General features: G+C 39.2%; 4 protein-coding genes across 6 annotated transcripts; 2 read left to right on the top strand and 2 right to left on the bottom strand.

Moving 5' to 3' along the window:
- Positions 1–1,945: 1,945 nt before the first annotated feature.
- On the bottom strand, positions 1,946–56,508 carry DCDC2 (doublecortin domain containing 2). The gene is made up of 10 exons (XM_063159699.1): positions 56,187–56,508; positions 51,837–51,888; positions 39,233–39,309; positions 38,982–39,113; positions 34,225–34,368; positions 33,379–33,433; positions 31,689–31,884; positions 17,068–17,168; positions 5,835–6,173; positions 1,946–4,571 (listed from the first exon to the last, which is right to left on the bottom strand). Exons 1-10 carry the CDS (start codon positions 56,477–56,479, stop codon positions 4,464–4,466), a joined length of 1,497 nt encoding a protein of 498 aa, XP_063015769.1. The 5' UTR covers positions 56,480–56,508; the 3' UTR covers positions 1,946–4,463.
- Positions 56,509–62,872: 6,364 nt separating this feature from the next.
- Positions 62,873–75,039, top strand: MRS2 (magnesium transporter MRS2). Its single transcript, XM_063178785.1, has 11 exons — positions 62,873–63,314; positions 63,538–63,611; positions 65,131–65,167; positions 65,761–65,873; positions 66,291–66,464; positions 67,109–67,239; positions 67,927–68,043; positions 70,548–70,700; positions 71,743–71,860; positions 72,608–72,721; positions 73,695–75,039. Exons 1-11 carry the CDS (start codon positions 62,873–62,875, stop codon positions 73,803–73,805), a joined length of 1,584 nt encoding a protein of 527 aa, XP_063034855.1. The 3' UTR covers positions 73,806–75,039.
- A 1,072-nt stretch (positions 75,040–76,111) lies between these two features.
- On the bottom strand, positions 76,112–98,156 carry GPLD1 (glycosylphosphatidylinositol specific phospholipase D1). Of its 3 annotated transcripts, none has more exons than XM_063159658.1 (25): positions 97,988–98,156; positions 95,066–95,121; positions 94,451–94,529; positions 91,727–91,824; positions 90,809–90,919; positions 90,504–90,552; positions 89,967–90,021; positions 89,201–89,308; positions 88,485–88,512; positions 88,265–88,404; positions 87,265–87,330; positions 86,903–87,023; positions 86,253–86,392; positions 85,034–85,220; positions 83,953–84,063; positions 82,892–82,966; positions 82,277–82,433; positions 80,567–80,708; positions 79,918–80,017; positions 79,723–79,816; positions 78,961–79,137; positions 78,500–78,660; positions 78,215–78,241; positions 78,074–78,124; positions 76,112–76,920 (listed from the first exon to the last, which is right to left on the bottom strand). In XM_063159658.1, exons 1-25 carry the CDS (start codon positions 98,082–98,084, stop codon positions 76,843–76,845), a joined length of 2,508 nt encoding a protein of 835 aa, XP_063015728.1. In that variant the 5' UTR covers positions 98,085–98,156; the 3' UTR covers positions 76,112–76,842. The 3 variants fall into 3 exon arrangements, with proteins under 3 accessions (XP_063015728.1, XP_063015721.1, XP_063015737.1); XM_063159651.1 differs by having other exon boundaries at positions 86,903–87,026; positions 97,988–98,154; XM_063159667.1 differs by lacking the exon at positions 89,201–89,308 and having other exon boundaries at positions 86,903–87,026; positions 97,988–98,155.
- A 1,334-nt stretch (positions 98,157–99,490) lies between these two features.
- On the top strand, positions 99,491–109,058 carry ALDH5A1 (aldehyde dehydrogenase 5 family member A1). The gene is made up of 10 exons (XM_063159683.1): positions 99,491–99,787; positions 99,921–100,004; positions 100,942–101,112; positions 101,248–101,364; positions 101,791–101,934; positions 102,774–102,917; positions 103,644–103,802; positions 105,099–105,268; positions 106,011–106,069; positions 106,221–109,058. Exons 1-10 carry the CDS (start codon positions 99,491–99,493, stop codon positions 106,424–106,426), a joined length of 1,551 nt encoding a protein of 516 aa, XP_063015753.1. The 3' UTR covers positions 106,427–109,058.
- The last annotated feature ends 1,147 nt before the right edge of the window (positions 109,059–110,205 follow it).

Raw genomic sequence — 110,205 nt, 5'->3', positions numbered from 1 at the left:
GTTTCAGAAGGCTTGATTTATTATTTTATGATATATATTATATTAAAACTATACTAAAAGGATAGAAGAAAGGATTTCATCAGAAGGCTAGCTAAGAATAGAAAAAGAAAGAATGATAACAAAGGCTTGTGTCTCAGGCAGAGAGTCCGAGCCAGCTGTGATTGGCCATTAATTAGAAACATCCACATGAGACCAATCACAGATCCACCTTTTGCATTCCACAGCAGCAGATAATCATTGTTTACATTTTGTTCCTGAGGCCTCTCAGCTTCTGAGGAGGAAAAATCCTAAGGAAAGAAAGGACTTTTCAGAAAATATCATGGCTACACACACTCACAGCAAGTGCAGAGAACAGAGTGTCAAGGAACTGCAGCCTGCATCCCATGTGTAAGGGAACTAATCCAGCCATGGCTTACTGACCTCTTGCCTGTATGAGGATGAGCAGTTAAAAAAGCAAAGCTGCTGGGAGCACCACAGGAGCCCAATACCCACAGACATACACCACTGACACGTGACCTCAACTTCTTTTGGTACAGGAACACTCATAAGGCAGTGCTGGGTGTAGTTTTTTCACCTGCTGGAAGCTTCCAGAGGAGCAGGCATTTGTCTGAGAGTAGTGGCAAACACCATGAGGTCATTCAGCAAACCATGATCTGCTTCCCACACGCACCAGCCAGGAAACTGCTGGCACCTGCCCAGCCCCAGCGGCCGCGCTCAGGACAGCAGCAGAACATCCAAGTGTAGAGAGGTGCAAGTGAGTGAAAAAAGTCTCAACACCAATATTAAGGCCTTTGAGATTAACTACCCAACCCCCCCACCAAAACAAACAACCAACCCACTCCTTTTATGCAAAAAAACTTTTGCTCCAGTTTCCCCACAGAAAATCATACTTGGGAAGGTTCTTCCAGGGAAAGGCTCTAATCCCCATGAGCAAGCACGATGTTACTACAAGAGATGTCTGCCTCCCTTTGTACACACTCAGGGCCATCCACAAGCATCAGATGTGCCTGAGGGTGAGGCCCCCAGCCAGAGGCACCCAAGAGGCTCAGCTACCTTATCTTCCTTGTCCTGGGGTAAGCCACCTACAGTCACAGAGTCAGGATACTTTGAACTATGAACTCTTTGTTCACCTTGAACTAGGCCTTGTGCTGCATGAAAAGGAGAAATAGTCTTTCCCATGCCTCTTTCACAGCAGAAGGAGACTACTGTTAAATAGTGGATGCAAATCCTAGCCCTTGTCTCACCAAGGTGTGAAAAATGCCTATTTTATGATTGGTTACTTGCAAATATCACAATGAATATTATATGTGTTACATTAGAAAGTTATGCTGTATTAATTTTCTTAAGTAGTGTGTTAAATATAGTTTTAGGTTATAACAAAATGTTAAAATAGAAACTATGCTATGTAAGATACTTTTTTTTTGAAGAGAAGACTTGCATCGAGATAGCAGTCACAGGACACCTAAATATTTCAGAGAAAGAGAATTTATTGCTCTCCTATTAGGAGAAACAAACTTTTTCCCACTTCATTCAGCCCTGAAGATGCCATCAGGATTCAGAGCAAGAAGTTGACACTGACCAGGCAGAATCCTGTGTTTGAATGGAATTTATGCATCATGTATGAAGTGTATGAATATACAACAGCTTATTGTTTTTAAGGGTTAATCCTCTGTTAACCTGTAGTGTCCTTTTTCGGGCTTATGTTGCCCAGAAAAAGGTACTCAGACATCCATAACACTTTGTTTCTATTGTCTCATATTGTCTTAATCCAAGTTGTCCTCTGCTTCAGTTTCCCCACAGAAAATCATACTTTTGGGGAAGGTTCTTCCAGGGAAAAAGTCTAATTGCCATGAGCAAGCATGCAAAATCACCAAATTTATAAAGTCAGTAACCCAAAGACAGATTTAACATCAAACAGGCCGTGATGTGAGAGAAAACACAGGAATATCTGTACCAGTTCTCTTTAATAGCAAATTATTTTTAAAAATAAAAGCAAAACAAGAAAACAATTCTTTAAAAAACCCTCATAATTGTTGTACATAAGCTTAATAAAATAACATTACATAAACTTTACAAAATAATGTATCTCTCAGGTAAAACTGAGGTAAGCCATCACACACAGCCAATCACGACAGAGAAACTATTAGCAAGACCATCTGTATCATTCTAGTTTAATTTCTACTAGAATTATTTGTTAGGCATAACCTAGTTTCCCTAAATAAAAGAACCTGATACAAAATTCATGTTGTCAGTGTTGCAAGGTGAATGATAAAAGGGTCATATCTCTATTTCCAAACAGTCTGATTTGCTTTTCTGAAGAAATATATCCTGTCTTTCTTACAATAGAACAGAGGGGAAAACATTTTCAAAGTTGAGTAACACTAATAGGAACTTCCTGTTCCTATGAAGAAAAATGATAAAATTACATTTCCCTAGAATTTAGCTTAATCCTTTAAATTATTCTTATTGATATCTGTTAGTCTTTTATGCATGGAAAATACCAAACTTTTGGGAAAAGGAAAGAAATTACAGAAACTACTGGCACTCAGAAGCTATAAGTAGAAACCAACAATAAAGGCACCTGTGCCTGTGTCATTTTACCTCACTATCACCCCCAGTTATTTTATCCATTCTGTTTCAGGCTCTTGTGGGGGGGTGGGGGGAAGAGTTGGTTAGTTTTTACATTGCTTAACTATAAATGTATTTTTAAGTCCCAGAGAAATCAAATATATTTGAGCATAGGCTTAATTGCTATCACAAAAAAAAAAAAAAAAAAAAAAAAAAAAAAAAAAAGAGAAGCATGCATACTTTGCTTAAGAGCTTGGCTAAATGAGGAGCTTATTTTGAACTGATCACAAATGCAATATTCCCTTCGATCTTTGTCAGACAGCTCAACAGAAGCTACAGGTTTCACAGACAGAAGGTTTCAAGGTTTCACAGACAATTCAGAGATGTGACAGGGCAAACTGTTCTAACCTTGTTCATACATTTTTTACGTGTCTTTTATACCTACATTGCCAAAGCACAGAAATATGCTGAAGGGTCTCCACAAATTTCTATTACATTGGAAAAATATACTTAATAACTAGTAGAAGCAGGGAAGATGTTTGTTTGAGTTTCTGTTATGACAAGTGGCTCTTCACATTCCTTAAACAGTGCTTCAACTTCAATTTGTTCATAAATGTAATTCTTGTCTTAATGGCATGAAATCAACAAAAATGACATCGAGTTTCTTGTAGTAATAATTTACTAGCATTAATGATAAGGAAACCCACTATTTCTTTTGTATAATTAATAAAATTATGCTCAGGGCTGTATTTCTATGAACTACAAATTATTCCCATTACTAACAGAGAAATGATAAGAGCAATGGAATCAGTGTCATTAAGAGAATTAATACTGTGGATCAATGCCTTATTCACTAAAGCATATTAAGCCACAGCCTATCAGGAGACAGCTTGCTCAAAAGGATGATGACACACTTCCAACCATTAAGGCTATGCAAAGGGTTCATAAATGCAATAATTGTTCCTGACTTTTACAGAAAGCCGGGTGGGTTCATCCTGATGTCTCACATATTAAAATGGCTCCAACAACAGCAATGGTTTCATGGAAATTTCAGTCCAAATCTAGGCATGTGGTTTTTTTTATTTCATTAAGAAATTAAGCTTCTTTTTCACTGAATTACAAATCCATCCAAATTCAAAATTTAAAACTAATATACTATGTACTCTTCATTTTTTGTTCATGATGACAATAATTCACTATTAGTGAATCAGTGCAGGACAATCAACAAAATTTTCTGTTTTAAATGGAAACAAGCTGCAGTATTGCAAGCTGTCCACATGTATTCATAGTGCTAAATAAGTGCTGTTTATGCATGCAAAACCTAATAATTCTAATTAATGCGCTGAAAATAGACTATTTAGTAACATTGAACTGGTCCCTCACTATAGTAAACTATTTTCTGTGAGCATAAATCCATTTGGTGAGGAACATATTCTAGTTCTATCCTAATGTTATACCTGGAAATTATACCTATCATGTGGAATTTTAGAGGAAAAAATACACGCCTTAGTTTCTTTTCATGAACAAATTGACAAAGAAGTTTTGACATTGAATCTGGGTGGGTCTCTTTTCCTTTCCCTGGAACAGTGTAATTTTTGTGGTTTGTCTATTGCTGCTAACTATCTGATACCACAGAATAGTTCATTTATGTCTAATACTACTATAAAGTTCTCTTGTATTTCCCCCCCAATTAATCCTATCAGAAAATCTCACCCTGTAAAAATAATTCTATGTTCTTCTAGTAGATATAAATGCTTGTTTTTCATCAGTCCATAGAGCATCATCATCTCTCCATTCATTACTCAACCCTCCTTCCTTAGCAATCACAAAAATTTACATGCTTTATATTTAAAGTGTTGTCCTTTTTCATTTTTTGCTCATGATGTTTTTCTTCTTTATGCAACTGCTGCACAGTCATTGCTCTGGTCGTTCTTTTCACTTTCTTGTGGGCTGGTGATTGTCACCCTTGGACTTGTGGATGCTTTTTCAAGACCAGGATCAACCTCAGGAAAAAGGACAGGCACTGTTACCATCATCAGGTACCAAAGATTTCACTTCATTTCAATACTGCATTCAGCACCTCATATTAAAATTTCCACAAGATAATGTGAAAAACATATTTTCCAAGAGTGAGCATGTTAAAATTTTCATTTATTTTATACTTATATATCTTCCAAAGGAGAAAGCACTCACATTAGAGGTTCCCCCCTACAGTTCTTTCATCAAGCAGCCAGTTACCCACATATGCATTTTAAGTGAATGCTCACTCACTCTCTCCCTTTCCATAAATAACTTCAGCTTATCTAAAACAAAAAAAAGTTTCAAATATATGGAGCACAGAATAAATTCAGAGCCCAAGAAAATGTCATGTTACTCAACTCTCTCAACTGAAAAATATTCTTGTGTGTCATACAGGAACAGAAGAAAGCCCAGTTGCAAAGTTGAAGAAACCACTCCCAGTGTCACAGAAAGCAGAGGAAGAAACTCTTTTTCAGCAGCCTGTAGGCAGGGAATGTGCAGCAATTTGCTCTGCTTCTGACACTCATGAATCCCACTCCTCCCAGACCTGGATTCTCCCCATCAAACAAAACACTTTGTTTCCCACACTCCGTGAGCTGGTCAGTTCATCTGACAGTCAGGGGAGTTCTCCTTATTTATGTGGATTGCATCCCTCCATCTAAGCCAACAGCATGTTACCAGGTATTCCAAATTACTGGATATTTGCTTTTAAACTGACTAAAGCTCCTTTCTTTGAAGGATCTTGTTCATATCCACTGTATTTTTCAATTTCTAAGAAAAAGAGATGAAACTTCCACAAAACAATGGCAAAAGCTCTTTATGAAATGTAACTTTTGTGAAAGTCAATTCATCAAAATAATGAGGCACTGGTGTCATGAACACACCTTTCTGCTCTGTCCTGGAAGACAAAGTAGTGTAGAAATATATAATGATTCTGCTTTTCTGGAAACTGCAAGAATTTTTTTTTCATTACTTTTTTTTCAAAATTCAGCATACTAAGGAAAGTAGGAGATGCAGATTCATCAAATAGTGAGAAACATCTGCTCTCTCAGTCAGAGGGCATATAATGTAATTACTGATGTAGCTGATCTATACAGATGAAAAACAACTTTTCCACAAGCCAAAGTTCTCATAAATGGTCTCAGGACTTTATCAGAAATTCACTACTTAGAGAGCAGATAAGAACCATAAGGCTGAGATGAATAAGGAACAATACCATAAGAAAGTTTGAAAAAATAAACACTCACCTGGTTCTGACTACCAGAATCCTCTTTTATTTCCTCTTCAGGCTGAAGATCACCTTGGTAGTTCAAATGCTCCATTCCCTCACCATTTCCTTCATTGTTTTTGCTATTTAAATGGATAAGTTCCTTTTCCTCTGCTTGGTCAACATTCTCTGTTTCTCCTGCTTCATCTTCATAATTTTCATTTAATTTATTTTCATTTTTTTCCACTTCAATTTTTTCTTTAACAGTTTCCCCACTTTCCTCTCCATTCACTTCTGGATATTCTCCTTTATATGCCTCCTCTCCCCTGTCATCTTCCTCTTCTACATTTTCTTCTTCATCTACAGTTTCTGCTGGTCTCTGGTGAAAGGAAAAGCAGAAGCATTAGGGGGCATTTTAAATCACAATACTCCGTGCAATTCTGAAACATGACAGACATCAAATTCACAATTACATCATTACTGAGGAGTAAGTATGCTAATTTGAGGTTTGTCTGCATGGACAGCAAATTATGCTCCTGTACTTACACCCCATAATGCCATTTTATTCTTCATTTCCAAAATGTGTTGGTGAGATTTTAATTTATTACATAGAGTTTAATCCATTTGACTACACTCAAAACAATTGGAATGAGCTAAATTTAATTGATACAGAAACAGCTTACTCTGTTCCATATATTCCAGGTTCTCTGACTTTCTAGTATCTAGTACATACTTGTTTATAAAGTCCTGTCACAAGAAAATATCATGTATTAAAAGCCTGTAAGCTGTTCCCCCAGAAGCATTTTACCTGTGGACCAGGCCATGCCACGACCATCAGTCTTATCTTTGAATACACAGAAAAGTGGTTAGAGAGATGAGGTAGAGCTACCATTGGTCACTTCCAAGACATCATTTCCTTCCCACAGATCCCTGTGTACAGTGCCTTGGTTAGGTTTTGCTGGCCATTTGGCAGCATTTTTTTCCTACACAGAATTCAACCAGCAGCCGGAAGAAACAAGATCTTGCTTCACCTTGTAGAAGAGTTATCAGAAACTCACTATGGATAAAGCTGCTGGCAGCATCATCTCATGACAGCCTGGGAGATGGATGCACAAATTGTCTGGTCTTTGTCATTTGCCTTCCAGTTTCAGCTTTTTTTCACCTGACTATTCAGTCCACCAGTGCTCCCACCTGCCAAGATTACTTACATACTTGAGCTGAGGTATGAATGAAAATAAAGTGAAAAAATCCTACAGGAGTGACAAGGTGTCTGCCTCCCACCCAGCCTCATCAGACTCTAAATCAAAAGCAAACAAGCAATAGATTATATCTCCTAATCAAAACTGTTTGGAATTTTACTGTCCTTAGTAGCTCCTTTATGCAAGCAGCTATCTGCAACAGAGAAGTTGTCTTCTAAAAATTTCTTTTTCTCATTAATCATAACATTTCAAAAGAATTCTCTCATCACCTTCAACGTATTAATAAGAGCCAGTTCAGTAAGATCAAGAATTTATTGATGCCTCTTGATGAAACATCTTGATTTTCCTTTGATATCTAAGTAGCAACATCAGACAACTTTATTATGCCAGTGCACAATGCCATATTGGCACAGCTGCAAAATGAACAAGTTATTGTGTTGCAATAATTCACAGAATATGGAATTACCAGGAATACTATGTGGGTACACAACCAGGTAAACAGTAGCTCCATAAGTGATTTTTGAAGTACAGTCATTTCTATGTGTTTTTTATTCAAGCCTTTCTGGCTCACTTTCATCTAGTAACATCAAACTGGCCTTATTACCACTAAAATAAAACTTTAACAAGCCAAGTCTTTACAGAAACCTTCAAAGAAGGCACCATCCAAAGCAAACTTGATCCAACCTTCATAACTTGCAGCACATAAAAATAGCAAGGAATCTGTAGATCCATAAATTCTCAGAAGTTACCTGCTACTCTTAGACATGTTATCTACTAATTTTCTTTCATTCTGCTAAGGAAATTAGCAGCTCTGAATTCCGACCAGAAACAGGAGAGGGTGGGACAAATTACATGCACCAGACACCACTAACTAAAAATGTGTTTGGTTTTACTTAATGATATCTGCTTGCCATGGCATTACACACACTAAATGAAGAGAGGATGAGAAAAGTCAACACATACTTTCTCAGTTAACTGTTGGAGTCATCCAAGACATTACAATTCCAGCTTTTTGGTAGTGGGTACGAGCAGAAGTGCCTGCATGGCTTTAGTATGGTGTCTCGTTCTGGACTGCAGAAGTGTGTAATCTTTATGCCATGGTGTGAACATATGCATCCCAACGCTTTAACTGGTTTCACTCTGTGGAAGTAATCTTTGGCATGGAAGCACAATGGACATTTGAGGGACAGTGATTTCCTAAAGTGCTATGCTAGCTAGATTCATTTCACCTTATCTATCTCAAATAGATGCTGATGCAAATTTTTGAAGAGTTAAATCTGAGCAACACAGAATATAAACTCAGCATTTCTGTGCCCAGAAACTCACTGAAAGCTCACAGAGAATAGTACTGGCATGAAATAACATTCCAATTCCAACTAATTTAACTTGATCAATCAAGCTAAATTACAGGGAAAATATTAGTAGAAACCAAGATGAGTAGAACAACTCCCATCAGTGCAAGTATAATGTTTTTATAGTAACTGAAAATTTCAAGACAGCTGAGCATATTACTACAATGTCATTACTATTACAGACAAAAATAAAAAGCCATGTTTTCAGCTAATTGGAAAGCAAAAGACATTCTTAATTTAATCTCCTTTCAAGCTACACTACATAAGAATGGACATTTCAAACAAGTTAAAAATCAACATTGATTCATTACTTTTCACAAGGTAATTGTGTAGTTATACAAAAGTATTCATTACTTTTCACAAGGTAATCTGAAATGCAGTACAGTTCCCGCTGCATGCAGAGTCAAAGGTAGCCTTTCAAATGTGGATATGACCACTGACTGTGCATTTCAGACTGCACAGCAGATCTAAGACAGGACTATAGGGAGGAAACTGAAGGCCAAAATCACCCACTAAATAGGATATTGCTCTTTACATTTACTTTCTACTGAGATCTTACTGACCTACACACTATGCATAAATTTGCATTCTCTATTTTAAGTACACTTTCTTCACTGAGAAAGAGGTATACTAAGAAAATTTTGGATTTTTCATATTTAGGGAAAGAGAATGTTTATCTGCATATATACATGCAGGGGAAAAAACAGAAAAAGGGAGAAAAGCAGAGGTCTTAATAGTACAAAGCCTGTAAATGCTGTACATGCTTAACTTTACCTTCTTGAACAGTTTCAATGATGGCAGTGATCCTGAAATTTTGAACTAAAGCCTACATTAAAGTACTTGGTGGGTCAGGGTGTAATTTAAAGTCCCCTGGAGTCATTGGGAACCTTTTCATTGAATTTGATGCAGTCCAGCCATACCTCCACCTACGACTGCACAAATTGCCTATTATATATGCACCAAAATTACCACAAACTGTGCTCCCTCAGTCACAATAAACCAGGATGGGCACACTGAAAGCAAAACAGGTATGCTGAATGAGACCTACCTATCCTTGCAGAAATTATCAGACTCAAGTCAGCAACGACCTTGTATACTGATGAGGAAGCAGTGACATTTCCCATCTTAGTTTTTAGCTTTTCATCAGTCACCTTTTAAATAATCAAAATATTCTCAGTCAGAACTTCCTGTATGGAATGAATTGGATGGGTATCCCAGACAGAGGTGAGGCTGCTCTTCTTGTTGCTCAGAAGCCAAGAGTTCAGCCTTCAGCCATTGTGTTGGCTCACAGGAATTGTCCCTCACACTTGTGGTTCCTATAAAAGCTCAGGGCATCTCAAATCCAGAGAAACAGCTCTGGATATATCTCCAGGTCTGAGGGCCTCTATCACCTTTATGTAACACAGTTATCATAAGGATATCAAGGATTGTAACAGAGAACAAAAGGCACATCAAAAATTCATGTTGGAAGCAGCCAGCCAGTTGTAGCCCAGTGTAACTGGACAGGGATACTGTAATGAACTACAGAATAAATGTTCCTGCATTAGTTTAGTCCCATCTACACACCTCAAAAAACAACAGCAAAACTTGAACTTGGACTGGAGAAGCATTCCTATTCCTTAAGGTAATTTTCACAGTCAAGTGAATTCTAGAGCAGGGAGCTTTTGCCGTCACTGTGCTAGATTATCCCCATTCCTCCTATAGCCAGAACTTACCATAATGAGGTTTGTAATTTTGCCTTTTGCATGGTTCAAAGAAAATAGGAAGTAACCTTCCTTTTTGCATTGCTGGATTCATCTTCTAAGCAAAGGTGATGCTTTTGCAGTTTCATGCTTGAAAGCACATTACTTAAAATAACTAGTTTTGAAACCATACCTGTGTGAATGTGAGAAGAGTTCTTTGCTTGTCATGGACTAGCAATAAAAAGAGTCACTGACAAAAGACTTGTATATGTACATTGAAAAGCATATTCAACCAAAGGCATGCAGAAAAACTGAAGCTTCTTGCTGGAAATACAGACCCAGCTCACCTTCTGGAAACCTCCTAACTTAACTAACAGGTTGATGAGAAACAGAGTCAATTTCATTTTGCATTCAAGAATTGCTTGACAGTCTTTTTAATCTCAGCAAAAACAGAGTGTATAAAAAAGAAAGACGTATTCTAATTACACTCATCATGCTATCATTCATTAAGAGCTACATTACCAAATACCATCATCACTCAACAGCAGTAAGTCAGGAAATCTTCAGACATTGAAGCATTTGGCTTATTTTCCTCTAGGGATACTAATGCAAACCTCTCAGAAGGTTTGTACATGACTGATACTGAAAAGTGCAGTATGAAAATATCATTTAAGGCAGAAATTATTTTGTACCATTAATATAAAACATAATATTGTGTTATTGAAGTCGTTTGGAAATGTTTACTTGGCTAATGGTCACAGCAGACAAACAATGAGGTAGACAACAAAAATCTTAATGGTCATGAAGAGCAGCATGAATACATCTCAGAAATGCAGCAGCAGGAACACTTGACTTCAATTGCGCCAAAGCTCTCCAGAACAGAGCTCCCCTGCTCCTACTCAGGAATGTTTTGTAGCAGCACTGCATAGATTCCAACAGCGAAACATTTTGTTCCTGAACCAGAAAGTGTTGCTAAGTGACAGCAGCCCTCTTCTCTTCCACATCATTTACAAAACCCAGGCTCTTGAAAACAAGCAAATGAATAGTTAAGGTTCAACTGTCTTACACTTCCCACATAGTTCCTACATTTGCACAAAATGCACTGTTCCTGAAAGCAGTAAGTATTTATCCCTACATTTAAACTCCAACTTTTTCATGAGATAGGTGCCATTACTTTTTTTTTTTTTACACAACACATTCAGCACCTGAATCCACAGTGCCTAATTTTTCATAATGTCACAGCATCCAGAATGAATGGAAACTAAAGAGCTTGAGGTGTAGAAAAAAAACAGCTTTTCAAACTCCCTTCATTGGTTTCATTGTCTACTAATTGGAAGTATACTTCCTTCCTTAATCATAATGCAGCCATGATAGAGAAGCCAGCATCTTTGAGCACTGTCCTCTGGGGCCCCCAGCATAAGAGGGACATAGACCTCTCCTATGAAGACAGGCTCAGAGGGCTGGGGGGTTCAGGATGGGGAAGAGAGGGCTGCAGAGACACCTCACAGCACCTCCCAGGGCCTGAAGGGGGGCTCTGTGAAATCTGGAGAGGATCCTTTTAGCAGGGCATGTAGTGACAGGACCAAGGGGAATGACTTCAAACTGACAGAGGCCAGGGCTGTATTGGCTGTTAGGAAGAAGTTCTTTACTGTGAGGGTGGTGAGGCACTGGCACGGGTTGCCCAGAGAAGCTGTGGATGCCCCATCCAGGGAAGAGTTCCAGACCAGGATAATGAGGCTCAGAGCACCTGGTCTAGTGAAAGGTGTCCCTGCCTGTGGTAGAGGCATTGAGATGATTTTTAAGGTCCTTTTCAACCTAAATTATTCAAAACTTTGACAATCTATAATAAAATTAGAAAAATATTTTCTAATATGTTACTAAGCCAAAAATACCTTTTTCCATCTACTTCAGTGACACTTAAGTTTATTTTTCCCACAATATTTTGCATGCAAATTTTTCAATAAAATTTGCCTAAACTTCACTTCCTATAATTTAGTATGATCTGCTGAGCATACCTGCAGATAATTAGAAAATTGTTAAGCATTTCAAAAAATGTCCTACTGAGACTGCAAAAATACAAATTAAAGCAAGTAAGTTATACAATTTGAGAAACTGCCTGCTCTAGGATTGCTGAAATTTTTCAAAACAGGGTTACACAGAGGAAACTTTTTTCGAAGTGGTGTCAAAACTAGTTTTACAAGAGGTTTACACTGCCAGGCTTCACTCAGAAGTGAAAGCCCTCAACTGTTGGCCACAGAGGCCTCTAAAGACAAGGTCAGGCATTGCTACTACAACTTCATAAATCACAGCTACCCAATGCAGATGATGCCTTGAGAAGGTGCTCTTGTACTGCCCAAGGTGTATCCATTAAGGTTTTTAACAAATACTTTATTCTTTAACTCTGTCTAGCCTCTGTTCTAGGTCAGCCTTCTCAAGGCACCGCAGAAACTGGGGAAGGATCTCCCTTCTCATTCTGAACTGCAAGGAACCAATGAGAGTAAGTTTCCTTGTCTCACACAGACAAACAATAGCAACATTAAGTGTAAATCAGTGGAGCTGAAAGAAGAACATGCAGTGGAAAATATTATCTGCCAGCTTGTCAGCACTCAAAATTCATAAGGTTTAAATTACAGCTGCATCATTTGTAGTGAAATTTGAGCATAAGAAGTTCTGCATGTGTTCTTTCCAAAAGGCATTTTGAAATCCTTACTGATGTAGTGCAAAATGTTTTCTTGTGAAAAGTTGTAGCCTTTTTAATCAAAGAATGTCTCTTCAAGCAGTCGGCCTGTTGTAATGTTGAATCAACATAAACTTTAACATTTTGCCTTTGGCCATGGGGAAGATAAACATTTTATTCTGCTCACTGAGGTGGATCTTGGGTCTCTAAAGCAAAATGTGTATTCTATAATGAAAACTGCAAATGAAAGGTGAAAATTTTCTGCTACTGATGATATACTCCAGCTCCAGCTCACCTAGGAGAGATACACAATCTCACATCACATCAAAGCCCAGGAAATGGGAAATAATGAGTGGAGCACTGCATTAATCAGTGGACATGTCTGTAAAATTGGAAAGCAAATGGATAATGAAAGAACCAAGAATGTGAACATCTACAGAAAAACTCCAAACCAGTGCCTATTAGATAAATTTATCACCAAGTAATTTTTACAAATAAACACAGGAGAGAAGCAGATGAGGATGATGAATCTGGAGGGGGAAAATAACCCAAAGAACAAACCAAAACCCAAATGGAGTTCTTTCCACATCACATCTTAATAGCCAGTATCATATACCCCATGGCAAAGCAGGCTGGCACAACAACATGCCTGAATTGCTTATGGGGTCATGCACTGGATAACTTCAGGTCTCATAACTCTCCTGCTTTCTCCACCTCCCAAGGGCTCAGCATGGGAGAAGAACAACCATGCTTATGGAAATGGATAAACTGTTTTGCACTGCAAGTGCAAACTTGCAGTGTTATTTCAGTATTATCACTAGAAACTGCTGCTTTTGTATTTTAGAACTTATAGGGAATGAAAGAAAAAGAGTAGGTTTTTCTGACAGCTTTAAAAGTTAGAAAATTTTCTCTCAAAGTTACTTTGAATATATTTGCATTATTACCAGCAAATTCAAAGTAACACACTTAATTACTATCTCCAATAAGAAACTACTATTGTTTTGCTGCTTCCCTGTCAAGAACCACCTTGTTCCCTTGCTATGTGCACAACTGATTTCATAGTCTGTCAACAGTTCCCATGAATGTTGACACAGTGATGCAAACAACCAACTTGGAGTAAGCCTGCATGTCAAAAGAAGAAACTAATCATTTTGTATTTGGGAGCTGAAGTCTTGGTAAAAAATATAGAACAGAAAGGTCTGGTTTGGTTTAAGGCAAAATATTCATTTTTTCTTCCTTGATGTTCAATTACAACTGTCAGCTAGTCTGCAGTAAAGCAAACCCTGTTCTTTTAATGTGTTTTCAGCTGGCAGACAGCATTTTACAGAACAGGACATAAGTGAGAGTCTAGCCAGTATAACACTAGGTTTAGTTAATGGCTAATCTGGCATTTGTTCAACTGTGTATTTCAAACAGCAAGACAGAGAAGGTGCATAAAAAGAAAAAAATATTATGCTCTATGTTCACCACCTCATTTATGTGGCTGATGGAAATGATAGCCTATCACAAGTGTCAGCATTCTAGTGAAAGCTGGCATGTAAATATTTATGCATTATGCAAGATAGTCAAGCCCTGGCTGGCTGTCCTTTCCCATATTTCTAGCAATAACAGACACTGCAGTGCAGATAAGAAAAAGCTAAAAAGCTTTACATGACAGAATTTAAAACAATTTTAAATGGTCATTAATATGAACCTGAACATGCAAAATGCTGAATGCTTCTAAGGTTAGAGTGACCTTAGTTATCTGGGAATAAAAAGTACTCCGTGATACTCAGAAGGACATGGCTTCTTGTGAGATTGCCAAGGAAACTATACATGAAGTTTTAACATTATATATAAACCATGGCTTGCTTTGCAATAAATGTTGGTGCTTTGCTTGGCTTTTATGGAAACATGAAAATCAGATTATTTGTAGAGTGCATGACTGATTTTTTTAATATTTTTCCCCCTCAAATACAACTGCTTGCAGTTCCCTGTCCAGATAGCAAAATCTGTTGGTAGAAAAATATTTCCATCTGAACATGATGAATGGACCTTGGTAGATGAGCTTAGAGGTATTCAGCAAGTTCCTAGCATTGCAAGCTTGCCAGCACATCTGATGCTCACTGGCAGCTATGTGAACAGTTCTACTGCCAAACACAAGAGTGGTAGTAGAGAGTTTTTCCCCTCCCACAGGCAGAGGCAAACTGGGGAGACACACAGAGCTACTGCCTGTGCTGTGGGATCTCTGTGGAGAAGTAAGGCAGCTGGTTCCAGGGTTGGATTTCATATGAATTGCAGTCAGCCTAAAAACTAAGGTCTGACAACCCAATTTACACAGCCAAATGTTCTACACTACCCAGAGGAATTCTTTACACACCTCCAGAGGCCAATAAACAGGCTAATAATTTCTGAATTTGATTATTACACTGTCAAGACCAGAGTAGGATGTGCTTCAGGATATCATAAGAAACAAAGATTAAGACAACAGCTGGCATGTTCTTCCCCAATGTCACTGCTATCAATATTACACAACACATCCTAATTATCACTACACCTCACCAGGACAACGACAATTAACAGGGCTGATGAGCCCTATGGTGTTCATCCTATAAGACTCTGAGGCTGGGGCAGATATGTGCTGTGAGAAGATACAGATGTAGCATTCCTTCTATCAGGGACCAAGACAGTCTTGTTCTTGTTGCCTCGATCACCAGATTCATGGGTTTTCAAGAACAATGTCTATAAAATAGCTGAGCAACATTCCTTCCCATTGAAGTGAATAAATAATAAGAATGATCCTTCTTAGCAACAGGAGCCTAAGATAAAATCTGTGTATTTTTTTAGATGGTATAGTGTTGGTCTTCCAAGTGGCAAATAAGTTCATACAAGATCTATTTCACCTCAGGTATTGTGTTTAAAAGCAGAACACAAGCTAAAGGTATATATGTCTAGTATTCTTTTACACAATACAAATAATTTTTTAAAAAATCAGCCAGATAAATAGTAAACACTATTTAGTAAGCAATTAAATATTGTCATAAGCTCTAGCCCATAAACTTTTTTTGTTTGTCGCCGTGCTGAACTTTCTCCTAAATATCTCTCCAAAATATCTTCTAAATATCTCTCTTCTGCTGAGAAGGACTCAAAGCTGGACAAATACTCTAGATGCAACCTCAGAGATGGCAAGTCAAGAAAGATAATCAGTGACCTTGATGTGCTGGCTGTGCTTTTACTAGCCCAGCCTGCACAGTCCACCTCATCCCCACATGGAGAACCACCAAGTCAACTAGGCAGCCACAGGAGCTCCATGGCCTTTCTGCAGCTCCTTTCTAACCCGCCTGTCTCCAGACTGCACTGAGAGTTAACTGCACTACAGGTGCCCAACTTTGTACCTCTCTTGAACTTCTGAGGCTCAAGTCACCCTATTCCCTCAAGCTGCTGAGATTGCTCTGAAAGACAGCCCTGCATTCACCTGATAACAGCAGCTGGGCCTGGCTAAGGCTGTGTCCCATGCCATCATCTGTGTGACCCATGAACATATGATAATGTCTCAGATGCAGTATCAAACCATGAGGACCAGCATCTGTAAATAGGTGCCAGTTAAATCTCAACCAGCTGACCTTTTACATCTCACCAAACCAGGTGTAGGGAGGTTTTTACCTACCTTTTAGCCCACAAATTCAGTCTCCACCCTCATTAAGAATATTTTCCTCCCCATACTTACCACACTTCTTCCAATTTCTCCTACAAATACAGAAGTCTACACTGAAAGCAAGATAAAGGACAGTAACTGCTGTTACTGTTAGATTCAATTTACCTAGTCCTTGTATTATTTCAGTCCACAGGAGTGCGAAGTACAAAAAGGGAGATATAATCTTATATTAAGTTATCAAGACCCATTTATTGCACATAAATCTTAGGATTAAAAAACTGGCCAACAAAGCACCATGTTGCTCCAACAGAACAAAGTGCTGTCAGCTTTAACAAAAATCAGATAAATCTGCACCTGTTGTGGTCCAGGACTGGAGGAATACTGCTCTACCAGTATAAAGAGACTGCAATTCAGGTGAACTTATTTGGTAGGATGTAACAGTGGGGAGTCTGATTCTCTAAGGCTCTGTAAGAGCTTTCAGAGCAGTTCTGAAACTGATGAAAAGGTAACTGACATTTGACATATTAACACAGAAAGGAAGATTTGCTGAAGCTGCCATAAAAGAAGCAGTATTGTTGAGGTTACAGTCATCCCCACAGAATTATGTACAGAATTATGTACACTTGAAAGAAATTGAGGGAAGAGAAACAACACATAATCTGTAATCCTTAAAAAAAAAAAAAGAAAAAAAAAAAAAGCAAAATCATTTATTTAAAGCTTGATCACTACCTGGTCCAGTGGAACTTCCACAAGAGTATCTTCATCTTCTTGCACTTCAATCGCCCCCCACATTTCAGACCCCTCTTCTCTGGCTTTGTAAATATCTTCACCTATAATGGGAAAGATAAAGTGGGAGGAAGTGAAGTCCAATAGTGCCACAGTGTGGCTCAAGTGCTGAACTGCACATTCAATTTTGCTCCTGAGAACAGCTTTCTGAGCTGACCCATCATTCCCCATACAGTTCTTTCAAATCTTCAGTCTCCCATTACTGTCAATTGGTTTTTCTTTCCTTTTAACAACAAATACCACACCACTTGGGGAAGGGAGGAGAAAAGCCAAAGGGAAAGGGAGCTGAACAAAGTCCTGGATCTGAAGTTCCTTCACTCTGGGCAAAGGTCAAGAGTGAATCTGAACTAGGTACATTACAACAACAACAACATAATACTTCTGTTTCTACAGCCAATTATAGTATCCTTTAATAACAAGCATTACAAAATACATCTATCAAAAATTTCAGTCCCTGAATCAAAAACAAACATGCTGAATCAAGTTAGAGTTAAAAAATTAAGAGAAACAGTTGGATTAGCTCTACTCCTCAATTCTGGGCACATGCATGTAGAGCTATGGCTGAAACTCCACATCCACATTAAAAGGCATGTACTCCTGGAAAATAAGGATTAACAGTTACATTTTGCAGAGGTTTTACACCATTTAGTTTAAGTAATTTCTTTTCCCTGAGTATAAGAAGCAACTAGGGGTCTTTGAAGTTTCCAGCGCAAGTCTTATGATATCAGCTAATTCGGAAAGTGAATATAGGTACATACAGAAAACAATTGTCAAGTCATGCACGATCCTCTGTATTTTCCCCTGAACTGAAAACAGCCCAGAAATTAAAGGCACAAGTTACTCCAAATCATCTCTCTCCATTGATCTAGGAAAGATGAATGTGTGCCCATATCCAACATAATATGTAACCACAGTAAGAAAGACAAAAAAGTATTTCCACTGTTTCTGACTGCCTCCTAGTTCTTCCTTGCTAATGTCAACTGACCATGCAAATTGATCTGCATTGCTGCATGCTGCTAAATGAACAGCTTTAGTGTAGCACAGAGCCACTTTGGTGGAAAAGTAATTAATAAAATCCCAAGACCTAGAGAAATCCAGAGTCCATCCATGTAAAAAACCAGCACTGACTACTCCAGTAGTTTTTAAGTTACTTTTTCATCACTATGAGAGCCAAGGGAAGAGTTTGCCCTGGGAACAAGTTCTGAGGCATCATACTGCTGCAAATGGCTGACTGGAGGGGAGTGCCAGATGGCCTTGGACAGGGGCCTGACAGCCACTGCCCAGAGGACCAGAAGTGAAGGCCATTCTCCCAGAAATGAAGAGGCAGAAATGGGGGTTTCTATGGCACATCACAATGAAATTCCAAAGTGGTACTGCTGGGTGCATCTTAGGAGAAAGATTTCCTGATGGACAGAGCACCTTGAATACCCAGGCATCAGTCCTGCTGGAACCCCCCCCCGCTACCAAAAGGTCCATACTACTACGTCCTCTGAAAGTATCAATGTTGGAAATACCAGAGGGGTCTTAGCATCATTGCTTGGATTCCTATCCTAATAACTCACACATATTTTTTCAAGACCTCATTTTTGTAATTCACATGAAAATAATAATTTTCTTTTTTGGCTTCCTTTTTCTTGGGATTTACTAAATACGATGCATGTTCATGGATGTTCCATTGAAACCAACAAAGGACATTCAATACTTGATAGCAGTATGATAAACCTTGGACAATATACCTGTATATATCCCATTACAAATTCCCTTTGACACAAGACTTGTTTGGGTTTTCTGACAAAATCAGCAATAAAAACATGGAGTGGCTGAGGATAACAAAAAAATGTATCTGAACAGATGCTACTTGTACTTTTTCAAAGAATCAATGCACTTCACATTTCCCATTTTTCTGAGCTCTCTAAGAGACAGAATGTTCTGTTTTTCTTACCTGGTATTATCATTGCTGCCTCTCATCACAGGCACTTGAGTTATAGATTTCCACCATATTCTGAGAGGAAAACGTGATGTGTTCCCTAAAAGCCACTATGAAGACTCTCCTATTTCAAGGCTTTCCCTTAAGTATGTAAGAAAATAGCCTTGCCCTAGATTCCTTGGCTCACTGAACTACAGAAAGTCAACTCAGTGTCTGAAAGAACTGTATTTAATATCACTATCCTTCCATTTAGGCTCTGTAGTAACACCTTTGCCTTCAAGGTCCCCAAGTCTTTCAACCAAAATGGGGACTGTCTGGCCTCTAGAGGTAAAAAGGATTTGGGTGCAGGGACAGTTTTCATAAGGTTTTTACTCCAGGGCAAAAGGAGGAGTACAAGGGAGATGAACATGTGTTACCCCTGGAGGCCAAATCCACTCAAGAGCTGAGGATTCTCAATTTTAAAGCACCTCTTCTTAGAAGAGCAGATCAGGCTCAGGGCTATGCTGAATAACCCAAGGGACGCACTTACACAGTATTTTGAAAAAACTTACTCATGTAACCAGGAGGGAGCAGGAGAGAGGAAAGAAGACTGTAAGTTTCAGTAAGGAATCATATTTCTCATTTAAAAGAGAGTGCCCAAAAAGGTAGTAACAGCAGGATTTCAATAAGCAAAATCTGAAATCTCCATGGAATTTCCTCCAAGCATTTTCTAGCAGGTGTTTGCTCAGAAAGCTGGTCAGAAATGAAAACATATTAGTTGAAAAGAACTCTGCATAACACTGCAGCATCTCTCGGGGATACCACTGTTCATTGTCTTGCACAGAAAGCATTCTCAAGAGAAACAGCACTCCTGTTCTTCCACAGACTGAAAATATTATTTAAGGAAAATAGAACATTTACAACAAAAGAGAAATTAATTATTTACCTCTGCACAAACATAAGAGAATGGAAGACACGTGTCCAAAATACATGTACGGTCAGGGAAAGAATTAAAATACTTAGGTCTGAAATGTGCCAAAACAGATGAAGAAAAAAATTACACTAACTGAAAAATGGGGAAGTTGTAATACTTGAACCAAAAATTCCAAAGGAAATGGCAATGAATGCAATTAGTCTTACATTAGGACACACAGAGTTGCCTTTTGTTATAAAAAGTGAAAGACAAAAATTGCAAAATAATTTACATAAAATTAATTTTAATAAATGGAGCATTATAAAAATAACTTAAAATGTTAACATTATTAGCATTGCTACCCTACAGCCAGAAGTATTTACACTTTCTGCATGTGAAGTTACAAATATCTGGAGGATGGAAGATTAGTGAAAGGCCAACACATTTCTTGTTTGTTTGATTCTGTGTCAAGATCTTGTCAACAGGAGTTTGCAGGCCACATTAATCACAATTATTGGTGCTCTGAGTTACTTCCAAGGAAATGTTTTCAGTTGGGTAACCTTGCCTCATATTTTATGGATAATGCTTTTTGGTTTAGGAAAAAAAACTATGAAAAAATCTTATTGATGCAATATTTCACATCTCTGTGTCTGAATCATTAGTCAGTTTCTTCACATGTCTCTAAGGAAGAAAACACAATAAAGTATTTTAGAAAATGCCATAAATTACATGAAGAACCATTTCTGCAAGTCTCCATCCTCTATTGTTATGGGCTTCTATTGCAATCTCTGTTGAAGCAGAAATATGTGGCGTACCCTGCCAAAAAAAAATTCCAGGACTTCCATTAAATGGGACATTTATGACTACTCCAAACAGTTTTCATAAAAAATTGTAGATTAAACATGCTCTTCTTTTATGAGTCAGCTCTGATTTTCTTGTGCCTCAAATTACCTGAGAACTGACCACAGGGCCATGGCAACACTGGGGCAGAAGAGCTCTGAAAGGGGGTAAGAAAGGAAAGTGTGTGTCCCCATGGCATTGCTGGTAAGTATAAACAGAGGATTTATTTCAGTTAGGTCCTCGCTTCTCCATGCCACAGCACGTGCAGCTTCTGTCAAGAGGCCAAGCAAAATATTACTGAAAGTTTCGTGATCTTTTGTGGGGATATTTTTCCATGGTGTCCAGACAAAAAGAAGACACTGGAGTTTTTCAAGTTTTGCCAGTCACTGAGTGCCAATAGACTACCTTGAGCCAAAAATCAGCACTATTTTTTATACCCTAAACAAAGAGAGCTAGGTAACCAAAACATCTCCTGTTATTTCTGATTATCTTAAAGCAGGGTCATATTCAGCAATTGAGGTAAAAAGGGGGAAGAAGAACATGCAGAAGGGCAAAAAACAGATCATTCAAGCAGCCAGGTGGAGAGAGAATATGCAGAGGCTGGAGGACAGAGACACTGATGGAGATGATGAAGGCACAGTGATGTTAGAAAAAATATGTGGAATGAGGAACTGTATAAGAGAAAATAGAAAGATGAGGAAATACTGGTGAGAAAAAGGGAAGCAACGGGGTCCAATGCACTGACTGGAAGGCAGAAAAATGGCTTTTAGGTAGTAGAAGAGTAGAAGCTTGAAAGAATGAGAGGAGGGGAATAAACCAAGTCAGCAGGTATCCCAGCCAATTCAAGCTTCTTAAAAGAATCTTCCTTCAGGAAAGCCTGCAAAGAGGAATGCTGTTGGACTACTACCTGGTATTGAGTGTCTGTATTCCGATGTTACCACACACCCAGAGGTGCAGCAAAAAAAACCAGCAATGAAAAAATGCTCCTTGTTTTCAGGCAGATATTTTTACTGACTTTTTGTTCATATTTATTTCTTCAACAAGCAATACTTATTAAGACTCTGGAGAGTGGAAAGAGTTCTTACAGGATTTTTTGGTTTCACGCTGAAGAGATGAACAAAAACTGCAACCATAAGTGCTTTCCTACAGAGTATCTTCAAGAGTTGTGCTCTCTCCTGCCTCTTCTCCAGCTCCATAATCCCACAGAGAGAAAGAATGATGACATCTCAGGAGGATCCAGATGGTTTAAAGCTCTGAATTCCTTGAAGTTTTGTCAGTGTTACCAGGAAAAAGGAACATTTGGAGCCTGGTAACAGTAGTTACCTTTCCTGCCAAGGAAAGGTAACTACTGCCTCAAAAAAGCCGTGGACCAACTCAACCTTCCCCAAGTAAATTGAAATGATACAGGTGTTGAAACACTGGCACCTACTTTATGGCCAACCCCTACAGCTGGGAGCAAGGAAACCACACAAATAGTACAAACAAGAGAAATTTCCAGCTGAAAAAGGCAGTGAAATTACAGGAGCAGGATGTTACCTCTACACTTAGTTTTTGGTAATCAGGTCCAGAGGCTGCAGGTGAGAGGAAAGCACTGTGGTCAGGTTTGGATGAGAACCTTGGAAAGGATAATGACTGGTAAACAGGGGGCAAGGTTTCTGAGTTTGTACTTGGCCAAGGTCTATCTCAAAGTAAGCAGCTCAGTGCTCAGCTGCTTTCAACAAGAATAGAAGGTGGTACTGTATTCCTGCAGAGCTTTTCAGCTCTTTGTTGCAAATGGACTGATAAAACAAATTTATTCAATTTAAGACAATTTTAAGACTTCCTAATGACTTTCACAATGACTCTTAAAAGTCAAAGATCTTCATTTTGAGAGTTACCTACTGTATCCTGGCCTTTATGCATGCCAGCTCTTGCTGGTTTTGCAGCCCTTGAGAATTCATTTATGTGAAAGGGATTCTGCTGCCCATTCAGGAGAATTTTCCGGCTATTTTCTAGATCTTTTTTACTTCCTGATCTCCTGATAGGTCCAGAACAGGTAAGTTACCAGCAAGAGCAAATTTATAAATGCCCAAAAGATTTCGACTAGCAACACTTCACTGGTCACATTTTAGTAGTTGTCTCAACACAGAAGTGTTCAGTGTATTGTGCATTCAGTTCAGCATGTAGAGAAAGAAACCACAAATTGGTGCATGTATAAGCAAGCACGTCCTGGCTAAAATGCAAAGATCATTTTCTGTTTGATGCTATTCAGTATTTCAGCTGGAATTCTTTTTCTACACTTTGATAAACAAGGCTATATGACTTTATTAAACACCAATTAAATTATATATTAAATTAGCTGATAAGAAATCTGTACTTTTAAAATAATTAAGCACAGGAATAAATAGCTTTTATTTAAGCTCCTTTCGTAAACATCATTAACTATGAAACATTTATTGCAGCAAAAATTACAAAATTATAGAGATATTAATGCATTTCAAATTTTAAACTGATTGAAATTTAGTAGTAGAAATTTTAAAAGTCATTGTAATAATAATCTGCCCTGAATATTTTGTGGAAATCTGAGGCACTTACTATGTACAAGCCCTGTAGGTAAGGAAGGAAGTTAATGTGACTATAAAAACAATTAATGTGACTTACAACAGAGGCTGCATCATAAAAGCAGTAAGTAAAATTATAAACAAAATGTAAAAAATAAAGAAGTGGCTCATAAAATTGAATAGTTTGCTGTGAGGGAACAGGAGGACATCTGTTTATGCCTGCACACAACATAATTTTATATTCTTGTTTTGTGTGTGTTTTGGGGTTTATTTAATTTAAAAGTATCTCTGTTGAACAAGATCCATTTCCAACAAGGAGCCACTGCCATCATGATAGTTGCATGTGTCTTCGTGCCTGTGACTCCTGTCATCAAAATGCAATGGAATTGAAAAGAACCTGCTAGCAATATACATATGAAACTGTTGAGAATATTAAAAAGTGCATAGTTTTCTTTCCTTGATACTATTGCAGCCTCAAGTTTTTAAGTGATTGCTTCCTCTCTTTTGAGAATTTTAAATCTGTAGTATAATTTGGTGCCATTAGAGAATGCTGACATCTGATTTTCTCAACAGAAACTGCAAAAGGTGCTTCTAGAGGTTGCCCTTGTATGCAGCACTCTCCCTTACTAATAGGAAATCTGGTAATGCTGGAGCAAAGGAAAAGCTGCCATAGCTCAGTCATCTTTATACACCAACAGCTACAAAAATAAAGGACTGACTGTCATAATACAAAGGTTTTTTCTTCCCTCTCCATGTTTTGGCCCTTCATCCCACCTACTCTCCATGTTTCTAAGCATCCAAATAATTAATTTATTTAAATTATAGATCATTAAGGAAGGCCATTTGCATTTTTAAATTAAGAAAGCAGTTCTCATTCAGCCACATTTTATAAATTCCATGCCTGTTACATAACTCAGCCTTCTCTTGAGTACAGTTGTGTGCTAGGGGCTAAACTGTCACTAAACAAATGCAAAAGCCCTGAAATGTCTGTCCTGGTCCCATCATTCCAAACGTTTACACCCTCCTGCCAGGAATTAAGCAGCATGCTTTCCTGCTGATAAGTATGTATTTTCCTATTTAACATTTTGTGAAGTATTCACTTCCCTAAAAGCAAACCCACAGAAACTTGTGTGTTTGATTAAAGTGGCTGCAAGGTTTATAATCATCTTAGTTCCACACTGGCATTAGAATGCTCTGGCCACCATGAGCCAGCACTGTAACAATACACACCTACAGCAAAAAGGGTTCTCATTTCTTCATACAGATTTATCTCCTACTATGCAAGGAATAAGCCAGCAGGTCTTGTAAAATCTCTGCAAATGAGAAGCTCTCTCTTTCTTCAGCAGTCTTTTCATCTGCTTTGACAATACCAGAATGATATGGTATTGTGTTTTAATGGCAGATAGGTCTTTAATCTTAAAAGCTGTCAGCAGGAAAACACAGACAACAGTTTCAGCTCACAATGCAGAGTGGATATTCAGCAGCCCAGGTTTGTACTCTTTGGCAAGTTCATAATTTTACTGAAACCAATTCAGAGCAGGACAGCAATACCTGAGATTCTGTGCAGCTTTCCTTATTTATAAGGGTTGGCCTTTTTCTTCCTTTTCCTTAGCCAGTAACAAACCCAGGAAACTGAGATGACAACTAACTTCTAAGACCTCATAATACTCAAAAATAGATCTGAAAAACTGTGGAATGGGTCAGCCCATGTCCACTCTATGACTTCTCCAAATCAAAGAAAAAACTCAAACTCAACCTCTAGAACTTCAAACTCTCTAAGTTCTTTTATAGTTTATGTAGAGAGTTACTTCACAAGCCATGTAACCACAATTAAACTACTGCATTTGAATGGAACAGGCTTTAAATAAGGGCTCTCCCCTCCAAGAATTTTCTGCTACACTTCTGCATTTGCTACTTTCCTGATCAACTTCCTACACATACTCTTTACAGGATGTGGCGCAAACCAAAAAAATTAATAGGCTGGGTTTTTTTTTGGTGGTTTGCTGTCTTTTTTAAACCTCAAAACAAGCTGCTGATAATTAAATATACCTTTGGTGTCACTTTCATAAACCCAGATTCTGCTGAATTCTGAACCAGATGCACTAGTCTAAGCTCTAAACCTCACATTTCTAATTGCAATTACTGTTGCATACAATATATCCAATGTTATTAAGGCTTCTATGAGTGCAGTGGAAGCCTGATCATAACATTAATGTTGTTCCTCATAGGTTACAAACACAAAGCATCAGCTCACAATTTACTGGATTTGCCCTGAGAAGGGGTGAATGTAAGTCTTGCACAGAGCTTTCAACTCTAAGAAATTCTTTAATCATCTTTATTTAAGAGAATTATGAAATTATCAGTTGTAATATAAATGGCATGCTGGTGAAATTCTCAGTGTATTAAAAAAATAAATTCAAAGTAAATATACAGCTAGCCCAACTAAACTCAGTCGGAAGATTGGGTTAAGACTTAAATACACTGTGCATAATTCTTCAGAAGAATTAAGAACCAGGAAACAATAATTTTCAAACAGTCTAGCACTCAAGCGAAGTATCCATGCAATGCTAAATTGACAGGGGAAAGGAAAGCAAAGAATATGGGATACATTTGCTACTATGAACATTTTCTTTTTATCTATTTCCATACACCCCAAAATATGCATGTGTAAACTCACTATGCAGTTTATTGGTTTCAGATTAAAATTAATTAATCACTTATCAGTGACAGCCAAATGCAGCCAGCTAAAATGCCAAAAGTATTTTTCACTGTCCATCAGGAAAAAATAAAATTATAATAAAAATTAAATAAAATTCCCAAGACAGTGACAAATGCTTCCCTTACTCAATCCAAAGCCTTTGAGTTTGAAAGATTGTTTTGGAATAAACTCCAAAGCCAATTTAGGAACTGCAATGAGCCTTCAGAATAGACAGTGGAGCTGTACTGATCAAAACAGCATTTGGGAGTCACCATTATCACTGTGTTCCTGGAGCTGACTTCTGATTCTCCATGAAGAGTAAATCTCCATTGCAGAATAAGACTCCTCACACTAAAATGAACCTGAAAATGTCATCATTCAAGGCAGCAATCACATACCTACTTCATATATCCAGTACTTCAGCACCCAGTCTAAACTAGATTTCTAATTTCACTGTCAACTGAGAGAACAAACCAATCTGAATACCAGCTTGTAAGGTATTTTCATCAGCAGCCCCATAGTCACACAGTCACTGTGGGGGTCTGTCTCACCCTGAGACAAGGTGACAAACCAGGACAGAGCAAGGGAGATTCTCTGCTGACAGGGAGACTTTCAGAGCACTAAAAGCACACACATAGGAGAAGCTTGAACAGCTTGTATTCTGCCCTTTCAAGCTGCACTGGGTGTTAGTGCAGCTCTCCAGTGTATGGAGAGTGTCCCCAGAAAGGGGAATGCACCCTTTGCCTGTCCTTTGGATCCCAACACGCTGTCCCAGCAGCATAAGTCCTTCCAAACCCGAAGGGAAGCGTGACAGGTCCTAAGCAGACATGCAAACAAAGCATACAGGCACAGGGTAGGTACAAGTATGCACACACCATGTCTCGCTGCCAGAGGAAGCCATGCCCACTTATTTGTATTCTGAAACCCAGAGGCCCAGTATCTTTAAACATTAACTTCAGTGGAGGGGTTTTTTTGTTAGAAATGAAACAGCTCTTTGTTTTTTAACAAGATTTGTCCAGTTTGCCTGTTGGCCTTCTTTCCTGTTGGCTTTCTTTCCTTTTAACTAAATTAAAGATTCTTGTTCCACAGCTGTAGCACAGCATTCACATTAACTTGTAATGAATGCTTAAAATACAAAAAGAAAACAAAACCCAAACCAATATTCTTGGCTCTGTTGAGTTCTCAATAAACTTCCATAATTTTAATACCAAGCACACTACAGTTGTGCAGACTATGCTTAAAGGCTGCATGGCAATAAGGTGAAATTATGAAATGAACTAAGCATCTGAGCTAGTAAATAAAGGAAAGAAAAATTGTCTTTATGGTATCAAAATTACAAGGTAAAACAACAGTTAAAAGAATCCAAAGGAAAGCAAAAAACCTTGAGAGAAAAAATCAGAGCTGACATTAAAACTCACCAATCCCCCAACTCTTAGAAAAATCCAATAATTAATAGCATCATCTGAGGATTGAAGTGGTGGTATTTGGGAAAACCCTGATGAAAATGCTGATGAGGGAGAATAAGTCTCTGATGAAACGACTGAACCTCTAGGTCCTCTTCTAAAAAGGAAGAGGTTCTAGAATTAAAAATTATACCCGTAATTAAGACTGAAGTGTTCAAAGGACCTCAAGGAGGTCAGAAAAAAACCATGGTCAGAACTACTCCCTGGGATGCCTTGCAAGTGGCAAACATACAGGAAAAATATGGATGAAAACCAGGGGAGTCAGAGACTGAGGATTTGTTGAGAGTAAGTCTCTCAGGAGCAAGTAGAATATTGCTGGATGGAAGTGAAGGTATGGATCAGTGAAAAATGCACTGTCTGTCCATTTTTGCCAACTAGAAGAGAAGAGGGAGACTCCTTTTCCCTGTGATGTTACTGGGGGATCTAGGAAAATCTTCCTGGGGAAAAAATTAATCATAAGAGATATTTTACTCCAAAAATTCTCAATTTTTGTGGGCTGTCCTTTCCTGATGAAAATCACTTTACCAGATAATTCAGGGCTGAAGATGAGAAGGAGTAGGGGAAGATAGAGAACTAAGAAATTCTGCAAAGAAAGGAGGTCGTATGGTAAAATATTGACTCCATGACATCATTTTAATACACTGATGTCATTCAACTTGATAAAACAGATATTACATACAGAGGCATAAACATTCAAGTAGGGAAAGGCACAAGTATAACTATTACGTTGATTTTATTAAATTTTCCTGAATATTGCAAGGTTGCTATATTTTTAATTTTATTTCCATTAAAAAGCGTGCTTGGTCTCTCAGAGCCTTAATAAAATCTTCTTTCAACTTCTCTCCTTTCTCTACTACAACCTAAATTTCTACATGAGAAAAGGACCAAAATATGTAATTTACTACGTCCATATGCTGAAATTTGCACACACCATCCCCTTAATTTAGACCACTATTCACTGTATCATAAGGAACATTCTATTAAAATATGTCCATCTAGAGCTCAGTAGTCTTTGAATGCTAGATAAAATCATTCCATAAGGCTAGATACTGGGAGCCAGGAGTCTTATTAAACCTAGGACTGAGCCTATCAATCAACCCCATTCAATAATCTGCAGGGCTGCATATTGGGCAGGGGAAACAGAGGTTATGGAAAGAGCAGGACCAGCTTCCATACCCACGTGGTCATCTCATGAAATATTCACCACTATTACAAGGCAATGTATGGACACTTATATGGATTCATCCCAATCTCCACAGAAGTCAATCCTAGTATGTTAAGATCTCTATTGAAAGAAGCCCTGATAACGTGAAAAATGTTTTCAGTAGGGTGACAACACCAAATAGAGAAGACAAAGACAAGACAAAGAGGAGATGTAATGCATAGTGAAGTGTTACCAGATCCCCAAGATGACCTTTCCTCTTGGGCAAGACTCTTTCATGACACGGTAAACCACGCTAGGGAAATGGGCTGGGAAAATCCATCCTGGAGAACAAACTTGGGCCTTTCAGAAGGGCCCAAAACCCCAAGTGCAAAGACTTCCTGAGTGCCAGGTGAGGACTTTTAAACATACCTTGCCTGAGACAAAAGAAGGATCAAAACAACCCTGAAGCAAAATGAGCTCTGGAGGACAGCGGTAGCTTTAAGTACTCCACATGCAGCTCTCAGGCAACAACCAGAGAACACTTAGTGAAAAGAGTGCAAGGGGGACATGTGAAAAAAACAAAAGCTTTCACAGAAAAAACATACCTGCAACTATTTAAGGAGAGGAAAAGAGAAACAAAAAAACCTCACTAAGTACTAGGAGAACTTTGGGCTTTATCACCTGGTTCATTATAGCCTATCAATTTACTTACCAGTAGGCCTAGAAAACGTCCTTTGAAATACATGATTGATAGAGGAGCTCAAATTTCACTGAACATCCCAATGGATGCTGAGAAATTAGACATAAGTTTTAAAAGAAATAGGGACCGTGCACCAGACTTGAACAAATGAACAAAGTAATTTATGTTGTACTGCCAAAGTCTGTTTATGTTTACCTGGGGAAAGACAATGGACCTCACACAGAACAGGGAGAAAATACTTCAGTCACAGAACAGGGAGAAAATACTTCAGGATACAATATCTTTAAAGGAGAAGTTTGGCAACTGCCTGATGGGAATATTTGATCATTCAGGCCCACAAAAAGTGGCCTGAAAAGAATGAGAAAATTTATTCAACGTCAAATGGTTTTAAGCATGTACTGACAGGAATGAAATTGGTATCTGGACTGTTAGCTGTCACTAAAAGCAGGTATGCTAATGCCGAAGCTACTATTTCAGGGCTCTGTAACTGCTTTTCCAGTCTTCCTGTTCCAGATTACACACAAATTGATGATGGACTACTCCTGACCAGCATGATGGTGCAACACTGGGACAGAAAGGAGAGTATCAAAGGAATTTTTCATATTATTATGAAATTTTTAATCTTATTATCCCCAAGCAAACAAGATGGTGGAATGTGCTGATGATTTGTTGATAAGCTACTTTACACTTCATGCGTCTGGATGGGATAAAAGGCTTCCCTCTGTATTATATGAGATAGATAAATGACAAGGACCATGGTATAATGAGGACTTTGCAATGCTGGCTTTCTGTCAAGGGCAGTCTTTGACAATGAGGGTTGGTGGGGCAAGGGATACTCCCACAGCAGCACGGCTCACAGCTCCTACAGCCTGCCTGGCCTGAGCTTCAGCTCACTCCATCTTGAGATGTGACCAGAACAGAATGCACAAAAGACAACAGCTTTGCAGGAGGTGACCATTAGGAGTCATTGTAGGACCTTTTCTTTTAACCACTTCCCTACAAGCTACCAAAGTTCTGACTGCAGTGGAGCTCCCACACTCCACTGAGTGACTGAGTCAGAGGTGAGTGAAAAGTCTTTAATTTCTCAAGAGTTAGAATCATAGAACAATTAAGGTTAGAAAAGACCTTTAAGATCATCAAGTCTAACAGTCAACCCAGTACCACCACCAAGTTCACTGTTAAACCTTGTTCTCTAGTACAATATCCTTACTTTTTTTGAATATTTCCAGGGATGGCGACTCCACCACTTCCCTGGACAGCAGGTTCAATGTTTTACAATCCTTTCTGTGATGAAAATTTTTCCTAATAGCCAATCTATGCCTCCCCTGGTGCAATTTGAGGCCATTTCCTTTTGTCCTGTTACTTCTTACCTCAGAGAAGAGATTGAACCACACCTGGCTACAACTGTCCATTCCCACTTTTACTAACAGGTCTTTATATATGGAGGTAAAATAGAGGATTACAGAGCTTCTCCAAAAGTACACTTGAGCTCATACTAGACAATCCACTGCCTTGAACAGCTTCTCCTAGTTACACAAGACCCATAAAGCATAGAAAAGCTGAAGCAAGAGGCGAAGTCCTCCAATAAACTTAGAGGCTTTCCAACCAATTCTGTCAGCAGGTGGAGCAGCAACAGCATTGCATACAGAGATATAAATATTTCCCTATTTATGTTCTATCTATCAAATATGGCTGTACATACATACATATATAATTTTTTAGATATATTCTAGCTCTTTAGAGAAATGAGGGGAAAGGGAATATCACACTATAAGATAACAGTTTCTCAAAGAGGATGTTTTTGCCTAAATTTGCAAACTGCTGCCACTGCTGTTACAGCACAGAGACAGGCAAATTCTGAAAGGGCCTCCAGCAGCTCTGCTGCAGGATTAGTCACAGAAGCTGCCAGCCAACTGGAGCTTCTGTCTGTGTTCCTCCCCTAGGCTCTAGTTGTTTTGTTACACAGAGCCAGGCAGGTAATCAGGGATTCTCAGGGACAGCAAGGGGTCCTTTGAGAACATCAGCTCCTTTTCTTCACCTTATTGCAGGGCAGAATAGTGGGAAAACGGTGAAAATATATTTATTTTCCTTTACCAAAAGCATAATGATAGAACCATATGAGTTTAACTTCCAAGGAATACTAAAAATCATACACTGCCTCTTGTGCTCTGTAATTGAAGCCAGGAATGCAGTGGCAATGCTCAGGTGCATTTCCTAAGCAGAAAGAACTTTGGCAATTCCAGTTTCCCAGAGTAAATGGACAATTCAATAACTATTCAAGCATGTTATTCTACTATTTCACTGGTTTAACTGATGACCAAAAGCCACTTTGCTACAACAGTGTTTATCTTAGTACTGACCATTATCCTGAAGGATTCCTGGGGAAGCTTTTACTGTCTGTTTTACTTTTGTAGAATGGTTAGAAAAGTGTCGTCTGGACACAGTATTCTCTGGATTCTGGCTTTTTTTGTCTTTCCTTTTGGGAAGCTGAGGCGAGGAACTGTTTTCTCCCTGGTCACCAGATCCAATTGTAGACTTAGACTGCCCACCATTTCCCTAAAAAGAAGAGGACATAATTATCAGTGGTGTGAATTAAAAAGCTTATTTTTTAAAATTTCATTAAGGACTGGTATCAGGTGTTAAGGAACCGTAATAATTTACAATTAGTACATTTAAGTGATACCTTAAATTATCCAGAGAAGGATAACTATCTTATGAACTTACTGTATGATCTGACCAATTAAATTTTCAATAGCTTCCAGGAGAAAAAACATATATTTATTATAAGAAAATAATTTTTCATTTAATGAAAAGAATGGCTGGATGAATCTATGCATGCATGCATATTATATGCAGCTATCTCTCATCCATATGTGTAGGCAGCCACAAGATATAACACATTAATAGGACTTGTTAATATATCACTGTCTGTGTAAATGAGACCTGGGCATTATTCTACATGTCAAGACAAGCTGGAGGAGAATGACAGCCTTCACAGGGCAGTCACACACTCAGTGGAATGTGAACAGAAACTTGTATGTTTTATTGCTTACTTCTTTTTAGTGGCTCCAGAGACTTGTTTTGTTTTGTAAAGAGTGAATGGACATGATCAACTACCACAATTACAACGACAGACTGTGAGTCTGATTCCCTGCTGTCTTGTACAGCAAACTGCACTTGTGGAGAACTGGTGAAAACAGATACTTATATTCTGTTTTGGCACTAAAATTAAATCCACAGAGGACTCTTCTTGTAGCAATGTGGGGTTAGGCTCTTCTCCCAGTCAACAAGCAACAGGACAAGAAGAAAGGGCCTCAAGATATGCCAGGATGATTCAGGTTGGACATAAGGAAGAATTCCTTCACTAAAGCAGTGATTAAGCATTAGAACAGGCTGCCCAGAGAAGTGGTGGAGTCACCATTCCTGAAAGTATTTAGGAAACAACTGGATGTGGCACTTGTGCTATGGTTTACTCGACACGGTGGTGATAGGTCAGAGATTGAACTCGATGACCTTGGGGGTCTTTTCCAACCTTAATGGTTGGATGACTCATTTTGTACACATATAAATAGCTAAACAGGATACAAAGCAGTGAAGGATCAAGCTCTGTCTGTAGTGGCTACCTAGAATAAAACATATCAAATTGCAAACTGGTTTAGGACATTTTTCAGACTCAGTGTTCAGAAACACTGTTTTCTGCAAAATGTTTTGTGAAAGGTTCTGTGTTTTTCCTTAAGGTATATAATTTGAATGAATAAATAAATAAATAAATAAATACACAAATGATCAGGTTTATAGAAAGACCTCAGCCCAGCAGCTAATCTTTGCTATGGAAGCTTTTATCAAAAACAAAGCAGCCCTAATCACAACAATATTTTCTCAGATTTCTTCTGTCTAATTGACACTGCAAATAGCTAAAGATTCATCAGGCTTTAATAAGCATGCCACCACGTGGCTGTGAATTTTTTTCTCTTCAGATTTAATTAAGACCCAAAGGACAGGGATTTTCCATCTGCCAGAATTTAGCTGAATTAGAAATTTGCTACTTACGCTGCCTTTAGACTTTCGAGATCCCACAACTGGAGGTAGTACAGAGGTTTTGGAACTGCAGGAATAAACCATATATTAGAATTGTGTGACCTGTCCCTGGCACAGGCACTATGTATCTATAATCAAGGCAGATAACACCAAGATGGCTATGGCAACAGAGATAATTGCTTTTTTCACTGTGTGTTTTCACTAAGCATCACTTGTTCTGTTTACTAGACTATGTATAAATGCATAATCATTAACTTCTTCAACAAGTGCATTACCCCACAATGCATACTTTATACACCAAAACCTTGCAGAGCAGTATCCAGTGCATTACTATGTGAATTCTTACAATTTTCATTTCTTTCCTCTTATTTCAATGAAATGATTCCAAATTCTCATGTTTTCCAAAGGTACAAAAAGCACAAGTTTCTCCTTACAGACACCTAGTATAGCACTCTATTATGTGATTGTTCTAGCCTACAAAAAATAGACCCAAACATAAAACAATCTTAAGGGAGTATATATTGCACAAAACATTACTAACCAAGAGTAGACCTAAACTGCTGATTCAGCTGTGCACATTTTTATCCCAAGGAAAAAAAAATAGGATTACTTTGACTTGTATTAATTTTTCTTGGATGCTAATTTTGTGATACATGATCAAGGGAATGCTTATGAGATGAACTGGTCTCCTGAATTTCCATTTCTGCTTTTGTTATTTTTATCTCGTCTTTCTCAGAAGCTGACAGTGAAGGTTTGCATCCATACTAACTCATGCATCATTCTTGGAATAAGAATTTTTTACTTTACTATTGGCACACGCAAACACACAGGAGTGTATCACACACTTTTAGAACTTACCCCTGTGGCCTTCTCATTGTAGCCTTGGACAGCAGATCACCATATGGCAATTTCTTAAACTTTTCTCTACCCACTGCAACATAAATTTGCCCATTCTCCAAGTCTGACCCATTCTGAACAAGTTTTCCATCTACAGTGTAGAGTCTGAAAAATATGAAAATGCTTATTATAATAAACCTTAACATTCAGTTAGGTGCATTAAGAGCACTGAAAGCTATGTTAATCTAAACTCACTAAATATATGTTGAATTTCCAGATATGAAACCCAATAAAGTACAGCAGACACCATACAATGATCAGCAACACAGTTTTTAAAAAAAAACCAACCAAGCAAAAAAAAACAAAAAAAAAACCAAAAAAAAAACCAAAAAAAAACCAAACAAACAAACAAAAAAAAAAACAAACAAAAAAAAAACCAAAAAAAGCAGAACAAACCTCCAAGGAAAACAGCAAAATAACTACTTAAATCACAGCTTATATAAAACTAACGAAGAATGAAGTGCTATAATAGAGGAAATACATAATTTCTGAAAAGAAATAAATTTCTTTGTATTTCTAAGGTCTTCAATATCTTTTCCCTGTTATTTTGGAAGGAATCTATTGCATGAGTTCCTGCCCCCTCTCCTACCAAGTTCCACCTTCTATGTGTGTTCAAGGAACTATGCAGTAACCTGGTTAGAACAGGGAATTCATGACTGAAAGTCCTGTCCACCTAACACAGACCCTGCCAATAACATTGCATTTATACTGTTACATTGTGTAGATCAGAAGGTTGGAACTTGACAGGAACAACAGGAAATACAGCACTATATTAAAACAAGAAGCCATGTATCCTGGGCACATACCAATAATGACTATGTCTATTACAGCAGGTGGATTTTTACCATGACTTCTTTTTGAGAAGAAAGAAATGCATCAGGGACTGCTGGAGGGAATTTATTTCCTAGTCAAATTTGTGATTTTATTTTAGCACAGTCAAAACAGTGAGTAAGGAGGAACATTCAATAATAAATTAGCTCTTTCCTACAAAGCATGGTTCAAAACTCAACAATATTTATATTTAATTTAAAAGTCAGCAATAACAACTTTCATTAAAGTCTTAACTGCAGGAATGTTGAATGGCTATCTTAACTACCCTTCTAGAAGCCTTCTAGCTATACTAGAGCTATACTTTGTACAAATTTATAGTCATAATTTTCAACACAATGCAAGGAGATGTAAAAAAATACACACAACCATACTATGAACATTTGAGGAAGAGTATCAGGAGGCTACCTTGAATAAACCCTTGACTTATAATGTGCAAAAATTTTCAGTTTAATAGATAAAGAACTTTTAAAACTGATACATGTGGCGGCATAACCTTGAATAAATGCAGAAGAAACTAATGTACTTTACTGAACCAGGAATCACAGAATATCTGAGGTTGAACAAGATGTCTGGGGACCACCCAGTCCAATCAGGCCTTGCAGAGTAAGAGCAACTAGAGTAGGTTGTTCAGAACTGTCTCTAGGTATGTTTTGAACACCTGCAAGGATGAAGACTCCAATGCATCTCTAGGAAACATGTTCCAATGTATGATGACCATTACTGTAAGTTCTTTTTCTTCTGTTCAAGTGAAATTTCCTGCTCTCATTTTGTGCCCATTGCCTCTTGTCCTATCACTGTGCACCACTGAGGAAAGCCTGGCTCTGTCTTCTTCACTCATTCCTACCAGGTGTATACACACATTTAAAAGATCCCCCTGAGCCTTCTCTTCCTCAGGCTGCAGAGTCCCAGCTCTCCTCACACTACAGGCATCTTCAAGCCCTTCCTCTCTGTGGCCCTTTGCTGCAGTTGTTCCTGCATGTCCATGTCTTTCTTGTATTACCCTCATAAAAGTACCCTAATTTTTTGTGTGTCTCCTGCCACATGGGAACACGTTTCCAAGAGCAAACACTGAAAATTTTGAAAGGTGAAATTGCAGCTATTTTAAATCTAGATCACACTGCTGCTTCCTTGAGAAGAGGTATGCTAACTCTGGAGCACCTCGTTTGTGTTACTCATATTTATTTCATAGCACAAACGTTCTACAGGCACGCCAGCAATTCAAAGAGCAATTTATGTTTCACTACCACTGAGTCAACATCAGTTACACACAAACAATGAAAATAAAACAAGCTATCAGAAAATCAGCAGGAAGCCTATTTCTGAATTAATCTCACTGTGTTCTGCTAGATTGCACTTCACTTTGGGAACTCAGGGGAAAAACCAGCAAATCAGTGTACCACAGTTAAGAATTGTTTATATATTTGTATGAGGCTACAGATATAGAGGGGCACCTACAAAATAATGGGGTTTTTTTTTCCTGATCTTTCATTTTGCTTGTGTTTTAATGTTATATTTAAAGTGCACAAGTTGTTTGTTTAAAATAACCCAAAAAATGTTACAGATTACTTGGCAATCTTTAATTGCATTTCTCACCCTGAAAATTATAATCACAATAGCAAAATCAAACACAATCAGTCTCTGAAGATGAAAGTGAAATCAAAAATGTATTTTTTAAAAATGGATCTTCAAACAAATAACTAACTAAATGGACTTAACAAGCACACACAAGTTTTGTGACACAAATTTCTGAAGCTACTTGTTTACAATTTTGGAATTTTGAAGCCACAATTTTCACCCACCCACTTTGCCACAACCATTCACAAACCAGGTAGGCTCTCTCTGGCTTGTATTATGTACCAAAAATGGTCACTTCTTCTGAGGATGAACTAAGTTTGCCTTGTGAGATGTCAGTGGACTTCCACTTTCCGTCCTGAATCCAAGGTAAAAAGTGACAGCCAAAAGAAAGCAAGCATACAGGCTGAGAAAGGGAGACAGCAAAGACACAATTTCTGGGACAATATCCCCAAATTCCCAGCTGCTGATGCACCCAGTACCTGCCCATCAGATTGCTGCACCCCCTCCCCATCAACAATCTGACAAGAAGAAAAGCTGCTTTCCCATCATCTCCCCTCTCATATTTCATGCTTGCATCTCTATTCTGATCAGGGTGATCAATAATTTCTTTTTTAAAAAGCCCCATGTGAAACTGTGAGACTTGGTAGCTTTTTAAGTCTTTTAATAACATAGGAAAGAAAAAGCTGCCCTGTTTATAATGCAGGTTCTTGTAAGTCCACTTATGCTTCTTTAATGAGAAATTACATCTTCCCAGCATCAGTGGTCTTACCAGATCTCCCCAAATGCTAACATAGTTTTGGTAAACCCCAGCAAGTAATGTGTAACTTACTAGAGAACTATGATCACTTTACTAATGAATGTAATATGTATTTCTAATATTTTAAAGAAAAGAAAATGAAAACTGAGTTAAAACCAGCAAGGGGAGAACATTAAATATTATAAAATGTCATGTACATTATCTTATTTTTGAAGGATTAAAGATGTGCACTGAAGGGAACTTCACAAAAGGAATCTTAGTTATATATTGAATGCTTTCATGTACAACATTCAGTTTCACCAGAGAGACACCAAGTAATGAAAATAAAATATGAAGGATTTTTAAATGGCTAAACAACCTGAGAGCAGAAAGAATTGGTATGTTGTAAATGTTTTTTCTCGCTTTGTTCGCTTCTGAATTACACTAGTGGAGAAACAGACCCAGAAAGCTTCAACACATGCAGATTTACTTTACTGCAAGTGAAAGTCATAAGCAGCCAGTTAATAGGAGCAAAGAAGTTCAGGGCTGAGAGAAAAAACTTGATGAGAGCTAATATTCAACAGCATTACCTTAACGTTCTCTCACCCTTATCAAACGGGAAAGCAAGCAGAAGAACTAAAAGACTACCTTATCTGCACTGTTTTGAGAAAGATTTTGCAAGCTTAGCCTCAGACATTGCATAGGCTGTGAAGAATGATTTTCCACAAAAGGTCCTTTCCCACCTGATGAAGAAATTTCTGTAATGTGCTCTGCATGGGGCCACACTGGAACGTTTGTAATTTGCTTGCACACCTTGAGAGCACACTTAAACTGCAATGTTTCTCACAGATATCACATCTATCATTTTGCTCTAAAACTTACAAAAACTACCAAATGCCATTTTAGGTAACTTATTTTACACTGTAAAAGCCTTAAGGGACTGAAACCTACCTATTCAAGAGGTCACCTCCTATTCCTTGGATACCTCAACAACTCAGACCAGCTGAGGTACTGGAACTGGCAAACCCCAACAACAACTTTGGCCTTGGTTTTTATTAAGAGGCTGAATATGAAGCACATCCTAATCTTGCCCCAGGTATGCAAACCCCAGAGAATCTATAATATTCTCCTTGAAATTGTTTGCCCCAATGAATTTAAAGAACTATCAAAATTGAAAAGTAACACACATCGTGTACCCCACATTCCAAACATCTTCACCAACTTTACCATGCTCATTTATTTCATTATGACACATAACTTATTTATTAGTACTAAATGTGTTGCAATATCATTGTATTATTACTGGCCTGCTAATTAAATAAATTAGTAAATATTAATTTTAAAATAACAGTTCAAGCAAATTGCAGTTATTCTTTTTTTAAATAGCAGTAGAAATGAAATGTGAAGGTTACTTAGAGTCAATGTATTTCCACTTTGTGGCCTTCTGATGCATTTTAATTTTCTTACAGTGAAACTTCCCATAAAATAGGAATGACCCATTATATCTACCTATGGAGTTTTAGAAACACATCTAGGAATATAAAATGTATCTTGCAAATATTTGGCTTCCTTATACCTGTGAACAGCTCCACTTCTGAGAGGAACTTTTCCTGTTGCCATTTCAAGAATATGGTCCCAGTGATTCAGTGTTTTCCTGGGAATGAGGAGGCGCACTGCAGGGCTAATAAGGTCTCCATTAGCAATCAGGCTGAAATAAAGCAAAGTAAAATAACTTGGAGGAGCATTTTAAACAAAGCTCCCCTGAAGTGAACACGGTACCACCACCACCCCTGAAATGGCAATCCACTAAGTGAAAATTCTACTTACAAAATAGTGTAGGGCTCCTGGAGAGGCTTTCGAAACCGTGCTGACACAGTGATCCTACTGTGAGTAACTGGCTTGACCTGCAAGAACAAAAGAAGAATTAGCCCTCATAGTAAGAAAAAGTTTACCCTGACCACCATCAGCAAGTGGGACAGCATGTCTATAAAGAATGCATTTTATTCCATTTCAGCTTCACCTTCTACATAGCATACATAATTACTGCTGCAGGTTTATGTGTGTGCCCAGTGACAACCACAGCACAGCACACCACAGTGCACCATGGCACAACACATGGTTGGCACTGAGGAGACAGAACTGTATGGACATCTCTGGTGTTCTACAGACCCAAAGAAATACTCCCAAATGCTGTTCTTGCTGTCTTAGTCTTTACTGATTATAACCATGGTGGAGGCAATTTAATTATCTCCTCTTTTTAACAATAAATGACATTGCTAGATCCCTCTGCTATTATAATAACTACTTTTGGTCTTGTATAGGCCTTTAATCCAAATCCATCAGTAATTTATAAAGATTCCTGAATACTTTGCTCATTTTAGAGCAATGACTCAAAAGTGAGGTGAACTGCAGGTTTTAGCCTTCAGAATAATACACAGGCTATTTAATTCCCAGAATTATGCCCCATACTCTTTTGAATGGACACTGCATTGAGATCAACATTAATGTTGTTATTCTGAACAGAAAGTTAAGAAAAAGAAAAGGACAAAGCCTTTCAAAAATCAGGAAGATTTCTTTTTAATTCTTCATAATTAGCAAATCAAAATAAGGTGTTAAATCCAAACAAACTTTCAAAAGTTATAGTATATGCATTTACAAGTTCACTACATTTCTAAAAAAATACCATAGAAACTTAAAGGATTAAATAGCTGGTGTGCAGAGAGACATGCTTTTAAATAGATGCACAAAGTTTATTTAAACTGGCAATTTTCCAGTCACCATGTAAAGCAGTCTAATGACACAGTATGTTGCAGTTTTATCACACTCTGTGCTAACTTAACAAGTGCTTCTCATTTAATTTGTGGGAAATGGTCTGAACTCCAGGGCTTTTAGTCTTTGCTTGGATTTTCACACAAACACATTTAATAATGACTAGAATGCTTTCCAGTTCTTTCTTGGGCATACACTGAAAAGAAAGGTGCTCAACCTAGTAGATATTCCCAATGGGCTAAAAATTATTATTAAAATAATGAAATCTGACTTCCCACATGGGTCAAAGAATGTCACACAGCAAATTCTGCACCAGGCACGTAAATTCTGGAGGTGAGATAGCAAACTTAGGAGAAAGGGAACCAACAAAACAAAAGCAATAATGGCACTCCTTAGTGTACAACCATTTCAAGTGAAATACAGCAACAGGTGAATCTGTGGAACAAAACCTGTTTTCAATGTCTGCTGAAAAAGAAGCATATTTATTCTGAATTCAACTCACTTCAGCTTGCTGTGTTTTTCAAAGGCCCTTGTGAGCTGTGTAGCCCTCTCAAACATTTGTGTTTTGAGAGACTCAGAGGACATAAAAGCCCACAGTGGTTATGGATGGAGAAAGGCATAATCAACCTTTGCAGAGCTCCACAGACTAAAAAGATTAAACAGAAGCAACCAGACCCAGAAGGGCATGGTGATTTGAAAGTCAGTGCAAAGGGATATTTTGGCCAGAGACATCTGCAAGAGGAGAGACAGCAAGGAAGATGTTACTACTGCATTGTGCCAGCATTGCTTGCAGACCAGACTAGGAAGCAGACTCCTGGCATGGCTGGGGACCTTCCCTTTAAGCAAGAAATTCACAAGTCATGTGCATTTACTCAGACCTATTTTGTAGATGCATGTTTGTTTTGGCCTCATTCAAAGAGAAATTTCGTACTAGACTGTACATGCACTAATGCCTAAGGTAATTGCAGTTCACAGTCTTGCTGTCAATTCCAGTGTGATCTGAATCAGGTGAAAGATTCACACCTACTACTACAGGCTTGGAAAGAGAGTAAGAGGTTGCTATCATACACCTCATTAGGGGAGGCAAAGACATTTCTTGAGAAGTGCAAAGTAACTTAGGAGCTCAACCATGCTTGCAGAAACATTAGAAGAATATTTTTCAGAGCATAGCTGGTCATTTATGTCACCAAAGTTTGAAATGAAAATTTACTGGAAAAAAAATGAAAATAAACGTTAAACTGCAGCATCTGAAAACATTTCTATTGCTGCTGTCAGCCATTAAAGGGTTGTTTTCTCAGTGTAAGCTATCTAATAATGAGTTTCAGCTTTTTTCAGGGGGAAAAAAGTAACTTTCTAAATGTTATGCAACTGGAGGCTAAGACAATACTGATTTATTTCCATAGCATCAGGTCCTAATGTTTAGGCTCCAAACACAAAATGGGTGTTATTAAACCTTGGATGCCCATACACCTTTCTTTATAGCTGGCAGGTTGCCAGGATAATCCCCTATAAAATATCCAATACATAAATAATAAAATTCTAAATCACTTTGTCTAAAAGTTGATTTCACATCCATTCCTGATGCTCACTTAGGCTACTTAAGCTCTCCCACAGTCTCTCCACACAGTCCATCAAATTAAGTTCTCTGATGTAGTCTGCAACATTCAGGTTCCAGTGCTCCACACTTCACTGGAACAGTTAGAAAGCATTCACTAAGCATAAAGAAGCCCTTTAGGATAGCCCTAGGTGTATCCTATTACTTGGTTGCTCCTGCAGGCTGATGAAACCATTAATTTTGGTGGAGGCTCCTCAGAAGGCATCAAGTGATTGCACATAGCACAGTCACCAGACCCTGGAGAACACAATAACCTGGCAGATGTTACCAGCCCATTTATTATTTGAGGGATTGTATTTCTGCCCCTGGTAGGTACTGAAGCATCAACTCGGAAGTTTGTATTTTGAGTTGCTCTCTGAAGATCATTAGTATTTCTGGCAGTCTTCTGCCCCTTACAAGTTTAGGCTTGTTATTAAACAAACAAACTGCAGGGGATTATAACATGGGACCAGCTTGGGCCAAGACTAAATATTTGTCTGTTCTACCTAAGCATGGCCTAAACTGGAACAAAATATAAACTTGCACTATTTACCTAAGCCTGTTTAAATCAATGTACCTTTTGTATTTAAAAAAAAAAATGAAGATAATATGTTAGTGCAATAATACGTGTGATAAAGCGAAACTACAAAAATCAGTGCAATGAGGTATGCTCTGAAGTCATATTTTACAAAGATCACACAACACTGTGATTTAAAAAGGAAAAAAAAAGGTAAGAAAAAAACCCACTAGTTCCTATACTATACAAGTTTCTTTTCATTAATCTGACTGTTCTGTTTGTAGAGTTTAGGATAACTTCTGTCTGATCAATGTTAAACTATTTATGGTCATGAAAAACACAGCGCCTAACTTCAAAACACAGAAGTATACATTAATAAAAGACCAAGTGCCCAGCCACAGTAAATCAATTTATTTCCTTTGAGGTATATGGAGTTCCACGAAACCATGCCAGTGGAAGAACTGGTCCAGGGGTTAATTAAAGAATACATAGTTCTGCTCCTATTATGTTTGTAGGAGGCACCACATTGTTGCAGTGTCTGGAATATCCTGGCCCCTCTGGCACTGCAGAGTTACATATTAACAACAAAGTGGTCCTGGGTGAAAGTTTGTGCTTACATTAAGAGACCAGTATCACTAGCCCCCTAACCCCTTTATTTTCTTTTCATTTCACCAGCCACATTCTCTGATGATGTACATCAGCACTTTCCTATTTACGTCAGCAACTGCAAGCAGATTTACATTAATCAGTGGTCTGACCCCATTATGATTTTATCTTTAAATTTTGTACATTTTCAGTTTGTTTGAAAAGACTCATTTAAGGGCAGCTTCCATTTCCTACTGACAAACATTGCCAACAATTCATAATTTGTGAGGAGATACTTATCTGAGGTATTACACGACAACACACAGCAGCACAAAGTGTCCAGGAGAGGAAGGAGGAACTCAGAGAAAACTTTATGTAAGCTGGAAGCAATCAATCCAATGACAATTTGCAAGGCAACAAGAGTTACAGAGTTGGAAATACACCACGAGATCACAGACACTCAAAACCACTATAATTTTTGTTTTTCTATTCTTTAAACAAAAGATATTTCACACAGAGCCTCTTACAGCAGAATGGATTTTCCTTACTTGAGAGAGGAGTTACCATCTGTGAAATGGCTTTGCAAAGCACCTTGTAAAGTCTGGGGAAAACAAAACAACTAAACTCAGCACAGCTTAGGCTCTGGGAATGGGAATCACTGTGCAGTGTTGGAGAACTCTGTAAACACTTGAATCTCAGAACACTTTTTACAAAGTCTCTTGGGAATCCAGCTTTCCTCATCGGTCATAACACCCTGGGGTTGAACGTGTGATTAGCTCTGAGTGTCTCCTAACAGCCTTTTGTAAATACAAACACACAGCACATCAGCATCCAACTGAAGCCAGGTAATAAAATACATGCCCTCACAGCTGTTTGTTTTAAAAACATCCTATATATTTTTCACTTTTATGCTAAACATAGCTATTTGCTAAATATTTACAAAAATTTAACAAATACAAACACAACACTTAAGAAACACATACAACACATTGCACAATCTACTTTTGGTACTTACATCTTCCAGTGTTGACTGTTGGAAAAAAACCAAAAACAAAGTTAAATGATCAGCAGCCAAACCATTACCTCAGGCATACTTCCATATTTTTATAGGAAAACCATTTTCAATTAGCCTGTGCATATCCACAAGTACATTTGACTATAATATGTGTGTATGCATAAATATATACACACTTTAATACAACTTTCATTTTAAAAATTCTTTTATGTTTATGTTCAGCTCACTACATGAAAACAAATTACAACAGTAAGTTTTATAAAGCCATTTCAGCACAGGAAAGATCTGTTTCATAGATACATTACAGTTTTTAACAGGCATTTTTATACACAATGACAAAAGATGCAGAGTCAAACTCATTAAATAACTAAACCCATTCCTAGTGTTCCTTTTTAGAACACTAGGAATGGGTTTGCTTATGCAAACTTTCTAACTCCAAGAAGTATGAGACTGGGAAAGAATGTCACACATATGGCATTAAATGGAAATCATCATTGAGAATGGCTATTCATGTAAGGACTCTGAGCAATGCACACATTGGTTTGAAGTATACAGATAAAAATTAATGGTTTTCACTTCTTGCTTCAGACACATGCTAACCAGTAAAAGATAATAAACATTAATCTCTAACATGAAGATGTATCAAAATTAAGTTTATTTGTTTTGGTTGGTGTGAACTTATTTGCTGATCCCCACACATAGAGTTTTTGCTTCTATGAATGCTGCACTATACCTCTCAACACTTATTATAAAAATGTAGACTGGAAAGTGGGACAGACTCTGAAAACTACCCAATCTCCTCTTGGCTACTTGGGACTTGCAAGAGGCACATGACACTTCACAGAGTCAACCCTTGTATATAAGAAAAGGATGCAGTGAATGAATTAGTATTTTAACTGGCCTCTAGCACACCAGTCTACATACTCAGTTTCTAAAGAGGTGATTTTTATGCACTTGAGGAGAGGTTCAAATAGAAATGTGCTGTTCTTATCATCACTTTTCCTTTCAGTGGTCATTAAATAATTAGACATATGCTAAATACAGGCATCTGGCAGCACTTTCACAGTGCTGCCATGAATACATGCACCAGTTACTCATAGCTAAGAAATGGTATCATTATTGCCTTTCCTTACAAGAAATGTCCCCCCATCAAAGGGGCAATTAAACAGCTGCATGATTTGCAGGATAGCATGTATTTACAAAGCCACACTGGACAGCAACAAAGCAAGAGTCAAAAAATGTAATGTGTCTGAAGCATGTGCTCTGTGCCCATTTGATTTGTGCAGGCTGAAAAGCTGGCCTTTCTTATGGCTACCAATGTAGTCCTGGGTGCTATGAACATCTCAGTCATTACTCACGTCACTTTATAACTAACCTTTCAAAGCTTTAAATATTTCAACACAGTATCACATTCCAAATTTATCAGCTCATGCAATGAGCCATGGCCTTGCCAGTTTGCTACAATGGCCTGTTTGTTAATCAATGTGCCCAGGAAAATTGAGAACAAATATTTACATCTCCCTGAAGTAGAACTGGGGTCAAAAGAACCAAAACCCCACTGATACACACCATCACCGCCGAGTGATGTAAAAGAAAGGAATGTTCAAGGTTCAGTGATCAAAACCAAACTAGAACAATAAGTTTTCTAAAGCTATTACAACCCAGGAAACATGTTATCTTTTTCATAGAAACTTGACTTTTTTTAATGGACATTTTTTACACGTTGACTCAAGTTTCAGAGTCAAACTCACTGAGGTGTTTTGCTAGTACAAAACCATTTCAGTCATCCTATGCAGTAGCTAACCTGGATAATCCACACTTCCCTGCCTACTTTGCATTGCTAGATGGTGCTCTGGATAGTACAAACCAGCCTTGAGCCAGAAACTACAAACCTTTCTACTGCTGTGGATATAAAGCAACACTCAAACTGCACACAAACTTCTCAGCACATATAAAACCAGGATGAGCTATTCCACAGCAGACAGTTGTGTAGTGACCAAGGGAGTCTTCTAGGCTGCAAAGCTCCTACAAAATTCCCAGAGTGTTTAAAGCCAACCCATTCTTCTCCAAGGAAAATTGCCCTCCTTTTCAGGCACAGTAAGTGAAATGGAGTTTGTATTCGCTGTACATCTCACCTCAGCTATTTAAGCTCTGGGGGGAAAAAAAAATTCAGTCTGGATCTGGCATGACTTTGGGACATTGGACCAGTGGCCAAATATTCAGCTGGGACAAGTCAAACAATGGCATGGCCTTATCTGCCCAGAACACAGCCTATGCAATGCTCCAAAATAGATCACATCTGCATTACCTCTGGATCCCAACAATAGCTCCCACTTCTTCTCTGAGTTGCATGATGCTGTACTCACACTGCTTACAACACACATAATGATGGCATCAATAACAGAGTTTATTCAAGCAAAATAGATCCTGATATTAATTTGTGACTCTGACATGATAGTGATGATTCTGGCTGGTCTTGCCTCTCACATTTTGTCTTTTCCCCAAATTATTTAGACTAATTAAATCAAAAGTTCAGGTCCTTCTGATGAGTTTTTATGGTTCATCAGAAGGACCTGAAGCTAGGAACAGTCAAATAACTGAAGAACAAAATAAAACCCACCCAAAAAATCTTTGGTTTTTTCTTCACCATTTTTAATAAAAGGTGAAAGGTGTTAATGTTTCAAGTAAGTCAATTTAATATACAGCAACAAATTATTAATGAGACTAACACATGCCTCATTAAAAGCTTCACTATTGGCACCTCCTCACTTGCTCCTGGCCTCCTGACAGGCCAGGAAGACTGGCTACTCAACTAAACAAGGCAGGTCTTAATCAAGGAAGAGAATGACTTTCAAGTTAAGTTTCAGATCAAACTCAATACAGACCATAGAATTCTCCAGTAGCATGAACCAAAGTCTTTCTGCTACTCAAAAATTCAATAAATCCATTTGTAAGCAAGCTGCTAGTCAAAATACTTGAAGCCGCACAGTTCAGGTAATATAAAAGTATATAAAGAGAAGTTTTATTCATTCGTAGTCCAAATAAGGAAGAAAAGGGCACAGCTTATCTTCTAACTGGATGTCTGGGCAGTTCTTCTCTAATTCCTCCTGGTACTGGGCTGTGAACCCTCAGGAAGGGTATTTGTTTTGTATGCCTTGTTGTGCTAATTATGTTACCAGGATACTAAATACCAAACAATGGCATATCACATTTAACCATTAAAGATGTTGCTAAGGAGATTAAAGATATATATCACATTTTTTTAAACTTCACATTTTAATAGTCTTATTCCTTAAAATACACTTACAGCAGAATTATTAATTAATTTAGCATGAGGAAATAAAAAAAATTCTTGCCCAGTCTGTGATGCCAGCAGTAGAAGAAATCAAATGGGTCAAATATGGATTAGCAAGAGGGTTTAGAGAATTGGAAGAGACCTTCAAGATCATCGAGTCCAACCCATGCCCTAACACCTCAATTAAACCGTGGCACTGAGTGCCACATCCAGTCTTTTTTTAAACACATCCAGGGATGGTGACTCCACCACCTCCCCGGGCAGACCATTCCAGAACTTTATCACTCTTTCCATAAAAATCTTTTGCCTAATATCCAATCTATAACCTTTAGTTTTGCATTGTGGCAAAGGAATATGCAGTGAACCTTTATACATGACTTGTTACCAGCAAAACAGTATTTTGTGTTTAGCAATTTTGGGTAGCACAAATAATGTTTGAGTTTTTTTAATCCTTAGGAAAGAATCTGGACAGAATATCTTATGTAGTTACATTGTTTTGACATCAAAAGGCTATAATTTGCATAGCCTGGGATAATTTCTAGTATCTATTTAGTCCCCTTTACAAAACTATCTTTTGTACAGAGAAAATATCCAACAGTCATTTCTAAGTGACAGTTAGATGTTAAAGTGAATCAAGAGCCCAATAATTGAAAAATGACAAGATTTTCCTTATGATTAAACATGTATGTTGTCAAACATGATAAACAGTAGTTTTAAAATAAAAAATAATTATAACTACTGTGATTTTTCATGAGAAGGTACTTGAAAATGAATGATTCATGTCAAGTTAGATACAAGGTATATCCAGCATGAACAGACCAAAATAATTTGTGAAACCAAGACAACATCATAGACTTCCAAAATGTATTTTTTGCAGATAAGTGCAATCATACTACTGCTGAGAGATGAGTGGTGACTTTGTCAAGCAACAAAGGAAGAGGAAAAACAATTGCCATAAATGATACTAGAATAATTTTAATTTTGAAACATGGAGGAACAGAGGGAAATGCAGGATTTGCAAGTCTTCAAAATAATTTTATAGCATCATCTTAAATGCTTTTGGGGAAAATTTTACTGCTAAGTTCATATCTACCAAGTCTCAACCATTGTATTTTCTACCTCACACTCCCCCGTCATGGTGCTTATCTCTTCTCTCAGCACTGGACAACAGGGACCAGGACCTGTCCCAGGATCTCACCAAGAATGCAGTGGCCACTACTACACTGAGATTTGCCAGTCTGCTATGCCTGGTCCACAAGACCCCCCAGCAGCTGCTGAGGGATGGGCTGTACCTGGAGACCACTGGTAGAAGACATTCTGCCAGTCACATTTTCACCGTGCAGTCACACTTCATCACAGGCACAAACACGTTCTGTGAAGCTCCCTAGAAAGCAAAAGCACTTTACTCCATGTCCTAGCCCATGTCTGTGTCTTCCAGAATGTGACCAATGTGAGAACTGATAGGCACTGGATCAGAAAAAGAAATTTAAAATTATAAAAATTTTTAAACATTCACTCAAGTCCTTGTGATTAGTAAGTGTTTTCACTGGGAGAGACGTTCTGGAGGTGTTACAGATACAAATATGCAGGTCATACATGTAGGATAGCTTTGAGGAATCTTTACTAATCCTCTGAAAAATCATTCATAAAAACATTGATTATTCCATTCAACAAATACTCCTATAAATGTGACCACACCTAAACCAAATTATAAAACAAGAAGTTGCAATCAAAAAGGAGTTATGGAAAAATAAAATAAGGTAAAACAGTGAAAAAGTAATTGGGAAAACTGGGAAAATGTGACATAATTGTGTCAGAGCTGCCCACACAATCACATTGTCCTAGAAGTTCAGGAGAAAAAGTGAAGCGCAGACAAAAAAATGCAATGTTCTTACTACCTAAGATCAGCCAAGGGCAAGGGTATCAACAGTAGACTAGCTTACTGCAGGCCTGCTATGGCCTTCTGATAACAGATGATGTTTCATACAGACAGTATAACCTTCCTTTTTTCTCTCAGCTGCAAGAGACTGGTTCTTCAATATCAAAATACTTCTGCTTTTCTTGGGTACCTGTAATTCTTTGCTGTTACACTATCACAGGGCAAAGTTCATTTACTGCAGCATGTTCAAAGAGTAGCTGATCAGAAGAAGTCAAAGAAGAAAGGAGGCTCCAGCTGAACATATTTTTATGAAGAAAAGAGAGTTTAAAATAAACAGCTGCCTACAGGATTTGCAAATATGAAAGCTCAGTTGATTCTTCTTCAGCTTGCCCATTGCCAATGGCAAGTAAAATTCATCTTTTGAGTGCAGAGAGAGAGACCATTTAGATCAAACAGTGCCTAGAAAAATACAAATGTTCAGACTTTCCCCATATAACTGGAAAATAACATTCGGTACCTTTTAAAAACAATTAAGCTTGTAATAAACAACTGGTAACTCTGTTGGTCTGTATTTTCCCAAGAGATCAATTGTTAGATTCCTCAAGCACATCATTTAACGTGCATTTGGACTTGCACATCAGCTTTGGTACAAAAGGGATCTCTCTTGAAAAACAAGAAGCTCAGCTGCCAAAAGAAGTGAGGGATGGAAACACACCTGAGAAAGAGTTTGCAACAAAGCTTTAGCTTGGGTCAGGATGAAATCTTTTTACTATTTTGCCTACCAGTAACACAACCATTAAAATTTTGAGATGTTTTATTACAGCATGATGGCTCTGCCAGAGGATTTACACCATATCTTGAACATAATTTTTTTTTTTTTTGCTTAATTCTGGTTTGACACACATTTTCTAGTTTGCAAATTTAAAGTAATGGAGATGTTGCCTTGCAAGAACAACATTAAAGTGCTCCCAAAAGCAGATGTCAAGCATTTGGCAGTTTAACTAACACAAAAGGAACACAGCTGCATACAAATACACAGTGTACAGCTGCTGCATAAAGTTTTCTTCATTTTGACTCCCTGAACACAAACCAGAATCAGATACTTGCAATTGTTTTAGTGGACAAAATGCCAAATTACATGTGCTTGAAGCAATCAGATTTTATACCCTTGTAGTTAAGCATGATAGAAATAGTGCTGCCTCTCTTGGTCCTACAACAAATCTAGGGTTTTGATTTCTAAGTGAACATCTGAAAAAAAAAGTAACTTGGGGCTTGCTGCCTCATATAATTTTAAAAACTAATTTGGGCATTAAAACTTCTGTTACTAGTCCCCTGAAAGTTCACTCCCACGATGAAATTCTTAGGGCATAAAGACAACTGTGTTATTCATAAGGCCAGATAAAAATCTGTAGACTACCAATATGTTTCATCTCATTTTTATGACTCCTCTCCCCAAATAAATCAATCATGTTTAAGTTAAATTCAGCACAGGGATTTAAGCTCTCCACAGGGAGACAGTGGAGATTGCAAACATAAGTCAAATATGAAGAAGAAAGCTGAGATAATGGAGGGTTTTATACTGGATTACTTCAAAGCCCCAAGACATGGCTGAAAGTGTTAAGATAATATACAATGAGCACTGATTCCAGACAAAATAATAAAAGCCCTTTTTATCAAACACGCAACTGTAAGTAAAAAAAAACCTCTCAACTTCTACAACTACTTCTACAACTGCACGGACTTTCTGTAATATCAAAAATCTTCTAAGGATTTCCAGCAAAATAATCAGCCTTAAAACCAGCTTTTAAAAAGCAAGGCTGTAGTTGTACTGATAAGTATCCAACTAAAAATAAATTTACAGGGTAGCTGTAGCAGCAGCCTATCAAATCTTCAACTTGAATTTGATCTTCCTGTTCAGTGAGCCCATTAAAAAAAATACAGGTGACAAGTTATGCTAAATTAAAAAAGTGCTGTATTGCATATCTTCTGGATAAGAAGTATCTGAGTATCACACTAAAGGCCATTAGAGCAATTTTGAGGATCTTCTAGTGTCCTACTGTCTGAAGATACCTGCTTACAAGTCATGAATTGCTGCAAATGTGGCCCAAGAGCACAAGGCAAAAGAATTTGACAAACAAGTAGGCTGATGCTTCTTGTGAGGCACAAGCTGGAACACAAATGTTTGTTGGGAGTCACTGCTACCTCCACACACAATGAAACAGTAAAAATAATGCAGAGCCACACATCTCACACAAATCCTCACGATGCTTTTTGAAGCTTGCAGTTATCTCCTCCAACTACAGTATAAGCACTGATGAAGAAAACAACTGAGCTTGGCAAATTATGGACTAGAACTAGTTAAAAGTTTACACTGGCATTTTTCAAACAAAAATGTCTCTTCTTCAGGGGAAATACCAAATTTTGAAGAAAATTTCCTGGTCCAAAACTCCCAAAATTCTCATTCCTACAATTTTTTCTGCAAGTACAAATCTCCCTTAGGTTTATGACCAGATTCAAGGAAGAAAACAAGGGATCTTTTTTATTACTGACTTTTTAGCTGGATGTGGCAATTTAGAAAGCTGAGCAGAAGACAGTCAATATATCATGCTCAGAGCAACCAGAGTAATAAGCACTGAAGAAATATGTGCAGAATGGTAGATAACTGTATTATTATAAAATTAAATAGAATAAATGTATATTAAAAAATCAGGTTTGAATTCAGATCTGTCACTAACATAAACTTCAGGCTTATTTCTTCAGTATTTCAGCCATCCTACCTCATTATTGACTTCAGCAGGTTTTTTCTTTGTTTCTCCAATGTCCAAATAGCTGTAGAAAGAGAACAACTTGATTATTTACAGGATCCTCTAAATTAAACAATACTGATATTCTACACTTTTTTTCACACATGAAGGTTTTAAAACTTGTTATGCTTCAAAATAACAGAAAAAGTAAGTAATTATTAATATTAACTAACACTTAATACAAATCTTCAGGCTAGCCCTCTGGGCTAATATAAAACACAGGGGAGAACCACCCACCTACCTTCAAGTCACTGGTGATTAGAACAGACCATCAATAACCCCCTTGTCAGAAAGAAGCTCACATACAGCTGTGAGTGGATCAATAATTCTCAGCACAGTGTCACCTTACCAGAGTTTTCAAAGTCATCATCTTGCCTCTTAGTTTCTCACAGTAAGTCTCTGATAGATGGAAGGCTTGCCTGCACACTCAGGGCATCAGCTAAAGTTTAAAAGGATCTATACCATTTGGGTTTCAATAGAATGTGGACACATCTAAACACTTGTTTCTCATGGCTAGATGAACCAATAATAGCGTCATAATTATTTTATGGATAAAACACATGCCTCAACTGGACTAGCAAACAAAATGCATCTATTTAGACAATATTATGTTCTCCTTGATGTTCCCTGATCTCACTTCCAGTGGGAAGGTGCTTTACCAGGAGTTTCAGACTAGAAGACCTTATTTGAGAAGTCAGGTACACCTAAAGCCAAGCACCAGTGCAAGTTCACCATAACACCTCAGATCTCACAACATCTGCAGCCCTACAGTAATATCTTTCTCTGTAGTTAATGACTGGGGTTAGATTCATTTGCCAGAAGAAACATTCCTGCTTGGCCAAAGTTAAGAATTCATGGCACTTGAATGAAGGTGCAAAAGCAGGAAAAAAAAAAACAAAGAAAAAACATCCTCCTTTCTTTGAAGGAATAGCAATCATTTATCAGGGTACACAGAATGGTCACAAGGATTTGAAGACTTCCTTGTGAGGGGACAGTAAGACACAGCAAAGCTGCCTGGCCATGCAGGCAGCGTAGAAAGCGCAGGCCAATGATTTGAAAAAGGTAAGTGTAACAATATAGGATAACATTTTTACAAGCCTCATGTTTAGAAACAAATAATAATAACAACTGTTCCAAGCTCTCGGTAGAAAAAGGAACGAGTTCTCTTTAGACCAAAACCAAGAAATCTCACAGCCTTCAAGACTGAAAAGAGGTAAGTGCCTCAGGCAAAATGTTTCCAATATCTGCTGACTGTGATTCTTCTTTTCAAAGCACCTGTGAATTACTTCGCCAAAAACTAAGAAAAGTGACAAAGCAAAGCAAATATCTAGTCAAAGGCTTAAATTCACTGTGCAGATGTCTGGACATTCATTCTTCAAATTTCAAGGCCCTGCAAATCTGAAAAGTTCTACATAAGAGCAAAGGTTTTGTTTTTGTTTTTTTTGTGTGGTTTTTTTTTTTTTTGGATAATGACAAACCCACCCCCCCCCCAAAAAAAAAAAAAAAAAAAACAAAAACCACACACACACAAAAAAAACTCAGACCAAAAATTTTACGAATTTATTTTCCCTTACTAAGAAAGCAGAAATGCTCCCAACCCATGGCTAGCCAAGCCAGCACTGAAATTACAGCATTATTTAGAAATACACAGCTGGAAAGAGGACAATCTACCAATCTACCATTGATGAATGAGCACAGATACAAGTACATGGGCAAAGGAAGGGGGATGGAGGAGTAGCATGCTGGAAAAAAGCTAAAAATCGAAACCAGCTCTAGCGTAGACAGTCTTCTTTCAGAGAGCTGAGAGCTGGGGAAGAACTCCACAGGGGTGCAGCCTATGTGTGCATTCTCACTCACCACTGCAACAACTCCAATATACCAACAACACACCTTACCACATATACAGCAAAAATGGGTGTGAAAACTTAGGACACCGTTAAATGACAAAACAAGCTTGAAAACTTGTTATACGTTGCAAAAATTACCAACATTGACTAAAATTTTCTCCATTGAAGAAAATTCCTACATTTTTTTCTAAAATCAGAATTTCTAAATACTGATTTTTATTTTTTTTATTCAGCAGTTTATCTAGAATATATGCCCTCAGAACTATCAACCTCAAAATGTTAAGAGGCAGGGTTTGGCTCATGTGCAGTTTATTCTTGAATTCACTGTGAACAAGAAAGAAAGAAAGAGATTCACTTCTCAGTGTAAGGCATCCGAGAAGAAACAAATGCACTGCTTGAAGCTGTACAGTGACACTTTCAACTTCTGCTACTCCTTGGATACTTTCTCCATTACACTCCCACAGCTCCCACACATCAGTGCAACAAGCCTCCATTTCAAAGTTCAGCCCTGCAGAGTCTGTCATAGCAATTAATACGGCCAATAAGAATCACTGGGGGAAAATAAAAATAAATAGATTTGTTTTTTTTAATCAAACTTCTTGCTGCCATCAAATCCCTTAAGGCAGATGCTTTGGTCTGTCACACTGTAACTGTCTACCTGTGACACATTACACAAAAATACACATTTTTCTTTAATTCCTTTACTTCCTTTCAGAAAACTGTTCCTTCCAATTAACCCTTCCACTCCTCTGACTTTTCTGTCTAAGGTGTCTCCCTAATTACCATTCTGTCTACAACCCAATTAAGAACAACTTCAACATTAAGCCCTTCATCTTCTTTTTAATGCTCATAAAAGCACTGCCAACATTTCCAGCACTGTGTAAACAAATATTAATAAGTGAACAACTCCAATTCTGAATGCAGAAATGGAAGGGATCTCAAGTCATCCCATTTATCCTCTCTATGGCACAGGACTAGGACATAATATCAAGGGATATATAACACAGCCTGGTTTTACCCAGTCCCTTAGGTTAGCTTTTCTTTTCTTTCAGTATTATCTTTATTGGCCTTAAATAACTAGATACCTTGTTGTATGTTGCAATCATAAAAGTCTGAAAAAGTCTCACCATAAAACTCTGACCCATACAGTGTGGCCTGACCAAAAGAAATACTTCTCCCCACACAAATCCAGAGTGCTCAATTCTCTAAACAGTGCATGCTAATGCCAAACACTTACTTATTTGTAGCCTATCAACACAAAACACATTTAGGGAGGTGTAACATGATGTGCTGATAACAATTTTAAACCATCCACAGAATCACAGGATTTAATATGAAAAAGTAATGGTAGATATCTCTTAGAATTGAGCACTTCATTTGACACAGAAGAGAGTAAGTACTATTGGAAAAGGGCTTATATTTAGCCTGTCATACATCTTTCTCTCTGGCTTTCCTACTGAAGTGCAAGAAGCTTCAATAAATCTTTAGAAGCAGCCAGTGACAGAAATGGTGAGGGTGATGATAGAGATCCTGTTCATTACACAGAGAGTTTTGTCCTGAAACATAATAAGCCACTAATGAGCTCTCCTGAAAAATATAATGTCCTCAACTCTAGATGAGGAAGACACTGTAAAGGTGGTAGTTGATGATATGAATTCTCAAACATCTCTGGAAAGGGGATGTTAATTTTGAGATTCATTTCCATAAAGTCCACTGTAGAAAAAATGCCCACAAAGACAAAGCATGGTCAATTGAGACCATGACATTCACTGACAGAATTAAGAACAATTACTGATCACATGCAGAGCCACTCTGGAAACACACCTAAAAGCCCAGACCTCCTTCACATTATTCTCTCAGTGACTCACTAGAAAACAGACAAACTGGCAGCTTAATTCTTGGGGTCTGGACAGGAAAAAGAATGTACATGGTCATCTTTTAAATAACAGGAGAAACATTAAAAGGCTATACATGTATCCAAAATGAACAGAAGTGATGGAGACACAGATAACTGGGTAGAATACTTTAGAATTTTAAAAAAATAAACAAGAAAGGAAGGATTGGGTATTGAACTCCCAAGCTCATTAACTTCGGGGCAGGACTGTCAATACTCCACCTTTTACTGCTTTCACCACGTTACCCCTGAGCACAAATACGGATACTGGCCTTTCAGCTAAGCACAGACATCGCAACAACACGTCATTCCCGTATGTCCTTCGGGTTCAGGGGCTGTTTCTCCTTTTCTACCGTCTTGTCAAGGAGTTGTCACTGTGTGACTCATGGTACGAATACCCTTTCTGGGGCTCGCCTCTAAAGATCTTTTCCTTTTGCCCTGTGTCACAGCTTCCAAGTTCTCTTTCCGCAATGACTAATAAATAAAAGGGACAGGGTGAGGGGTCGTCTGAAGCACTGCCACCGTGCCAAACCCCAGATGCTGATACTCATTTCTGTATAAATCTTACATTCAGCCACTCACTTGAGCTTCTTGAAGGCCTCCCGGCCACCAGCCACGTACTGCTCCCCGCTCTGGAGCTCGTCCAGCTGCCGGACACGATGCCCACCCCGAGGAGTATAGATGTTCCGCACCGCTCCAAAGGGCGCCTGCACCCCGCCCGTCACCTCTTTCAGGAACACATCGAAGTTGGACACTTTTTTCTCGTGGATGACAATGCGGCGCCCCGGGAAGAAGGGGTCCCCGTTGCGATACACCAGCACGCTCTTCACGCTCGGCTGCGAGAGCCACGATGCCTTTGTGCCAGGGCTGGCCATGCTGCTGGCTCCGTGCGCCCTGCGCCGCCCCAGCCGCCCGCACCTGTGCGCTCGGGAGCGCTCCTGCCGGGGAACCCCTCTGGCCCCGACACCGCCCACACGGGCACACCTCCCGGGAGCGACCGCGGCCCGCCCGGGCCTGGCACGGCCCTGCGCAGCCTGTACACAGCGGCTCCTCCCCGGCAACCAGCGCCGTGCTCCGGGCGCCGGGTGTGGGAAACGCCAAGCCAGGCGGAGCACTCGGGTGTTCCCGAGCCGGGACACGGACTACCAGGGACCGAGCCTCGGGCCCCTTCATCCTCCGGCTCTGCCATGACGGGAAGCCCGGCCGCGCGCCTTTCCTCGGGAAACTTGACCCCGTGTGCTCGGCCTCCCCGCCCGGCTGCCAGGCGGGAGCCTGCCGGGACCCTGCCCGGCCCGGAGCCCCCGGGGAAGGAGGGAGAGGGGCGGCATGCCCAGAGTAGGCAGAGGGGCCCGCGGGGGCAGAGGGAACGGGATCCGAACGAGGGAGGCAGGGAAATCCCCGCTCTGCCTCCTCCTGCCCGACCGCCGCCCGTTCCCACAAGGGCCGGGCCGACGGCCGAGCTGCCCTGGCGGCGCAGCGCCCTCACCGCGCTCCGGCACACCCTGGGGACAAGAAGCCGTAAAACCTGAGAGAAAGTAAAACAGAAGCGCCTTCAATTCAAATGTAATTCCTTTAATCAACCTCTTTCCCCCGCCGATAGCCTCGAGTCTAAAAATGCACTAGACCTTCCTATCTGAATTTTTGTAGTGTACAGTAATGATTGTCTTTTCAAATGGGTCTTTTACACGCGAGATGGAAAGAATTTTCTTTCCTTTTATCTTAGCTCCTTTGATGGGAAAATTACCCCCCTGCTGTGAGTTACAAAAGAGCAGTTAACCATTACAAAAAGAGCAATTTCAGGGTGAGGGCAGTCAAACATGCTACTGTTATTGGTTAACAGCTAATGTTCCCCACTCGCTGCGGGTCTCTTTCTGACTAATAACGGGGAGAACCAAGCATTTACCATCCTCGAAGTAATGCCGTTTAACTTGAACTACTGCAGCCTGAAAGGAAATTTTCGTTATTAAAGATATGCTTTTGAGTAAAAACCAAAAATGTTGATGACCCTCACACTGCTCTGCATTCAAGTAGTGATATGTCAGCTATCTGCTATTTTATACCAGATTCTACCACATTCAGTAATCTTAGGTCTAGTTAGTAGGCATATAACATCTTTGACATAGGAGTAAGACACTCAATATTTTATTGGTGCACCCATTTTGACACTTTTGATACTTCAAAATACTGGTCTTTACCTATGGCCACACCAGTTGCAATCACTTTATGGATTGCAATAAAATATCCCTTAACTGGTACCAGAGCACTGCTAGCCTCAAAGCAGCCTAAAATTAGTGGACAAAATCTTTGTTTTCCATCTCACCTAAGTACAATGACTGACCAAAAGCTAAGAAAAGGTCCATAATAGCAGTGCCTTGAACCATGACAATTTGTTCCTCCTAGCTTTTCCAAGGTCTGACCTTTTATTCCCACTATTGTTTCACCTTGTATGCAATCTCCTATCACATTCTCAACAGCAAGGAGTCAAGCTGCTGAACCCACTGACATGAGTAAGATAAATGCAGAGACACATAATCTCTTTATGATGCAGCAACATCAGACCTCTCATCTTACATGAGGTTGGTGCATGACATGAAGTCTGTCAGGTCCTGTGTCAGGATCCCCTGAGGTCACACAAGGAGCATAACGTGCTGTAATGTTGGGGAATGTGATGAGAGCAGAGCCATGGCATAGTGTAACATCAAACAGGGGCACTTTTTGTGCACCAAAATGCCGTGAGCTCTCTGCCATTTCAGAACCAGGAAAGATTTTGCAGCTTGTTACAGGGCCTTGCCAGCTGTGCTCAGTGATAGCAAAACATGAAGTTATGAAGACAGAAATGTGCTAGTGCTGAAGAAAAGACCAACAAAATGGTCAGAATGGAAAACGATGAAGTTTCTAAACACAGAATGAAATTCAGCTTATTCTACTGTGCACAGTGCTGAGAATCACACTTAATAACCCTGTGCAGCTTATCAGAAAATCAGACTAAGCCATAGCAGCTACTTTATTCCCAGCTGTAAGTCTGGAGTAGCCAGAGTGTCTGCACTGCCAGTTTAAAGCACATAAATACCAAGTGGTTCAGCTCACATGCACACAATAGAAGTAGTAAAATACCGTTGCAGTTGTAAATTTTAAAGCCCATGTTATAGCAAATACATTTACTTGTTCAATTGCCAGATCAAAAACTCCTTACAATACCATGATCAAGTATTTTTGCTTTAAAAAATACCTTAGACAATCACAGTTTAAGCCACAGCTTTTGACTAAACAGGTCCTGTCCAACAGTATTCTTGAGGCAGCCAAGATGCTGAAGGATTACATAGGGAAAAGGCTTTAACAAACCTTTAGAGGCACAAAAGGAAATGGTTCTCCATGAAAAATCAAATTCCAGTGGGTTACCTTAAGTAAGGAAAAGGTTGAAAGATACCTTCCATGTGGTCTTGGTATAGAGTAATGAAAGTGAAATCATCCTTCTTAAGCAAAGATTTCTCAGTGTGTTGCTGTAGCTACCTTTGATCAAGGAACCCGAGATTATCAATTGGTTATTCCTGATTCATTCATGTGAGAGCAATTACTGTAAAGATGAGTGGGGTTTTTTGGCAATCTTTCTATGGGGTCTTTTCTATCTCTCTCTTCTTGTGTAGCTGTCATCATCCACTAAACACTGTAGGGTGTTTTGTTAATCTGGCTTTTTGTTTGTTGTTTGTTGTTCTGGTTTTTATTTTTTTCTCAATGTGAATTAAATTGCACATTTCTTTTAGGAGAAGAAACAGGTCATAGGTGCAGGCATGTATTTCTATATAAAAAAAGACTGATCAAATGGACAAGATATAAACTGAGAATTGTCTGTAGACCAAGATGCCTTTTTACCATAATTTTACCAAAAAGTTCTCTGAGCTTTTCTTCTGCAGAGATTTATAAGGACCCTTCTGATGATACCTGTGTTTTCCTTCTCCTTCAATGTGTTTTTCCTTGGTGTTTCCTTGGTGTTTCCTTGGTGTTTCTTTGCACAAAGCCCAGCTGCAGTCAGAGCAGTCCCCTGTCTGCGCTGACATTCAGCTGGCAGTGCAACTAGTTGCTCGTGTCATTCAAGCTCACAAATAGCTTCTGGTTTGGATGGCAGTTTCATGACTAAGCAAGCCTGTGCTGAAGCTATCCTTTCTTCTTGGCTGAATGAAGAACAGCCATCATGCCTGTCCTTGCAGTGAGCTCTTCAACAAACAGCAGATGAGCTTGGCCTACTATTTCTTTGATGAGACTCAGCAAACAGCTCCCAAAGGTCAGCTCTGCAGGATGGATACCTGACAGCGGAATCAACAAGCAGCTTGTTGGTATTTAGAGCTACAATAAATAGATGCCAATTCCAGAACTCCAGTTATCTTTTGCCAGCAGCAGTGTAAAGTCAGACATTGTGTGTGTGCTTTATGACTTGTCCCTGGTTGCCAGTGCACACCCATGTGCTGCCTTCACCTCTGAAGACAGAGGTGACACTTGGCTATTGTCTGCCCTTCCAGACAGTCACAGTGGTGGCTGATAATGCAGCTGTAATGAGACACAATGCCAGTGCTTACCTGTACTTTGGCCTGTTGGATTGTACAGTGCAGAGTTTGTAACAGTAGAGATTCAGTGAGAAGTTACATCATCTTATTTCCAATACTTCTGTTGTCTTAGCAGCCAGAAAAACAGATGAGCAAAGGAAAACAAATAGATCAACCCAGCAGCTTTTCCCTTTCTATTGAAGAGTGTGAAATGTCAGCTGTGTAAGACTTACTGCACATTCATTAAATGTGAATTTCTGGCAGATATCCTTTAGATGCTTCCCTAGTTTTTGCATTCCAACATGCAGAGTCAACATAAGCTGCCATTAATTTTCAGCAATAGTGTGCACTGCTTTCCTGCCTTCCTGAGGTATTTTCTGTGCTGTCTACTATTTACAAATTTTAAGTATCTCTGACATCCTAGAGTTTAAATTAGTGTTGCACATACTGCCACCTGCTGAGATGAACCAAAACTAGAGCTAAAATATTCCATTTAGAGTAGATTTCAGCTTTTTCAAGTATGAATAGGGAAAGCATTTGCAGACAGGTGTGGTTACCCTTTAACTGAAAACATCTGGTGGCTTCAGTCTACATATCCATGCTGTCCATAACTACTGAGGAACTTTTTCATTGAATTACTTCCTTGTGAGGTCGGTCACCCTTATGCAAGGTGTGTGTAAACCATCCTTCAGATTCTGTGCATGTCAATCCACTTGGAACAGAGGCTCATCTATGTATGTTAATGTATGTATGTACACACAAACATACAAATGCATGGGTCATCTGCTGCAGGAAAGAAAAAGAGTTGTTATAAATATAGTGTTATAAATATTCTGATAATATAATTGATTTAACCATATAAAAGAGTTATTATTACAGCTAGAAAAAAGCAAAGTATAAGGTACAGCAATGTTAGGAGTATTTAAAATGTGCAGTCATAGAAACTTCACCAAGAAGTCACTGGATTTCTCATGTTTTGTTCAAGAAACTGTGGAGACCATCACGCACACCAGTTACACTGCTTGGAAACTTCATACCCTTCCCATCTTGATTTGAATGTCAAGGATTCCTTTCAGTAGAGCTCAGCAGAGATGATCAATGATTGTCTTAGAGTAGGAATATTAATGAAGTTATATAACTAGCAAAACCAATTATTGTAAAGATTAAATTTAAGAGCGGATGAATTATGCATAGTACATAAAACAACTTATGTAACGATGACTTGGCAAAAAAAAAAATTGTATGAATTTTGTTTACTAAGTGGAACATGTTTGGAGGTGTAATCCTGTGTGTTCCCAGTGCCAAAAAAAAAGAAGTGTCTGCTTATTCACATCAAACTGGTGTTGGGTAAGTTTCTTTTGTCCTGTTTGGTGACACCTTGTTTTCAAAATTCCGACCAGTGTTTAGATTTGTGCCTTCCTCTTGGAGCAGCCATGCTGCACGGATCATTTCATTAATCACTTCCTTTTTTACTGCCCTGCTGAGGATTAATGAGTACTCTAAGTACACTCTGATAATGTGTTCTGCTGCAGGGTTTGGATGCAGGCTTTGTCTCCAGGCCGGTTTACACACTTCAGCAGGACTAGCCAAAGGACCCCTAGTACCTGCATTGCACTTCTGCACATGAAAGCTGCAGTTCCAAATGAATGTACAACAGTGGAACCTGGTGTGCTGCTAATGAAACTTTTGCATCTCAACCACCCAGGCTGTCTCTAGCTTAGATACAGAAGTAGGGCAAGGAAATTTAATTCCAAGACATTTACTGGGGATAAAACTGTACTTCACTTGGGAAAAAAAACTGTATTTTAGAAGATCATCTGGAAGAGGCCAAATGCAGCAGGGAAAACCCCAACCACAGTAAGGTGTGCTCACACAGCAAGGTGTTATGAGCACTGCTGGGGCTGAGATTTTAAGAACACTTATGTCTTTGGGAACAGTTATCCATTTAATTGGATTTTCAATTTGGACCTACGTCATTAGAGGAGCTCACGTGAGCTTCATGGGGTACTTGGGGTTTTTTTTTCCCATTCTCACAAATCTTCATGTACAGTGGGATTGAACACAGCCTGGGTGAAGTGGTGAGAAGGATCATGGCTCTGTGCATATACATGTGAAAAATGCCAATCACTTGTTTTTAAAATTTTAAAAGTTTAATAGTAATAAAATGGTTATAAAATAATAATACAATTAGAGTAACAATAATTTGGACAATTTGAATTAGGACAATATGAGGCAATAGAAACAGAGTTACGGACGTCCAGGTACCTTTTTCTGGGCAGCATAAGCCCAATAAAGGACACACATTAACAGAGGATTAACCCTTAAAAACAATAGCCTGTTGCATATTCCTACATCTCATACATGATGCATAAATTCTATTCAAATACAGGATTCTGTCTGGTCATCGTCAGCTTCTTCTTCTTAACCCTAACGGCATCGTCCTGCCCGAGCAAGGCGGGAAGAAATTCGTTTCTCCTGGTAATGGAGCAATAAATTCTCTTTCTCTGAAAGATTTAGATATCCTGCGGCAGCTATCTCGGTCCTTTCTTTAAAAAAATATCTTACATAGCATAGTTTCTATTTTAACATTTTGTTATAACCTAAAACTATATTTAACATACTACGTAAGAGAATTAATATAGCATTATTTTCTAACACAACACATATAATATTCATTTTAATATTTGCGAAAAGCCAATCATAAAATACGCATTTTTCACATGCACAACAATGGCTACGAACTTCCAGGGCACCACTGGGTTATCTCAGAGCGCTCAGACATACAGAAGCGGGTTGGCAGGACCCACCACTCCACAGCCGCCCGGGCCCCAGCCTGATCCCGCTTCTCGCAGGCCGCGCCGGGGCTGCCGTCACCGCGCCGGGCTCCTCCTCGCCGTCCCGGCCGGGGCTCCTCCCTCGCCGCGGCTGCGCGCCGGGAGCGGTGCCGGGCCGAGGGGCCGAGCGGGGTCGATGCTGCGCGGGGCCGCGCTGCTCCCCCGCGCCCTGGGCGGCGGCGGCGGCTGCTGCTGCTGCGCGGCCCGCGGCTGGGCGGGCGCGGCGGGCGGCGGCTCCCGCCCGAGGGCCGCCCCGGGGCTGCCGCCGGGCCGCGCCTGGGACCGGCCCGCGGCCGTGGCGGCGGTGCCGCTGGGCGCCCGCGGGCTGCGCTGGGCCGGTGAGCGCCGTGTCGGGCCCCGGGACATGGGGGCGGGGGCGGCTGCGCTGCGGGCGGGCGGGCTGGGCCGGGCGGGTCGGGGTCGGGATCGGGATCGGGATCGTCGGGGCCTTGTTGTGCCCGGCGCTTCCTGCCGTGCGTGCCGGAGCCTGGGAGCGGGGCCCCGCGCAGCTCCGTGCCAAGGGCGGTGTGCGGGGAGTAGAGCTGTGTTCTCTCCCCGCAGATAAATTGTACCAACATGCCCCGACTGAGAGCTCCCAAGCCACCCTGGCCAGCGTGTCTCCTGTTTTTGCCGTGGTAAGTACCTGCAGGCACTTCCGCCAGCTACGGCGGCCGGTGCAAGATGATGGTGCTGTTTTCTCTGTTGTTTGTTTGGTTGTTTTTTAATCTTAAGGCGTCATAAAAGCAGGTGGATTTGTGTCCTGGAGAACATCCCTGAGTTCTAAATTGTTGGTTTGAGCTACTCTGATTTGAGGACCAGCTGGAGTACATAGTGTTGATGAAAATGCTTTTCTAAGGCCCAGCATCTGCTGGAAGTTCTCTGGCTCCAATTGTGAAAGCAAGTCAACTACTGGAAGTGCTGCAGTCAGAACTTTCTTCTTAAGTTTATCAAGGCTTGCTAATACCTTATTAGTCCTGTGTCTTGATAGCTGCAATTTTAAGCAAACGTAGAATTTGGTGGAAAACAGGCTCTGTCTATGCTGTCTTTTTAAAGGTGACTGAAGGCTGTTTGCAAGCTGCTTGGTTTGCACATTATTATTTTCTTTTAAATATATTTATTATGAAAAATCCCATTATTAGTGCCAGTGAAAGAAGATGTGGTCTCCTTGTTGATAACAAAAATCAGTCATTCTGCTTTTCAACAAGGTGCTATGTAACCTCCACTGCAGCTCTACTGGAATGGATGCTTAGGTAGGCTTAATTCACTGAAAATCAGTTTAAAAGTCAGTAATGTTGAATTAAGCTATACAGTTTATGAGGAAAAAGAATAAACTTCATTATTAATCCAGAATGGCAGTCTTTCTGAGAACAGAAACTTTATTAGGAAATACAAGCATTAAGTGAATAATAAGAAGGACAGATGCTAAGACAAGAAGTATTTAGGTGCAGGCTACAAGCTAAATAGTATGTCTTTGCAATACTTGATGTGGGCACAAAGCCTAACCATACAGTCTGTGGTAATCTTTACTTTTTAAGTTTCATTTGTAAATTTTTCAGAATGTTACAGAGAAAATCGCTGAATTTTCAATCCCAGATGTGGGATGCCTTGCTGGTCTCCTCTCCATGAGATCCACTGATGGGGATGCATGGGAATAGCCGAAAGCTGTGCCAGGGGAGGTTTAGACTGGACATTAGGAAGCAGTTCTTTACCAAGAGAGCGGTCAGACTCTGGAACAGGCTTCCTGGAGAGGTGGTCAATATCCCAAGCCTGCCAGCATTTGTGGCATTTGGACAGCATCCTTAATATCAGGCTTTAACTTCTTGTCAGCCCTGAACTGGTCAAGCAGCTGGACTCTGATCATTGTAGGTCTTTTCCAACAGAAATAGTCTGCTCTAAGTCTGATCCTCTGTAAATCACCTTAGCAAGGTTTGTGTAGGAACACGGACATGCAGATGACACTGATCACAAACACAGTGAAACGTGGTCAATTCATGCAATTATTTTGTTTAATTGTGAATAGAGAGCATAAAAGTTGCTTTCTCTTCATAATGTGTTTTCCATTTGGCTTCTAGGGAAGTGCAAATAATTTTAGAAATTGATTTATTGTTTTATAGTGTTTCTGTGAAACAAATTTTTTTTTCCCCATTCCTCCAGATGAAGTTTGACAAAGAGGGAAATACTACCTATTTTGGTAAGTTTTCATTGAATTTTTGGTTGGATTTGTTTGAGCTTTTTCCTTGTCCAGTGCAAAAAAGCCCAATTGAAATCTACTTGGTTAAAAAAAATTATGGTTTAGGTATTTCACTGTGTTTATGTTTGAGATATTGCAGCATTTCTTCTGTTTTGCTGCCTTCCATTGGGCCTTCATAGCATCTCTATTGTTACAGTTTTTGTATATTAAGTAATATTTTGAAAATAATAGATTACCATCTGTCACAGGAAGGTAATTTTTGCTTTGCCTTTTTTTTTCTGACCACCATGCTACTTTTCCTGCCTTGTCTGTCCATGTAGGATTATATGTGCTTTCTTAAAGGAGTCACTTGTTTCTGATGTGAAATTAATTGTTATGGCAAACTTTTTCACTTATATCTAGAATTTTTCCATTCAAAATACAGTCTTTTAAATGTTGTAGAAAATAATTTGAATTGAGATATCAATAGGAGGAAAACCTTTAAGAATAGCTGGGTTGTTTTGTTGTGGGACTTGCTGACACACTGGGATGTAATTTTGGAACATATATGCTTGTCCTCTAAATGTTTTCATCTAAAAATATTTTCATGATAGAAAAGAAGAAAACAGAACTGTACCAGGAGTTGGGTCTTCAAGCTCGAGATCTAAGATTTCAACATGTGATGAGCATTGCAACCAGGAACAACAGGATCATCATGAGAATGGAGGTAATGGTTTCCCTATAGCTGAATGTAAACCCTGTCTCATCCTTGCACCGTGATTTTCTTGCACAGCAAGAATACAGCAGCTTTCTGTGACATGCAGTCCAGCAGTAAATGTTTCTTTGGAGCTCTGCCTAGCAATGAACTGTACACATTAGTGACCATTTTTCTTGTTGGACCCTGGAGAAACATTGCTAACATTGTCACAGAAGTAAAGGCTGGTGCAGAGCCTCTTCTCAATCCCTGGCACAGTGCTGTGTCTGAGCCTCTTTGCAGTTAGCATGAGATTTTGTTATTTTCCTGCCTGAAATTACATTTGAAGATTGGTTTTATCAAAGCCCAAATCATCAAATGTGCTACAGTGTTACGAGAAATCTTCAGTGAGGTTTTTTTCAGACTCCTTACATGTACTGTCTTTTTCAGTTCTTGAAGGCTGTCATAACACCAGAGTTTCTTCTGATACTAGATTATCGTAATTTAAGTCTGGAACACTGGCTCCTCAATGAACTAGCATCTCAGCTGGCTGGGGAAGGTCAACTAGTCACATATTCCCTGCCCTTTGAATTCCGAGCCATAGAAGCAATTCTGCAGTACTGGGTGAGCTATCTCATTTTGTAAAAATATTTAGGAAGTTCTTGCTACACAGAAAGGGGAGTATGACTTTAGTCTTGTGTTAATATTTACATGTATATATTTTTAAATGTATTCTGCATTTTCACTTTATCTTTTTTGTTTTGAGCCCTTAGTTCTTACCATTTTGTGTGTATGTGTGTTTTCCTTCCCTTTCCAATAAATGCTATTTGGATATGATGGCTTCACCATCATTTGGAAAATGAAAAAACAAGTCAGAATTCCTTTCTAGAGACATGTTGTAGCTGGAATGAAAATCACACAAATGTGCTGAGGTTTTGGCCTCTTAAGCAGGAGTTAGATGAGATTTCTAGCTATCATCTGTGCTTGCTAATTGTAATATAACATTTATAGACAATAGTGGTTTAGCTTTATTAGCCTTATTGGTGTGGTTGTCACTGGGTTTCAGTTCACTTTCTATGAAATACTGTATTGTGCACTGGCTTTGTGTTTGTGGGGTATCCATATAGGAAGTATTTCCCAGGCACTGGAAAGCAGGTTGTATTAAATACCTATTACTGTGAATTCTGTGTTGAGAGACAGGAGTCAGTTGCCCAAATCATTCTAAATGAATTATTTTAATTCTTATGAAGGATCATGTTGTTATCTAGATCAGCAAACTGCAGGGAAGACTTAACACTTTGCAGCCTCAGATCCTTGAGACACTGGAAGCCCTAGTGGATCCCAAGCTTTTATCCGTGGATAGGAGTAAACTACATGTTCTTCTGCAAAATGGCAAGAGGTAACTAAGAATAAGCTGTGAAGGCACTAGAAGATGACCATAGAAAATGGCATGCTTTAAAGTGTTAGAAAAATGGTATCTGATAATAATTTCCTAAATTACTGTAATGCTGGATTGCGCATCTTGTTTGGAAATGTAAAAGTCAGTATATTAATTACCTGTGATATGGTGGGAAAGGGAAAGAAATTCTGAAGAGTCAGAAATAGTGTCATGCTTCTTAAATAGCGTTTGACAAAACAAAATAATACCTAAGAGAATCAAACAGTGTGAAAATGTAAACCTTAAAAAACCTTCCCTTTAATGTAAACCTTTGTAAATCTGTGTACATCTGTGCTTTGAAGTTACTTGTACAGTGCTACCTTCATGTATTGGCCTCTCATGTGATAGGGTAAACATATGCTTGCTATGTGCTCAAAGAGTGCTTATTTTTTTGGTTTACAAATACATCCAGAAACACATCTGGATGCCTTTAATGTGTGTCTGTACCTCACTGGTCCCAGACAGATCCCTGCCACAGCTAAGTGTGTGGCTTGTAGAGCATGTTTTAAAGGAGCTCTTACAGCCCTGCAAGGAAGTCTTCCCTGGCCACTCTGTCTGGTGAGGGTGCTGGCTGGCAAACTCATGTAGAGATTACCTTTGGGCACTGGTGCCACGGGGTATTATTTAAGCCTTTGCCTGTTCTTTCAGCTTGTCAGAACTGGAAACAGATGTTAAAGTCTTCAAAGAAACGATTCTGGAGATCTTAGACGAAGAAGAAGTAATAGAAGAACTCTGTCTGTCTAAATGGACTGATCCACAAGTATTGTATGTATCGTTTGAAACCACATACATTTTTTTTTAAACAGTGGATTTTGGTTGAGGAAAACTTGAACACTAAACTGGATGTTTACTGCTAAAAGCCAGAAAGAAAAAGTCTTTCTATTTTTTTTTTAACCCTAATGCTTGCTACTTCAGAAACCATTGTAGTTGCCATTTTGGAGAGGAACTCCATTGTTACACAGTTACAAATAGCTCTTGACATAGCAGGCTGGATCATCTAGTATGTGATGGGACAGGAGCCCGATGGCAGAAAAAGCAAATGTTATTTTTCAATATAAATCAACACATGCTGGGAGCATTTTCTTCACTTTTACCAAAATATGGCAGGTTTTAAAGCTTGTTTTGATTAGGTCAGACTCCACACTTCCTTTACTAGAAGTGTTCTGAACACCTTGCTCCTAGCTTTTTTGCTCACCAGCGGAACCTGAAAGAAGGAGGCCTTAGAGTAACCTTGGTGACCTGAAGGACAGCATTCTAGGAGATGTATGTGCAGAAACAATCCTATTGCACCCTGGGGTTCTGGTGCAGGACAGCACACAGCAACAGCAGCACTGGTCACTTTAATAAAAACTAAAAAAGATAAAAATAATGTATACAATTTCCACATATATTTTGGGCTGAATTGTATTTAAATCTCGGGCATAGAGATGTATTTTATATATAAGCAGACAACAGAAGTTACCTTCCAGGGTACTTTGTGAAGTGACTGAGTGATACTTTTGCCTGACTGCAGTGCCTGTATGTTGTAATCCTGTTCACATGGTGTGTGGGTTCGAAGTCTTGCCCTGCAGAGCTTAATCTAAATGTGCAGTTCTGGAAACTCTGTTCCAGAAGTGGGACATGGTTTGCATTTCTAAGGCATCTTCTGGAACAGTATCAGAAGTAGCTCTAAATTCTAGCTGCTCCTGAGTCAGCAGCTGGTCTCTTTCTGGTTTTGCTCACAGCCTTCCTTTAGATTCAATACAGTCTGCTGGCAAAGCCTTGGTTGCCTCATCTTAGACAGTGTGTAGGGGATCTAGGAAAGATCCCAATGGCACCTTATGCTTGTGTCAAGAGAAACACACAGGCATCCCTTCTTTCAGACACCAGTGCACAAGGGTAGGAGAGGTAGTAGGGGGTTGTGTGAAGAGCTGTGCTGCAGGATGCACAAGGCACACCAGCAAACACAAGCCATGACAACACATTTGGAGGCACATTGGCCATGTGTGAACAGCTCTTTTTGGATCCAGGATTGATACAACTGATGGGTGATATTTGGTGAAGTCAAATTTGAGTTCATCTTGAAAGGATGTGGAGGAGCGCAGTTAGGCAGTAGGTGCCATCAGAGATCTGCAGCAGAATGGTGAACTTAGCTCAGAGAGATGAGGCAGACTTGACTTTGTGTGAGGAATTGCCAGAATGTGGAAGAGTCATGAGACAGATGGAGACTAGTTAATGAAAGCATATCCAGTGGCAGTTATTTTCATGTCTCTGTGGCTGTCTTTATTTTGTATAACCCCAGAGGAGCTGATGTAAATGCAAAGATGCTCATCAAGAATGACCTTGAGCTGAATCTGTAATACTGCAGATAGTCCTCTAAGACTTTCAAGTCTGCAGCTCCTCTCATCTCCATGCAGTGCAGTGAAAACCTCAAGGTTTGGAGGGCTTTCAAATCAGGTTGGCTAACTCAGTTTCTGCCCCAGAAAGAGAAAAACTAGGTGCTCTGTTAAAGGTCCTCAGGGAGCTTACATTAGTTGATTTGTAAGACGTAGCACTGATTTTTACGGAAAACCATTTCAGAGATGTTCCTTTAGCAGTCAGTAGTGCCAAGAGGAGATTCATTAAAAACATCAGTCTCTCTAGAGAAATGAGATCATACCACAAAACAAAAAAATATGAACAATCTTCCTGGCTTTGCTGCTTAGTTTCCAAGCTCTTGTGGACCTCAGATGTCTCAGTTTCATCTACACAATGCCAGAAACATGTATTTCAGAGGAAGGCTGCTGCTCCAGCAGCAGCACTCTGAAGTTAGATGAAAGTCTTTCAAAATTCACTTAAGAGAGGAGCGTCTTTCATTAAGATAGTCACTCCTTGGCTGCTTCAGGATTGAAGAATGCTTTGCAGCAATTACTGTGGGCAGCTCAAATACTTTACTACTAAACCATTTTAATGTAACCTAAACCACGTCCATCACTGTGTAATTGTGTATTGGCTTTGTGTTGTTTTATTGTTGGAGAATTTTTGACTGCACTGTTACCAGCTCTCACCACTTGAGGGCACCAAAAAGTTAATATACTCAAGTTTATAATAACTTGAGTAATATATATATATATATTTAATAATATATAAATTTAGTAATATATAAAATTTTTATAACTCTTTAACTTTTTAATATCCAAAAAATTAAAATTTTTGGTGGTGTGCATACTTTGAGATTGTTAAATGTTAACATATGAATGTATATACATATATGTACATATAACCAGGAAAATATAAATTGTTGCTCACAGTGAGGAGAGTACATCTGGGATTGACCATGCAGAGGAAATGGAGCTGCTGTTGGAGAATTATTACAGACAAGCAGAAGATCTTTTAAATGAAGCTCGTGAACTCAGAGTACTGATTGACGACTCAGAAAGCATCATCTTTATCAACCTGGACAGGTTAGCTACCATCTGTTAGATTACCAAAATTTGGAATTTAGACTTTCTTGGCCTAGACTTTCTCAAATTTTACTACAAGGAAAGTTGGAGAATTCTGTCTTAGTCAGGGTTGAATGGACTTGTGGTCACAGCAGCTGTATTGCACTTTTCTAGTCATTAACTGGATAAAACAAAGCAAGAAGACAGCCTAATTACTGAGTGGAATTAGTATGTAACTCTGTAGCTAGGCATCAGTCTTCTCTAGCAGCAAAACCCAGCTTCTCCTAGACCTTTCAGGGGAGCTGTCCAATACAGGAAATATCTGCAAATTGAGAAGCATATTAAAATTCTGTTCAGAAAAGATTACTAACTAGTAATCTAACTACTCTTTCTCTCTGTATGCTACATTTTTCACTTTTAGTCAGATTTCTTACTGAAAAAGAGTTGTAGTTTGCATTTGCACGAACATGCCCCTCTGAGGTCAGTGTTTAATATTCTTTCTCCTCTACACTGAGGAGTTACCTCTAGAAACACTTTTTGGATGCTGTATCAGGAAACCACAAAAATCTTTTTTGTGGAAGACTTGAATATGAAATTCACCCAAAAGGACTGAAGTTTGTAGTCTGCAGCATTTAGCAACTCCATTTTTTGTAAAATGTATTCATTTGCAAGGTAACAAAAAATTTTTGTTACCTTGCAAATTAATTTGTCACCGTTGTGAATACAGACATAGAAATTGCAGCCAGGTGGTGGTGAGAAGTTACAAATCTCAGCAGAAATTTACTGTTACTCTGTATATACACTTCTGAGAAGTGAGCAATACTGGAAAGTCTGATAATGGTTAAGCAGAACGTGCTGCCTTTAGAGGTGTCCAAATGTAGCAATGTCAAAATAATAGTTTCTTTGTACTGTTGTTTCATGATCTTTGCAACTGAGTTACATAATTTCAGCATGACTTCCTCTCTTTCACTATTTGTTTTTAGTGCATTTTATATGGAATTCAAGAATTTAGGCAGCAAATAAATTTTTGGGTTCCCCTTACAGATGTTTCTCCCTTCTTTAGCCACCGTAATGTGATGATGAGGCTGAACTTGCAGCTGACCATGGGGACTTTCTCTGTCTCTCTCTTTGGACTCATAGGAGTTGCATTTGGTATGAACTTGGAGTCATCCCTTGAAGAGGTAAGGAACAAGTCCTGTGTTTATCATAAAATGCGTGTCCTGCTCTTGGAGCTTATTTCATATTTGGTACCACTTCATTCTTTCCATAGACAAAGCTCCAATGATTCATGTGTTCATACAGTCACTTCTTTTGTAAGCAAATTACTGCAAGGCAAACTGCACAGTATTGTATTGCAGCCTTTTTTCTGTGTCATGTCCATGGAAAAGAAATGGGAAGACACATTTTTGGCTGTATAAGTAGTTGATTATAAAGTAGTATTAAAGTTTTCTTAATGATCATCTATTCTGACAAGAGCAGCTTTGTCTTCCAGACACAAGGGTATCTGTCAAGCAACCAGGGCATTTCCAGCACATCAGAGGGAGTACTCTACTGTCAGTAATTGCTTATACCAGCTGGGGGGGTACAACTTTAAAACTGCACTTATCACCTTTAAAACAAACAAACAAACAAAGCAAAGACTTCGTCCTTTTCAAATCAGTTAAATATAAGGATTGAATTTTCAGACTTCCCAATGAAGGAAGGAAAACTGCATGGAACAGTAACAGAATACAGTACAGTGATCCTAAATAAAATGCTTTGCTGTGAAACAGCCCTTTTTCCAAGGAAGGATTTGGCTGTTGATGGTGAAGAGTTTACTACTTCCTCTTATAAAGGAAGAAATACTGGTGGGGAGTGAGAGATTATTTTTGGATAATCCTTTTTCTGGAGAGATAATTGGATGACTAATGGGAGTGTTGTCTTGGTAGGACCCCAGGATATTTTGGTTGGTGACAGGGATTATGTTTCTGGGAAGTGGTCTGATCTGGCGGCGCTTACTTTCCTTCCTTGGGCGGCACCTGGATCCTCCGCTACCTCCTCACGTACGTATGGCTGCCTGGGGCTCCTGCCTACACTCTGCTTCTACACTTCATTCCTAAGGCAGAAAATAAGATGGCTTAGATGGATAGGCCACAAAGCATGGCAAAATTCAGCTCAGGGTCTGCTCCATGACAGAGAAGGTGCTCCATAGCTGGACTGGAGGAGATGGGGAGCCCCAGCACTGGGCAGAAGTGAAGCTGCAAGCTGTTCCATGAGAAGTGTTGTATTTGCTTTCACCTGGAAGCCCAAGGAGAGCTGGGACTAATGGTAGAAGCAGTCCTTGTCCTTCTACCCACATACTAACTCTGGATCCATAGTCCCTGACTTGTAAAAGAGTAAGGAGAGCTAAATATACATGAAGATGTATATTTACATGATGATGTATATGATGAAGATGAGCACTAGCTGTAACATCATTCTGGAGAATGATGCCGTGGTTGTAATGCCTGACTCTCAGTCTGAAGTTTGTAATAGTTTCTTACATATACACCAATTATCTTTGTCGTTGAGGGTACAGAGCTGTAGGAAGATTTCCAAAGAGACCATGCTCAGATTAGCATGTATGGGTCATTTTCCCTATTGACTGCACTCTCCAGGACTTGTGGAACTGTGTTGTCTATCTCATCTCTGCATATCAGTAAAGTCAAAACTTAAAACTGCTACAAATGACACAGGGAGGCTCAGATAAATTCTCCTTCCCTCTTCTCCTTTGCTACTAAGAATCAGCTGGCAGTAGTTGTGGATTGTTGCTATGGCTACAATTTACTAGAATAAGTGTAGTTCAAAACTAAGTCCAGCACGTACTGACTGACTTGGAGAAAGATATTGGGAGGTATTAGGGAGGGAGAAGCCAAAGACACTGCTCTGAAAATAAGGGGAGCAAAATCAGGGTTCAAGCATCTGTGGAGCCTTACTTCCTTCTGCCACATGTAGAGCAGCTTCTCACGTAACCAGGCTATTTTGTTTCTTGCCTAGGTTCCTGCAGCTTTGAAAAAATCCCAACCAGCAGCTGGAAGAGTGGACATAAAGACCAGTCTTAAAGGAGAAACATTTGGGCTGAGCAGAAGCACATTAACAAACCAGTAGGAACAGCAGGAATGAAGAGACTTCCGTTGTTACAGGGTGGACTTTGGACTCTTTCCTTGTATTTGCTCTTCCTTACTGAAAACTGCAAGAATTTCTAAACTTGCTAATTTAATATATATTTTGTGCCAAAAACCTACAACGAAATTTTTAATGCTCATGCACATAAGGAGAGAAACATGAGGGCAAATAGCAAAATGCTTTCTATAGTAGTTTCACCTCCACCCCATGTATGTGCCTTTAGTTTTCTGTATCACATGTACATATACATGTACTTACTTTTTGGGCATTCTCATTTGTAGTGTTTCTGTCAAATACTGCTTTGCTTAATGGCCTTTATTACAGAGAACAGAATTTTTGGCTTAAAGAAGGAAGCGGTCAGGATTTATCAATAATTCTGGTTCTGAACTGCAGATTTAGGAATCTGACTTCAAAAAAAAATCCATTCCAAGAGTGACTTCCTGAATGGATTTTTAAGACCCTATTTAATTGCAGAGAACAGGTTTTCCAAAGCAAAAAGCATACCTGCATCTCTCATGAAGCATGACTTCTAGATTGGAGGCAATGAGAAAAAAGGAGCAATAAAAGGCTTTGAAATGTAGCTGCTAATCTTGTATGTTCCTTAACAATTAATTTAGGCTCTAAACAGCAGTTCTAGGAACAGGGCAAGTGGGCCTATGGATAATGCCCACCTGAGTTTTCCATCTGATACTGTTTCAACACACATTGGTACAGCTGCAGTTTAACACCTCCGTGTCTTGCCATAATTCAAATTCTGGTAAAAATCATCGGATGGGTTGTTTGTTTTTCTTAAGGTAGGATGTGCTTTCTCTCTTCCCTCCAAGACAAAGCATGGACTAGCCTGCACCACAGTAAGGTGGTAGCCAGGTTAGTTAAAGGTGTGGAAGCCTGTTGTCCTGTGATAGGCTGCAGGAAGGAGTAAAAGTCTTATGGCAACTATTTCTGTTGTTCTTAGGACTTCTCTTTAAGGGTGTAGTTCTCCACTGGTTTCTCTCAGGTTGTAGAGGAAGCATGAAATGTGTCTAAATCATGTCACACTCTGTCCATTTCTTCTTTGGGATTTTTTAATATATCTGTAAACACAGTGAGCTGCTCCTTAGGTGCTACCATGTAAATCATTGTACTGGCAGGGTTGAAAAGACAGTAGCTGTAGCTGTGAATATTCTTCTCAGGACTAATGAGTCAAAGATGGAAATAAAAAGGTTCTTAAATTAAAGTTGTCCAGGCCTGTGATTCTGGTTTGCTTCAAGTCAGTTGGATGTGGTTACTTTCCAACAGTTCTTCTGTACGTGACTTTAAGTACAGATACTAATGGCATGAGAAGGTGAGAATGATAGTGGGGCTTGTAATGCTTTTGAGTTTTTTAGCTGATTTTTTGCAGCCTTTAAGCTTAGCAGGTAAAGTAATAAAAAATCACCCAACTGAGCAGTCCAATGAAAAAAAAAAAACCAATTACATACCTTGCTGATAAACCCCAGGAATCTCAGTGTGTGAAGGGAGATAGATGCTGATATTTTCAAATGAGCTGTAATTTTTTTAGGCCAGAACTGATATTGGTGCAACTGTTAGGGAAGCTTTTTCATAAGCTTTTTTGCAGGGAGGCTTCTGTGAACTCCTTTTGACTCTTTACCTGTACATAACTGACTCAAAGTACAATAAAAAATGTAGAGCAAAAGACATGTCTTCTACAGGACTGCCTTTTATCTGTAGACATATGCAAATGTTTAAAGTTTTTCTTACAATTCAAGTAATCAAAATGCAGTCAAGTGCAATAAAATTACGTGGAGGTCATACATAGCAAAAAGCCAGTGGAGATTGTATGCTCAGAATGAAATTGCTACAGAACTGATTTTGTCAATTTTGATTTGAAGAGAAATATTCTGCTCTTAAAAGCACACTGCTTGTTTTGCCTCATAGCACGGTTAACAGATTTGTAACATAAGTACTGCAATCCCAGTTGTAGCCAATCACTTCTTTCACAAAGTTCAGATTTAACTTCTTTTTTAAAGTGTTCTGCTATTTGGGCAAGTCCTCAAAATAGATACCAGAATGCATTGTAAATCAAGCTACTGTTCATCTTGCCTTTTTTGATGTGTTTAGAACAACATCCTTGAGAGACAATTCCTAGGAAGGTAAGTTGAGAGGTCTAATTTTGGAGTATGACCTTTAGAATTCTGTGTAATTTTATTTAAAATAAAAATAATGCCTTGCCTTTGTGAAGGAGGCAAGAGAGAGAAAACACACATATGTGTCTACAGACTAGCATTGGTAATAACAGTATCAACACATTCTGCTGCTCAAGTTGTTTAATAGAGAATTGATGCGCACTGTTAAACCTGCATCGTACAAAATTAGTGTTAATTAGTTAAAGACAATACTGTTAACAATAAAAGCCATTAACAACTCTGTGTTACCATGGTCATGGAATTTTACACAAAAGCAGAAAGGATGTCAAGAGTAACTAGCCAAATGCATTTCCTCAAACTTTACCAGTCTTGCTTGTTCTTTTTTTCCTGGGAGATCTGAGCTGCACTACACCCTCAATGCACGCCTCAAGACTTGAGAGAGAGAAGAGAGAGAGAGACAGTCCTGTTAATCAGCACCCACCTTTCTGTCAGTCTTAAAGCTGCCCCTGCTGCATGCTTATTATTTTGTCAGTAACTTTCCATAACTTAGAATCCTTATCACAGTATGTAAGAATTGTAAATGCTGTGCTGCAGTTTCCCAGTTTTGTCAAGAAGATACTCAAATCTGGTCAGTAAAGGTGGCCACTGAACATTCCTTATACAGCCAAATACTACTACCAAAAATGCAGCTGCTTGCTCCTTTCAACCTCTCAAAGCTTTTCAGACCGGCTTGCTTGTTCTAGATAAGCGATGCTGCTGCCCACCACAATTCAGCAAAAGCTTGCTGACACAGTATGTTGGTTTGTGTGGGCTCAGGAAAGTAGCACAAATACTACAGAGGTTCATCACTACAAGACCAGGTGTGCCCTGGTCTTTAAGGCTGCTGTAAACTTCTAGAGTGAGTAGACAAAAAGCCTTCCACCAAGTCGAGCTTTCGCAGAACTTCTCTCTGCTGCCACTACAACTTCTTTCTGCAGGGATAAAGAGCAAAGGTTAGCAAATGCAACTGCAGGTGCATGGCTGCCTTAAGCTTCCCTCGTGGATTATGACCATCTTGTTAGTGTCATATAGAAATGTGATGGGAAATGAGAGAGCAGCCCACCTCATTGGAGTAGCAGTTAAGAATACAGTTTGGCAAACCAGACTATTTTATTTGGGGAACTGGAGCAAGCTGGAACCAAATGAAATGAGTCTCTTGCCCATATTAACTGCTTCTCAGGGCTAAGATCAATAGGGATGAAGGGGGAGTGTGGACTAGATGGTGCTATAGCAACAGAAAGCAACTGCTTGGAGAATGGCCTCACTTGCATTTAGCAGTGCCTGTGTTTCAGGTGTTGGATTATGCACCCTAATCTAGCTGAGAAGAATTTCCAGGTGTTTCTCCATTTCATGTTTTAACACAAGAAGTCAAACACCATTTGTTGAAGATCTCCTCAGCCTGGTACTGAGGCTTCCTCTGTATTCACACAGAGAACCCCAGTCCTCATGGAGGTGATGTTAGAGTGAGCAGAACATTGGAACTCAGCCAAACAAGCACTAAGTAACCTACCAGCTAAAAAAAAAGGCTCCTTAGTGCATCATACAAATGTAGCAATGTGGGTTTGGTAAAAAAATGGGCATCTGAGAGAAGCAAAGAGAAACAGGCACACAAACACATCCTAAACCAGTCAGGTAGGAACTGGACCTCTGTGCTTAGAAACACAGGACATATGAACAGCATTCACTGCAGGTGATAGCCAGGACAGCAAGCCTGTAAAAACTAAATCAGAGGGATGGTTTTGAGGACCTGGTTTGCTCCACAGCTGAGCATCCACTTTGCATACAGGTTGGCATGAAGCTGGGAGGCATCTATGCTGCATTTCCCATGGAACCTTTCAGCATACTCCTAAGCAGTTTAGAATTCAGGCTGCTTTAAAGCGATTCAGATTTTTTAGTTTAGGTGCCAAAATTGTAGCATTCCATAGCTCATCAATCTATAAAATGTGTTTAATTATTGGTCCAGAGAGTAACTATGTAAAGAACTTAAGACTTGAAAATGTGTAAAATACAAGCGAGGTGTTAGCTAGTATATGCAAGTGAGGTAGAAGGATGATATGAAACCTCCAACCATGTAATTTTTCTCACCTTTCTTTCAGATTTCACAGTGGTAACGGAACTCCCAAATCTTGATAGTTCCTGTAAAATAACATTGCTGGTTATAATGCTGCAGGTTTTTTTAAGCAGGACTTTTTAGTTTCTCTCAGTAATTTGTTTCTGGCTACTTACCTCAGGAGAAGTCAGGACATACTGCGCCTATAGAAGAAAAGAGAAGAGGAAATAAAAAGTCATTGAAAGAGAGTAGGAGACCAGTATGATAACCCTGGCTCCTAAACAGCAAAGTAATTTAGGAACAAACAGGAGGAGCCTGAGAGTTTTGCACAGATTCAGAAGCCTGAGAAAAACTTTTGTTTTCTGGAACGAAGGCAGAACACACTTGGTATTGGTACTGGATGTAATTAATTAGTTGTCATTCTAAACTTATGTCCAGAATTCATTTTCATGTATTCTTACCCAGTCGTCAGGACAAGGAGATGTCCATGATGTGCAGTGGCCTGTCACATTCCCTGAGGATGCCTGTCTGCCACTGAAAATATAAACACGGCCAGCAGCCCCACCAGCCAGGACTGAGGTGACGCCACTAGTTCGCAGTGGGGATGCCACAATCATTTCATCTGCACGTATTACAAAGAGGATATAACACAGCAGAAGCGAATTAATGGTAGACCAAAACACAGAAGAGCTGGTATGTACATGCCTCTAGATAAAATTTCTATTAATGATGGCAACTAAAATGTTTCAATTTCTGATTGAGTTGCTTGGGATTTTAGAGAGGCCTCCCTGTAAGGCACAATGGAATACTAGTACAATTCAACTGAGCTGTGTTTAGCACTTGTATGAATATGTAGGTGGCCAATTTTCCTGTTGCCAAAAGTCAAACACTTCACTTCTGGTCTAGACTCATCAAGTTTTACCTAGTCCGTCACTATCCAGATCACTTAGGTATATGTCTCCTCCGAAACGAGAAAACCTCCTGTCCCCACTGAATGTGCTGAGCAGAGAAGGCTTGGTGCTGTTTGACAGATCATAAACCAGAGCCAGTCCAGCTTGATGCAGCACTGAGGACATAAATAAAATCCTAGACAGGCTGTCTGGAAAAAAAACAAACAACCAAAAACCAGATGTTGAGCATCAGACATAGGAACTCAGGTTTAATACTTAAAATTATAGGTAATACTGGCATTACATAAAATGGACAAAATTAATATAATGTATCAAATGACATCAACAATTATATGGGATTAACACTAATTAGGATAGGGAAAAAATTCTTTGAGTCATAGTACCAGGGGAGAAATGCATTCCAGTTAGACTTCTGCAGTTTGATGTCCTCAATTCCTTGCTGTCTACTGCCACAGTGAGGACAAAATACTGTGATGTTTCAATTCCAATAAATATGCAATCTACTAGAAAATCACTGTTACATAAATAATGCAAAGTGGTAATGCTTTTAAGCCCATTTTAAGGAAAGAAGAAGACCCACTGAAGTTGAGGCACAGTAAAGAGGACTCTACATATAAGGCATATAGAGGTGATTACAGTGATTTCTTTTTTTTTTTTTTTTTAACTACATGGAAATTTAAAGGTCCTTTTTCCCTTAAACATTTTATCTCTTCTCAAGTCATGCAGAAACAAACATCCTAAAGCAGAAATGGTCTCCAATTTTCAGGACATACCTGCAGTAGGTGCACCCACCACCAAAACTTTCCTTGTGTTCCCCGCCACAGACAGCACACCACTGGCCAGAGACAAACCCATTCTGCCCATCTCCTGTTAGATTTTTAAAACATCTATGTAATTTCTACATTTCTACACTTCAAGTTATTCACAAATATTCACAAATTATTCCCATAGTAAAGAAGCAGCCCTACCTTGTCTCCAGTGATCTCAAACCAGGGCTCTGTACTTGGTGGGTTATACCCGTACACCTTCCCAACACTCTGTCTGACATCCAGCAAGAGGGGATTGCAGCTTCAATTACAATGCAAAATAAATTTGTATCTAGCAACATAATATTGTACACATTCTCCCCTTTTACTTTGGAATAACAATGCCTGACAAATTCCAGAAATCTACTTTAGTAATTCCCATACTTGTTCTAACTAATTACACAATGCTTCGAGCAGAGATTTGGTCTGTCTATCCACTTGTTTATCATCCAAAACATTTTCATGTTTAATTTGCTTTTAAAAATGCTATCTCAAAGCAAGAGCTATCCATATGGTTATTTAAGGCACATTTACCCATCAGCATTTTTGTGATCCCTCTCCTCCTTTCTCAGGGAAACCCAAGAAATTCTTAGGTGTCTTTAAATAACAAAGACCTGCTCTAGAGGGTCTAAAAATCCTTGTCTTCATAAAGAAGGGTGAAGACATAAAACTATTAATTTAATAAAAATATTCTAAGCAGAACAAAAAGGAAAGTTCCTAAAAAAGCTAGAAGTCTAATCTATTGTAAATCTTAACCCTTGCAGAAGAAGAGCAGAGTGGAGAAGGCGGCAAGCTGTCACATGCAACACACCTAGAACAAGTCTTCCATGTAGGGCTACCAATCAGCAGTAATGTCATGTTCTCCAGCTGGCAGCTAGCAAGTGAAAATCCAAACCAAGCATAGTTTTCTTCCCCCTGCACCATCCAGTTGGCATCCTGTACTGAGAGAAGTCCTGAGAGACCAGAAAAAAATATGAGTTAATTCTTGGTGTGCCCTGACATTGAAAAACCAATTTGCAATCCTCCACTGATTCATCCTGTGACAACAAGTTTCTCTGTGCAAAGTTACACTGTTCATGACATGGCATCAGTAGTTGTTGACTTTGCTTGCTCACCATGCAGCTCTACTGGCTGGTGAAAGCTTTCCTTTGACACAGCCTGTTTCTCAATCCTTCCAATAGTACATGAAAGCTACCACTCAAGACTGCCCTAAACTACTTACTGTTTGTCAGAACTTGCAATTCTTCAAGGGTGCTGGGTGGGAGCATTCTGGCTATAATTTAAATAAGTAATTCTGTGCTTTGGTTTTACAAAATTGTCAGCAGTGTTTTCAAACCCATGTTCTTGTGGTTTCTAATTTTACATTTATTAGAACAAGCTGCAAAAATCATCATCTGTCGCCATTAACTGTATTCACTTGTAGCATTCCTCTTTAGCCACATGAAGATGAATGATAAATATTCATTTGTAGAGGTTTATTTGCAATTTTCCAAGAGAGAACAGTGAGCCTACCCTGGACTCACAATGGATGGTTGAATCCATTGCTTTAGTAAAGTTCCCAACAAAGTTTCCCACATTTGTTTTTACTTCCAAACTGGGACATTGCAGTCCAGATGGACAGAAAACCAGATGGGAAAAACTTGGTAGAGATTACCCCTCTGACAAGAGCAGATCTCTAGCAACATAACAACAAACATGTGTTGTTCTCTGAATGCCTGCAACAAGTGGAGTGCCTTCAGGGATACATTTTTTGACTCATCCTGTTGGTCACTTTATTATAAAATATTTAGACAAGGCAACATGATGCCCTTTTTTGAAGCTGGCAGATAACAGGAGATTGCAGGGGGTGGTCTCATTTAGAGGCACTCAGGCAGGCTGGAGTAACAGGCTGACAGCAACCTCACAAAATTGGGGGAGGACAAATGCAAAGCCTGATACAGCTGGGGACATACTGGCTGAGGAGCTGCCATGTGGAAAAGGCCCTGGAGATCCTGGTGGGCAGGGATTGAGTGTGAGGCTCTGACACCAGACAGCCAACAGTGCCTCAGACTATGTAAGCAGGAGCATGGCAAAGAGACTGAGAGAAGTGATTGTTCCCTAGATCACGCCTATAATACGTCCTTCCATAACAGGAAAGATGTTGAAAAACTGGAGCAAGTTTAGTAGGGGTGTTCCATGCTTTCTATGCCTGTAAGATCACTATGCAAGGTGGGAGGACAATAGACAACAAACATAAACTGAAACAAGAAAGCTTCATATTGGCTGTAACAAGAGGTTTGGATTTTTCCCCTATGAGGACTGCTAAGAAGTAGAACTGCCCGGAGTGTCTCTGCAATTTCTACCACTGGAGGTTTTAAGATGCAGCTGGACAAAGCCCTGAGCAATTTGGTCTGGCTTCACAGCTTCAGTAGAAGGGACACCCTCTGAGATCACTTCAAACCTGTATTATGGCTTGATTAATAAGGAACAATCAATCAGTCATATAAACTATGGAAGGGTTAATTTACTCAACAAATATTACCTTGGTGGCTCCTGTTGAAATGAGAGTAAAATGCAACCACAAATCCTTTCTGCTTTCCACCACCGGGAGCATATGGAGAGCCCACAACCAGATCAGCATTTCCATTCCCATCAACATCAGCTGCCAGGAGGGACCAACCAAGATTACAGTAGGAATACTGCAATAAACAGTTAGTTTAAGCCTGAAATAGATCTGAAACCATCAATTCTGTAGCAAAATAGAGCAACTTTTTTCTAAAGACCTAAATTTGTTTTTGACCAAATTACCCTCCCACTCCTTGGCTTCAATTTTGTTTTCTGAGGTTTTTTGTTTAGTTTGGGCCAGGGTTTTTTGGTGGCTTTTTTTGGTTTTGAGAGCTAATGCACCTTTCTAGTCATCTTGCTGCCTTCCTGCACTGGGGTATAAATGTCTTTCCCAAATACTGCCAATCCAACCAAGTACCTGCTTGCTCCATACCCATCAGTCTATATTTCCTTGCAATGATAAGTTGAATTTTAACATTCCTTTTTTAAACCCATAAGCCCTTTTCCCCTTTATCTCACCTCCTGCCTGTGTAGCCCTGTGTTAGCCTGGCTAACAGGGTAGTATAAACAGGACATTACATTATCAATATACCTGACACGTTATGGTAACGTTTGGCTGAGGTGCCAAGCCTCTTCTCTCCGTTCCAAAGTAGACATACACAGCACCCTGAACAGCAGAAAAAGAAAATAAGGCATGAGAGCAGCTGCATGTCAGTATCAAGTATGAAATGCAAGGTCAATCACAAGGAGTGGAACAGTTCTGCAAGGGCTGTTCATACTACTTCACTTTCCCTCTCAGAGCTTTCCCATAATACTTTCTTTCCCACCCCAAGCCTAAGAATATCCATGGGTAATGGGTACTGCTGTAACCAAGCAACAAAGCAGAGAAGTACATGTTCATCATATTCTGTGTAAGGAACAAGGGCAGTACAGTGTATTTATACTCATAATACACATGTTCAGATGGCTCAAATTTTGACAATTATTATGTAATGCAATGGCACAACAGATGTACACAATTTTCCAAGTGGTGAGTCTAAATAAAAGCAACTTAAATTCTTATTTAGACAGCGAAATTAGAATCTAAAATTCTGAAGAGCTTTAAGCTTAGTGGATATAGTCTAAATCAAAACATTTTGCCTCTCACTTTGCATGGCCTAAAAATATTCAGGGACCATTACACAGGCTTATCTCATAAGCTGCAAGTCATAAAGCCTCTGTAACTTGATTATTTGGCAAGAGTGTCTGCGTTCATATCACATTTTAGATATAATTTGTTGGCTTTGTGAAAGCATATGACAAAATTCATTGACCTATGAGGTCCATTCCAGACTCTCCGTTCCTGAACAAAAAGGGTATGTTTGTATTTCATTAATGGCTCCTTACATTTCCAGCATGTCAGTGCTGCAAAATTGCAATCTGGTTTGGATTTCTAATGTGCACAAAGGCCACTCAAAGAGAACTACAGGTAGGTGTCATTGCTGTAGTCAAAGTACCCACAAAGGTTATAAACTCCTGTTTAAATTACAGTGTCACCTTGAGCCACAACAGAAATTCTCTTTTTCATGTCAATATTTAAAAATTATGTATAAATAAAAAAATTCAGTTTGGAGAATTAAAAAAAACCAAAACAAACCCATGTTTGTAGCTTACTTTGTAGGTAAGAAACTGAGATCCCACAGAAGGTGCTCCAATTGCCAGATCTGGCACTCCATCCTCATTGAAGTCCAGGACTGCCAAGGCAGAACCAAATCTTCCTGAAGGCTAAAAGAAAAGGGATTACTCTCATGTTTTCCAGTCAAAACCATGAAAACCAAATGTACATTTGCACAGGGAATAACTGGCAACAGATGACAAAAGTCTATCCCAACAATTCTTTTTCTTCTACGTAATAACCCCCATGACAACATATTTAATTCAAAGTCAACTGTGTTAAAATTAAGGACAACTGAATATAATATGGTGCTGCTTTGCTATTTCATCTCCTGAGTCCAGTGCACCATTGATGTCAAGTTTATGGTATTTCTTTTTAATAGCATTATGACTGGGAACCACTAAAACACTCTGTAAGAAGACAGAAGCTGTTACTCCACAGTTTATAACCACAGAAACAAATAGAAATGTATCTCATTTCTCCATATTATCTTCTTTATGAATAAAATTATTTTCTACAGACCATCATATTTAACACCCAAAAGGGTCATTTGCCCTTACTCCTTGGTTACAAACCAACCATCATCATGTCTAAGAGTTTTCTCTTTTTTTTTTCAATACTCTTACTACAGACAAAATTATCTGGGGAGAAGTTATCAATTAATGAAGAAATGTAGACTCAAATGAATTAAAACTTATTAAATTAATAATTTTAAAAGGACAGGAAACACAATATTTTCTTAAATGCAGGCACCAGAATTAGCTATACTGTGACTTACAGAGACACAACCGGAGTTTTATTTAAGGGCACTTTGGTGCCCTTTGGTATTACACTATGGTCTAATACTCACTTATCTGGTACAGTAATGGAAGTGAACCTACAGATCACCATAATTTCAAATGTTCCTGGGACTTTAATAATGATTATTTTCCTTGAAAAGCATATGACATCATATGACATCAGGAGGAGCGTTTCAGAAATAATACTCATACACATTAATGATACTATTGCTCATTCAAAACTCACCAATTTTAAGGCAAAAAAAAAATTAAGTGACAAATTTTTGCCTTGACCCCTTACCTGATGACCCTGTAGTACTTGGTCAGCTTTCCCATCCAGATCCATGTCCCCTGGTGGCAAACCTGACTGGTTGCCATAGACCACATACACCCTTCCTATCTGAACTCGGCCCATGGTGCTGTACCCTGGTGCTCCAGCCACCAGATCTTCATATCCATCCTGGTTTAGGTCAGCTGAGATCAGTGCCCTGTACAGCAAGGGAGTCAACAAAATCAGCATTAGTTTCCAAACTACCTCAACATCAGTGGAAAAAAACCCCGTAATTCAGATAAACCAGAACTTATGTTTCCCCATATTGTTTTGTAAAGACCTATACAGCATTTTAAATATTATATATTTGGTTATGTTTTTTTGAATTAAGTGAAATCAGAAGAATCATCTTCCATCAATGCATCTGAGATGTGCAGGAAATGCTTTTTACTGCCATTAGGCACCTGAGAGCAATCAGAGAAAGAAGCATAAAAAAGGGCTGTTTGCATATGACAAAGAATACAAAAAAAAAAAAACAAAAATAAAAACAAAAAACCCAAAAGAAATTAAGTATCTTTTAAACTGAACATCTGATTTAATCAATGGACTTAACAGGAGATAAGCAAAAGGATCCCAGATCTCAGTAACATGCTGGAGTTTAGAGAGGGAGCATGGAAAGAACTAATTACTATTAATTTAGCCAGTGTGAAGTAAACTCAAGAATTAAATCCAAATTTTGAGACAGCATAAGGGAAGTTAAATAAGCAGCAATGCAAATTTGTTTTATTACTCTTCCTTGTTGCAGGTCAAGGAAGAACCTCATTGGCAAGGAGAGAGAATATGCCTCTCTCTGTCCTGAATCTATCTTTGAACTCCTACTAGTCTAGAGTATTTCCAAGAAGTCTCGCTAGACATCATCAGTCATCAACTCATGACAGATGATTAATTTTGCACAAACATCATTCAACAACCAAAAAAGGGTAGCAACAATTTTTTACTGTTCAGAACTAGAGACAATGGTAGTATTAATGTTGGTTCCCTCCTTTTGGAGCTTGATCAACACCTGAAAGAAAAATCTTATATGTTAATTTGCTGTTCATACAATATAAGACATTTCCTCAAATTTGTATCACTAATTGATTTGCACTGTCACCTTAGAAGAGTATCCAAAGGACCAACAACAACATTTTGGTAGATACTCAAAATTTTCAGAAATTAAGAGGAAAGTGGGATGAAAAAAATTACCAACCATCCAAGCCTAGCATAGGGTGAAGTCAGAAAATATGAAGCTGCTGGCTTGGAGATGTGCTTAGAAGATTTCTGATGTGTAGCTCCTAATGCTCTCCAGACATTGGTTTTAAAAGCATGGTTTATCAAGTGGAGGGATTTCTGAAATAAAAATAATAAAGGGACACAGCAGTGGTTAAAACTCCAGAAGCTGAAACTCCAGAATGTTTTGGGACACCTCAAAAATCAAGTCACCAACAATGGAAATCACCACACGGATTTAAGAGGAGTCTGACTCAGATCAAAGCACCATTTTAGAAAGACAAAAATCTGTATGCTTTAAAGGGAGCACTACTAATCATTCACTGCCAGGCTTTGCTGGGAGTTCTTAACCCAAAAAAGCCATAATATGTCTGTAAAATGTAAATACTAAATATATATTTTGTAATTTTTGGCATTGCAGGATGTGTTCTAACTTCACTATACAATGAGCAAAGTTTTAAAACTGAGTATTTATGATGTATACATATACATTAGCAATGGTACTGGAATGTCCATGAAGTCAAAGACCACCCAGAGACCCTGCTCCTTCACGCAGCATTTCAGACAGAAACAAAAACAATATTATATAGAGATGACTTTTACCTGACACATCTGTTACTTCTCACTTACTGTTGCCCAAGGCTGTATGTCAAACTGAACTCCTCTCTCAGTGTAGTTTATATTCTTCTCAAGTGTTTCTGAAAGCAAAGAATTTGTATTCTTGTGATGTTCATGTTTTGATTGTTTGTTTCTGCTAAAATAAAGAAGGCAGTGATAAGAATTAATATAACTGAAATAAAGACTCAAGGTAAAAGCTGCTCTTAGATTCTGCCCAGTTCCTTTATACAAAACTTACTCATGCTAAGAGAATCTCAAATTCATACACAAAAAGATTACCCAAAATATCTCTAATTTTCAGAAGCTCACTGTCCACACTAGCAGAAGACTCTCCTCTCATCACTGAAGCTTTAAACCATCAGAGCTATACTCACATGTGGCTGTCCTTGTGCTCCTTTGTGCAGTTTATGAACAGAGGGTTCTCAGGCAGGTAGCAGTCACTAAAGAAGAATACAGAGAATGCACTTTAAAGATTTTACCACAATGGAAATGAAACTAAAAATACAACTTTTATACTTACTGATTCCTCTGTCAGAAGTCATCAGTTTTCTCAAGAAAATCAAAATCAGAGCATCATCATAACCTTAGAAATCCCATGATGTTTATTTGATGACCTTGATTCGATTCTGTATGAATATCACGTCTTTATAGAGCTCTTGAAGGAAACTTATTGCAAAATGCACTCATATGAATCTAAAGCACTTTTCATCAAAGTGTTACAAAGAATATAACAGATTGTGCCATTCTGTATTTCAAGCATAATTTCCCAAAATAGCAACAGTGCTATTTTCCATATAAATGGATGGGTTAATTGCCACTGTTGGTCTTCTAATGAAGAAAGGTTATATTTGTTATAGAGCTGTTCAAGTTTAAACTTCTACAACAATATGAAATTGTGAGAATAAGCCTGACCTTAAAGACTAGAATATATACTCCTATTCTTTCTAATCCTATTTGCCTTCAGAGTCTGAAGGTAATATCTGGCCTCTCCTCAAAAGAGACATCTTTGCTGAGTGATGGCAGCAGCCAAAAGGTGCAGACTCAGATTGTCAGTCCAGCTAGGGCATGGGTATGCAATATTTAAGCAAATACTTGAGTATGCCTTAAAGAATGCCACAAATTTTTCCTGGTGAGTATCACCTGGGCATGCCAGAGGCACACTAGGGAAAAGAAGCACAAACATATAAAAAATACAAATGCAAGGCCTGTGTAATCCTGCGCACCCAGGCAAAAGGCAGACATGGAAATTCCCTTGTCCAAGTGAAAATCTAAAGCTCAGCACCTATTCCAGCAAAGATCCACTCTTCAGAAGAACAATTAAGTGGGTGTCAGCACTTGACTACTACATTTCATAGTTAAGGACACACACCATACCTGCTTCCATTCTCTAGCATGTGGCTCGTCAGCTCAAAAATGTTGTTGGTCCAGAATGCCATGTCATCCACTCCCCCAAGGAAATATTCGTGGAACTTGTCCACCAGAAATGGAGATTTACTAGCAAATGTTGGAAAAAGCTAAGGGACAAGTAACATACTCAGTAAGATGGATCACATCGTCTCCATGCTCATTTTTATAAAAAAAACAGAAAACCAACCTTGCCAACAAGAAGCCTTTCTCCATGCCTGAAAAAAATGAGAAATAAAACTTGCTTAATTTAATATTTAATTAGTTTAAATAGTTATTTTCAAAAGTCCTATATGGTAAATACTATGCAAGTCATTACATTTCCATGTTGATTGTTTATATATTTTTAAAGTTGTAATGTAAATTAATAAAAACTTTATTGCCCCGAATTTTGAAGGATTCACAGTTTTTGTAGATGTTGTGTGACTATTGGTAATTAACTGAAATACAAGATACAGTTAAGCTGTTCAGGATATTCAAAAGCAGACACTACCACATATCCAAAGTCTTTTATGAATTATTCTTGGACTTGAAGGGATCTACACAGAATGTAGATAAGGTATGTATCTACAGACTCCTTCAGTGCATGATAATTATACTGCTAACTCACCACAGTGCAACAGTACTTGAAGACACAGCTGCTCTCAAATAAATGGGCATAAATACATTAAATGCAAAATGCATTAAATAGCCAAGGTTTACCATCTGTGGTGTAGTAATTTACCAGTCATTATGTAGCCCAAATTTGAATCCTAGTCATTAAAAAATTCAGATGTTCAGTGATTTTGGGGTCTAGGAGGGATTCTTCATTGCTGACATCAATGCATAAGGTGTTTCAAATATGATTATCATATTTCTCCTATACATGTTTCACTTACAAAACTCAGGCAGAGATATTCAACTTACAGTTCAAAAAACAGCAAATAAGTACATTCAGCAATTGTGCTTTCAGTTATGATCTCTTTTCCATAAAATTCCTTATAGATAGCAGCTAAGTCTTTGACAGGTACATACCTGAAAACAAAAATAATGTATTACAACAGCAGATGGTTCACATCACCTGATAAAATATTGTGGTTCTTGTAATAACAACAGCCTATAAAACATTCCAAATTTCAAAAGACTACATAAGGTCATGAAGATCTACAAATATCAGGATTGCACATGCAACTGGGAGAAAAAAAAATAGTGGATATTTAAGTTTTCTGCTCATTTTTATGCTTTTAAAACTGACTTCAATATCCTCAACTTCCCAAAGTTTAAATATATCTCACTGTGGTTGTCACTTAACTGAGTTATTTAACTAGATGCTAGGACATTCCAGCAAAAGGTTTTCGGTAGTTATTTTACATATAACTACTTATAACTTAAGATAATAAGTTAATATAGATAAGTTAAGATAATATAATTTAATCTTTTTTGCTGTGTTCCTATACATAAAACTCTCTTGTGTCCTTCCAGTTTTTATGTCAGGGAACAGTAAATATGCATATGAGGAATACTGAACACATAACATTTAAAAGAGTTGCAAGGGGTTTTTTTGAAAGAAAAATAAAGGAAAGCATTTTTTAAAACAGATTAATAGACAATTATGTGATATATGTAATTATATTAGATATGATTATACAAAAAACCCCATTAAATATGAAAGAAGACAATCTCATTATCTTACCAACTCGATGCCAGGTAACTGAAGTCCAGCTCAGACTGACTCACTACATCTCCTCCTAAGGATGAAAGAATGAAAAAAACCCTACACAGCTCAAGAAAAAAAACCTGTTAGGTATCTGTAATGGGTAACAGTGTGCATGAAGTATGTATGGCTCTTCTATATGCATTTATATGGCAGATCTTCCAGCTATATATTTAGAATACACAAATAGTTCACCCGAAAGTATGCTGGACATTTTATACCTCTGGAGAATAATGTACAATTTAAAATCACAGTAGGGACTCCATCCATATCTTAGCATCCTTTGGTCTGCATTTTGGCTTTAATCCAAATGTCCATATGCCTTATCACATCTCCTGAAACCTGAGGACAGGTACAGCAGGGCTTTGCAAGCCATGGGGGAGGGCAAGAATAGAGTGTCCATATGCCATCCTTAACTTCTGCATTGCACAGGACAAGAGACAGAATCAACCACCATGGTTTTGAAGAGGACTTATTCCAATACAAGGATCTATGATTGGCAAACAGAAACATTACCAAAATCTCCAACACTGTGAGCTTCTGAGTATGAACCACGAAAATCAATCTGGAGAAAGAGAAAAACAAGAGAACTGCCTGTTTCTTTTCATATGAGCAGAAACAAACCCTCCAACAACACTAATGGTTACAGGTCCCAAACCTGACCAGCTTCACTCTTATGAAGTTTGTGACATTGTGTTTCTCCAAAAATCTTCCTGACACAGGGCTCCAGCTTTTCTCTTACCTCCCCACCACAGTCCAAAGCAAAGCTATCCATTCCAATAAATCCAGTTGTATGAATAAATAAAGTAATACAGGCTTACTTCTCCCATGGCCTTTAGAAATCCTTGGTCGATGCCCAGGCTATGCCAGCTAACATCTGCCACCATATGTGAAGCAATTCCAAACAGGAAAGCCACCAGCTTCTCTGTAGCCTACACAACAACAATCCATTTGTCAATAATTTGATTCCTGTCTTTAAGAAAATGTTAGCATTTTCTGTAGATGTGTTAAACAAGGACACAGCTAAGAAGCTTTTATAGTCCAAGAGTTAACCACAACAAAGTGCTGACTGCTCATTGCTTGATGCTGTGGTCAGCTTTTGTAACTTGAGAAGCTTTAAGCAGTTTATACAGTCCGAGGCCATAGAATTACATGATTGATGTGAGGGTAATTTGCATACTTCAATTAAATGTGAACCAAACTGTTTTTCTGGACCAAGGATAAACATTTCCACTTCCAAGGACTGAACTCCCTCTGCCACCATGGTAGTTGTGTAGGCAGACAGAGGAGAGAAATACATTCCTCAGCACGTTCACTTTTGGCAAATTGTTCTTCATTTCCTCCTACATAGCTTACAGACCATTAACAAGAGCAAATCCAGACTAAGTTCAAGGTTTCACAAGTAAGAAATCTAAAACATGTCTGGTTTTCAAATGGCAAACTCTGAACCAGATCTCACAGGAACGCAACACCACCAATTATATTTAAAAGTTTGGACCTATGAAATGTATGCACCAGACCACAGTGGAAATAACTGACAGACTTTATATGGAAACTGTAAGGGTTTTTTGTATGGTAAAGATTAAAACAGGATTTCAAGTGTTACTGTATAAGGAGAGACTTTAATATAAAAATGTAGGGTTTTCTATACCTCACAAATGATGAAATTACAACCAGTGAAGGTGAAGCAAACAATTGAAAACAAAGTCAATCAAGCAAAAGTTAATCAACTTTCTTACCTCTTCCCAAGGCTGAGGATAATTCCTTCTGATGTAGTCAATACTTGCTTTGAGAAATGGTGACCAGTGAGTGTCTTCAGACACATCATGGAACATTCCTATTGCAATAAAATTATATCAGTATTTGATTTATTCTTTGGGGAAAAATTAAATAGAAAAAAAGAAAAAGGAAGGGTTTTTCTCCATTAAAAACCCCACAGACTTTTGCTCAATTTCATGTCAGATGACACATTTTGCACTCCAGCTCATGAAAAGAGCCAAAATAGACTTACTTTTATCTGATTCATACTAACAAAACAGATACTAGATTTACCTTCTATGATTTTGGTTTGAAGCATCTGAAAATTTTGTGCCTGCTCCTTTTCCCTGTGCCTGTGGTGGGTACAGTACAATGAAAAGCTGCCTCCCAAGCAGAGAGGATAAAGACAGCTGACAGAGAACCTGCTAACTAAATTAATGCATCCACTTGTATGGCAGAAAAGCTGTAGGGAATGGCAGCCAACTCAAAATGTCATGTTTTCTGGCAGGTATCAGTTTCCACAGGGCAGAGGCAGGCTATGTCATCATTATCACCACAATCATTTTCAACAGAAAGGCAAACTAGCCAAGACACAGTCAATGTTGGAGGGGAAAAAGGGAGAAAAGTAGGAAAAAATAGGTTTCATTTAGAAGATGCATTTACTACTCTCACCTGAATTTAGGCAGAAAGATTGTGTAGGAACTAACAGTGACCTTGCTTAAAAATTTCTGTGTACCTATATAAAGCTGAGTGCAAAGGGATGTTGACATAAAGAGATCGAGCAGCACACATGTTAAATTCTCTAAGGGGGAGGAAGGTAGGTGGGAGATTGTTCAGACCATCAGTACTCTTGGAGGAAGAGTGTGTGTTTGTTGACACAGCAATGTGAACCTGCACAGTGTTAGGGGAGATTAAATACTGAGAGAGAAGACCTTGTGGGGCAATTCACTTACCTTTTAGCCTCATGACATTTTACAGTGCAGCTAAACCAGATAAAAGAAGGATGGTTCTTGCTTAGCAAAATCAGAGTAGGCTTTTACATCTAAGCTTGTCTCCTGCCCAAAGAGGCAGTCTGGATGGCTTTGTTCTTGATCTTATCACACAGTTAAAACAGCTACCTGAAGAGGTATCTGTTTCTTCCATACTGACTAAAGAAATTGTGGACAAGTGGTCCAATTCTAACAAGGCAAGACAGACTCCAAGGTCAGTGAAGGAATGACGACTGGATACTGCAGATAGAGAAGCTCTGACCTGGTATAAGACAGGTCAAAATGGTTAGAAGGGAAAGATGAGATAGGTAGATAGATAGATAGAATAGATAGATAGATTAGATAGATAGATAGATAGATAGATAGATAGATAGATAGATAGATAGATAGATAGATAGATAGATAGAGCGAGCTAAAGTAGGAACTGAAAAAAAATCCCAGGAGAATATCAGTCATGAAAAAAAGGAAAGCAAGACTGAAGTTTGGGACAAGAAGTTGGCAGAGCCAGGCAGAAAACCAAGATGAGTGACCCAATGAGTGACAGAAGACAAAACCAGTATTAAATGCCAGTACAGAGAGGTGATTTGGGTGTGAGCTGAGCACATCAGGATATGAAGCAGCCTGTAGCTGGCATAACCAACAGGCAGCATCAACAACCTCTGTCTGAAAAAAAGAGAACTTGGGGTGCAGCTGTGTGACTTGGCTCTAAACCAAACAAAGATCCTAACTATCCCTCAAATTTCATGGAATTTGTGTGGCCCACTAAAATAAGCTACTTTCAATACTTTACACTTGCACTAATACCTCAACAATATTGAAGCCAGTAAGGCCAGATACCCTCACACAAAGTACTTACCACTGCCCTGTCTCTGGTATCTGCCTAAACACCCTAATAGCTTGTACCTGGAGGACAGGCTCTTTATCCCATTTCCTAACTGCTCACTATCCAGATTTACCCTTTCAGTAGCAAATATCCTACAGCAAGGCCTAGCTGGCTCTTTTATAGCCCTAATGTTGCTGAAGAAGCTGCTTATGATCAAGAACCGACCTTCCAGAGCTGAAAAATCAGGGGACCACTTGCAAGTCAAGACATATTTTTCATAGCTATTGCAAGAGGGTGCTAATTTTGTACTGCAGTCTTTTGATCTGCAAGCAGCAAAATTAAGACTGACATTAATTTCCAACAAGAAGAGTAAAAGGCAAAAGACTGCACTCTGGAAAAAAAAAGGTTTTAAACTGGGATGTTATTAACACTTGCCAACCTACCCCCCAGCAAGTCCTACAGTATTTTGTTGCTGTGGGACTTTTAGATTGTCCTATCCTCTTTTTGACTGATCTGATAGAAACTAATAATTTTTAACACAGAAATAGCTTTAAGTCTTCCCTAAGATTTATAAAAAAACCATAATTTTGTCCTCTCTGTACTTAGTAATCTGACCTAATTTGATCAAACAACATCCTTCTATTAAATTGTCCTACCCATTAAATCGTTAAATTTGCCCAAGAGTTACTTTCTAAAACAGTTTCAAATGTGTTCTTTCATTGTAAATTTCTACAAAAAGGCTTTAACAAAAATGCTGGATAGTTTTTGCAGAAAAGCATTTTTGTCCACACTTCATTTCTTACAATGTAACCATTTTCAACCCACTAAACCCTGTAAGATTTCCACATAAAAATGTAATTGTTATAGCATTGGACTTATAAAGCTTCTCTTACCACGTTTGCAGATTGGAGGATAAAAGGCATCAGGATAAATGCTTCCAGCCTGAAAAGCATCTTGGTGCTTTAATAATAACTGGGGAAAGGATGGGGGGGAAAGGAATCAGAATGCTATTGCACAACACAAAACCACATTTTACAGCCAACATCAAAGATACATTCCAAATAGCCAGCAAAATACAACTAGCATCTTGGTAAAATATACCATGTAGCGCACAAAACCTTGCTGCCATTTGCTGTCCTTAGGTTTATTAAATCTGCTTTCCCAAAGTACTCTACTGGTTCTTGTAATACAACTGCTCACATAGAATATGACTAAAGAAGATAGGAAAACATGCAAGAAACCACACAAAGTGTATATATATATATATATATACATATATATATATATATATATATATATATATATATATATGTACTGGTATAATTGCTACATTTCTGTAATAATATTCAGAATAATTCAAATGATTTTGAATAAAAAAAGGTAAAAAATACAGTCTGGGCACAATATTGATGCACACATTACTGAGAATAATAAAGACAGGCAAGAAGACAGAAAGAAAAGCATTCAGAAGAAAGGTGTACAAAATTGAGAAATAAGATACTTCCTACCTTTCTATAATTAACACTCCCTTCATGATTAGTGAAAAATTCCAGAGCTCTGTGTGCTGAAAAACAATATATTGAAGTGTTGATTTACAGGTACTGGGTGCATGCCCACGTTTTGGTAGAAGCAGTAGCAGAACCAGAAGACAACACATTTTCATACCTAAGCCAAGCACCAAGTGCATGAAACACCATTTCTCACAGAGCTGTGAGAAGGTGTGCTTTCTCACCTAGGTGTGTTTTCTCACCTAGGGAGTTAATAAGGAAGTGCTCTTTCTGTGGCACATCTTCAGTCTCTCTCTAATCCCTAGCTGCCAAGCTGAGCAACCAAGCTGATCACAGAGAAATGAACTCCCCATGTCCAGAACTGAGCTGCAGCAGTGAACTGACAGGACCACACACAGCACATGTAAAGCACAGACCATAAAGTTTTAGCTGCACTCAAGCTTCATTGTTGCCCTTAACAGTGAAAAAGGTATGTTGGGAATCTATGTGGGTGTTTAACGGTTTGATTAATTTTTAACATGCATGGAAAGTAACAAAAATCTAAAGGTAAATAAGCAAGGTAAATAACACTACTTATTCACTGAATTGGCAGATATTCTTACTGCCAAAATCTTTATTTAGCTGGCATAACAAGTGAATGAAATGAAATTACTTCCTTTTCATTAATGAGGTCTCCTAATTAATATTAGATCCCAAGAATAATCTATCAACACTATTCTAAAAATACTTAACATTTCCTCTAAAACTATTTTCAAAGATTGATTTGTTCCTTACCAAATAAATCACATCACAAAAAAGCCCCAAAGAACCAAACAACAAAACAAAGAAACAAAAAACTCCCCCTACCAAATCCAAAAAAATTCATTACTATACTGGAATAAGATCTGGACAAAACTGGGGGTTTGAATGATCTTTCACTTTGAATTTTACCCAATAATCTAAATCATCCTTATACAAGTAAGATACCTTAAAGACCAGCCTTGCACCAGAAGAGAAACAGCAACAAAATAGTAAGCAATACTCTAAAATGTTAAGGCTCAGACATTTCTACACACATCTCTGCTTCCAGTGTGGGAGAGCCTCAGTTTGACAGTTTGCTTTTTCTGCCTCACACCTCCTCTGCACTTCTCTCACTACTCAAGTAGGCCCAGGTTCTACAACTCCAGCTTCACAAGGAATTTTATGCCAGATCTCCACAGCCTCATAGAGCCTCATAAGTGTGACAGGAACCCTCAGGGCAAGGAGCTTCCCCACTGGGACCTGCCTCCAGGCACGGCCCTGCAAGTAGGACACAGCACAGCTCTGCCAAGCACACTGAACACCACCAACATTCTGAACAGGCAGAGTTTTTCACCATTTTAAAAGTACATTCAAAACTGTGTCCAGGATTTCTTTGGTGCTGGCTTTGAGTAAGAGGAACTCCTTCTATAGTTTGTTGTTCAGTTTTTTGGTTTGTTTATGTATTTTTGGGTTTTGTTTGTTTGCTTGCTTGTTTTTGTTTTCCTGGAGTACTCAGTGTTTGAATTTTGGAAATATTTTCATCTTATCATACTAGAATTTTATGTGAACAAAAATAAGAGTATTCATTTTAGCAGAATCATAGCTGATCACAGTTTAATGTAATTTTCCGACACATGGACAAAATTCATTGTAAACTATAACCCAATAGTTCAGTGTATTCACAACTCCTCAGGCAACCATGATCTTTATATTATATAAACACAAGTTTTCTGCCAAGAGAAAACTTGATTAGGAAAAGAAAAAAAAAATCACTGCTTTGGGACAGATCTGTAAGCTTCTCTTTGCAGATTTTTTTTTTTTTCAAACTCATTCTATTCTGGCAAATCTGTTATTTCAAGTCCTCAGAAGCTTGTACTCGGTAATTAGAGCCCTGAGCTTGCAGAGTGGTGTGCACTTGCCTAACCTCGGGCAGCATGGCTTCTCCTACAGATTATTATGGGTTTCTTGACACATTGTTAGAAAAAGCAAATTGTCCCAGGATGCTGATATGGGTACAACGCTCAGTAAGGGAACACACTCCAGTCTCAAACACCATGAACAATCCCAGTCTTTAAATTGTTCAAAGTTGCATGTATTGTATTCAGTACTTAAAGCTTGAGAAAATTACCTGAATAAAGGCAACATCCTACATTTTACCACCTGTTAGAGCAACGAATTTAGAAACAAAACCAGAAGAACAAACAACATAAACTGTCAATTATTATGAGTAACTCAGAATAACCTCACACTGTTTGTGTTTGTGCTCGCAAAACTGCGGAAGAAACCAGATTTTAAAAATAGCACAGGCAAACAAGACATTCAAAACAGAAATATTTCTCCATTTTGATGTTCACTCAGTTCTCTCCTTCATTCTCTAAACATCTAGGCTGTTCTGGCTACAGAGAGCAACCTATCAGAAAGAGACACAGAACAAAATTTTTCTGCTGTTAGTTACAGACAGAAACACATTACAGAATTTTATCTACTTGTGCAGGTACAACATAATTAATACAAAGTGATTTTAAAAGAGAGTTACCACAAAGAACTTGTGTTATTCTTTAATTTAAATATAACAATCCCACAAATTGCCTAAAGCATTCCTTTTCTTTCTCCAAACCAAACTCTGTCTGCGTAGGACTCACAGACAAAAACATTCCAGTTACATAATGCCCGTGTCTTAGGAGACGGAAAAATATGCGACACAAGTCAACTCAAGCGTTTTACTTACAAAACCAGTAAAATTTCAAACTCCAAAAATCAAACTGCTCATTTATCCTATCTGTTATTCACATTTTTTAAAATTATGTAGACTGCTTACTACTTTAACATTTTTTCCTCCCTCTGCTTTCCTGCTGAATCTGAACTTACTTCACTTCACAAGAAATTCAAAACACAACAAAATCCATTTTGAACATGTCTTACCTATTTCAACATGTGTTGAAATTCCACACGGGATACATCTCTGACAGAAATGGTAGAGTATAACCAGAGAGACAGACCAAATCTTCAGACCAACCATGATGCTGGCTCCAACTGTGGTTTTCAGAAGCCTGGAGCAGTAGCACTGTGACCTTTGAAATGTAGGTTACGGAGCATGCCTTTTCTTTCACACATATTGCTGACACAGCAAGCAAACGACTGCCAAATTTGAAACTCTATTTTATACCAATGCTTTCTTTTACTGCAAATAAAGTGATTTCTATAAAGAAATAAATAAACTGTGGGTATTCTCCCCACTTGAATTCTGTAATATCTCTGGGATTTGAGCATTTTAATCCATGCATCACTGCACAGCAGCAGTGAGATTTTGTCGAATCCAACAGCATGGCAAAGAGTATCCTCTCAGAGTTTGTCCAGCTCATGGTGTGCTTGCCTTACAGCAGCTACATCCCATTTCGCAAAACAAATTAAAGCCAACTGCCAAAGCAGTGTTAATAGAAAAACACTAGCTCCTGAGTTGCAGGTGATACAAATTCATAACCTTTGGTGAGCTGACAGGATATTGCACACTTAAGTCTGGATCTTGCGGTCAGTATTGAAATCACAGCTGATATGTGGGAGACTCATGGAAGTATTCCTGCCAAGTGTATTGCTATGAACTTCAGGCTGCAGAGGCTGGACAGCCTGCGCTTCACAGCCACCCTTCATGCACATGCCACAGCCACAGCAGTCCCCAGCGACATGGTGGCACTGGGCAGGGGGTTCGCGTGGCGCTTGTGCCACAGACTGACCAGCTGTCATGGGACCCAGCCCTCCTGCAGTTAAGCACAGGCTAGCCTGAGACCCTGAGAAGACTGAGAACCCTGAGATCTTATCACAACCTGCAATTTCCTCGCGAAGGGAAGAGGAGGGGCGGACGCTGATCTCTGTGGTGATCAGTGGCAGGACCCGAGGGAACGGCATGAAGCTGTGTCAGTGATGGTTTGGGTTGGGAATTAGGGGAAGGTTCCTCACCCAGAGGCTGCTTTGGCTCTGGAACAGGCTCCGCAAGGAAGCGGTCAGACCACCAAGCCTAACAGAGTTCAAGAAATATTTGGACAACGCCCTCAGGTACATGGTGTGACACCTGGTGTGTGCTGCGCAGGGCCAGGAGTTGGACTTGGACTTGCATGATCCCTGAGCGTTCCTTCCAATACAGGATGCTCTGTGACTCTGGGCCTCCCCTCGCCCTAGGAGGAGAGGCTCTCGATGGGGTGTGGGACACGAGGCTCCGGGAAGCAGAAGCCCCCTCCTGCCCCCACCCCCCCGGCTACGCTCCCACCCCTGCCCAGGCCCACCGGGGGCTCTTGGCCGGGCGCCGCGGGCTGCCAAGCCCCGCCGAGCCGCCGCTTCTGGCCCAGCCCCTCGGCAGCTCCTCCTCCGGGGCGGCGCGGAAGGGCCGTGCCGGGGCTGTGCCGGGCCCGCCGCCTGTCGCCGAGCGCGGCCATGGCCTCCCTGCTGCCGCGGGGCGCCGCCGCCGTCCGCCGCCGCCTCCTGCTGCGCCCCGCGCCGCTCGCCCCGGGGCCGGTGCGGGCCGCCAGCCAGGCGCTGTCCGCCGCCCTGGTGCGCCGGGGCGGCCTGGTGGGCGGGCGATGGGTAGAGACGGCCGCCGCTTTCCCCGTGCAGGACCCGGCCAGCGGCGAGGAGCTGGGCCGGGTGTCCGACTGCGGGGCGGCCGAGGCGCGGGCGGCCGTGCGGGCCGCGCACGAAGCCGGCGCCGCCTGGGGCCGCCTCCCCGCCAAGGTGAGCGGCCGCGGGAGGTGGCGGCGAGGGGGCCCCGGGGCGGTCCGGGCCGGTCCGGTCGGGTCTCCCGGGGCCTCGCTTCCCCGTCCCTGCGTGCGGCGGCCACGGCAGCCTTGTCTCTCCCTCCTCCCAGGAGAGGAGTGCGCGCCTCCGCAGATGGTACGAGCTGATGATGGAGAACAAGGAGGAGCTGGCGCGGATCATCACAGCCGAGAACGTGAGTGGGGCGGCGGGGGTGGGCACGGGCACTGCCCCGTGCTGGCACTCGCGCTGGGAAAACAGCACAGGCAGGCGAACAGGGACACGAGTAAAAGGGACAGCCATCAAACCTCTCCCTGAGTGCCTCACCAGTTTGCCATCGTGTCCTTTTTAATAACTTTGGGCATATTGTGCACTCACATTGCTCTGCTAGGTCGGTGGGTGACGTTTCAAACATTCCTCCTCCGGACATACATAAAGTGCGTCGGTTTGGTCACAGTAGTACCTAATCAGAGGAAACCAGACCCATGATGTGCTTCTTGGCATGCAAAAGCGTACATCCACCTATACAACCATGGTCCCCGTGGCAGAAATGTTTGTGAGTGGGAAAAATCATGCAAGTTTTTCTCCAAGTTGGATTCATACAGTCTGTATCACTGAGTAGTCTGGGAGCTCACAAACTGGTGTCCTTTTGGACCAAACCTTGCTGGAAGATACTTCAGCAGCGCCTCTGTTGTGTCACAGCTGCTAATGGTCATGCAGTCCACTGGATCCGACCTGGGGGTGGTCCAAAGCAATATCCCCAAAACAAATAACCCTGGAATAAACTTGTAACTGTTTTGCCATGAGTTGTGTCTTTCTTCAGAGTGGTAATAGCAGCTAATGTGGAGTTTGTAAATAAATGCATAGTACATTTTCTGCTTCTCTTCCTTGTATAGGCAGGTATGAATCCAGGCACAGCAATACAAATTATTGACTATACAATGATGGTATATTGAATCCACACAACTATTGCTGCTGCAATCATATAATCCTTGCTGGAGATTACAGTGTATGTCAGAGGGAGGGGATCATAAAGTACTCTGAAAAGAAGAGAAACTCCAAAATTACTTGAATTTGTTTGTATTGCTTCTGTTTGCTGCTTACAATGTATCTTCAATCTGATTTAATCAAAGGGGAAGCCTCTGAGAGAAGCACAGGGTGAAATCACCTATTCAGCCTCATTTCTGGAGTGGTTTGCAGAGGAGGCTCGACGGATTTATGGTGATGTTATTCCAGCATCTGCAAAGGACAGAAGAGTCCTGGTGCTGAAGCAGCCAGTAGGAGTGGCAGCCATTATAACCCCAGTAAGCATAGCTGAACTCTTCCGAGTCACATAAAGGTTTTCAGCTCAGCCCCCCAGTTCAAAATGTCACTTACTTCTGCAAAAACAGGAGGCAGAATTTTCCCAACTTTGACTGTACTATTTTCTCTCTTCCTAGTGGAACTTTCCCAGCGCTATGATTACGCGGAAGGTTGGTGCAGCTCTGGCAGCTGGCTGTACAGTCGTAGTGAAGCCTGCAGAGGACACACCTTTATCAGCATTAGCTCTTGGGGAGGTGAGCTTTCAGTACTAAGCTTTACCTCAGCAGTGGACTGATACTGTGAACAGGGAATCAGATGGGCTTGGAAGGTAGCTCTGGCCAGCTTCATATATGAAGACAGGACAAACTGACTTGATGCAGGTATTTTATTGAGTTTATTGAGAATCTTTGCCTCTAACATGGTCTAGAGCCTCAAAGTGTATCGGGCCATTTTGATACTCAAAATATCCTTAGATCTTTAATTTAGTTCTTTTGAACACAGCTTAAACTGGAGCAAAGGTGCTCTCTCAAGCACCTGTGGTGCCTATTCCTGATTGTGCTGAGTCCTTTTGTCCTCCATTGACTTACAGACTTTTCTTCAAAATAGTGAACAATCATTAAGTGACTATTCCTTTTACAGAATGCACTAATTATGCAAATTCTGTTTTTCTTTTGTTGCAGCTTGCAAACCAGGCTGGAATCCCAGCAGGAGTGTATAATGTTGTCCCTTGCTCCAGACAACAGACAGCAGCTGTAGGGGAAGTTTTATGCACTGATCCATTGGTATCCAAAATATCTTTTACTGGCTCTACAGCAACAGGAAAGGTACATATGTGGACAGAATATCCTTGAAGATTATTACGGGGAAAGTGTGTGCCTTTATACAGAGCCTTCTTTTCTGGCTACTGTACACAAATTGTCCAAATAACTGTGTACCTCTTGAGGTACTGCTTGTATGTTTTAGCATCAGTACTTCACAGAAGAATGTCTGTCTGTAATTCTTGATAACTGCCCTTTATTAAACTATAATGTGAACAGTCCTGTACACAATGTTCTTGGTTTATATCGTAAGGTGACAACATACCTATAAGAGCACTGAAACTGAGTTTCAAAGGTGCCATTCAAGAATGGCTTCAGCAGTTGAGAGGAAGTATTACAGGAGTGAGGCCCTGGAATCTCTGCTATCAACTGTAGTCAATAAGCAATCTTGTCACCGTCTCTAGTTGAATCACTAGAACTGCAGAGTGTGGCTACAAAATGACAGTTCTGTAGGATGGCTGTATGCAGGATGAAGCAAAAGTCTGGTATCAAGGCAAATCCTAATACCAAGTTCTGTCAGATCTTGGAAAACTTTTGTAAGAGTAGTCAACATTTTATTACCAAAAAAAATAGAACAAAAAAAATTTGACAATATTAGGGTATAAAAGGTTAATCTAACCTGAAGTTGATCAAAATCTTTCTCTCCATTAGTCCTTAGTCAGAATTTCATCTTTAAGGATTTTAATAGATGAAAGTTGCTTTTGTCATAGGAGATGGTCTAACATTGTAGAGAAGATGCAGATTATTTCCTTGCCAGAGTTAATTTTTCACTCCCTTGCACCCATGATTCCACTGTTCACATCTGTTAGAGGTACAGATGTGTGTGTCTCCCCTGTTGCCTGCAGATCTTGCTGAAACATGCAGCTGGCACTGTGAAGAGAGTTTCCATGGAGCTTGGGGGACATGCTCCTTTTATTGTGTTCGACAGCGCCAACGTGGACCGGGCTGTGGCAGGAGCCCTTGCTTCTAAGTATAGAAACTCAGGGCAGGTGAGAATCTTTGTCCTTGCTTCTAGACAGTGAAGAGATGTACATAAAGTTTAAGTTGTAAATAAGCTATTTTATGGAAAAGGAAAGCACAGAACACTTCATTGTGAGGAGAAAGGTGCTGAACTCACAAATGGTTCTGGGCACTAAAGCCAGTTACCAGTAAGTCTAAACAGCAACACTGAAATCCCATATATTTTTGTCAGAGCAAAGGGGTAGCACAAATAAGTAGACAAATAAATAGACAAATGAATAGACAAATAAATAAATAAATTGAAAGCACTTAAAAACAACTTTCAGGAAGAAAGCAAACTCAAACAATAAAGGAATTAGGAAAAAAGACCCCCAACTACTAAGTGTGATTTGAGTTTTTGCTGCTCAGTCCAGCATTCTGCAGTCTAATTAGAAGGTATTTCATGCATCTTCTGGACCTTGGTTGATCCATGTTCCTGAGTCCACAAAACTCCCAAAACATTTCCCCAGTGTAAGCAACTTGGCAGTGTGACATATTTCACACACCCACTGACAGCTTGTTGAAGTTGTATTTCTGAAGTGAAATGGGAGGTGACACAAATGGCATAGCTGGGTAACAGCTTAGGATGAGGGAGGAGAGGCAAGGGACATCAGTGTAGTAACCTGATTCTGTGGCATGAGGGCCAGAATGAATTAATAGATGGATTAAATTCAATATAAACTAACATGGTTTTGTCTTATCTTTTTTGTTTTCAGACTTGTGTTTGCACAAACCGTTTCCTGGTGCAAAAGGGAATTCATGATGAATTTGTGGAAAAGTTTGCTAAAGCTATAGACAAAGAACTACATGTTGGAAATGGATTTGATGCAAAAACTACCCAAGGACCACTAATCAATGAAAAAGCAGTGGAGAAGGTATAAGTAAATATTTCATTTTGAGCATCCTAATTTTCTTTTTATGATCCATAAAATAACTTTACATTTTTGTTTCACCTTTTTCCCCTTGTTTTATTAGAGCATATTAGCAGTGTGGCTGGAACTGTGTTCTGTCCCCCAAGTCCATGTGTACATGTAGACAAACAGATGTGGACAGTTCATGTGTCATCCCTCTGTTTCCTTTAAGGGAGAGGCCTCCTTTAGGAGAAACTGATTCCTCCTGATTACTCCCTAGCTGTTCTCAAGTCCATTCACTGAAATTGGATACACTGTGAGAGCTGTACAGTGATCCTGCAGTTCTGAAGCACTGTGATTGACAATTTCTTTTGAGGAACAGTGTTTCTTTTTGGCAAAAGCTAGGCAGAATAATTTCTCAGGGTTAAAAATTCCAGAACTCTTGATACTTGAAACTTCACGTGCATGGTTTGGGTCTTCTGTTTTGGGTGACCTGCAACTCCAGGAATATTTATTTTTTAAAAAAATCCTAAAAGTCACATATTTTATAATATTTCACTCTTCCTAAGGCTAAAGATTATTGAGTCAAGTGGCCCATAGTTTGTAAGATATTACAGCTCAGTTGCATGCAGGCTTGGTTTGAATCCATCACACATGAATGCTGCCGGATTCTCTTTATAAAAGAACGGGAAATATTCAGTTATTTGAGAGACAAAGGATATAGTCCTTATGTCTTCCCTTCTTGCATCACAAAAGTGTAGTATGTGTATCAGATACAAATACATATACAAATAAACAAACACTGTATGTAGTCACTTTCTGTAATTTCAGAGGACGGCATTCTAGGTGGGGATTGCTACTTTAGTTTTCTTATTGCTTTGTTGTCTTTAGAGGAATTGTAAATATTGGGGGTAAGTAGAATCATAGATGTAGGAAAATGTTCTCGCCAGTTCCATCTTGAGAGTTGTTTCTCTTTCCATGGCAGTCATACACTTCATTTCCATAGTGTTTGATCACTGATGTAAGATTCAGTTTTTAGTCCTGCAAAGACTTTTTCTCATATTAGGTGTAGGCTTTTAATTTCTACAGCAAAGTGGGCTGGGGACCACATTCATAATTTATCCCTCTAAAATAATGTCAGATTGAGAGAAACAAGAATTGAAGAGAAATTAGATAATATTGCAAATGATCCTCTGAAAAGTATAAACCTCTCTTCAAAATTTTCTCTTAAATATTGGGAGAGTATTATTTCTTCAGTGGGAAATGTATTATTGCTCATTCTTAAATGCTGACTTTTAACTTTTTTTATGCATTCCTCAGGTAGAGAAACACATTAAGGATGCAGTTTCTCAAGGAGCATCTGTTGTGACTGGAGGGAAACGACACAGCTTGGGGAAGAATTTCTTTGAGCCAACATTACTTACTAACGTTACAACAAAAATGCTTTGCACCCAAGAGGAGACATTTGGCCCTTTAGCACCAGTTATCAAGTAAGATTATTAATTCTACAGATTAAAATTAACAATTAAAAAACAATGAAAGATTATTTTGAATAAACAAAATTTGACAGACAAAAAAGTATTTTTGTATGATCATACAAATCTTTTAAAAAGATTGGCGTACACATGTAAAAACATACTTTAGATAGGTGACTTGTTTGTTTCTTTTTCTTGACCTGATCTTAGCATCTCTGCAACTTTTTGAAAATTAAAGTATCTCAATGGTTAAGCAAGGCTAGATAGCAGCAAAACCTTCATTGGCTTCATGATCTGTAGTATGAAACAGGAGACAGGACTTTTGAGTTTGTCATGTGATTTGCTAGTTCTAAGCTTTTCTGACAGAGGATGAGTTGGAGCTGTCTGTTCTCCTTAAAGCCTTCCCTGCCTTTGTGCAGACCAATTGGATGTGATGGAAGAACATACAGTTATCTCTCAGACTTGAGAGTGCTGTGTAGTTGGGGAAATAGGTAGGCTAACCCATGTGAAGTAAATGTCTTGGTACCATCCAGCTACCTCAGGGGGATAAAGGCAATCTTAACTACTTAACTGCAGTTTAAATTCAGAGAAAAGGTAGACACTTCAGTGTTTCAAAATGAAAGTTAAATTCATGTACACTTTTGGGAAAAGTAAATTGATATTTTAATTCTTGATAAGACTGCTTCTTGTCAGTAAGTCAGCAAGACAGCATGTGAACTGCAGGCCTCATTTTTGTTTTTTCTCTTTCTATTGACAGATTTGACACTGAAGCAGAAGCTGTTGCTATAGCAAATGCAGCTAATGTGGGTTTAGCAGGTATGCTTCTCTGCCAGATAAATGGTTTCTGTGGTTTGGTGAGCTTTAATGCTGTGGGGTGATGATTTTGAATGTCATTAAGTCTCTTTTTCAGTCTTCTGCAATTGTTCTTACTGATTTTCCCTCCTGTATCTCTGTGTCTGCATGACAGGATATTTCTACTCCCAAGATCCAGCCCAGATCTGGAGAGTTGCAGAACAGCTGGAAGTTGGGATGGTTGGTGTTAATGAAGGCATAATCTCCTCACCAGAGTGTCCTTTTGGCGGAGTAAAGGAGTCTGGCTTAGGGCGAGAAGGCTCAAAATATGGCATCGATGAATACTTAGAAATAAAATATGTCTGCTTTGGAGGATTATAAAAGCCTTCAAACAGCACAATGCCCACAACTTGGGAAAGAGTGCTGTTGTTTTTATAAGCTTCTTGAGCCAGAAATATGTATGAATGCAACCTCCACCTTCCTTAGAACTAATCAGCCCTGTCCTGTGTGTGTATAGAGATATCTACAGTATTCTGTGCTGCCAAATGTTTTTACACAGTCTTTGTTTATACATCCAGTTTTTCAGCAATGTGATCACAATGTCCATTATTTGTAGTAAAGAGTAGGGATGTATATTTATTGTTCTTGGATTATCCCTGTGTAACTGGGAGAACTTTGAGATTTGTGCATAACAAAAACAGATTGTGACCTATAGCAAGGGAAACTAGACCAGCGTTTTTTACTACCTTTAGTATTTCAGTGTGGATAAGGGAGGCTTTGGGGTGGCAGTCTACCTTTAGAATTTTTTGTGAATACTCACACTTTCTAATGTGGTTATGTGACCTTTTTTAGAAGCAAGTGTGTGGGTTTTTTGTTTTTGTGGGTGTTTTTTTTGTTGTTGTTTTTGGTTTGGGTTTTTTTTTTTTTTTTTGTTTTTGTTTTAATTGTGGGAGAAATCTGCTGCTTACAAAAGGTGAGGAATTGTTTTGAGCTATACCTAGGCATCCACATAGGCTAACAGACAGCTTTTTCAGCACTGTTAATGCTGACTGCAAGGCTGCTTTAGGTTTTTGAGCAAAGAGGTGTACTTGGGCCTTAACAGCTTGCATGTCTAGGATGAAATATAGCCCTTGTTTGATGCCTGTTAGCCCCAGCAATCCTGGGAACAGGACAGCCCAGGACAAAGAATTGCTGGCTTAGTGAGAAGCAGGAGGAAGATAAGATACTGACAGGAACAACTTGCAGAATTATAAGGGGAGACTATAAGGGCAGTGTGAAAAAAGCACAAGTGGTCATAAACTCCCTCTCTTCCATAAAAAGACCATGACTCTCCTTGGGTAGAAGTACAGTCCCTGATGTAAATATTGCTGAGTGTCTATAGGAACATAACTCACCCCCTTCAAAGAACAGGAACAGATATCCATTCCTGTTGGTTTGTGTCTTGAATTGGATTTGTGGTTACACAGGTGAAGGTCCATTAGGGAGCAAGGTTTAAAAACCTTTGAACATGGCTCATTTGTGACCTAATAAAGATTTAAATAGTGGTGGTTAGAGGTGAGGCTTTGACCTTGGGCTTGACCTCACTATTCTGTCATCTTCAAAAGATGATGTAAGGCTTCCTCAGTATGAAATAAACAATGTTGTTGAAAACATTTTAATGGCAGTCAAACAAAGCACTTTAAATGGGCAATGTTAATTTGGTGAATAAATCAGCATGGCAGAAGTTAAGTGGAATAAATTTTGTTTCTTGTGTTATTAAAAATAAAGAAAAGAAGGCAACGGAATCCTTCTTCCTATAAAGTAATGAATGTACCTTTAAAATGAAATATTATAAAATATTTTTATCCCATCAGGCAAAGAGGTACCAGGTAACACAAGACTTAGAGGGAGCAAGAGCAAGCTGGAACAGAGTTACACAGGGTTTTTGTTTAAAGCGCACATAAAGTAGCATTGACTGCTACTCCTTATTTTTAAATATTTTTTATGGTTGTATTTGTGTAGCAGTTGAGACCAGGTGGGTCTGCAGCACATTATCTGTCAGTACTGTGTGCATCATGCCAACTGAAGGGCAGTTAAAGGATATTTACTGCCCCTCCAGTAATTCCCAATGCACCAAACCCATGTATTTGTGGTAGTGAGGACTTTAATACTGTTATCTGTGCTTGTCAAAAACACAAAAAGGATGTCCTCTTTCTACACTAGTTGCAAGAAACTTTCCTATACCCAACTTCTAAGATAACACTGTTGAGCACACAGGCTGCCTGAATTTGGGGAATTCAGGAGATGCTGTTTGCCAGCCTTGGCTACTGATGTGTTTAGTATTAATTGGAAAAAACAACAGGGTGAAAGAAGGTCATGCCTAGGTTCCCAGCTTCCACAACACAGTGATGCAGGCATAGTTACAGGTATTGTACACAGGTAGAGTATCTGCCACTGAAATTCAATTGTATCTGCCTGTGAACTGTAGAAGGTCAAAATGAAACTCATCTTACTTACAGCGTATGACAGTGTAGTATTTAACGCGGGTGTACTTCTTGGGACAGTGCAGTTGGAGGATAAGTTATTTAACCCTTGCTCTCTTCACTACAAGTTACTGATGATGCATTGGTACATTTAAAATCTTAATGCCTTTTAATGTGCTTTTCTGATAATGGCACTTCTAATGAGTGTTTACTTTTTTTTTTTGCAAATAGTACCTTTTACAATGCCTGATAACAAGCACAAACAGTAATTAAAGATAATGTTTGTAAGAAACTTAAGAAATACTTTTGTCTAGATTGGATTGTGGTTGGATCCCAGCTAATATCCTCATGTCAGTAAAGTCTACATCAGTTAAGCACAGAATAATCAAAGTTATCTTCATAGCAAAAGCTGGGATTCTTCAACAAAAGACTTACTTGAATTCTCACACCTCAGTTGTGTTGATTGCACTTGTGATAGTTTAGCAATTCCTGGATATTAAAACTGTGATTAAAAAAATGTTTTCAGTTAATAAATAATTTCTGTGAAAGCATCAGATTTTGTGGTTTATTACGTTATTCAGTGCTGAACTGATGAATTTACAGCAGCCACATTAAATTCAGTCTCTCAGATTTGCAGAGATTTTCTTCTGACATCTTTATCACTGGAAAAGACAGCACTTCTTTGCATCCACATATTCATATAGTGTAAGATTTTAGTACCCCCAATTACAGTCCCTTGAATCTAAATCAGATAGATGAGACTACTTGGCATAGTAATATGCCATCAGTCATTTTGTATGCCAGTCTTTTATGCTGAGTCAAACATTTTTATCACAAAACAGATCAGAGTGTCTGCCCTGCTTTTGTAATGTGATTACTTGCATAATTCTTTATTTCATTCATTAAGATTTAAAATAGAGTTTTGGGAGCTCTTGTACTTCTATTTATTTAATACAATCTTGAAGCCTGAGAAACTGTTTAAATTTCCAACTTGACACAGTCATGGCCAAGTTGCAGTTCATTTTCCTAAGTTACTCTTTAAACAGCTGTTTCACAAACATACACACACCCCCACTGCCTGACTTCTCTGTGTAAAAAGCGCTCAGAAACTATGTTTACCTGTTCTACTACATATTAACAACTTAGCTATTTTAAAGATTTAAGTATGGTGTTCAGAAGCTCTAAGTTACATTTTAGCACTTGTTTAAAGGGTTCCTAGGTCAAAATTTCCTGCTTAGGTCCTTCCAAGAAGAACCATGAGAAGCTGGTGGTTTAGTCAGTTCATCAGTGAGTGCCAAAGCAGCTTAGCACAAGTGGCTGAAGTTGTGTTGGAATCATGCCCATTATCTTCTGCTGCACCCCTTACTCACAGGGATGGGGGAAGGCTACTGCTATTACCAAACGTTCAGTGCAATAGCAAAGGGGCAGATTCCATCCTTCAACAAAGGACACATATCAGCTCATTTAGCTGCCAGGATTCCCTTGCAGTCCAGTGGCAATGTTTTGTGCCACCCAGACTGTGGCATTGTGTATCCAAACAGACTTCAAAAGTTGCTCTCATGCTGTGTGATTTTTTGTTACAGAAAGACACTTGTATCTCATAGCACCATTTATTATCACTATTCAGCACAAACTTAATACACAGTGATGGAAGGAGTTTTCTTTTCCAGTTCAGAAACAAGCAGCATAACCTACCCC

The sequence above is a fragment of the Melospiza melodia genome, chromosome 1 (genome assembly GCF_035770615.1).
Source record: "Melospiza melodia melodia isolate bMelMel2 chromosome 1, bMelMel2.pri, whole genome shotgun sequence".
Taxonomy (NCBI): domain Eukaryota; kingdom Metazoa; phylum Chordata; class Aves; order Passeriformes; family Passerellidae; genus Melospiza; species Melospiza melodia.
Note: the sequence above shows the minus strand (reverse complement) of the source record. Positions and strands in the feature narration are given on the sequence as shown.

What these genes read in the sequence shown, in the direction of transcription:
- DCDC2 (XM_063159699.1), bottom strand. Translation starts at nt 56,479, where the DNA reads ATGGCCAGCCCTGGCACAAAGGCATCGTGGCTCTCGCAGCCGAGCGTG. An exon ending in CTGCTGAAGTCAATAATGAG is followed by an intron (nt 39,310 to 51,836) that starts GTAGGATGGCTG and finishes TTGTTCTTGCAG; the next exon opens with GTCAAGCCAGTTACTCACAG. An exon ending in CTCGAAAGTCTAAAGGCAGC is followed by an intron (nt 31,885 to 33,378) that starts GTAAGTAGCAAA and finishes TCTTCTTTTTAG; the next exon opens with GGAAATGGTGGGCAGTCTAA.
- MRS2 (XM_063178785.1), top strand. Translation starts at nt 62,873, where the DNA reads ATGGCTACGAACTTCCAGGGCACCACTGGGTTATCTCAGAGCGCTCAG. An exon ending in CTTCTGCAAAATGGCAAGAG is followed by an intron (nt 67,240 to 67,926) that starts GTAACTAAGAAT and finishes CTGTTCTTTCAG; the next exon opens with CTTGTCAGAACTGGAAACAG. An exon ending in TGGAGTCATCCCTTGAAGAG is followed by an intron (nt 71,861 to 72,607) that starts GTAAGGAACAAG and finishes TTGTCTTGGTAG; the next exon opens with GACCCCAGGATATTTTGGTT.
- GPLD1 (XM_063159651.1), bottom strand. Translation starts at nt 98,084, where the DNA reads ATGGTTGGTCTGAAGATTTGGTCTGTCTCTCTGGTTATACTCTACCAT. An exon ending in ATCCTCAGCCTTGGGAAGAG is followed by an intron (nt 90,920 to 91,726) that starts GTAAGAAAGTTG and finishes GTTGTTGTGTAG; the next exon opens with GCTACAGAGAAGCTGGTGGC. An exon ending in ACATACAGCCTTGGGCAACA is followed by an intron (nt 86,393 to 86,902) that starts GTAAGTGAGAAG and finishes TTTTTATTTCAG; the next exon opens with AAATCCCTCCACTTGATAAA.
- ALDH5A1 (XM_063159683.1), top strand. Translation starts at nt 99,491, where the DNA reads ATGGCCTCCCTGCTGCCGCGGGGCGCCGCCGCCGTCCGCCGCCGCCTC. An exon ending in GGGGCCGCCTCCCCGCCAAG is followed by an intron (nt 99,788 to 99,920) that starts GTGAGCGGCCGC and finishes CCCTCCTCCCAG; the next exon opens with GAGAGGAGTGCGCGCCTCCG. An exon ending in ATGAAAAAGCAGTGGAGAAG is followed by an intron (nt 103,803 to 105,098) that starts GTATAAGTAAAT and finishes TGCATTCCTCAG; the next exon opens with GTAGAGAAACACATTAAGGA.